General features: G+C 45.4%; 10 protein-coding genes and 3 long non-coding RNA genes across 28 annotated transcripts; 4 read left to right on the top strand and 9 right to left on the bottom strand.

The window, feature by feature from the left end:
- Positions 1 to 3,591: 3,591 nt before the first annotated feature.
- LOC146237899 (uncharacterized) lies at positions 3,592 to 4,764 on the bottom strand. Its single transcript, XR_014740667.1, has 3 exons — positions 4,697 to 4,764; positions 3,940 to 4,034; positions 3,592 to 3,838 (listed from the first exon to the last, which is right to left on the bottom strand). It is a non-coding gene; the product is annotated as an uncharacterized LOC146237899 (long non-coding RNA).
- Positions 4,765 to 7,329: 2,565 nt separating this feature from the next.
- Positions 7,330 to 10,398, bottom strand: LOC146237898 (polyadenylate-binding protein 1-like). 4 transcript variants are annotated; one of them, XM_084685797.1, is made up of 7 exons: positions 9,475 to 10,398; positions 8,971 to 9,324; positions 8,642 to 8,842; positions 8,209 to 8,499; positions 7,982 to 8,118; positions 7,625 to 7,835; positions 7,330 to 7,490 (listed from the first exon to the last, which is right to left on the bottom strand). In XM_084685797.1, exons 1-7 carry the CDS (start codon positions 10,357 to 10,359, stop codon positions 7,368 to 7,370), a joined length of 2,202 nt encoding a protein of 733 aa, XP_084541923.1. In that variant the 5' UTR covers positions 10,360 to 10,398; the 3' UTR covers positions 7,330 to 7,367. The 4 variants fall into 4 exon arrangements, with proteins under 4 accessions (XP_084541923.1, XP_084541922.1, XP_084541920.1 ...); XM_084685796.1 differs by having other exon boundaries at positions 7,982 to 8,253; positions 8,332 to 8,499; XM_084685794.1 differs by having other exon boundaries at positions 7,982 to 8,499.
- Positions 10,399 to 11,343: 945 nt separating this feature from the next.
- LOC146237897 (uncharacterized) lies at positions 11,344 to 12,829 on the bottom strand. The gene is made up of 4 exons (XR_014740628.1): positions 12,762 to 12,829; positions 11,995 to 12,089; positions 11,485 to 11,894; positions 11,344 to 11,360 (listed from the first exon to the last, which is right to left on the bottom strand). It is a non-coding gene; the product is annotated as an uncharacterized LOC146237897 (long non-coding RNA).
- A 2,573-nt stretch (positions 12,830 to 15,402) lies between these two features.
- On the bottom strand, positions 15,403 to 19,331 carry LOC146237896 (polyadenylate-binding protein 1-like). 4 transcript variants are annotated; one of them, XM_084685793.1, is made up of 7 exons: positions 17,512 to 19,331; positions 17,044 to 17,397; positions 16,715 to 16,915; positions 16,282 to 16,572; positions 16,055 to 16,191; positions 15,698 to 15,908; positions 15,403 to 15,563 (listed from the first exon to the last, which is right to left on the bottom strand). In XM_084685793.1, the coding sequence occupies exons 1-7, from the start codon at positions 18,394 to 18,396 to the stop codon at positions 15,441 to 15,443; spliced, it is 2,202 nt and encodes a 733-aa protein (XP_084541919.1). In that variant the 5' UTR covers positions 18,397 to 19,331; the 3' UTR covers positions 15,403 to 15,440. The 4 variants fall into 4 exon arrangements, with proteins under 4 accessions (XP_084541919.1, XP_084541916.1, XP_084541918.1 ...); XM_084685790.1 differs by having other exon boundaries at positions 16,055 to 16,572; XM_084685792.1 differs by having other exon boundaries at positions 16,055 to 16,572; positions 17,101 to 17,397; positions 17,512 to 18,964.
- A 4,055-nt stretch (positions 19,332 to 23,386) lies between these two features.
- LOC146237895 (uncharacterized) lies at positions 23,387 to 26,539 on the bottom strand. Its single transcript, XM_084685798.1, has 7 exons — positions 25,495 to 26,539; positions 25,027 to 25,380; positions 24,698 to 24,898; positions 24,266 to 24,484; positions 24,039 to 24,175; positions 23,682 to 23,892; positions 23,387 to 23,547 (listed from the first exon to the last, which is right to left on the bottom strand). The coding sequence occupies exons 1-7, from the start codon at positions 26,377 to 26,379 to the stop codon at positions 23,425 to 23,427; spliced, it is 2,130 nt and encodes a 709-aa protein (XP_084541924.1). The 5' UTR covers positions 26,380 to 26,539; the 3' UTR covers positions 23,387 to 23,424.
- A 967-nt stretch (positions 26,540 to 27,506) lies between these two features.
- On the top strand, positions 27,507 to 30,164 carry LOC146237894 (mpv17-like protein). Its single transcript, XM_084685799.1, has 4 exons — positions 27,507 to 28,093; positions 28,452 to 28,522; positions 28,692 to 28,721; positions 28,972 to 30,164. Exons 1-4 carry the CDS (start codon positions 27,790 to 27,792, stop codon positions 29,299 to 29,301), a joined length of 735 nt encoding a protein of 244 aa, XP_084541925.1. The 5' UTR covers positions 27,507 to 27,789; the 3' UTR covers positions 29,302 to 30,164.
- A 994-nt stretch (positions 30,165 to 31,158) lies between these two features.
- Positions 31,159 to 42,529, top strand: bmerb1 (bMERB domain containing 1). The gene is made up of 6 exons (XM_084685800.1): positions 31,159 to 31,304; positions 35,431 to 35,551; positions 37,574 to 37,647; positions 39,944 to 40,058; positions 40,702 to 40,784; positions 41,046 to 42,529. Exons 1-6 carry the CDS (start codon positions 31,217 to 31,219, stop codon positions 41,162 to 41,164), a joined length of 600 nt encoding a protein of 199 aa, XP_084541926.1. The 5' UTR covers positions 31,159 to 31,216; the 3' UTR covers positions 41,165 to 42,529.
- A 694-nt stretch (positions 42,530 to 43,223) lies between these two features.
- On the bottom strand, positions 43,224 to 66,463 carry marf1 (meiosis regulator and mRNA stability factor 1). The gene is given in 28 exon segments (XM_084685789.1): positions 43,224 to 46,717; positions 47,487 to 47,657; positions 48,021 to 48,128; positions 48,289 to 48,349; positions 48,864 to 49,106; positions 49,527 to 49,763; positions 50,150 to 50,377; positions 51,207 to 51,409; positions 51,969 to 52,102; positions 52,396 to 52,538; positions 53,549 to 53,769; positions 54,013 to 54,194; positions 54,859 to 54,978; positions 55,794 to 56,036; positions 56,273 to 56,353; positions 56,502 to 56,680; positions 56,938 to 57,124; positions 57,532 to 57,690; positions 58,314 to 58,360; positions 58,362 to 58,475; positions 59,535 to 60,026; positions 60,466 to 60,638; positions 61,000 to 61,117; positions 62,553 to 62,761; positions 63,764 to 63,917; positions 64,357 to 65,208; positions 65,680 to 65,887; positions 66,352 to 66,463. Coding segments are annotated over 27 exon segments (5,445 nt in total). The 5' UTR covers positions 65,830 to 65,887; positions 66,352 to 66,463; the 3' UTR covers positions 43,224 to 46,481.
- Positions 66,464 to 66,742: 279 nt separating this feature from the next.
- nde1 (nudE neurodevelopment protein 1) lies at positions 66,743 to 73,125 on the top strand. 2 transcript variants are annotated; one of them, XM_084685912.1, is made up of 9 exons: positions 66,743 to 67,076; positions 67,365 to 67,477; positions 67,708 to 67,861; positions 68,373 to 68,521; positions 68,826 to 68,962; positions 69,929 to 70,108; positions 70,330 to 70,415; positions 70,553 to 70,704; positions 71,044 to 73,125. In XM_084685912.1, the coding sequence occupies exons 2-9, from the start codon at positions 67,395 to 67,397 to the stop codon at positions 71,135 to 71,137; spliced, it is 1,035 nt and encodes a 344-aa protein (XP_084542038.1). In that variant the 5' UTR covers positions 66,743 to 67,076; positions 67,365 to 67,394; the 3' UTR covers positions 71,138 to 73,125. The 2 variants fall into 2 exon arrangements, with proteins under 2 accessions (XP_084542038.1, XP_084542037.1); XM_084685911.1 differs by having other exon boundaries at positions 66,744 to 67,076; positions 67,387 to 67,477.
- Positions 73,126 to 73,186: 61 nt separating this feature from the next.
- Positions 73,187 to 105,470, bottom strand: myh11a (myosin, heavy chain 11a, smooth muscle). 4 transcript variants are annotated; one of them, XM_084684810.1, is made up of 43 exons: positions 105,370 to 105,470; positions 99,747 to 100,110; positions 99,414 to 99,570; positions 95,112 to 95,139; positions 91,397 to 91,496; positions 91,192 to 91,218; positions 88,399 to 88,491; positions 88,119 to 88,182; positions 87,433 to 87,531; positions 87,182 to 87,325; positions 86,858 to 86,953; positions 86,555 to 86,673; positions 86,179 to 86,331; positions 85,844 to 86,017; positions 85,459 to 85,632; positions 85,096 to 85,210; positions 84,710 to 84,903; positions 84,231 to 84,352; positions 84,008 to 84,077; positions 83,647 to 83,807; positions 83,252 to 83,360; positions 82,959 to 83,090; positions 82,503 to 82,709; positions 82,263 to 82,400; positions 81,960 to 82,083; positions 81,628 to 81,799; positions 81,229 to 81,441; positions 80,833 to 80,977; positions 80,496 to 80,702; positions 80,214 to 80,318; positions 79,896 to 80,048; positions 79,375 to 79,623; positions 78,984 to 79,196; positions 78,469 to 78,681; positions 77,996 to 78,157; positions 77,701 to 77,829; positions 77,510 to 77,598; positions 77,242 to 77,365; positions 76,863 to 77,071; positions 76,295 to 76,403; positions 75,659 to 75,831; positions 75,048 to 75,080; positions 74,166 to 74,303 (listed from the first exon to the last, which is right to left on the bottom strand). In XM_084684810.1, the coding sequence occupies exons 2-42, from the start codon at positions 100,086 to 100,088 to the stop codon at positions 75,056 to 75,058; spliced, it is 5,832 nt and encodes a 1,943-aa protein (XP_084540936.1). In that variant the 5' UTR covers positions 100,089 to 100,110; positions 105,370 to 105,470; the 3' UTR covers positions 74,166 to 74,303; positions 75,048 to 75,055. The 4 variants fall into 4 exon arrangements, with proteins under 4 accessions (XP_084540933.1, XP_084540934.1, XP_084540936.1 ...); XM_084684807.1 differs by lacking the exon at positions 75,048 to 75,080 and having other exon boundaries at positions 73,187 to 74,303; XM_084684809.1 differs by lacking the exon at positions 74,166 to 74,303 and having other exon boundaries at positions 74,852 to 75,080.
- Positions 105,471 to 107,687: 2,217 nt separating this feature from the next.
- On the bottom strand, positions 107,688 to 110,990 carry cep20 (centrosomal protein 20). 4 transcript variants are annotated; one of them, XM_084686139.1, is made up of 5 exons: positions 110,848 to 110,989; positions 110,350 to 110,547; positions 110,101 to 110,185; positions 109,852 to 109,995; positions 107,688 to 108,672 (listed from the first exon to the last, which is right to left on the bottom strand). In XM_084686139.1, exons 1-4 carry the CDS (start codon positions 110,873 to 110,875, stop codon positions 109,860 to 109,862), a joined length of 447 nt encoding a protein of 148 aa, XP_084542265.1. In that variant the 5' UTR covers positions 110,876 to 110,989; the 3' UTR covers positions 107,688 to 108,672; positions 109,852 to 109,859. The 4 variants fall into 4 exon arrangements, with proteins under 4 accessions (XP_084542265.1, XP_084542267.1, XP_084542264.1 ...); XM_084686141.1 differs by lacking the exon at positions 107,688 to 108,672 and adding an exon at positions 108,735 to 109,375 and having other exon boundaries at positions 109,836 to 109,995; positions 110,848 to 110,990; XM_084686138.1 differs by lacking the exon at positions 107,688 to 108,672 and adding an exon at positions 109,429 to 109,741.
- LOC146237888 (uncharacterized) lies at positions 110,447 to 124,424 on the top strand. 3 transcript variants are annotated; one of them, XR_014740662.1, is made up of 5 exons: positions 110,447 to 110,574; positions 114,009 to 114,144; positions 114,386 to 114,460; positions 114,704 to 114,791; positions 123,599 to 124,424. It is a non-coding gene; the product is annotated as an uncharacterized LOC146237888 (long non-coding RNA). The 3 variants fall into 3 exon arrangements; XR_014740664.1 differs by lacking the exon at positions 114,386 to 114,460; XR_014740663.1 differs by lacking the exons at positions 114,386 to 114,460; positions 114,704 to 114,791.
- Positions 111,292 to 130,264, bottom strand: LOC146237887 (multidrug resistance-associated protein 1-like). Its single transcript, XM_084686142.1, has 30 exons — positions 129,478 to 130,264; positions 128,410 to 128,535; positions 126,254 to 126,391; positions 124,267 to 124,389; positions 122,819 to 122,880; positions 122,582 to 122,713; positions 121,848 to 122,054; positions 120,765 to 120,942; positions 120,367 to 120,528; positions 120,120 to 120,212; positions 119,342 to 119,545; positions 119,102 to 119,248; positions 118,927 to 119,014; positions 117,827 to 117,896; positions 117,603 to 117,729; positions 117,331 to 117,507; positions 117,019 to 117,186; positions 116,648 to 116,834; positions 116,450 to 116,531; positions 116,220 to 116,337; positions 115,861 to 116,068; positions 115,446 to 115,756; positions 114,982 to 115,181; positions 114,639 to 114,765; positions 114,301 to 114,402; positions 113,985 to 114,131; positions 113,621 to 113,779; positions 113,305 to 113,471; positions 112,917 to 113,111; positions 111,292 to 112,722 (listed from the first exon to the last, which is right to left on the bottom strand). The coding sequence occupies exons 1-30, from the start codon at positions 129,727 to 129,729 to the stop codon at positions 112,614 to 112,616; spliced, it is 4,566 nt and encodes a 1,521-aa protein (XP_084542268.1). The 5' UTR covers positions 129,730 to 130,264; the 3' UTR covers positions 111,292 to 112,613.
- Between the last annotated feature and the right edge of the window lie 8,484 nt (positions 130,265 to 138,748).

The following is a 138,748-nucleotide window of genomic DNA, read 5'->3' as shown; positions in this document are numbered from 1 at the left end:
TATGGCAAACTATTGCTCCAGATTTATTATTATTATTCTCCACCATCACTGCACCACTCAGGGAGCTCACCAAGAAAGGAGCACCTTGGAATTGGGGTGCTGAGCATTCAGCTGCACTACAGACACTCAAGGAGCGTCTCACCAGCGTCACTACCATGTCCTATTTTGACCCGAAAAAGGACACAGAACTCGTTGTGGATGCCAGCCCATGTGGTTTGGGTGCGATTCTTTGTCAAACAGACAAGGGAGAGAAGCATATCATAGCGTATGCCAGTCGGGCACTGACAGATGTTGAAAGGCGCTACTCACAGACAGAGCGCGAGGCCCTAGCGATCATCTGGAGCTGTGAGCACTTCCAACTATACCTCTACGGTAATGAGTTTACTCTTGTGACTGACCACAAGCCATTGGAGCTGATATGGAATAACCCAAAGTCAAAGGCACCTGCTCGAATAGAGCGACGGGGACTCCGACTCCAACCATACGACTTCAAGATTGTGTACAGAAAAGGGAGCAGACAACCCTGCTGATTACATGTCTCGACTGCCAATACCGATTCAGACATCCGGGAGCACAAGAGCCTCCAAGATTGCAGAAGAATATGTCAACTTCATATCACTGCTGGCTACACCGAAGGCAATGATTCTTGACCACATCAAAGCTGAGACACTGGAAGACGGCACTCTGCAACAGGTCAGTGCACACATTAAGAACAATTCGTGGCACACCATTACTGACAATGCACCACAAGTTGCTCCACTTCAGCAATACAAACATGTCAAAAATGAACTCACACTGTCAGCAAGTGAAGACTTCATACTCAGAGGCTGTAGGATTGTGATACCCTCATCTCTGCAACACCATGTCCTGGAACTTGCCCATGAAGGCCATCAAGGCATTGCCAAGACAAAGGTCCTGCTCAGAGAGAAAGTGTGGTTTCCAGGCATTGATCAGCGTGCAGAGGCACTTATCAGAAACTGTCTAGCCTGTCAGGCCAACACTCCAGTCACCAGGACTGAGCCACTAAAAATGTCCAATCTACCTGAATCACCATGGCATTCAGTAAGTCCAGATTTCTATGGACCTCTCCCATCTGGGGAATATCTGATGGTGATTGTAAATGACTACACACGTTATCCAGTAGTGGATATTCTGCACTCCATTTCATCCAGTGTTGTGATACCACGCATGGACAACATCTTCTCAATGTTCGGGATACCACACGTTGTGAAGACAGACAATGGACCACCATTCAATGGTTCCCAGTTTTCCCAGTTTGCTCAACACATGGGATTCCATCACAGAAAAATAACACCACTCTGGCCACAAGCCAATGCAACAGCAGAAAGATTCATGCGTACGATTGGGAAAGTGATTCGTATCGCCCCAATGCAAGGTATCCCATGGAAGCAACAAATTAACATCTTCTTACGTGAGTACAGAGCTACACCACACTGCACGACAGGAAGATCTCCTGCAGAGTTGATGTTCCAACGACGTCTGAACACTAAGATACCATCAGCCTACTCAACAGTCATAAGTGCTGACAAAGTGCCTAAAAGGGACACTGAGGCAAAAGCTAAAATGAAGATCCGTTCTGATGAGCGACGACACGCAGTAACATCTCACATCAAGCCAGGTGACAATGTGCTTTGTCGTCAAGTACGACAGAACAAGCTGACAACACCGTACAGCAAGGAACCACTCACCGTCACCAATGTGAAAGGCTCCATGGTGACAGCAGAACGGAATGGTTATACCATCACCAGGAACAGCTCGTTTTTCAAGAAGATCCATCCCATGACGCAGCAAGACCAACTGCCACCACCCGACTACGACCTGGATCCTGATCCTGATGATGGAAAGGATAAACCTGAACCAGCACCAACACAGCCTAGATATCCAGTCAGGCAACATAGGCACCCTCCAACCTATTTGCGTGACTATGAATAGACTGACTAGAGTTTATGGAGATATGCACAGAGAACATATCCTTTCAATATCTTGTTTATCCAGTTTATGTTTATGAATGCATACGATACGTTCTATACATCCAAGTGTATGCAATGTGAAATGTGAAGCTGATGTTTTGAGTGTCCCCACTTATGTTTTCAAGGCAATAATTCTCCGTTTGCCAGAATAGTTTGATCATATGTGGAATTGTGTTTATGTCCATTGATGGACAGGTTGTTTAAAAAAAAAAAAAAAAAAAAAAGATGAGCGATGTGATGTTGAGATACGCTGTCTGCGTAGTGACGTAAGCACCCACTAGTGGACAAGGTTAGTACAGTCCCGCCGGATGTATGAAGCAGATGCATGCAAGTAATGTCCGTCAGTAAAGCATCCAAATCAATCCAACTGTCTCGTTATTGAACAAACAACAATTGACACACGGAAACATTACAGCCGTGTCGACGTGGAGGGCCGCCTTGTCGACGTGGAGGGCCGCCTTGTCCACGTGGAGGGGAGCCGTGTCCATGTGGAGGGGAGCCGTGTCGACGTGGAGGGGAGACGTGTCGACGTGGAGGGCCTTGGCCCCGGTCGGACCCCCCCGGTCGGACCCCCCCCGGTCGGACCCCCCCCGGTCGGACCCCCCCCGGTCGGACCCCCCCCGGTCGGACCCCCCGGGTTAGGCTGTTCGTGTACAAGGTTGTGACATCACCATGTCAGGGACTGCATTCACACAGAGAGGCTGAATAGCATTTGTTAGAGTGGTTGTACACAACCACTTTACATCAGTGTAAAAGTTACCTTAAGTAATATTTGAACTATCATTACATTTACATGGCTGACATTTAAGCTTCTAAGTTTCATTTAAGTTTCTCAGTTATAGAGATATTCGTCCTTAGTTTTTCTGCTTTTTTTGCAGCAACCCTGAACCCTCACTCCTCAGTGGACTGTTATTTAGCTATTTTTTCTGCATTTTCACTGCAGCAACTGAAGACTCAGGGTGGACTCTGTTGAACAAGTCACAAGTTTTTTCTGTAATGGCAGGAGCAAGAGCGAGGATATGCGAGAGGGCATGAAGGCTTTCTTTTTGTCTGTATGTCCCAAAGTAAAATCTGTTTTATTTGATATTTATATTTTCATGTGTTAATGTTTAGGTTGGACTCTGCTGATTATCATTATCAGGTGAGTAGTCAGGTGCAATGTCTGCCCAAACCATATGACCCTACACATACACACCTGCTAAAAACGCCACATGTATGGCAGATCAAAGTCAGAACCTGTATGGACACTAGGTCAGGCCTGCATCGACGTGAGACCAGCATTGGATCTATTATGTTTCCTTGCCCAGTGCTAAAAGAGATAGGATCAGTCAACAGTAAACAGCCTCCTCTCTTTCTCGATCCTCATCAGTTTCCTTGAGGGTTTAGGTTGGTTGAGGGGCAGTTCTATGGGCGTATGTTAAGCCCTCTTTGACATGCTTGCGTGCAAAAGACACATTTAAAAAATATAAACATGTCTGTTAAATCATACCAGCACATTCCTATGAATTCATACAACTACACACTGAGGTTGTAGACATATTGCACTTTTTATCTGTCTAAAAATGACTAAATGCAAACCTTGTCTTGGTGGCCCACAATTCCATATATTATTGGTGTAGTTATTCTTACCAGGTACTTTCACCCAGTCAGTTTAAAGATGAGATTCTCTCTGTTGGCTCCCCAGACTCCTGCAGGCCCTAAGGTGACATGCTTCAGTTTGCCTGGCAACTGTGTCCATGATGAACCAAACCTTGTGAAGATGCTGTCGTCTTTGTTGACCCCAATCACTTGTCCAACACCTACATCAATCTGCACCAGGGCACCAGAGAGCTGTGTACAACTAAATGCTGCTGGACAAACCAAAAAAACACTTGGGTTGGTGGGGGTTGTCAGAGCAGGGAAAGATGGAAAACATGCACAGGATTGAGTAACAGTTAGACAAACTTACCCACACATGAACTCAGCAACAGACAGTGCAGGGCAAAGAGGAGTGTTGCGATACGGAGAGGCATGGCTTACTCAGTGACTAACTGACAAGTAAGTCTGTAGGAGGACAGAGGAGCAGATTTATACCAACCAACGTCCGTCACAACTATGTCAGAAGGGGAGTAAAACTATGTGGAAAGTAGAGGCCTCACCAAACGTCAAGTACTGGTTCCACCACACCAAATTGTCAAACACACCTGATTCAAATGAATGGGTCGGATCAGGCCCATTTATTTGAATCAGGTGTGCTGGAGCAAGGCAATATCTAAAGCATGCAGGGCAGGGGGTCCCGTGGACCAGGATTGAGAACCACTGTCTGTGATGACCCCGCCCCCTCCCCCCACAACAAAGTTTAGACATTTTCTACACATGCAGATGTCATGTGCTGTTGTTAACAATGAAACTAGTGGAAGCGGCAAGGTGCTCAGTGCTCACTGAGGGCGGTCAACCAATGACAGTCAGAGCTCGCGCAAGAAGTTGAAACGGGAGGGAGATACCCTTTCCAAAACTTGTAAGGGCGTAAAAACTAGTTTGTGAAGGACCCAGAGAAACACAAATATCCGTCAAGGCAAAATTAGAGCATTTTTTAGGTCGCAAAAAGAGGACATATCCAGGTAAAAGAGGACGTCTGGTCACCCTAGGTACAGGTCAATGGTTAAAAGAAAAGGGTCACACAAATAAACTGCAACCAAAAAAAGGTAAATCTCTCTCTCTAAGACCTTTGTTTCAAGCTTTGTGTCGTCCGTCCGTTTTTCGTCCGTCCGTCCGTAACTTGCTGCTATTTTCCACCTCCCTCCTCCGTCCCAAATCCGCCCTTAAAAACCATCCTGAGCTGGGGGTGTGGTCCAATTACTCAGGTGTTGTACATTTCGCTGATCCCTAGTCTAATTCAACAAAATAAACTCGACACGGCAAAATATGTGCCCAAACACAACTCAATACAAAACACACAAATCAAAGCAATTACATCAAGTGTAAAACATAACTAAATAACAGTACATTTTACTGTTAATGTACATTAGGAATCAGTCAATTTTCAACAGCTCCTGTAACTTTTCTCACTTTGACATACCTATTATTTGAGTATTAGGTTACCTACATAAACACGAACAATGTACTTCCACACTATTCCTATTGCTCACTAGCCTGCACTTATTTCATGCAGTGCATTTAATTATGCCGGAGAAGCACTCATCTTGCCTGTGCATTGTTTGTGGACATTTCGCTTTAATATGACTCAAAGCTGTAGGCTAATGCTTGGACGATATCACCTCCTAGTGGAAATAACTGGCACACTAACTGGCACTCATTTGAATGAATATTTTCAGACACGGTGTCCGGTCCTGCCAGCAGTCACTCCTCCCTCCATCTGTCAGCTAACAACGTCTCTTGTACGGTGGAGTGTTCTGTGAAGAACGGGAGAGATGTGACCCTAACCTGGTACTAAGGAGAGGAAAGACTTAACCAGACCAGCAGTCCTGATCTCTCTCTCCATCTGGAGATGAAGGACCAGGATGGAGACACCTACAGCTGTGTGGCTGAAAATCCTATCAGTAACCAGACAGCCAAACTCAACAAGACAGAGCTGTGCCCAGGTCAGTGTGCTGTTTCTCTCCATGTCAAGAGAAGCAGATGACAAACAAGTAAACATGGAGACTATGAATCCTCAGTTTTCATAGTAACATCTCTGATGCACTTCATTACACACAGTATACACACTATAGTATACTGTCATGTCTGTCGGTCTGTTTACTGTGGGGTAGAAAAACACCTGGTAAGAAGACTTAAAGACAACCTGCCTTCCACTCCCTTTTGACAACAGAACCAGGAAACACTAGTAAAACTCCCTGGTTGTGTGTATTTGTTTCTTCAGCAAACTGGAGCAAAAGGAAGATCCAAGACACTGGGTCAGGGTGCATCGTAACAAGGTCTGTCAGAGTGGGAGGGTATACACAGGTAGCAAGACGAGACAAGACTTTGCAAAGTGACTGTGCTGAGAGGGAATAGTTCTGAGAGTTCGACTCCAGTTCTGAGGTCTTTGCGTTGGCTTTCTGTCCAACAAAGAATTGACTTTAAAATCCTGCTGCTGGTTTATAAAGCACTGAATGGTTTAGGGCCTGAATACATTTGTGATGTGTTGCTACCTTAGGAACCATTCCGACCCCTCAGGTCATCTGGGACTGGTCTACTTTGTGTTTCAAGAGTCAGAACTAAACATGGAGAAGCAGCGTTCAGTTTTTTCTGCACCACATATCTGGAACAAGGTCTCTGAAAGCTGCAGAGATGCTCCTTTAAATCTAGATTGAAGACTTTACTATTCGCTGTTGCCTTTAATTGAACCAGATTAAAGAATATCAATTTCTGCATCTCACGCTTGAATTTTTTACTGAACTGCAATTTTCAATTTATTTCTTGCTTTTAGACTGTTTTTAATGTGTTATTGAACGTTCTGAATGTTATGGAATTGTTTTTAAATTGTTTTAAATTTGCATTATGTTTTGATGCTTTTAATGGTTTTATGGGAAGCACTTTGAGTTGCCTTGTTGTTGAAATGTGCTACACAAACAAACTTGTCTTCCCTATATAGGGTTGGGCGAATGATGCCTTGTGAAGATTTGGACCATGTTAATCAATTGATTAAATCCTTATTTTTAAACTGTTGTTTGGTCTGTTCCTCTCGGTCACACACACTGTTCCCTCCTTCCAAAAAAACAAATCTTTCTCAAGTCCTAGACTTTTTATACTGGATGGCGTAGTCAGACTACGCACACGCTACAATCATCCCTGTAATTATGACAAGCAGCATTCTTTGGGTCAACTGCAGGTGCAGAATAAGAATGACTGGGCTTATGTAGTTGGCTTAGTTGTCAACTTTGTTGTGAGCTGAACTGTTTAAGGCTTCAGATTGAATTAACTTTTTAAAAGGACTGTAGAGAGGTAACTGACAGATGACCATTGACAACCTCCTAACACCCAAATATAACATGAGTCAGACACATTTTAAAGGATGCCTTGAAAGCTGAGTCATGAATTCCCATACTCATATTAACCCTTGCCTATGGCCTCACATACAACACATGTTAAACCAAGAAAAGAAATAGCAGTTTCATCATGCAGTAGGAATCGCCAAAGGGATTGTGGGGCACTTACACATACTTTCATAAGAGCATTACAACTCACTTGCAAGCATCCTCCTGATAACTGGACTAACTGTACCATCTAGAGGCTTTACGAAGAACTGCAGTTCACTGCGCAAATGGGACAAGATTAAAGATTCTAAAATAGGGAGTTTGATAGAAGATCTCTTTGGTATGATGTCAATAGATGAAAATAACAACAGTCAAGATTCAAATAAAATGCAATGAATGTTTAATTAATGATTAATGTGTATTACAGAGTAGTGGGAGACTGATCAGCATCTCCATTCTTCACTGCAGAAGCAGCAGCTTTCATGGAGGTGATGTTCTCTGCATTTGAGTTTCTACCCTTGGTCTTCTCAGCCACAGTGCAATCCTTCAAAAAGAAAAAGTTATATGTGCTCAGAACACCAGGATACCATTGGTAACCAACACGGTAGGCGCACTGTATGTTTTTTTATGAACATAACCATGTAATAACAACTGTGACGATCAACTTAAAGGTTTTACTTTCTTTCCTCTGCCTTTCCTGAAAGCTCTCCTGACAGCTCTCCCAAAAGCCCTCATGAGGCCACAGAAACATCCTCCTCCCTTCTTCTTTGCTTTCTGCCTAGGAGCAGCTAAGGAGCCGCTCTTTGAAGAAACAGCCGTTTCTGGTTGAAGCTCTCTGCTCAGGTGAAGAAGGCTCAGGTCTCTGGCTGCAACCGGCTTCAGGTCCTCACTGGGTGAGAAGAGGAAGAGAAGAGAAGGCCTACCATTAATATTACAACATATCAAATATGAATATTCAATATCAGGTTAACTAAGCTCATAAGTACAAAATACTTGGCTACAATGATACTAAAAGAGTAAATGACTGTGACTTACATGATCTTCTTGTCTGTCTCTTTCATGTCCAGCAGCAACCGGCAGTCAGTGGTAGGCTGATGCCTATCGGAAGTGTTCATCCCAACCTTGATTTGCTCACCAGCCAGCTGCAAGAAGGTCTCGATGACCACGACTCCCTGGAGACCATCAACAGGCTTCGTCAGGCTGGTCTCAGCAGCAGAAGATTTGAAGTCATGGCTAGCCTGGTGCAGGGTGGTGATTCTCACAGGTGTCTGGAGGTTACGCTGGGACATAACCTTGGCCACAGTCATCTGGGAGGCACGGAGAGCAGCCATTGCCCAATTGATCTTAGAGTGCAGAGCCCGTGGAGACCCCAGCAGGCGGATCACCTTATCGTTGTCCATCTCCAGGAACACACTGGTGAGCCTTTCAGCTAGGCGTGGTTGAAAATTGAGGCTGATGAGACACTCTCCCAGCTTAGGCTTCTGGTAGTGCACAAGAGTGGAGGCCAGTGTGGAGGCTGTCACATGCTGCTTGGCCCACACATAAGCAGAAGGCTAATGGAGGACAGAGGGACACACAATTTAAAATACATCTTTACACACGATACCCACAATCCGAGTGCTGCCACTATGTGAAACTGTCATACAACTGTAATACATGTCAGAAGTCATTTTACAAAGCCTGTACTGTAATTACCTGCTGTATTCCAATGAGAGCCTGAACTTGGACTTGAGCCCTGGTCTGGGTCTGGGGCTGAATCTCCATCAGGCTCTGGGCCTTTGTCTGTTTGTGAGCCAGGGTCATGAGCTGGGCCAAAGCAGTCATGCTCAGTTGTCGGTTCGAAAACCCAGGCACGACACACACACCAGGAGAGCTTATCCATGTGTGGACAGCAGGCTGGAAAGAGACAGGGCACATATTATGTTAAATACACACAGTTAGATAGACACAGTGGACACCCAAGGTTTTTTGGTGCCACCTTGTGTATCACATATTTAAGATATAAATTCCTGTATGGTTTACACCTGCTGCATAGATACCAAGGCAAGGGTGAAGGCATGGGTCTGAAGCTGGGTCTGGACCTGGGCATTAGTCTGAGTCCGGAGATGGACCAGGGGCTGGGTCTGGATCTGGGCCTGAAGCTTTGTCTTGACCTGGGGATTTGCCTGAGTCAGGAGATGGACCTTAGGCTGGATCGGGACCTGCTCAACTTGGCCCTTTGGCAAGGTCTGGACCTGAGGCTGGGTCTGGACCTTTACTTGGACCTGAGAATGGACCTGATGCTGGGTCTCGACCTGGTCATTTTCCTGGGTCAGTGTCTGGACCTTGACCTGGACTTTGGTCTTGGAGTGGATCTGGGCTTGAGGCTTAGTATGGACCTCGGCATTGATCTTGGCACTCATGTGCTGCTGAGGGTTGGCAAAATGTGTAATTCATTATTGAATATAGTCAAAACATGGAAATAGCAGCACTGGAAACAGCACTAGAAATAACTATCTTTTTACTATGTGACTAATGCTTCTACTCACCTGCTGCTTAGAAAGGCATGTCATGCCAGCCTGGTTCTGCTGGAACCAGCGCTTGAGCTTGGACTGACGCTCCAACCTCTTCTGGGCGCGGCCAACATAGATCAGCTTGCCGCTGATTTGCATTCCTTTCATGTCATCCACAGCTTTTTGCGCATCCTCGTGCCTCTCAAAGTTCACAAAGCCGAACCCTCGGGACTTGCCATTCTCATCCTTCATGACACAGACACTCGTGATCCTTCCATACTTGCTGAACACCTCTGTCAGCTTCTCCTCATCCACATCCTGTCCAAAGTTCTTGATGTAGACATTGGTGAACTTTGCGCATGAACAAAAGCGCTCAGCTTGGCGCTCCTTATGAGATTTGAAGCGGCCCACAAATACTTTTATGTCATTAAACAGCATACCGTCCAATCTTTCTATAGATTTCTCGGCAGCCTCCGGGGTCTCAAATTGAACAAAACCATAGCCCTTTGAGCCATTGTTACCACATGCAATCTTGCTCGACAAGATTTTGCCGAAGCCAGAGAAGGTGTCGTATAGATGTTCGTTATCTATTGACTTGTCCAGGTTCTTAATAAAGACTTTACCCACACCGCTCTCTGTCAGGGTCGGGTCGCGCTGGTGGGCCCAAGTTACACGAATCGGAGAGCCATCAGTCAGTTTCAAATTCAAGAACTCTAAGGCGTGCTCGGCATCCACTGACCTCTTGAAGTTGACATAAGCATAACCCAGAGAGCGCTGGGTGACCCTGTCTCTGCAGACGCGGATAGAGAGGATGGTCCCGGCGGGACTGAAGTGGTTGTAGAGCATTGCCTCGGTAACATGTTGGTGTATGTCTCCTACATACAAGGAAGCTGTTGGACATCTAGAAGGACGCTGATTCATTTTTTCGCTGACTGTCTCATTGGAAATTATATCAGGCAACTAGATGACTTATGTCTAACAAGGTTATTTAACGCTAAACTGTGGATTCTAAATGCCAAAAGTTCTGTTACGTCATAGATGATTTAGACGATGTTCCACTACAAATAGTTTCCAGCATAGACATATGTCTATGGTTGCCAGTGTAGTAATTGTTTGTCTATCAAAGACATGACTTCCATGTTATTTGGAACACATTTTGCGTCTGTATTGTGAGCAACGTATTGCGTCGCGTTGCTTAAAGATTCTATTTCTAGGAGCACTCATCTGTAAAGTTGTGTAGTGTAGATACGCATTTGGATCTAGATTATTAAGTTTTATGTAGGACTTCAATGCTAAAAAGAATCATTGTTAATAAACTTGTAATAAACGATGATTGACACACATGAGTGTGCGTAAGATATTTTTAAGTTAAAAATATTGGTGCGTAGCTATATTGGGAGTATCTGCAGGGTGACGATGGTGACCGCATCCAAAAATAATTTGAAAGTCAGTCCTGCTTTGTTGATATTCTAAATAATGACTGTTGACATTAACACCTAACACAGAAAACCCAGTGAAGGCAACATTAGTACTTTATTTTTGTTGGGGAGCCAAGAGGTTATACAGCGCTGTGTATTCGGGAACAGGTTTCACAGACATGATAGGATGCTGGTAGTAGGTGTCGGTGTGGGTCAGGCTGATGCAAGGCTAAACTCAAGGTGGGTCTATCCACCCTTGTCAGGCTGTATAGAATCATAAGCAAGTAATGTCCGTCAGTAAAGCATCCAAATCAATCCAACTGTCTCGTTATTGAACAAACAACAATTGACACACGGAAACATTACAGCCGTGTCCACGTAGAGGGCCGCCTTGTCAACGTGGAGGGGAGACGTGTCGACGTGGAGGGCCTTGGCCCCGGTCGGACCCCCCGGTCGGACCCCCCGGTCGGACCCCCCGGTCGGACCCCCCGGTCGGAGTAAAATCTGTTTTATTTGATATTTATATTTTCATGTGTTAATGTTTAGGTTGGACTCTGCTGATTATCATTATCAGGTGAGTAATCAGGTGCAATGTCTGCCCAAACCATATGACCCTACACATACACACCTTCTAAGAACGCCACATGTATGGCAGATCAAAGTCAGAACCTGTATGGACACTAGGTCAGGCCTGCATCGACGTGAGACCAGCATTGGATCTATTATGTTTCCTTGCCCAGTGCTAAAAGAGATAGGATCAGTCAACAGTAAACAGCCTCCTCTCTTTCTCGATCCTCATCAGTTTCCTTGAGGGTTTAGGTTGGTTGAGGGGCAGTTCTATGGGCGTATGTTAAGCCCTCTTTGACATGCTTGCGTGCAAAAGACACATTTAAAAATGTTGCTTCAGTTTGCCTGGCAACTGTGTCCATGATGAACCAAACCTTGTGAAGATGCTGTCGTCTTTGTTGACCCCAATCACTTGTCCAACACCTACATCAATCTGCACCAGGGCACCAGAGAGCTGTGTACAACTAAATGCTGCATGACAAACAAAAAAAAACTTGGGTTGGTGGGGGTTGTCAGAGCAGGGAAAGATGGAAAACATGCACAGGATTGAGTAACAGTTAGACAAACTTACCCACACATGAACTCAGCAACAGACAGTGCAGGGCAAAGAGGAGTGTTGCGATACGGAGAGGCATGGCTTACTCAGTGACTAACTGACAAGTAAGTCTGTAGGAGGACAGAGGAGCAGATTTATACCAACCAACGTCCGTCACAACTATGTCAGAAGGGGAGTAAAACTATGTGGAAAGTAGAGGCCTCACCAAACGTCAAGTACTGGTTCCACCACACCAAATTGTCAAACACACCTGATTCAAATGAATGGGTCGGATCAGGCCCATTTATTTGAATCAGGTGTGCTGGAGTGTGCTGGAGCAAGGCAATATCTAAAGCATGCAGGGCAGGGGGTCCCGTGGACCAGGATTGAGAACCACTGTCTGTGATGACCCCGCCCCCTCCCCCCACAACAAAGTTTAGACATTTTCTACACATGCAGATGTCATGTGCTGTTGTTAACAATGAAACTAGTGGAAGCGGCAAGGTGCTCAGTGCTCACTGAGGGCGGTCAACCAATGACAGTCAGAGCTCGCGCAAGAAGTTGAAACGGGAGGGAGATACCCTTTCCAAAACTTGTAAGGGCGTAAAAACTAGTTTGTGAAGGACCCAGAGAAACACAAATATCCGTCAAGACAAAATTAAAGCATTTTTTAAGTCGCAAAAAGAGGACATATCCAGGTAAAAGAGGACGTCTGGTCACCCTAGGTACAGGTCAATGGTTAAAAGAAAAGGGTCACACAAATAAACTGCAACCAAAAAAAGGTAAATCTCTCTCTCTAAGACCTTTGTTTCAAGCTTTGTGTCGTCCGTCCGTTTTTCGTCCGTCCGTCCGTAACTTGCTGCTATTTTCCACCTCCCTCCTCCGTCCCAAATCCGCCCTTAAAAACCATCCTGAGCTGGGGGTGTGGTCCAATTACTCAGGTGTTGTACATTTCGCTGATCCCTAGTCTAATTCAACAAAATAAACTCGACACGGCAAAATATGTGCCCAAACACAACTCAATACAAAACACACAAATCAAAGCAATTTACATCAAGTGTAAAACATAACTAAATAACAGTACATTTTACTGTTAATGTACATTAGGAATCAGTCAATTTTCAACAGCTCCTGTAACTTTTCTCACTTTGACATACCTATTATTTGAGTATTAGGTTACCTACATAAACACGAACAATGTACTTCCACACTATTCCTATTGCTCACTAGCCTGCACTTATTTCATGCAGTGCATTTAATTATGCCGGAGAAGCACTCATCTTGCCTGTGCATTGTTTGTGGACATTTCGCTTTAATATGACTCAAAGCTGTAGGCTAATGCTTGGACGATATCACCTCCTAGTGGAAATAACTGGCACACTAACTGGCACTCATTTGAATGAATATTTTCAGACACGGTGTCCGGTCCTGCCAGCAGTCACTCCTCCCTCCATCTGTCAGCTAACAACGTCTCTTGTACGGTGGAGTGTTCTGTGAAGAACGGGAGAGATGTGACCCTAACCTGGTACTAAGGAGAGGAAAGACTTAACCAGACCAGCAGTCCTGATCTCTCTCTCCATCTGGAGATGAAGGACCAGGATGGAGACACCTACAGCTGTGTGGCTGAAAACCCCATCAGTAACCAGACAGCCAAACTCAACAAGACAGAGCTGTGCCCAGGTCAGTGTGCTGTTTCTCTCCATGTCAAGAGAAGCAGATGACAAACAAGTAAACATGGAGACTATGAATCCTCAGTTTTCATAGTAACATCTCTGATGCACTTCATTACACACAGTATACACACTATAGTATACTGTCATGTCTGTCGGTCTGTTTACTGTGGGGTAGAAAAACACCTGGTAAGAAGACTTAAAGACAACCTGCCTTCCACTCCCTTTTGACAACAGAACCAGGAAACACTAGTAAAACTCCCTGGTTGTGTGTATTTGTTTCTTCAGCAAACTGCAAACTGGAGCAAAAGGAAGATCCAAGACACTGGGTCAGGGTGCATCGTAACAAGGTCTGTCAGAGTGGGAGGGTATACACAGGTAGCAAGACGAGACAAGACTTTGCAAAGTGACTGTGCTGAGAGGGAATAGTTCTGAGAGTTCGACTCCAGTTCTGAGGTCTTTGCGTTGGCTTCCTGTCCAACAAAGAATTGACTTTAAAATCCTGCTTCTGGTTTATAAAGCACTGAATGGTTTAGGGCCTAAATACATTTGTGATGTGCTGCTACCTTAGGAACCATTCCGACCCCTCAGGTCATCTGGGACTGGTCTACTTTGTGTTTCAAGAGTCAGATCTAAACATGGAGAAGCAGCGTTCAGTTTTTTCTGCACCACATATCTGGAACAAGGTCTCTGAAAGCTGCAGAGATGCTCCTTTAAATCTAGATTGAAGACTTTACTATTCGCTGTTGCCTTTAATTGAACCAGATTAAAGAATATCAATTTCTGCATCTCACGCTTGAATTTTTTACTGAACTGCAATTTTCAATTTATTTCTTGCTTTTAGACTGTTTTTAATGTGTTATTGAACGTTCTGAATGTTACGGAATTGTTTTTAAATCGTTTTAAATTTGCATTATGTTTTGATGCTTTTAATGGTTTTATGGGAAGCACTTTGAGTTGCCTTGTTGTTGAAATGTGCTACACAAACAAACTTGTCTTCCCTATATAGGGTTGGGCGAATGATGCCTTGTGAAGATTTGGACCATGTTAATCAATTGATTAAATCCTTATTTTTAAACTGTTGTTTAGTCTGTTCCTCTCGGTCACACACACTGTTCCCTCCTTCCAAAAAAACAAACCTTTCTCAAGTCCTAGACTTTTTATACTGGATGGCGTAGTCAGACTACGCACACGCTACAATCATCCCTGTAATTATGACAAGCAGCATTCTTTGGGTCAACTGCAGGTGCAGAATAAGAATGACTGGGCTTATGTAGTTGGCTTAGTTGTCAACTTTGTTGTGAGCTGAACTGTTTAAGGTTTCAGATTGAATTAACTTTTTAAAAGGACTGTAGAGAGGTAACTGACAGATGACCATTGACAACCTCCTAACACCCAAATATAACATGAGTCAGACACATTTTAAAGGATGCCTTGAAAGCTGAGTCATGAATTCCCATACTCATATTAACCCTTGCCTATGGCCTCACATACAACACATGTTAAACCACGAAAAGAAATAGCAGTTTCATCATGCAGTAGGAATCGCCAAAGGGATTGTGGGGCACTTACACATACTTTCATAAGAGCATTACAACTCACTTGCAAGCATCCTCCTGATAACTGGACTAACTGTATTATCTAGAGGCTTTACGAAGAACTGCAGTTCACTGCGCAAATGGGACAAGATTAAAGATTCTAAAATAGGGAGTTTGATAGAAGATCTCTTTGGTATGATGTCAATAGATGAAAATAACAACAGTCAAGATTCAAATAAAATGCAATGAATGTTTAATTAATGATTAATGTGTATTACAGAGTAGTGGGAGACTGATCAGCATCTCCATTCTTCACTGCAGAAGCAGCAGCTTTCATGGAGGTGATGTTCTCTGCATTTGAGTTTCTACCCTCGGTCTTCTCAGCCACAGTGCAATCCTTCAAAAAGAAAAAGTGATATGTGCTCAGAACACCAGGATACCATTGGTAACCAACACGGTAGGCACACTGTATGTTTTTTTATGAACATAACCATGTAATAACAACTGTGACGATCAACTTAAAGGTTTTACTTTCTTTCCTCTGCCTTTCCTGAAAGCTCTCCTGACAGCTCTCCCAAAAGCCCTCATGAGGCCACAGAAACATCCTCCTCCCTTCTTCTTTGCTTTCTGCCTAGGAGCAGCTAAGGAGCCGCTCTTTGAAGAAACAGCCGTTTCTGGTTGAAGCTCTCTGCTCAGGTGAAGAAGGCTCAGGTCTCTGGCTGCAACCGGCTTCAGGTCCTCACTGGGTGAGAAGAGGAAGAGAAGAGAAGGCCTACCATTAATATTACAACATATCAAATATGAATATTAAATATCAGGTTAACTAAGCTCATAAGTACAAAATACTTGGCTACAATGATACTAAAAGAGTAAATGACTGTGACTTACATGATCTTCTTGTCTGTCTCTTTCATGTCCAGCAGCAACCGGCAGTCAGTGGTAGGCTGATGCCTATCGGAAGTGTTCATCCCAACCTTGATTTGCTCACCAGCCAGCTGCAAGAAGGTCTCGATGACCACGACTCCCTGGAGACCATCAACAGGCTTCGTCAGGCTGGTCTCAGCAGCAGAAGATTTGAAGTCATGGCTAGCCTGGTGCAGGGTGGTGATTCTCACAGGTGTCTGGAGGTTACGCTGGGACATAACCTTGGCCACAGTCATCTGGGAGGCACGGAGAGCAGCCATTGCCCAATTGATCTTAGAGTGCAGAGCCCGTGGAGACCCCAGCAGGCGGATCACCTTATCGTTGTCCATCTCCAGGAACACACTGGTGAGCCTTTCAGCTAGGCGTGGTTGAAAATTGAGGCTGATGAGACACTCTCCCAGCTTAGGCTTCTGGTAGTGCACAAGAGTGGAGGCCAGTGTGGAGGCTGTCACATGCTGCTTGGCCCACACATAAGCAGAAGGCTAATGGAGGACAGAGGGACACACAATTTAAAATACATCTTTACACACGATACCCACAATCCGAGTGCTGCCACTATGTGAAACTGTCATACAACTGTAATACATGTCAGAAGTCATTTTACAAAGCCTGTACTGTAATTACCTGCTGTATTCCAATGAGAGCCTGAACTTGGACTTGAGCCCTGGTCTGGGTCTGGGGCTGAATCTCCATCAGGCTCTGGGCCTTTGTCTGTTTGTGAGCCAGGGTCATGAGCTGGGCCAAAGCAGTCATGCTCAGTTGTCGGTTCGAAAACCCAGGCACGACACACACACCAGGAGAGCTTATCCATGTGTGGACAGCAGGCTGGAAAGAGACAGGGCACATATTATGTTAAATACACACAGTTAGATAGACACAGTGGACACCCAAGGTTTTTTGGTGCCACCTTGTGTATCACATATTTAAGATATAAATTCCTGTATGGTTTACACCTGCTGCATAGATACCAAGGCAAGGGTGAAGGCATGGGTCTGAAGCTGGGTCTGGACCTGGGCATTAGTCTGAGTCCGGAGATGGACCAGAGGCTGGGTCTGGATCTGGGCCTGAAGCTTTGTCTTGACCTGGGGATTTGCCTGAGTCAGGAGATGGACCTTAGGCTGGATCGGGACCTGCTCAACTTGGCCCTTTGGCAGGGTCTGGACCTGAGGCTGGGTCTGGACCTTTACTTGGACCTGAGAATGGACCTGATGCTGGGTCTCGACCTGGTCATTTTCCTGGGTCAGTGTCTGGACCTTGACCTGGACTTTGGTCTTGGAGTGGATCTGGGCTTGAGGCTTAGTATGGACCTTGGCAAAATGTGTAATTCATTATTGAATATAGTCAAAACATGGAAATAGCAGCACTGGAAACAGCACTAGAAATAACTATCTTTTTACTATGTGACTAATGCTTCTACTCACCTGCTGCTTAGAAAGGCATGTCATGCCAGCCTGGTTCTGCTGGAACCAACGCTTGAGCTTGGACTGACGCTCCAACCTCTTCTGGGCGCGGCCAACATAGATCAGCTTGCCGCTGATTTGCATTCCTTTCATGTCATCCACAGCTTTTTGCGCATCCTCGTGCCTCTCAAAGTTCACAAAGCCGAACCCTCGGGACTTGCCATTCTCATCCTTCATGACACAGACACTCGTGATCCCTCCATACTTGCTGAACACCTCTGTCAGCTTCTCCTCATCCACATCCTGTCCAAAGTTCTTGATGTAGACATTGGTGAACTTTGCGCATGAACAAAAGCGCTCAGCTTGGCGCTCCTTATGAGATTTGAAGCGGCCCACAAATACTTTTATGTCATTAAACAGCATACCGTCCAATCTTTCTATAGATTTCTCGGCAGCCTCCGGGGTCTCAAATTGAACAAAACCATAGCCCTTTGAGCCATTGTTACCACATGCAATCTTGCTCGACAAGATTTTGCCGAAGCCAGAGAAGGTGTCGTATAGATGTTCGTTATCTATTGACTTGTCCAGGTTCTTAATAAAGACTTTACCCACACCGCTCTCTGTCAGGGTCGGGTCGCGCTGGTGGGCCCAAGTTACACGAATCGGAGAGCCATCAGTCAGTTTCAAATTCAAGAACTCTAAGGCGTGCTCGGCATCCACTGACCTCTTGAAATTGACATAGGCATAACCCAGAGAGCGCTGGGTGACCCTGTCTCTGCAGACGCGGATAGAGAGGATGGTCCCGGCGGGACTGAAGTGGTTGTAGAGCATTGCCTCGGTAACATGTTGGTGTATGTCTCCTACATACAAGGAAGCTGTTGGACATCTAGAAGGACGCTGATTCATTTTTTCGCTGACTGTCTCATTGGAAATTATATCAGGCAACTAGATGACTTATGTCTAACAAGGTTATTTAACGCAAAACTGTGGATTCTAAATGCCAAAAGTTCTGTTACGTCATAGATGATTTAGACGATGTTCCACTACAAATAGTTTCCAGCATAGACATATGTCTATGGTTGCCAGTGTAGTAATTGTTTGTCTATCAAAGACATGACTTCCATGTTATTTGGAACACATTTTGCGTCTGTATTGTGAGCAACGTATTGCGTCGCGTTGCTTAAAGATTCTATTTCTAGGAGCACTCATCTGTAAAGTTGTGTAGTGTAGATACGCATTTGGATCTAGATTATTAAGTTTTATGTAGGACTTCAATGCTAAAAAGAATAATTGTTAATAAACTTGTAATAAACGATGATTGACACACATGAGTGTGCGTAAGATATTTTTAAGTTAAAAATATTGGTGCGTAGCTATATTGGGAGTATCTGCAGGGTGACGATGGTGACCGCATCCAAAAATAATTTGAAAGTCAGTCCTGCTTTGTTGATATTCTAAATAATGACTGTTGACATTAACACCTAACACAGAAAACCCAGTGAAGGCAACATTAGTACTTTATTTTTGTTGGGGAGCCAAGAGGTTATACAGCGCTGTGTATTCGGGAACAGGTTTCACAGACATGATAGGATGCTGGTAGTAGGTGTCGGTGTGGGTCAGGCTGATGCAAGGCTAAACTCAAGGTGGGTCTATCCACCCTTGTCAGGCTGTATAGAATCATAAGCAAGTAATGTCCGTCAGTAAAGCATCCAAATCAATCCAACTGTCTCGTTATTGAACAAACAACAATTGACACACGGAAACATTACAGCCGTGTCCACGTAGAGGGCCGCCTTGTCAACGTGGAGGGGAGACGTGTCGACGTGGAGGGCCTTGGCCCCGGTCGGACCCCCCGGTCGGACCCCCCGGTCGGACCCCCCGGTCGGACCCCCCGGTCGGACTAAAATCTGTTTTATTTGATATTTATATTTTCATGTGTTAATGTTTAGGTTGGACTCTGCTGATTATCATTATCAGGTGAGTAGTCAGGTGCAATGTCTGCCCAAACCATATGACCCTACACATACACACCTTCTAAAAACGCCACATGTATGGCAGATCAAAGTCAGAACCTGTATGGACACTAGGTCAGGCCTGCATCGACGTGAGACCAGCATTGGATCTATTATGTTTCCTTGCCCAGTGCTAAAAGAGATAGGATCAGTCAACAGTAAACAGCCTCCTCTCTTTCTCGATCCTCATCAGTTTCCTTGAGGGTTTAGGTTGGTTGAGGGGCAGTTCTATGGGCGTATGTTAAGCCCTCTTTGACATGCTTGCGTGCAAAAGACACATTTAAAAAATATAAACATGTCTGTTAAATCATACCAGCACATTCCTATGAATTCATACAACTACACACTGAGGTTGTAGACATATTGCACTTTTTATCTGTCTAAAAATGACTAAATGCAAACCTTGTCTTGGTGGCCCACAATTCCATATATTATTATTGGTGTAGTTATACTTACCAGGTACATTCACCCAGTCAGTTTAAAGATGAGATTCTCTCTGTTGGCTCCCCAGACTCCTGCAGGTCCTACAGTGACATGCTTCAGTTTGCCTGGCAACTGTGTCCATGATGAACCAAACCTTGTGAAGATGCTGTCGTCTTTGTTGACCCCAATCACTTGTCCAACACCTACATCAATCTGCACCAGGGCACCAGAGAGCTGTGTACAACTAAATGCTGCATGACAAACAAAAAACACTTGGGTTGGTGGGGGGTTGTCAGAGCAGGGAAAGATGGAAAACATGCACAGGATTGAGTAACAGTTAGACAAACTTACCCACACATGAACTCAGCAACAGACAATGCAGGGCAAAGAGGAGTGTTGTGATACGGAGAGGCATGGCTCACTCAGTGACTAAGTAGGTCTGTAGGAGGACAGAGGAGCAGATTTATACCAACCAACGTCCGTCACAACTATGTCAGAAGGGGAGTAAAATTATGTGGAAAGTAGAGGCCTCACCAAACGTCAAGTACTGGTTCCACCACACCAAATTGTCAAACACACCTGATTCAAATGAATGGGTCGTTATCAGGCCCATTTATTTTAATCAGGTTTGCTGGAGCAGGGCAATATCTAAAACATGCAGGGCAGGGGGTCCCGTGGACCAGGTTTGAAAACCACCGTCTATAGCATACAGATGACCCCGCCCCCTCCCCCTGCAACAAAGTTTAGACATCTTTTACGCATGCAGATGTCATGTGCTGTTGTTAACAATGAAACTAGTGGAAGCGGCAAGGTGCTCAGTGAGAGGGCGGTCGACCAATGACAGTCAAGACACTCCCGCAAGAAGGTGAAACGTGAGGGAGATACCCTTCCCAAAACTTGTAAGGGCGTAAAACTAGATCGTGAAGGACCCAGAGAAACACATATCCGTCAAGGCAAAAGAAACACATTTTTTAGGTCGCAAAAAGAGGACATATCCAGGTAAAAGAGGACGTCCGGTCACTCTAGGTACAGGTCAATGGTTAAAAGAAAAAGGTGATGCAACCAAAACTAAGTAAATCTCTAAGACCTTTGTTTCAAGCTTTGTGTCGTCCGTCCGTTTTTCGTCCGTCCGTAACTTGCTGCTGTTTCCCACCTCCCTCCTCCGTCCCAAATCCGCCCTTAAAAACCATCCTGAGCTGGGGGTGTGGTCCAATTACTCAGGTGTTGTCCATTTCGCTGATCCCTAGTCTAATTCAACTAAATAAACTCGACACGGCAAAATATGTGCACAAACACAACTCATGTGGACATTTCGCTTTAATATGACTCAAAGCTGTAGGCTAATGCTTGGACGATATCACCTCCTAGTGGAAATAACTGGCACACTAACTGGCACTCATTTGAATGAATATTTTCAGACACGGTGTCTGGTCCTGCCATCAGTCACTCCTTCCTCCGTCTGTCAGCTAACAACGTCTCTTGTACGGTGGAGTGTTCTGTGAAGAACGGGAGAGATGTGACCCTAACCTGGTACTAAGGAGAGGAGAGACTTCACCAGACCAGCAGTCCTGATCTCTCCTCCAACATCTCTCTCCATCTAGAGATGAAAGACCAGGATGGAGACACCTACAGCTGTGTGGCTGAAAACCCCATCAGTAAACAGACAGCCAAACTCAACAAGACAGAGCTGTGTCCAGGTCAGTGTGCTGTTTCTCTCTATGTCAAGAGAAGCAGATGACAAACAAGTAAACATGGAGACTATGAATCCTCAGTTTTCATAGTAACATCTCTGATGCACTTCATTACACACAGTATACACACTAAAGTATACTGTCATGTCTGTCGGTCTGTTTACTGTGGGGTAGAAAAACACCTGGTAAGAAGACTTAAAGACAACCTGCCATCCACTCCCTTTTGACAACAGAACCAGGAAACACTAGTAAAACTCCCTGGTTGTGTGTATTTGTTTCTTCAGCAAACTGCAAACTGGAGCAAAAGGAAGATCCAAGACACTGGGTCAGGGTGCATCGTAACAAGGTCTGTCAGAGTGGGAGGGTATACACAGGTAGCAAGACGAGACAAGACTTTGCAAAGTGACTGTGCTGAGAGGGAATAGTTCTGAGAGTTCGACTCCAGTTCTGAGGTCTTTGCGTTGGCTTTCTGTCCAACAAAGAATTGACTTTAAAATCCTGCTGCTGGTTTATAAAGCACTGAATGGTTTAGGGCCTGAATACATTTGTGATGTGCTGCTACCTTAGGAACCATTCCGACCCCTCAGGTCATCTGGGACTGGTCTACTTTGTGTTTCAAGAGTCAGAACTAAACATGGAGAAGCAGCGTTCAGTTTTTTCTGCACCACATATCTGGAACAAGGTCTCTGAAAGCTGCAGAGATGCTCCTTTAAATCTAGATTGAAGACTTTACTATTCGCTGTTGCCTTTAATTGAACCAGATTAAAGAATATCAATTTCTGCATCTCACGCTTGAATTTTTTACTGAACTGCAATTTTCAATTTATTTCTTGCTTTAAGACTGTTTTTAATGTGTTATTGAACGTTCTGAATGTTACGGAATTGTTTTTAAATCGTTTTAAATTTGCATTATGTTTTGATGCTTTTAATGGTTTTATGGGAAGCACTTTGAGTTGCCGTGTTGTTGAAATGTGCTACACAAACAAACTTGTCTTCCCTATATAGGGTTGGGCGAATGATGCCTTGTGAAGATTTGGACCATGTTAATCAATTGATTAAATCCTTATTTTTAAACTGTTGTTTAGTCTGTTCCTCTCGGTCACACACACTGTTCCCTCCTTCCAAAAAAACAAACCTTTCTCAAGTCCTAGACTTTTTATACTGGATGGCGTAGTCAGACTACGCACACGCTACAATCATCCCTGTAATTATGACAAGCAGCATTCTTTGGGTCAACTGCAGGTGCAGAATAAGAATGACTGGGCTTATGTAGTTGGCTTAGTTGTCAACTTTGTTGTGAGCTGAACTGTTTAAGGTTTCAGATTGAATTAACTTTTTAAAAGGACTGTAGAGAGGTAACTGACAGATGACCATTGACAACCTCCTAACACCCAAATATAACATGAGTCAGACACATTTTAAAGGATGCCTTGAAAGCTGAGTCATGAATTCCCATACTCATATTAACCCTTGCCTATGGCCTCACATACAACACATGTTAAACCACGAAAAGAAATAGCAGTTTCATCATGCAGTAGGAATCGCCAAAGGGATTGTGGGGCACTTACACATACTTTCATAAGAGCATTACAACTCACTTGCAAGCATCCTCCTGATAACTGGACTAACTGTACCATCTAGAGGCTTTACGAAGAACTGCAGTTCACTGCGCAAATGGGACAAGATTAAAGATTCTAAAATAGGGAGTTTGATAGAAGATCTCTTTGGTATGATGTCAATAGATGAAAATAACAACAGTCAAGATTCAAATAAAATGCAATGAATGTTTAATTAATGATTAATGTGTATTACAGAGTAGTGGGAGACTGATCAGCATCTCCATTCTTCACTGCAGAAGCAGCAGCTTTCATGGAGGTGATGTTCTCTGCATTTGAGTTTCTACCCTTGGTCTTCTCAGCCACAGTGCAATCCTTCAAAAAGAAAAAGTTATATGTGCTCAGAACACCAGGATACCATTGGTAACCAACACGGTAGGCGCACTGTATGTTTTTTTATGAACATAACCATGTAATAACAACTGTGACGATCAACTTAAAGGTTTTACTTTCTTTCCTCTGCCTTTCCTGAAAGCTCTCCTGACAGCTCTCCCAAAAGCCCTCATGAGGCCACAGAAACATCCTCCTCCCTTCTTCTTTGCTTTCTGCCTAGGAGCAGCTAAGGAGCCGCTCTTTGAAGAAACAGCCGTTTCTGGTTGAAGCTCTCTGCTCAGGTGAAGAAGGCTCAGGTCTCTGGCTGCAACCGGCTTCAGGTCCTCACTGGGTGAGAAGAGGAAGAGAAGAGAAGGCCTACCATTAATATTACAACATATCAAATATGAATATTCAATATCAGGTTAACTAAGCTCATAAGTACAAAATACTTGGCTACAATGATACTAAAAGAGTAAATGACTGTGACTTACATGATCTTCTTGTCTGTCTCTTTCATGTCCAGCAGCAACCGGCAGTCAGTGGTAGGCTGATGCCTATCGGAAGTGTTCATCCCAACCTTGATTTGCTCACCAGCCAGCTGCAAGAAGGTCTCGATGACCACGACTCCCTGGAGACCATCAACAGGCTTCGTCAGGCTGGTCTCAGCAGCAGAAGATTTGAAGTCATGGCTAGCCTGGTGCAGGGTGGTGATTCTCACAGGTGTCTGGAGGTTACGCTGGGACATAACCTTGGCCACAGTCATCTGGGAGGCACGGAGAGCAGCCATTGCCCAATTGATCTTAGAGTGCAGAGCCCGTGGAGACCCCAGCAGGCGGATCACCTTATCGTTGTCCATCTCCAGGAACACACTGGTGAGCCTTTCAGCTAGGCGTGGTTGAAAATTGAGGCTGATGAGACACTCTCCCAGCTTAGGCTTCTGGTAGTGCACAAGAGTGGAGGCCAGTGTGGAGGCTGTCACATGCTGCTTGGCCCACACATAAGCAGAGGCTAATGGAGGACAGAGGGACACACAATTTAAAATACATCTTTACACACGATACCCACAATCCGAGTGCTGCCACTATGTGAAACTGTCATACAACTGTAATACATGTCAGAAGTCATTTTACAAAGCCTGTACTGTAATTACCTGCTGTATTCCAATGAGAGCCTGAACTTGGACTTGAGCCCTGGTCTGGGTCTGGGGCTGAATCTCCATCAGGCTCTGGGCCTTTGTCTGTTTGTGAGCCAGGGTCATGAGCTGGGCCAAAGCAGTCATGCTCAGTTGTCGGTTCGAAAACCCAGGCACGACACACACACCAGGAGAGCTTATCCATGTGTGGACAGCAGGCTGGAAAGAGACAGGGCACATATTATGTTAAATACACACAGTTAGATAGACACAGTGGACACCCAAGGTTTTTTGGTGCCACCTTGTGTATCACATATTTAAGATATAAATTCCTGTATGGTTTACACCTGCTGCATAGATACCAAGGCAAGGGTGAAGGCATGGGTCTGAAGCTGGGTCTGGACCTGGGCATTAGTCTGAGTCCGGAGATGGACCAGGGGCTGGGTCTGGATCTGGGCCTGAAGCTTTGTCTTGACCTGGGGATTTGCCTGAGTCAGGAGATGGACCTTAGGCTGGATCGGGACCTGCTCAACTTGGCCCTTTGGCAAGGTCTGGACCTGAGGCTGGGTCTGGACCTTTACTTGGACCTGAGAATGGACCTGATGCTGGGTCTCGACCTGGTCATTTTCCTGGGTCAGTGTCTGGACCTTGACCTGGACTTTGGTCTTGGAGTGGATCTGGGCTTGAGGCTTAGTATGGACCTTGGCAAAATGTGTAATTCATTATTGAATATAGTCAAAACATGGAAATAGCAGCACTGGAAACAGCACTAGAAATAACTATCTTTTTACTATGTGACTAATGCCTCTACTCACTTGCTGCTTAGAAAGGCATGTCATGCGAGCCTGGTTCTGCTGGAACCAGCGCTTGAGCTTGGACTGACGCTCCAACCTCTTCTGGGCGCGGCCAACATAGATCAGCTTGCCGCTGATTTGCATTCCTTTCATGTCATCCACAGCTTTTTGCGCATCCTCGTGCCTCTCAAAGTTCACAAAGCCGAACCCTCGGGACTTGCCATTCTCATCCTTCATGACACAGACACTCGTGATCCTTCCATACTGGCTGAACACCTCTGTCAGCTTCTCCTCATCCACATCCTGTCCAAAGTTCTTGATGTAGACATTGGTGAACTTTGCGCATGAACAAAAGCGCTCAGCTTGGCGCTCCTTATGAGATTTGAAGCGGCCCACAAATACTTTTATGTCATTAAACAGCATACCGTCCAATCTTTCTATAGATTTCTCGGCAGCCTCCGGGGTCTCAAATTGAACAAAACCATAGCCCTTTGAGCCATTGTTACCACATGCAATCTTGCTCGACAAGATTTTGCCGAAGCCAGAGAAGGTGTCGTATAGATGTTCGTTATCTATTGACTTGTCCAGGTTCTTAATAAAGACTTTACCCACACCGCTCTCTGTCAGGGTCGGGTCGCGCTGGTGGGCCCAAGTTACACGAATCGGAGAGCCATCAGTCAGTTTCAAATTCAAGAACTCTAAGGCGTGCTCGGCATCCACTGACCTCTTGAAATTGACATAGGCATAACCCAGAGAGCGCTGGGTGACCCTGTCTCTGCAGACGCGGATAGAGAGGATGGTCCCGGCGGGACTGAAGTGGTTGTAGAGCATTGCCTCGGTAACATGTTGGTGTATGTCTCCTACATACAAGGAAGCTGTTGGACATCTAGAAGGACGCTGATTCATTTTTTCGCTGACTGTCTCATTGGAAATTATATCAGGCAACTAGATGACTTATGTCTAACAAGGTTATTTAACGCAAAACTGTGGATTCTAAATGCCAAAAGTTCTGTTACGTCATAGATGATTTAGACGATGTTCCACTACAAATAGTTTCCAGCATAGACATATGTCTATGGTTGCCAGTGTAGTAATTGTTTGTCTATCAAAGACATGACTTCCATGTTATTTGGAACACATTTTGCGTCTGTATTGTGAGCAACGTATTGCGTCACGTTGCTTAAAGATTCTATTTCTAGGAGCACTCATCTGTAAAGTTGTGTAGTGTAGATACGCATTTGGATCTAGATTATTAAGTTTTATGTAGGACTTCAATGCTAAAAAGAATAATTGTTAATAAACTTGTAATAAACGATGATTGACACACATGAGTGTGCGTAAGATATTTTTAAGTTAAAAATATTGGTGCGTAGCTATATTGGGAGTATCTGCAGGGTGACGATGGTGACCGCATCCAAAAATAATTTGAAAGTCAGTCCTGCTTTGTTGATATTCTAAATAATGACTGTTGACATTAACACCTAACACAGAAAACCCAGTGAAGGCAACATTAGTACTTTATTTTTGTTGGGGAGCCAAGAGGTTATACAGCGCTGTGTATTCGGGAACAGGTTTCACAGACATGATAGGATGCTGGTAGTAGGTGTCGGTGTGGGTCAGGCTGATGCAAGGCTAAACTCAAGGTGGGTCTATCCACCCTTGTCAGACTGTATAGAATCATATTAGCCTAATTAATTTAGGCTATGGGCATATTTATTTATTTGTGTCTTTAAAAACATAATACTGTAAAAGTACAGTGCAATACACCTAACCCATGTTTGCTTTCATTGTTGTAGTAGAATGCTCATAGACTATAGCTTAATGTTTTACTGCGGTGATAAAGACAGAGGAATGAATAGAACATCTTGCAACATTGTATGGAGATACTGAACCCAGTTGCTGATCAGCTGACCACAGTACAGCTTTTTTATATTTATATTTGCGTCATTGGAGGCGTGGGCTACATGAAGGGGCGTAGCTTTTACGCAATTCAGCTCAGTGAGCGCTTGATGCGCTCAGTTGACGTAGCCAATCGGAATATGCACGCAGTAGCCTACCACTGACAGTTTCAGTGTTGGATGGTGTTTCTTTCGTTTATTTAACCTTGGTGTGATACCAATCTTAAATTTTGCTGTAGTGTTAGTAATCATAAACGAACAACACATAGGCCTATATCAATATGCCAACGCATATTAAAGCCTATTTAACGCAACATTTAGGTCGAGATGGAATTGTCAACGATACTGCTCCGATTTCCTGCTGTTGATATCTTTCAGTTAAACTCAATCCAGGGTTGTGTGTTTTCATGCCGAAAATATGAGTAACGCTTTTTTAAAGCATGTTAGAAGGTTTCCCTGGGTTACCAATGTAACCCTCTACGGTTGCTTGTTCGCTGGTGGGGACTTCGTTCACCAATGGTTTTCGCGGAAAGAAGACATGGACTGGAGGCACACACGGAATGTTGCCGTAGTCGCTTTTAGTTTCCATGGTAACTTTAACTTCTTCTGGATGCGTTTTTTGGAGCGGAGATTTCCCGGGAATTCTGTCGGTATGGTTCTACGCAAACTTTTCTTGGACCAAACCACCGCTGCGCCTTTGGCCACAACCGTATTCTACACAGGTCAGAATGCAGACACACTACACAGATACGCCGACTTTTAGCTTGACAACTAATTGTTAACGACCCAATCGTGGATTTTCCTGTCAAATTGTAGGCTTAACAGTTTTGGACCTTAAACTGTTCCATTGTTTATTCACTTATCCATTGACTCTAAGGTCCAACACTGATATGTGAGAACGGAAGTCACGTTAAAGACAACAGGCTCAAACTGCAATGTATAAATCTGAGCTGTGCAGTTTTAGCAGATTACATCCTACATAGTAGCCTACGTTAACCCTAAAACTGTCTGTCATTCAATGTGTTTAGTTCTAGAATTGTGTTGTTATAAAATCATATACTGAAAAAATGATGTTCCCAGGGGTGAGTTTTCTGGAAGGCAAAGATGACATTTTGCAGGACTGGAGGGAGAAATTCTTCAATACATACAAGGTAAAGCACCTACTGCATAGGTCCACAAGGCACCCATAGGCCTAGTCACCCCGACAGGGTAGCTTTTTGTTCAGTTTCTAATTGACAGAAAGGTCCTCACTGATACTCACTCATAGTTGTGTGTAATGTTCACCTCAACAAAAAGTAATTTATTAGTCATTTCTTTCAGACTGGCTTGATGTTTTGGCCCATCATGCAGGTATGAACAACCTCAATGTTGATTTATGTCTGTCATTTAATTACAGCAATCATTCCATATCTGTTTGTTATCTAGCCATACTTACTGATTCACCTGTCTCCTCCTCTCTCCCCCCCTCTCTCCCTCTCTTTCTCCCCCACCCCCCTCTCTCCCCCTTCCCCCACCTCTCCCTCTCTCTCCCCCTCTCTCTCTCCCCCACCCCCCTCTCTCCCCCTTCCCCCACCTCTCCCTCTCTCTCTCCGTCTCCTAGTTTCTGAACTTTGCTCTGGTGCCCCTGTACGTGCGCACCACCTTCACCGGCTGCTGTGCCTTCGTCTGGGCCACGTTCCTGTGTTTCTCCCGCCAGAGCGGAGACGGCACGGCCGCCGCCGCCTTCGTCTGGATGGTCACCCCCAGACACGACGCAGTCGAGCTGAAGGAGGAGCAACAACCGGGCCCCACAGGGGAGCGTTCAGCACCGGTGGAGGAGAAACATGAACCAGCACTCGCACACAATGAGCAAAGCTCCCCTGATGTGAAAGCAGGTTTAGAAGAGCAGGCTGCTGGGCAGAAAGAAGGAGAGGCCCAGGTGCGGAAATGAAATGTAATTCTAACACAAGAAAAGTCGACTTCCTACCAAGGATACACAGGCAGCTATTGTCAAGTGACAAGATACCAAGCTGGAGAGTTACTCACAAGCACAGATTCCAAATAATTTATTAAGACAATGTATTATAAATAGGCAACTAATATAACACATGCATTTGGTCAAGCAATGTTTTGGTAGAGTCAATTTTGATTGCAACTGTGCTTCCCAGTTTCACTTTGTAATTGGTGCATTGGTGCTGGATAGACTGTGTTTGTGACATTGCTTAAAATATGTATTTATGCTCATTTAAAAACAAACATAACATGTAATCCAGCATCCACTATACTTGAACCATCAATTTGCTCATGCTTCCTAAGATAGTTTTGTTAAGGTTTCCCTGGATCTGATGTTCGAAGACCATTTTTCCTGTATCCGATAGTTTGAACTAATCACAGAAGACACTATCCACTCAATGTTGTGTTCCTCCGCATGTTATTCCACAAAGCTGACTGAACCTTGTAATGTTATTTGCTTGAAGTGTATCTTTATCTTTCCCTCGTTGTCATGTTTATGTCACATATTCTCAACCTTGTTTTATCACTTGAGTTCATTACACGTCAACATAACGCCTGTTATGTTCACCTGCTGTGTTTTATCCTTCGCTGGCATCAGATCCAATTGTTGATTATATATTTGTTAGTCCTTTCATAATTCTTGTGTGCCATACATCAAACAGATGACTACAATGTATAATGTGGCAAAACTGAGGGGTGTTTAGACTCGGGAAGCATGTGTTTGTTATAGTAATATAATTGTATTGGCATTTGATTAAAGATGTGTTGCGCTAATTTAATAAATTCCCCTATTTCCAACAATTTTCATCACTAAACATTTTACTGTCCGAGCTTGTCTCATTGTCAGTGTAACTGGAAAAAGGTAGACTACTTCATAGAAGAATAACATTCTGAAGATTTGGTTTCTTGATATTGCTGGTCAAACCATGTCTGAATGAACCGAAGAATTGTTGCTGTCTCAACAAATGCACACTATCTTTCCTTTATAAAAACTTGGGAACTATCGCAAAATGCTTTGTAATGCATTGTAATACAATGTTTGCTTTGATGGTCAATGGCGTGTCAGGCTTAGACTAGCCTTGTTTTTCTCACTAATATGATTTGTAAAGTTGGTGCACAGAAATGTCTCTGGTTAGATAAACGACTAACTCGGATCTTGGAAAATGTTTCTATTTATTGTTGAATATTGAAATACGTAATAAAATTGTTTATGCAATCTGCACGTGTTACCCAAGTCTGCATAGGCCTACTGGCCATTTAGTATGTTAACATTGCCTCTGAGCAATGGGATCACTTCTTAATGTGAGTTACCATGTTATCCTCAGAACTGTCATTTGTGCCCTGACTTTTTTGCAAGCACCAAAGAACTTATACTATTTGCTATCACTTGCAAGACACAGACACTCATGCATCTTCGATATCTTATAATTTAAAAAATCTGACACCCAATAAAAAAATAAGGAGGGTACTTTTTCTTCAATGTCGAAATGAACGGCATGCTTATGCATGGCCGAGGGTTCAATCTTTATTATTTTAATCTCCGACAAGGTATGGTGAAATTAGGTGCTGTGTGCAAAATAAAATTGTTTTTCTTGACACTGTCTCCATGCAACCTGAATGTCTTTGCCGTCATCCGAAATGCAGTGCGCATGCTCTCTGCATCCCTCGCCGTAGCCCACCACACGTCAAAGAGGGTTGGTAAGCTTGAATAAAGATGCTCAGCGTTTCGGGTCCGCGAAGCCTTAGAAACAGGTGAAACTGACTTATTTCGGAGAAAATAACACGTTTTCATCACAGCACTTGACACCCTTTGGCATATTTTCCCCATCACAGTTAAGAAATTGATTCCAGCGATGGAATTGAAGAAATCTATTTCTGATAGCGAGCGTTCATTGAAGGGTTACGGTGCTGTTTCAGCAACGGAATGGACAACGGACAAGGGTGAGCATCAAGATTACAATTTGTTTTTATTAGCCAGTAACGGGCAGGTTTCTTATAGAGGCTTCGAAAGATTCACGATATACATAGTGTATTCTCCAACAAAATTGCTTAGTTATACATCTAAATTAGGTCTCCATTTAACATTCTTAATGCTACCAAATATTAGCCGATGGAATTCTATTGTCATGATGTGCTTTGCTTTCATTGCTTAGGCATGGTTCATTCTGTCAAATATTCTGGATACGGAGCTAACTAGGCTTAGCCTACGTGTAGAAGGGTCTGAATTAGAATATGAATATTTTATTATCAACAGGAATTGTATTCAGTTGTAGACATATGTTTAACGATTGTGCGTTTCATACCCGTGCAACAATGAAAAATAGCTTAGTTTGCAATGAATATCCTAGCTGGTCTCTACACCACTTTGAGCTGACAATACATGTCCAAGTTGCTTTGCTGTTCGTTACAATGACTTGAACCGCATCCCAGTCAATGCAGAGTGGTGGAGCATGCTAGAAGTCTACCTGCTGTGCTCAATGCGAACATAATAGCTGTAGCCTACCAACATATTCTAATCTGAAGATATATTTTGAATGGAGTTGCAAACTAATCTGTGCAAGTAACCTTCCCCCCAAACACACCATGCATTGGTTATTCTCAGTCATTAGGTAATGTATTCATTATAAATCGTATTATTCTATTATTCTAAAAATAGGCCACTGTCAAGAGGAGCAGGACCAAATAATTCCAATGTACCTGTCCTTGTTAGGAATGGCAATCAACTTGAAACATTGTGGTGGAACTTTGTGTGTCGTCATCAATATTTACCTTACAAGGGGAAATGGAAAGAGAAAATATCTCAGATGAATTCAACTTTTAAATAGGAAACAAAAAAAGAGGCAGTAGCCTCTAGTATTTTTTGACATTGTCTGCCTGTCCCCATTCGTCTCCAGTGCAGTGGTGAGGCCCTAACACACACTTACACACCATTCTCTCATGTGGACTACAAAGGGAGAGGCAGACTTTGTCCTCTCTGTGTGCTCCATCTGTTTTGGGGAGGGTGTTTTTAAAAGCCTTGCAGCAAAAACACACACACACACACACACACACACACACACACACACACACACACACACACACACACACACACACACACACACACACACAAACATAGCACTGTAGGGAACATTCTCATTAGCTGGTACTTCTGAAGTGTAGCCCGCACAGGTGATACCAGCATCGTTCTCCCATCATTCCGTCTCCATATCCACCCCGGCCTTGCCCAAAAGGGAACCACAATTCCACCTGAGATGTCCAGCATTTTGATGTGGGAGTTTCCTTTGTTTTTAATTGCAATTGGGGTCGTTCAATCGGGTTCTTTAAGCGGGTGCCTGGCTAGGGTCAGGCAGAGAGGCCGGGAAACGGTGCGTCCTTGAGAAGTGCGCTAGTTTTCTACTTTGGTCCCAGCTGAGCCACAGTGTTGTACTGTCCTGTGCTTTTGGTTTTGACACAGACTGCGTCTATTTGGCAAACGTTTCATATGACACTTTCAATTTGACTTATGGTGGTTATCTGAGAAATGTTCTTTCCATTTTCTACAGTCTCTCTCTGCACCTTGTAATCTTGCTGATGGCTTACTCTGTGTATGCATGTGTTAGAATTGCTTCCTCGGTTGGTAAGAAGCATCGGGTCTGCAGTTTAGAGACATTGTTGGGAATTCATTAAAGAGCTGGCTTTCTGCCACTTTAATAGGTCTGCCTGCAATGACTGTGGCTTCAGTCAGGGCATTGTGTGCGTGTGTGTGTGTGCATTTGACACAGAGAGTGAGAAAGAAACAGAAGATAAATGTGGTTGTCTAGGCCTATATATGTGAATTTGAATGCGAGAGAAAAAAGGAGAGAAGAAACAAAAGGGGTTTTCTAAAAGTCTGTGTCGAGACCTCGAATAAGTAATCTAATCCTGTCGTTGGCCGGGTTTCCCTGATTCGTTAAGCTCTAGAACGCTCGCTCCTAAGAAGCTCTTAGCGTTTGGGAAACCCAGCGATTGTAATTCCTAACCAATACAGGCTATTGTACTTATTGACAACACAAACAATATAAGTAAGGAATGGACTAGTACTGAATACATCACCCACCAACTGAGAATGACTTGAGCTAAGAAAAACATGAAAGAGGAGCAAAGTGACTTGTGCTGGCCATTGGGTCCATGTGCGTATCTGAACAAGCAAAAGAGGGCGAGGAAAGGAGGGGCGAAAAAGTGTGCATGATGGAGGGAGAGACAACGAAAAAGGGAGAAAAGGGAGAACAGTCAGTGAGTGTAGGGGGAAAGAGGAAGAGGCTGGCCTGGGTATAAATCTCCCACGGTTTATCACACAGCGTTATAGACTCGGATTTCTCCCGCCTGCCCATCAGCTTTGTTGTCACGCAGCGCTCACAAACAAAGAGGGAAGGCCACAAAACTTTTATTTGGCTCCGACATCTGCTCTGAAGAGACATGCCGCGATGGTTCCATTTGCAGGAGACAAACAACACACAGCCAGACACGAGCACATTACGAAGGTCTCCGGGTGCCAGTGTGAGTCAGTCTCACGCAGCAGCTCCAAACGAATCAGTGTCGAGCTTACACGCTTGCGGGTGGCCCCCTGGGAAATGGACCCCCCCCACATGGCATGTCGTGTCACCCACCTAGTTGATACCTATCACCAACTCCCAAACCACTTCAGGACCAGCCCCCCCACTTCTGTCTCAGGGCCCCACACACCTACTGTAACAATGGCCCCGGATGGCAAAGAAACCAGGCAATGTCTGCATGGCCTTTTGCACACATGACACTGTCACACACAGAGTGGATAGCATTAGCACCTGCCTGGCAGTAAAGTATAGGCTGTCGGTTCACCTTTCACCCCTCTCTCTCTCTCTCTCTCTCTCTCTCTCTCTCTGTCTCTCTCTCTCTCTCTCTCTCTCTCTCTCTCTCTAGGTTGTGTTTACAGTGCCTGTTAAAGATGTCACTCTGGGATGACCCCTAGACTGATACAGGAACACACATGGCGGATTGGTCTGTAGGATATTTGCTGGTGCGGCAAGTCAGCCTTAGTCAGTGTTTGTACATCTCCAGTTCTGGTTCTCAGTGCCAATGGCTAGCTAAAGTGTGCTTATTATTCGACTTATGTGTGTTCTTATTGGCTGGAAGGCTCTGTCTGCTATTGATTCTGGGTGCTTTGTGAAGTCACTGGCCACGGCACAAGGAGAATTGGCTCAAGCTAGTTCAGGTTATAGATCAATTTTCAATATCAGATTATCATTGTGATGATCACGTTACTGTCCATGAGACCCTTTAAACCTCGCACTCTGGGAAGCCTCGCACACATAGAATGTCATTTATACTCCGGCATCTGCAAGCTTCACAACAGAGTGTTTGAGTCACTGATACCGAATCTGAGGAGCTTAGGTTACTTGATAGTCTGAGCTTTTCCTTTGACCAGAATCACTTCATTTCAGAAAGACTGCTATCTGTACCATGACACAGCCAGAGGGGCGAGGTAAAATGTTTAGTACAAAATAAATATCATTTTCAGTTTGAAAATAGAGAAAAAGACTGTTCAAAGCTGCACTGTGAAGCTGATTCACGTTGAAGGAAATTCCGTGGGGACTTGCCTCGATTCATTTGGCAACTTTCATTTGAATTTTAAATTCAGCATGCCTGTCTCGCTTTGAGACCAAGTGGAGCGTAGCTCTCATAATTAAGGCGAGAAGATGGAGTAGAGAACGGGATGTATTACTCTAAATGAACTCTGCTGAGAACTACCCGACAAGCCTCACGCATTGTTCAAGACAAAGGCACTGAAATAATGCTCCAAATAAGCTATGAATGACAAGTGCAAAGTGCAGTTGTGATAGAGAGCCACATCAAACTGAATTGTTTTCCCTCTGTGTACTTTCTGAGGACTGAGACTCGACATGGCGCCGACAAGGGTGGGCCTTTCAAGGATAAAGCCAGTTATTTTAACAATCGGGGATTCTTTTGTCAACCCTCTCTATGTCTCTCTGTACCCTTCCTCCTGGCTCTCCCTCCTCTTTGGTCCTCCTCTCTTCTCCTCCTTCCCGCCTGGCCCTCTCTCTCTCTCCAGGCCATTCGGATGTGTGCATGGCAGAGAGCAGCATGGACCCAGATGACATCGAGGTGGAGATGGCTCGTATCCAGCGTCTCCGGGAGGTGCTGGTGCGCCGGGAGTCTGAACTACGCTTCATGTGAGTGCTACTGACAGAACTCCATATCCCAGGGTGCACCCGTTTGTTCTGTGCTGCGACGACAACAAAAATGTCGCTCGCATATTTTCGTGTTTCACATAGCTATTGATTTTCCGAGGTATGGATTGAAAACAGAAGCAAGATGCTAAACAACTTGCTTGGACAGAGCGACGTATGCACGAGGGCACCCTGGTATCTCGTGTTGTTCACGTGGATACTTTGTTGGCCTCGTGACCAACAACAAGCTACATCTCTGCTAATTTGATTGGCAAAAAGTGGTCATGAACATAGGGTTGACTTCACAGCCCGATTGACCAATTTCCCACTCTTTTATTTGCTGACATTTGGAGGAGGAACTAGTCAGTCGTACAGTAGACATGACATACCAATGGTTGCAGTGTGACAGTGATGTCAAACATCATGTAGCTCCAAGGTATTGACTGTGAGGGAACTCCCCCCCCCCCCACACACACACACACACACACTCTGTATGACTCATAAGGTCAATTGAGGGGCAGAGGTTAAAGTTTGGCTGGCGAAGATTGATCCTACGCTATATTTGGAAGACATCAATCTATCTGAGCCAGTGTTTTGGAATGCCACCGGTCGACCCGAAGGATAGAGATTGAGGGAAATACTTCTTCTGACATCTATGAGCTTGTTTGATTCCAGCCGTTTGCGAGGTGACGGATGAGGCGACAGATAAACTTGACGGGAGTCTGAGAGAGAGACCAGTGAGAAGCTGTCACTCTCAGAGGCGTCTAGCCGGGGAGCTGTAGCAGCTAACACCTTCTCTTGGAGAGCTTCATTAGCTCGTCGTGATGCGGCTTGCTCACTCTACTGTTTGGCTCTTGACTCACACATCAGTCATGCGTGTGTGCGAAAAGGCAGGCAGGCAGGCAGGCAGGTTGACAGGCAAGCATAGAAGCACGCACATACACACTCACACACACAAACCATGCACTTATTAACACATAGAAAAGCAAATACGCACATATACTCACTCTCTCTCTCTCTCTCTCTCTCGCTCTCTCTCTTTCACACACACACACACACACACACAAAACAGCAGATGGAACAGCAGATAGCAGGAGCTTCTGGGCGACTGTTGGGGTTTAGTTAGTGGGTGAACAGGAGGCAAAGATAGAGGGAGGAACAGAGAAACAGAGAGGCAGAGAGAAGGAGAGACGGAGGAGGAGGGGTGAGTGACACGTTGAGGGTGAAAGAGTGAGTGGGTGAGAGCGATGGGGGTCGTATGAGCAGGGGGAGGGGGAGGAGGCTAAGAAAGAATGACAGGACCCCAGAGGAGGAGAGAGATGAAGGGAGGGAGGGAGAGCGAAGGGAGGCGGAGGGAGGAAGGGAGGGGGGCAGTGGATGAGTCATCCGTCTGCAATTTGTCACGTTGAGAATTAAATCCCTGGTAGCTGTCACCGTGCTGCGGAGAGGGAGAGAGGCCGAGAGGTGGATCGATGGAGGGAGGAAGAGGAGGATGGAGAGAGAGAGAGATGGAGGGTTGACACAGAGGTACCAGAAGGGGCCATTGGGGTGAGGCCTCCAGGTCCAGAGGTCTGTGGGGGGGCAGGGGGGGCAGGGGGGGTGATTTATATGCTGGCTTTCATCTGCCCACTCTGCCTCCCAAGAGAAGGGTAACTTCAGGCTCTGCCATAAAGAGAAGGTGGGACGCGTCTTTGAACTCGGAGAAGCGTTCTTTTGTGCCGTGGTTCCACGAACGAGAACGGTTCCTTGTCACCGTTTACCCTGAGAAGATTTCTCGACCAAAGCTGAATCATAGATTGATGTTCAGCAGTTCTCCTAGCACCACTATATACTGTGTTCACTGATTTGAAAGAAGAGGATGGGTGTAAGCAATATGGCCGATGCTTCTGTTAGTCTGTTGGAAGAGAGTAGCATTAGATGGCATAGCAGCTTAAACCTATCATCCATGGTTGACATTAGTGCAGAAGGACAGTGCCATGGATGTGATTGACACATCTTGTAATCTAAATGCTGCTGTCTTCTCAGGATGGATGACATCCAGCTCTGCAAAGACATCATGAGCCTGAAACAGGAACTGAGGAAGATAGTCACCATACCAGGTAACACGCACACACTCACAAACACACACTTACCACCACACACTCCAAAACAAACTAACACACATCACCATGTTCATGATCATACACACTGAGACACACACACGTCGAGCATCAAAAACACACACACACACACATACACACACACACACTAGTGCATCCACTAACAAGCACACACACCCCAGACACACATGCCCTCACCTTCACTCTTCACAGACAGCGAAAACAAACACAACATCTGTATATCCCCGCCAAGGAAATAGACCTGGCCTATCAGAATGCACCCTCAGTTTACACCAAGTCCAAGTCACTTCTGTATGCAGCAGATAGTCAGCCCAGAAATAGAATTGGAGGACAGATGCTCTGAGCAGCATAATGCAGTTGGGCTGGGCCATTTCCCCACCGCGGCCAGCGCCCCCAGTGATTTGTGGGAAGGCTGGTTGTGTTAAAGTAGTGGAGATTGATTGTCATTCCATGGGTCTCACTGGAGGTATGATGTGAGGGCATCATTCGTCCCCTCAGGTGGCGGAGTCGCCCGCTGGCATGGACAGACATGCTGAGGAATTGGCACTTCACACACACACACACACACACAAACACACACGCACGTCTTTCTCCCTCTGTTGCACGCACATACCGAATACAGATGCACACAAACATTGGTGTTTTGTCTCTCTGTCTCAAACAAAAAAACACACACACATATATACAATATAAATATATACACACACCACCCACAGACTGCCCCTTGCTATCTGTGCAGCTCTCTCTCTCTTTCTCTCTCTGTCTCTCTCTCTCTTTCTCTCTCTGTCTCTCTCTCTCTCGCTCTCTCTCTCTTTCTCTCGCTGTCTCTCGCTCTCTCTCTCTCTCTCTCTCTCTCTCTCTTTCTCTCTCTCTATGTCTCTCTCTCTCTTTCTCTCACACACACACACATATATACAGCCATAATGACAATGTAAACTCAAGGGACTGGGACTGGGGCCAAACTAAAATACATTCCACTGACTATTCTTTATTTGGCCGTCCACAAACGACATTGGGTTCTATTTGCGGCTAGCGCTGACACAAATGACGGAGTCAAATAGCAGCTCCCCGCTTCCCCACTCTAGCTGTCGTATATCACCACTCTATCCCGAGTGAGGCACCAACAGGAAAGGTTTCTCCTCTGAATACTTTAGAACACCTCTGCAGGGAGAAACTCTAGACCATTTTTTAAAAGAATGCCGTGTCTAACGACATCAATGCTGGGGGATCAAACCACCATGCATGGGAGCCCAATCGCTGGACCGATAAGAAATCGTCCGACGCCAGCGAGCAATGTTGACATTCTGTCTTCAGTGTCACGGAGGGCTACTCTTGACGGGAGTGGCATCTCTCGCGCAACTCCTGCCTCGTAGACATCCCAACAGTCTCCTCAAAAGCACATCTGTGAAAGTGTACCACGCCTTCTTCGTCGCGCATGCAGCCCAATGTCCTCTGGAGCGCACGCACCTTTTCTTGAGTTTGTATCACTTCAGGCTAGCGTGAGTCACTCATTAACATTAGGTCAGCGAATGAAAAAGACACAGAACGGAACTGGCCGGCTTTGCTGCAGTGTACACACAGGATGTCGTCATTTGAGACCACAAACTGCCGTTTCTCACTTTATCCCCTCGAGACATTCCGATTCCGATTCATGCGTGTGCCGGAATACCTTGGCTGTTGTTCAGTTTCGGAGGCACTTCATTCCTGATAGTGGGAAAGAGCTGATGTTTGCACTACTGCAGGTCACTTGCTATTCGAATGTTGATAGCACTCGTGTGTGCTAGAATGTCTTTGCGTGCATGGCGTGTGTGAATGTGTTTGTGCATGAGTTAGAGAGAGATTTAGAGAGAGTGTGTTTATGCGTCTGTAATGTGTGAAGGTCAGGGGAATAAAACACACCAAAACCTTTTCCAGTGACTGGGAGATGGAGTTCAGAAATAGACCACTTTGTGTGTGCAAATTATTCTGCCAACTCGAACCCTACATGATTGACATCATTAGCATATTTAATCAGAGGATTCAATCTCATGAATTAAACATCAAGTAGGTAACGACATCATTGTTTTGGGAACAACCATTCTCCTTGTAGAGGCCCAGACGGAGAATAAATCCAATATTTCTCGAAATCCAGTCATAAAACTTGAACACTTACAGAAAGAACGGCCGTCAGCACTTTTTTAATTGTCTTTCATAAGGGAGATAACTTTATTATTAACCGGCGCTTCCTGCCTCCCTCCCTCTCTCTACTCTCTCTCTCATCCCCCCTCTTCCGTAGAGAAAGAGAAGACAAAGAAGCACAGACAGCGGGAGGAAGAGCTGATCTTGAAGATCCACAAGCTGGTGCAGAAGAGGGACTTCCTGGTTGATGATGCCGAGGTGGAGAGATTAAGGTACACAGACACACACACTTCTGAGACACACACACTTCTGAGACACACACACTTCTCAGACACACACACTTCTCAGACACACACACTTCTCAGACACACACTTCTCAGACACACACACTTCTCAGACACACACACTTCTGAGACACACACCCTTCTCAGACACACACACTTCTCAGACACACACTTCTCAGACACACACACTTCTCAGACACACACACTTCTGAGACACACACTTCTCAGACACACACACTTCTCAGACACACACACTTCTGAGACACACACTTCTCAGACACACAGATTTCTCAGACTTAGAGAGACGAGCACACACACACAGCATTGCTGGTGTCTGAAGCCAATGAAAGGCAACCACAGACCTTTTTTTGCGGAATGGGGAATAACTAAAGTCCTGGGGGGAGGGGGGAAGCCCCTGCCATTACATAACAAGAATCCCCTCCCACCCACTCAACAGAGCTGAAACATCAATACCGCTCTCCTACCTCACAGATGCACTCAGACACACTCATGCCCACACGGAAGGGTTGAAAAATCTATGGGAGCCGTCCACCTGAAACCTAACACGACACACCCACACCCACCCCCCCCCCACACAGACACACACACAAACCTTTGTTTCACCCTAAAGGGAGCAGGAGGAGGACAAAGAGATGGCTGAGTTCCTCAGACAGAAGCTGATGTCACTGGAGAAACTGGCCCGAGTCACCCAGAGTAAGTCCCGCCCACACTACGTCCTGACTGTCCGTCCGTCCAGTGTTTATTGTAAAAAAAAAAAAATATCTAAGAATACACCTACAGTACTGAGACAGACAGCGTCTAAACTATTTCCAAGTCCTTCATAAAAGATCCTTTCTAATATCATGACGGAGGTTGTCTCGAGTCATTCTGAACGAACTTCCTCTCTCAAAGACACCATGACCAGTCAAAGCCGCTATGTCTATGCGTTAACATTGTCTCTCTCCCCCTTCCCAGATCCCCCGAAGTCTAAGAAGCATGTCCCCACGCCACCCCCTAACAAGCCCTCCATCGCCAAATCGAGTGTGGCCATCATCAAGGACTGCTGTGGAGCCACCCAGTGTTGCATCATGTAGCAGTTTGATGATGACCCCCTGACCCCCCCCCCCCAAACAGAACAGTCTGACATCACCTGACCTATTCCATTTATGACATCACTTCCTGTGTACCTAGAGAAGCCTGGTTGGTTGGTGGTGAGTTGTACAGGCATGTGTGCCCTACGTATCTGAAATGTGTATATGGAAGCCAATCCAGGTTAAATATTTGGTGTCATATAATCCCTTGAACAATGACAAAGACATTTTGACGGTAATAAATGTACCAGTGCATTCAATAGGTTTATTTGGTAATCATTGGTATTGGTATATCATGTAGGGTTAGATAACTTCAAGACCAAGATGGTGTAAGGTGCACTATTTGTAGTCTTTAATTAGTGTCTTCTTGCATTGCAATTATAAGCACAAGGTCCCTAAAGAACTACGAACCCCAGGATTCTCTTGTCCACCAGGAAGTGAGGTAATCTGTTTTTGTTATTTGCTGTTGTTTCAGTAACGGGTATTCATGCTTTCATATCAACCCTTTAACAGGAAACGTAGAACACCTCTTTAAAAGCCATTTATCAACTCTGGTCATGGAATACCCTCCGAGTCACACACACGTGTATTCAAGTCTACACACAAGTGTTTCGTACTGTTTTTTGGTTAGTCCAATTAGGGTTTTGTCATTGCTTTGTGGTTAAATGTTTAATTGATTGAGGAAGCCAATTGGTCAGTAGTTTTTGGTTATTCACTTGAGGCATTCTAATTAGTCAGTCCACTCAGTATGTTAGTGCTGGTCTTGAACACAGGTGTGTAGTCGTGTGTGCTCCTAAAAACAAAGCTGAGAAATGTTAATGACTATGCTTTGTTATCTGCTGCAGTGCGTTTTGATCTCCAAGATTCAGTGGTTTACTTCCAGTGTTTTCAACAGTACAAACATGCTTTCACAAGCTGCAACACACAAGATGTCATTGTTCAGTTTTCTATGATGTAAATATTATATCAGCAAGCGGTATATACTAAACTGTAAAACAGTCAACAAGTGATCAATTTTACCTTCCCTCAGATATCAGTAGTTATAGTTGCCATGCTATTGCAATGGTATATTCATGGTTACCCTGGAAAACTTAAGGAACTAACTAACCCTGCATCCTTTGACTCAGTCTTGCGATTTTACACTAAACATGAGGATGCGAATGCAATTCTTGTATATGCGTAAAACTCTGGAAAATAACATTGTACGTCTTATTCAAAAAGTATTTAAGGTATTACTGTCATGTTGAACAATGCGACCCCTCTTCTTCAGAGTCTAACTGCTCTTTTCAGACTCCCTTCCGGTGGTTTTGTTCTGTAGTAATAGTTGAGGTCCGACAATGAACAATATTATGCAGAAAATAAGCTGAAACTACCTGTATATATATGTTTAAATAAAAGCATCTTTCAGGAACAGTCTCATTCATTGTCATCATTGAGACACACAAACTGAAAATGGGTTCTCTTATAAATATTGCAATTATCAGTATTTGTGTTTTTCCATGATATGAAGCGAGTAAATACATTGATGTACATGCTGTCTTTCTACAATAAAACGAACCATAAAGGCCATAGGCGTCTGTGCACCTCCCAATCCAAAACGGATGCCTTCCCACCCAATGTCACCTAGAAAGCTGAAACTGTACAGTGCATCTCATTACTCAAACGAACACAATCTTTATATACAATGTGTTTAGTGCACACCAACTGGGTAAAACCTACAAACCCCATGTTGCCATCTTAAAATACGACCAAACTAGAGGCGTCTGAAACCATCTGACCTGAAACTAGTCCCTCAAGTCCAGCATTACAATGTCTTCACCATGGGTTTACCGTTCTTGCGGTTAAATGGCCCATTTAATACAAGCCTTGATTCAGTCAGTCTTCCCTGAGATACCAAGGCTTGATTCCTTGGTAGACATGTTTTACCAGGCTTTTATGTAACAGTAAATTTTGTATTCAGTATAATCCATGTATAAGCTTCAAACTTACAAATGAAGAGCATCCTGGCTCATAAATATTCATATGAGAAATAACAGTACATAAGTAATGAGACAGGCAGGTGTAATGCTTATGAGATTTATTAACCGATATAATTTGGTCCCTTCAACATGAAACTGTTACAATAACTTGTGTATCATGGCAGTAAAACAGGGGTGACAAGGTCAGAAAAGAGGGACAAACACAGATCTGATAGATACACTTTGAAAATAACATTATCACAGAGGATAAGATTAACAAAAGGACCGCAAAAGAGGTTCTGTCCAATAAGAACAGTGCAGTGCTTCGAACAGTGCGTTGAAAACTGACATGACAACAGTGAAATGCATTTCACTTCATTTCTCCAAAGCACAACCCAACATTGATAACTGGTCAAAATCATCCTTGCGTCACGTAACAAAACAGACCACACAGCTCTTCACGTGAACTGAAACTATGCAAAGGTGCATAACATTCTCCTCTAAACACACAGCCTTGTTAGATTCTTACCGATTGAAGCAAACTAAACAAGAGAAGTTGAGCTTTGAGCCTTTCAAGTTAGTTGTCACTGTTGCACTTAGGAGTCAGTTTCAGTGTAAACGACGTCATGATCATGAGGTCAAAAGTCGGTTTAGGTGCCATTTCTGAATTTTTCTTCCTTAAAGGCCAGTAGGATATTTTTCTACATTCCAAGATCCTCATCCCTTGATTAAAGAGAAAACAATGTTTCTGGGCAGTCGTTAAAACAATTGTGGGAGCCGATTAAAACGGCAAAGGATTCAGGGCAACTTGCCCCAACGCATACATGCTGAAACACCAAACACAGAAAGCAAGGGTTTGGAACTTTGAAGCATGGGAGTCAGTAAGAACTAAACAAGATTCTAATTCTAATTTACAGTCCACTACAGGGAATACATTGGCACACATTTTGGCGAGGAGATGCATGTCAATGTGGGTGCTCTCGCGCAATTTCGTCATCCGTTTTGACAGATTCTGCAATGCATACCAAGAGTATCCATTTGACAGAGACAATCTCTCCCTTCATTACTTCCAAGTAATGTTTCATGCTCTTGCTTGTAGGGAACTCATTTTCATGTTTTTACTTTTATGGATTTTCAATGGGGGAATGCTATAACCAGCACATCCTAGGGAGACTCACAATACGTTTTTTAAATTTTTTAAATTTTTTTTTTTAAGAGAAAATCTAGACAATCATAAGCAACACTTTGAAGAGTTTAAGGGCGAGGGAGACTGGTAGAAGAAGAGGATTCGGCAGAAACAGCAATTTTTAGAACGCCATGGCAGATACAAGCCATTGTAAAAGCCAGGCGGAGTCGCGACACGAGGGGGGGGGGGGTCTCTGTCCATCAGATTCCGATCACAGGCTTCCTGAAGCTCCCTCCATCCCCCCCAAGCTATTCCGACACCAAGCCGACCCTCGGCCACCCACAGTTCCTGCTCCCTACTCCCCATCACTCCACCCAAAAAAAGAAAAAAATCCCTGCAATCCTTCCTCGAAAAAAAAAAAAAAAAGACACAAAAAAAATCGAACGAGGGAGCGTGCCACATACCGGTCCTCTACACAGTCGAGGAAGTGCAGACACGATGGTACCGGCGACTAACCCAGAGGAACCAAAGCAACAAGGTTTAATGTAAACAACCTTAAGCGTTTCAGTGGAAACGTGGAGGGCGTTGTACAGAATCCCCTCAAGATTCCTTACTAAACAGAGGACAAGCCACCACCGACAGTAGCGGCAGCTTTGAAGTACAAGACAAAGACTTGACACGGGTCGCCAAACATGGGCCAACCCTTCCGTCCGATTTGCCTCGAAGGGTTTACACCATGCATAAACTGACTTATGCACATCCTGCGTATTTCACACCATCCACTCGAGTGTAAACCGCAGTCGGACAAAAACAACATTGAAAAGAAACAAAGGAGTTACGCTCTGGCTGGTGACAAGCGAACGTCCCCCGATCTCCATCGGCGACGCTTCAGCCAACACCTGGGCTGGGTGTTCGCAAAGGGCCCCTGTGTGTCCGCTTGGCCAGGCACTTTGGAGAAAACGGACCCTTCAGAAGATCTGAAGACGCCAAAAGCTGTCGTAGCTCAGTCCAACTCAAATTAGGAAATCAAATTCCTCTCTGTCGCCATCCTACGCATTTGGCTGTGCTGGTTGTAACATTCCCGACGAGTGCGTCCCACAACACTGAAGTGTGTTCAGGTGAAATATGAGAGATTAAATGCTGCCTCAGGAGAATGATAAAATGCAGTCTGCTCACTGGTGCCCCTTTGACTTGCTTTTGACGAATGACTCAAACATTCAGGAAAACCCCCCCCCCCAAGAATGGGCGTCTTCGCGAGTGAACGGTTACCAAGGAGACTACGAAAGAATCGCTAGAACTCCTGTAATAAACAAAGCTTTTTTCGAAACACTTTCTGGACACACTAAATGCCGAAGGAATAACTGAAAGGGTGAAATGGGCATGGGTTTTCAAAACAGTAATACCGAAAAATAGCTCCACGGTTGCCCTCAAACGGCAAAAAAGCTCCACATTCCGAGCAAAGTTTCCTTCTGGCTGTGTGGTTCATCGTCCCCATGAAGAACACTCCAGGGGACCAAAAAAAAATATCAAGCGGTGAAAAGAGCGATTTTCATACAAGTCATTTTCGTAATTTCTGTCTGACATGGCAACGGTCCAGAGCAAGTGTCTAGGAAAACAAACTTTGATAAGCAGTCGTCCTCGTGTTGAGGGATATTACAGGCCAACATTAAAGCAACGAGAATTATTTGATAGGAAGTGAAAGGCTTTGTTGTTAAAAATAGCACCCCTTATACACTTTGTAAAATGTGTGTCCCGACAGTGCCAACTAACTTTTTTTAGCATAGGACAGACTTTCATTTCAGACTTTCAGATTTCATTGCTGCACGGTTTCAATGTCAATACATTATACATTATCTACCTCATATCTTTTTCTTGTCCTACCTCTGAAACTCATTTCCCCCACCTTCCCTCTTTCCCCTTTAGAACATTTACTGACCTAACAGAAGCTTTGAAAAGTAAGATCTGCAGCCCAAAAAACTGCATCAGGGACATTCATGGCTTTTGTGGACACCGACTTTCAAATGATACACTGGCAACAGAAGAGGCAGCAGGTGGATACCTACGGTATTGTGTCGCCTCGTCAGAATAAGGGCATATAGGAAAAAAGACCAAACAAAACAAAACCCCAAATATTACTCTCTGGGCCGTTTTCAACTCTTCTTTATAGAGTTGTGCATGTCAGCTGTGTGTGTGTGTGTGTGTGTGTGTGTGTGTGTGTAAGCTGGTGTTTGTGAGGTCAAGGGGCAACCCTGAAGGAGAAGTTGGCGGCCAGCCTCACTTTGTTGCGCGGAGCCCTCTTGCTAGGGCTGTCCACGGATGTCTGGATGTGGGCCGGGGCCTGGGGGGGCTTGGGTGCTGCTGCATCCTCGGGCTGGCCTCTCACAGCAGGGGGGGGTTCAGGTTGGAGGGGCTGGTCGCAGACTCTGGAGGGGGGATCCACCTCATCAGCACTTCCCTCAGGCCCATCGTCCTCTGGGCGTCCACAAATCAAAATACAGAACGAGATTTAGACGAGGCGGTCGAGGCGAAAAATACGAATAACTGTACGAGCGTTGACATCTTTTTGATTTCCATGAGTCAGCCTCAATCAACACGAAAAATCCAACACACAGTTGACAGCAGAAGACAAAACAGACAGATTAGAGTGGTTCTGCTGATGTCCCAAGGTCAGGGACAAGTGCGCTACAGAGGGAGCTAACCTCAGACCACCGTGTGCCAGTAGGCTTTACTGCATGGGGCCCAGGTTCTGTTACAGCCCGGGCCACTTCCTGCATTCCCTCCTCTACATTTTTACCCTCTATCTAGACCAGGGGTCCCCAAACTACGGCCCGCCAACGCATTTGGACCTTCCCTCTGAACAATGCCAAAGACTTAAAAAAAATAAAAAATAAAGTAAATGTTTTGATTTCAATAGCAATGAATATGAAAAAAAGGTCATTACGATATTAATAATGTTCTTTTAATAGTATATATATCCCTTGATATGCAAGGCGCATAGCAAAATAATAAACTAATCTAGCATAATAAATGCATTTATAATCATAACATCTCCGCAATAATAATGGTAGTCACTCAGGCCCATGTCATTTTCTGTTACAGACCGACCCGGCCCCACATTAAAGAAAGGAAAAATGATCTGGCCCTCGCAGAATTTTTAGGGGCCCCTGCTCTAGACAGTCTACCATAATAAAACAAATGTACCCACCCTAAACATTTCGGAAAATAAAAAAGGGGGTCTAACCTGAGGGTGGAGGGGTAGGAGGAGGGGGCGTCTGCTCCCCGAAGTGGATGAGGTCGGCCTGCCGGAGGAGGACGGGGTCGGGGCGGAGCTGGGGCGAGGGCAGGCAGGACGGCACGGGGCCACACAGCAGGTCGACCGGCGAGGCCAGACACAGGAGCTCCGCCTCGCCCGCTGAGACGAGGATGGAGGGTCAACGTAATTTTTTTATTTTATTTTTTTGACAAATGAGTGACGAATGTCACGAACGAGTGAATGAAAGAATTGATGACGAGAGAAAGGGAGCAGAAATTAAGCTGGCCAACAGTAGGGAAGACAAATGCTTATGTCGCATGTATTACACCAAATTTGGCATCAAACCACTTTCATATTTTAGAATAGTCCTTGTATATGAACAGTTTTATTTATATATTTTCAACTATTTAAAATAACGAATAAAAAAAACAAACCTAGGTATACTAAATATACAGCTAATGAGCTGCCTTGAGACCATCCGCAGGAAGCCTATCAAAACAAAGTAGGAGTAGGCTTGTTTACCTGGGCTGGGAGTGCCAGACTGGTGGTTGCTACAGGGGCTGTATCTCTGGTCCTCCCCCTCCTCCTCCTCTTGCTGGGGGCTGGCGGAGGCTGTAGAGCTCACCCTCGCTGGGGAAGACAGATTGGGTCAGTTACAGTCATGTTACCCGTGTTCGTGGTGAGATGACACGCCTAGCGTCGTTGATTCCGTTTGTGGTGTCAATAAGTCACTCGATTTTTATTTAAGTCACTTGATTTCATTTTATTTTTGGTCGTCTCCTTCCTTTACCTTTCATATCGTTCTTCAGAACGATAATCCTCTTGTGTCCATGTCCTTTGATCCAAACCACCTGTCATTTGAAAATCAAACTTATTAGCATAGTTATTTGAACTCATTTCGACACGCAATGTCACAGAGTGCCACAAAGTCGCCCGCAGATCACCACCAAAAGTATTTGTCAACACTACATTAACTTATTTCACTATAAAATTGATATGCAAATATATGTAGGGTGAATAATATATTTTAAAATAATTTCATTTTCTTCTGCTTCATATTTTTGGAGAAGGGAGAAGTTGCTTCTTATTGAACAGTGCTCTGTAGGGATGGTGCCCAGCAAAGTAGCAGAATTTCATCATATTTCGTCATGCTGTGGTCTCCCAACAGCATCTTTGGGATGGACCCATGTTGCACATGGGGAAGTCTAGTCCCTGGACAATCTGGAGCATTTCCTCATGCTCCTTACACCTTGCCTCATTACAACACCAAAATCAACCGCTAGTCCACACCCATGGCCTCCTTTCTTTGGGGGTGATCCATGCTGTTCCTACCTGAGGTACGGGGGTGATCCATGCTGTTCCTACCTGAGGTATGGCTCCAAGCAGCTCGTCAATGGTGGAGTAACCGTAGGCGCGGGGTTGCAGGTTGCGGCCCGTGAACTTGCCGTAGGCGCCGGGGAACTCTGTCAGGAAGATCTGGTGGTAGTGGTAGGTGTGGAGCATGGCTCGCACGCCGCTCGCAAACTGGTACAGCCTGGTCAGGCGCACCCTCTCGCCGCCTTGACGCCCTCCGGTGTCCCCCTCCTCGCCTTCCTCCTCGTGGAACAGCTGCCGGGGGTGAGATTAAACCAATGATGAACAGACGCCATGAAGTTTTAAACCGGACCGAACCTGCCAAAAATCCCATCTGGACCTAATCCGTCAAATCGGACATCCCATCCGTAAAGGGTATACGAGTACTGCGACACTAACACACTAGATATCATCACCCCTCATACATTCCGTCTTCCGTACGTGCGGCAGTGTAAAGGTGAGACGTTGAAAACTCTGTTCAGTCCTTTCATTCCATGGTTCCATTCAAAGCATCCGCTGATGCACTTTTGCTTTACTTGCTCGACTTTATCGACTATATTGACTTTTGCACAGCACCGTGCCCACCCAAGTACCTGTGAGGCGCCATGCCCCTCCCCCCCCATGCCCCTCCCCCTCCCCGTGCCCCTCCCCCCCCTCCCCGTGCCCCTCCCTCACCTCCACCAGGTAGGGCAGACTCTTCAGCAGCTCGCTGAGGGACAGGAAGCCGTACTCGCAGGGGTTGAGGGCGGTGGCGTGGGCGCGCAGGTACAGGTCGCTCAGCTCGTCCACCGACACGGACGTGCACTCGCCCTCGCCCAGCGCCATGAGCAGGGCCAGCAGCTGGCAGGTGAGCGAGCGCAGCGACTTCCTGTTGATGAGCTGCACCTCGCGGCCGCCCGCGCCGTCCACCACCTGGCGGGAAGGAGGATGGAGGGCAGTGCGTTTCGAACGTTATGGGGGAGTCTGGCCAAGACAAAGTTGACTACCGCTTGGAAACTAATGTACTCATTCAACAACATTTTCTAAAAACGTATAGTATGCATGTACATATACACACGTATATAATAACTACAGTTATTGTGAAGATATCACAATAAAAACGAGTAAAAAAAATGGTCTCAGATTTGGTTCCAGCAGGGGGTGCTAAAGCTCGATTTATCAGGAGAACGTCAAAGACTAACAACTTTGGACCGCCTTACAGTTGCACCCGACCATCCGGTAGCTTCCCTGCAACGCTACCAACACAGGGACAAAATATCCCCCACCTCTGGGGGGGGGGACAAAGAAAAGCCTCGTACCTTGACCACGTGGCCCAGCTTGGCGAGCAGCGCGGGCAGCGAGCCGACGTCGTAGTCCTGCAGGCGCAGGCCGTAGCCGTAGGTCTTGCTGTACTCGGCGAGCAGCTGGCTGGCCGCCAGGCCAGACTCCGGCTGGGCACGCAGGAGCTTGACCAGCTGGGCCGCCAGGGCCTTGACCCGCTCCAGCTCCGTCAGGGTCAGCAGCTTCTCCTCGCCGCACTCCAACACCTGGGTGTGGGCAAGGCCGCACTCGTAAGTTGTTGCCCCATTCATACAATGACGTGACTTTGATGCCATGATGTAAAAAAAAAAAAATGAAAAAAAGTTGAGACGACTGACTACTACACAGGCGATTGCCGACATTCAGTGTCAGGATTGTTGAGCCAAGCCCATATCGGAATCATTTCCTGTGGCGTCCTACTGTGAACTAGCATCGTTGGGGGGTTTACAGGGGAGGGGAAGCAGGAAAGGAGCCGAGGGAGAGAAGGGGTGGCGGGGCCAGGAGAGGAGAGAGGCAGGGGTGGCGGGTGTCGACAGAGGGAGCAAGCGAGAGCGAAAGACGAGAATAGGCCGACGCGGGGAGACGGGCGGAGGGAGCATAATAGATTTGGCAGTGAGGAGCAAGAGAGCGGAAGAACAGAGCAGATACGAGCTTAGAGAGAAAGAGATGCAGACAGTGAGGAGGAAGAAGAGTTGAACAATCGTTACCACACCGTACACCAGCTCACGCGGGAGCGCGAACAGGACGACGGAGATCTTGTAACACATCCCTCCCTATGCACGTTAGCAACAAGGTGATTTTTTTATAGTAGATACATATTTATAGTAGTGTGTGTGTGTGTAGGTGTGTCACACAGTGGCCGAGTAAGCAAGTCATTTCTGAATCCTCAAAAGTTTTTAACTGTCAAAACGTCCTACGAACTCAAGACGGGGAAAACGAAACATCTTTGCTCTGTCAACACTTGACGGAGCGCATCACGACAGATGACAAAATAGACCACAACCTGACAGAAGGCAACACACACACACGCACACACACACCTCTCCCCAAACTCACCGTGAGCACGTCGGGGATGGCCTCGAAGAGCTCCAGCAGCTTGCTGAAGCCGTAGTAGGTGAGCTTGCACTGGCGCCCAAAGTGGTGGTGGTAGGTGGGGATGAACTTGCTGAAGGGCATCCGACAGTGGGGCTGGTGCCTGAGAAGGTCCACCACCTCCTTCCCAAACTGCCTGGTCCGCTCCACCTCCTCGGCCGTGCGCTCTGGGGGAGGAGCGGAGGTCAGGACTGTCTTGGACGATGTGTACACACACACACAGGTGTTATGTAAATGATACCCATCCATGTCTATTCATCTAGAATGACGATGGAGCTCTGCAGTACATACATCGTAAACATTGGTCAATTCAAAATGAGGCATTTCGAATGCATGTTTGCGTGTGTATGAAATGGTAACAGAAAATACAGTGTTTATAACGTTTGGCTGATATCGAGTTTTGGCATGCAGGAGGCGAAGGAGATTCTTTAATCAAACCCTTTTCTGTTTACTGCCGGCTAGCTACCCTAGGGAGCGTCAAAACAGGGTCGGCTTGAAGGTAAGCGGAACCCTAAACTAGATTAATCGTGTCTGTAAGGGAGTCAGAGCATAAAAAATCTTCATAGATAGGAGAGGAAAGAAAACGACATTTCTTCTTCACGACGTTACATTTGTGAGTGGGCAAATGGAACGAATCGGGGATATGAACCCCCCCCCCCCCCCCCCCGGTGAAAGCATATGGCAGCCCCTGGCTTGGGGGGGGGGGGGTTTAGGGTTTGCGTTCACCTCTCTTGGGTACGGAGATGACCGTGTCTGAGTCCTGGGGGATGACGGTGACCGTGGTGTCGGGGATCTCAGCCAGCAGGTCCATCAGGTCACACATGCCGTAGTCGGTCACGTGCCAGTCCCTGGAGAAACACCTGGGGAGAGGGGCACGCGATTGGTCGGGTCGCAATTTATTTGGACTCTCTTTACCCGGCGACGACGACATCCAGCGTTAAATGTGGACTGGATGTCTGTTCATGCACCACGTTAACACCCAAATTAGGATTCACAAAAACAGAATGGGGTCAATTTACATTTATAACCCTCTAACAACCATTCCATCCAAACTATGACGTTTTTACTACAGGTTAACAAAGATTTTTAGTTTGGTCGGTAGATGAGTGCGCATGACTGGCTGAGAAGGAGGGCTGGTTCCTGTGGTACTGACCAATGGTAGGCCTGCATGAAGTCCCTGATGACCACTTGCTTGCTGGCCTGGAACTTGAGGAGCTTGAGCAGGTCGTGGGTGAAGCGTTTGACCTGGGCGCGGTGGGTGAGGGTCAGCAGGCGCTTGGTGCCCATGCCCAGGATCTGGAACACAAACCAGGGTGAGGTGGAGGTGGCACACGGTGGAGGAATGAGAGGAAAAACAACATGCCAAAAAAAAAAAAATACAAAAAAGAAATGTATTCATGAATTAAAAAACAAACAAAAAAAAAACACCCCCCGCACCGGCCCAATTACTGACGCATTAACGGATGTCCATTCGTTATGCTTCATAGCGCGAACACTTAAATCTCCCCGAATTGATGGCGTACACACTGTATGAGTTGTCCTGGGAGACAAACGATTTACTTTTGGGAGCGAACGTTATTAACTCAAGATGTGTTAGTCTCATTACATGCATGGGCAGGTTTGAAGCGACATGCAAGACACTGATCCATTGACTATAATTAGGAGTCCAACAACACGAGCGGTACAGCTCTTGAGCGGTTTCTTGAGCCGTGTTCATTTGGATACAGGGTGACTAAAGGTTCTACACATGTTTTGAGTGACTTTGTTTTGGTTTAATCTACGAGCTGTCAAATCGACATGCCTTGATATCTGTTTGCATTAGTGCACACCGTCAACTCAATTGATCTATGCATTTTTCTCAAAACAAGTTTTGTTGAATATTTCTATTATCCAGTACACAAAAACCCCCTTCCTAACTGTTTATAATAGGTCAGATTCAAACACAAAGAAAAAAAACGAAACAACACATCTTTAAGTAGGCTACTTTAACTTAACATGATGAGGGTTCTATGCAGCTATTGTCCCAGACCTTCACTCTACAGTGGGTCTGATTTGTTTTTAAAAACAAGTTAAACACACAGTTTATATTTCTGAGAGTGTGATGGGGTTAGCAAACATTACACCCAAGTTGGCCTTGACTGGGATTATTTGGATGTGTGAGAATGGTGGAGTGAGTGAGTGAGTCAACATTACAGAGTTAGCCTTGACTGACTGACTACGACTGACTACGACTGACTACGACTGACTACGACTGACTACGACTGACTACGACTGACTACGACTGACTACGACTGACTACGACTCACCTGCAGCACGTGGGGCACGGCCTCCAGCAGCTCCAGCAGCTTGGAGTAGCCGTAGTCGGAGACGCGGCACTGCTTGGCGAAGTGGTGGTGGTAGGCTGGGATGAACTTGCTGACGGGCATGACGCAGAAGGGACGACCCTTCATCAGGTCGATGACCTCGCGGCTGAACTGGATCAGCTGGGGGTTCCCCACGGGGCTCTTGCAGCGCTGCACCCACGGGTCTGTGTGGGTGTGCGCGTGTGTGGAGGGTTATATATTGAAAGCGCTTGAAGGTTGCGTCTATGGGACTTTTATTGTGACATTCCATTCCATTATCAACTTGAGAAAAACATAACAAAACGAATATGGCTTTAATGCAGAACTAGTAGTTTAACATGTTGTCCAGTAATAGGTTGACCAGCAGAGCGACTGTGTGTGTGTGTGTGTGTGTGTGCGTGTGTGTGTGTGTATGTGAGCTCACACACCTGCGTTGGGCGCTGGCGGTTTGTTGTGGATCCACTTGATGATCTTGAAGCCGTTCTGGGCCGTTACTATGGTAATGCCAGGGACGCAGGTGATGAGGTGCTCCAGCGGGACCCCGTTCTCCAGCTGGCCCTCCTCAGCAAGATGCAGTGGGCTGAACTCTGATGCATAGCAGTCTGGGAAACTGAGTTTGGGAGGAGAGTAAGTAGTCACAGCCCGCCACTGAGTTATATTCACAGAGTTCATAATGAATTAATCAATCAAATGATCATGTATCTATTGAAGTGTGTGTATCTTATAGCCTACTGCTAACACAGAGCTCAAGGCTAACACGGGCGCTATGGCTAACAGGGAGCTAACACACACAGGGTCTATGTGCTAACAGGGAGCTAACACACACAGGGTCTATGTGCTAACAGGGAGCTAACACACACAGGGTCTATGTGCTAACAGGGAGCTAACACACACAGGGTCTATGTGCTAACAGGGAGCTAACACACACAGGGTCTATGTGCTAACAGGGAGCTAACACACACAGGGTCTATGTGCTAACAGGGAGCTAACACACACAGGGTATATGTGCTAACAGGGAGCTAACACATACAGGGTCTATGTGCTAACAGGGAGCTAACACACAGGGCCTATGTGCTAACAAGGAGCTAACACACACAGGGCCTATGTGCTAACAGAGAGCTAACACACAGGGCCTATGTGCTAACAAGGAGCTAACACACACAGGGCCTATGTGCTAACAGAGAGCTAACACACAGGGTCTATGTGCTAACAGGGAGCTAACACACAGGGCCTATGTGCTAACAGGGAGCTAACACACAGGGTCCATGTCCTACCTGAGCAGGGGCAGGGTTCCCTCGTGGGACTGCAGCAGGCTGTGGACCTGGGAGGACAGGGCCTTGATGGACACCACCACAAACGGGATCTGATGGGAGTCTGGATCAAAGTCGGCCTCACTGCAGGAGGGGGGCAGGGAGAGTTGCAGGGGAGGAATGGACAGTTTAGGAAGAAGGCGAATGTATCTAAATCAATCAAAACCAGGAGTCATTTGTTTTTTGGGGGAGGGGAAAGTGCAAGATTTGGCACAGGTGCCTCTCTGAACCCCATCACTGAGGAAAAACTGACTGTGTGTAAGTCAAAGTGCACGTCCCCTGAGTGTGCTAATCCATATTTATGTGCATTTTAACTGAAGTCCCTTTGGGTGATTATGTGTGTCTTATCCTTGTGTGCATGTGTTTTTCGCTTACCCCTGTGTGCGTGTGTGTGTGTGTGTGTGTGTCTGAAAAGTTGAAGATGTAACCCTTTATTCTGTATAAAATTATACTGTGTTCAACATTCCTTTTGTGCAGAGAGGAACTACTTCAAAGTTAACTCTAGGCTTACGTAAACATACTGGACCCTTATCTGGTTGACCTGAGGGAGGGGGAGCATTTGTTACTGACTGTGTTGGGGGTTTGTTTGTTTGAAGGAGATAAGAGCTTTTACGACACCAGGACCTGAGATTCAGCAGCTATTGTGTTTCAACCAGGGTTGATGTCGCACGCACATGCAGAGGAGACAGCCAATGAAAGAAGAGCCATGCGACAGTTGCATGTCTGTGTATGAACCAATGACTGTTGAGAGTACCACCACAGCCTCGGTCTCCTTGCGTCACACGCGCAAGTGACAAACATCCTCGGCTGCTTCGCCGACCGACTGCGCAAACGCGCGGTAAAAGACGAACATTTCCGACGGGCGTCTCACCCCGGGTATGCACGCGGGCGTCTCCTACCTGAAGCCCTCCTGGGTGTGGTGGTGGCGGCACACGGGCTCGTGGTACTCCAGCTCCTCGAACACCACGGGGCTGGCGCTGGAGGAGGAGCAGCAGCCCTCCTGAGACTGGGACGAGCCCAGCGGGCTCTGCCTGGCCTGGCTGGACGGGAGGAGGCACACCAGCCGGGAGCCGCCCTGCTCCCGCACCGCCACCGTCTCCGACAGCCGGTATAGGTCGCTCGCCGCCAGCTTGCGGCTGTATCTGGGGAGGGAGGGAGGGAGGGCGGGCGGGCAACGGGGGGGATGAAAAAACGATTTGCGGTGTCGAGTTTCACGCTGTGGAAGAGTGAATCACTTTACGATAATGTGAAGGCGTTATTGGGTTATACTTCATGGACACCGGTGTGTTGCAAACCAAGGGCATGTTTGGCAGTGGGACCACTTGCTATTTATGCTGATATACACCGTTTCGTGTCGTTTTTAAAAAGTTGCACTCACTTCTTCTCATATATTTCTGTAAACTTGAAGAGGGGGAGGCAGCAGGCCGGAGCGTCCTGGAGAATGGAGATGATCTCTGAGCTGGGGATTGGACAGATGGATACCCCGATCCTGATCAACATTTCCACTAATACCAGAGAGAAGATTCTTGCACACAACACCCCCCTCTCCCCCCCGTACACACACACACGTCGGCGGACCACGTTCCAAATCAAACCGCGGGGCGTACCCAAGCATGGCGAGGGACTTGTTGTTGCCCCCGGTGACGAGCGACACGTGGATGCGCTTGCCCCCTATCTTGTAGCGGTGCAGGCCGCTGACGGCGCAGATGGCCTGCTGCAGGGAGCCCATCTGGACCGTGGCCTTCAGCTGGTAGTCTGTGTGGGGGCTCAGCTCCACGGCTTTCACCTGAGGGGGGGGGGCGGGGGGGCAGAAAGGACACAGAGAAGGACAAAGCGAGAGAGAAAGACGGTCAAAAGCGAGAAAGACAAAGGGAGGAAGAGGGAAAGAGAAAGTGTCAAAGAAAGAAAGGGAAAAAAGCGAGGTCGAGAGAACACGTGAGCGAGCGAGCGAGGTGAATAACTGAGGAATAAACTGCGCCAACGTTCCGCTGAAAACGCAAAGCTTGCGAAGCTTCGTCCGGGCCGACGGGGCTCGTCTCTCACCATGCCGTGGCGTGAGAAGGTGTCTCGGAGGAGCTGCTGGAGCTCCTTGCGGGACATGCGGTAGTCCAGGTTGGCCACCTGCACGTCGGCGCCGTCCACGAAGGGCTGAGGGAGGCCGTCGGGGAGGGGGCTGCGGGGGGGTCCCGGCAGGGGGGAGGAGCGGCTGGACAGGCAGGGGGACGCGCTCCTGGAGCAGGGCGGAGGGGGTGGAAGTCATTCATAAATTCACTGAACTATTATTATCAGTGACCTATGCACTTTGTAAAGCTCTCTCTTGGAAGTCACTTTGGATAAAAGCGTCTGCTAAATGAATCACCAACCATCCTTTGACTTATGGAAGCATTCAAAACGTGGGGCGCTTATGCACGCAACAATTCACTCAAGTCCTCATCCATCGATTCTCCCCACTCGTGCCCTCCCTCATCCCTCGTGCCCTCCCTCATCCCTCGTGCCCTCCCTCATCCCTCGTGCCCTCCCTCATCCCTCGTGCCCTCCCTCATCCCTCGTGCCCTCCCTCATCCCTCGTGCCCTCCCTCATCCCTCGTGCCCTCCCTCATCCCTCGTGCCCTCCCTCATCCCTCGGGTTGCCCTCACCTGGAGGACCAGGAGCCCTGAGACAGCACCAGGGGGCTGAAGGTCCTGTGGAGGCTCAGCTTGCTGAAGGCCGACGGCGTGCTGACCTGGAACTCTCCGGAGCCCCGGTCTGCGGCTCGCTCGGCGGGGGAGTTGGCCCTGCTGCGCGGCGTGGAGCCCCTGGAGGGAGGGAGGGAGGGACAGGATAGGAGGTTTGTTTTTGAGGCGGTGAGGAGACTATCGACATGGTCTGACCATTGACAAAGCAGTTTCTATTTGAAAAACAGTTTCATCACAGTCATCAACATTCTGCAGGTAATCTCTCTTTTACTAAGACATCCATTTAGTCATTTAGCAGACGCTCTTATCCAGAGCAACTTACAGTAAGTACAGGGACATTCCCCCCGAGGCAAGTAGGGTGAAGTGCCTGGCCCAAGAACACAACATTATTTGGCACAGCCGGGAATCGAACTGGCAACCTTTTGATTGCTAGCCCGATTCCCTCACCGCTCAGCCACCTGACTCCCTAGTCCTGACTCCCTACATCCAGTACGGAACAGTATTGGGCCACATTATATCCAACCTAACACCTGAATTAAGGACAAGATGGGCAGGATTTCCTGTAGAGGTTAACCAACCTTCCAGAAACAACATCATTACAATCACTTTCATTACAATAACAACAGACGCAAATTGGCTCTGGTGCCACTACTCTTAATTGAACGCCATTCCTGCCAAAGACAATAACAAGAAAAAAAAAGGTTTAAGGTACGATTCGCCCCTTGGCGCGTCGCCCTCCATACCGTCGGCGGTACATGGACTCTCCCACGAGGCTGGCCTTGGGGGGCAGGGGAGGGGGGCTGGAGGGCGTCTCCGTTGCCGTGGGGGGAGGAGGAGGAGCAACGGCCCTTCTCCGGGTGGAAGCCCGTCTTCAGCTTGGCCTGGTCCAGCCCAACGCTCGCCTCCTGCACCAATGGGGGGGACAGAGGACCAACCACAACGGGTGCGTCATTAGAGGATGCAAACGCGGGATTGGTCGCTATGCATTTCTGAGGAACAGGACGCGGGGTTTGATTGGTGGTGACGGAACACCACGTTCGAGCGGGAATATGAGGTTGATGACAGGAAGATGTTTTGGAGAGCCAGATCAACTTGGATTCACAATCATTCAAGGTAGTGGTTTGAATAGTAAAAATGTTATCGAAAAGGTAAATATGTTTGAATTATTTTTCACCTCAACCCTGCATGATAAAGCAGTTTAGACTTTTGAATCTTCATAAATGTCTTGCTGTTTAGTCAAGACCTTTGAACCTTTATGAATGTCTTGCGGTTTAGTCTAGATCTTTGAACCTTCATTAATGTCTTGCTGTTTAGTCAAGACCTTTGAACCTTTATGAATGTCTTGCGGTTTAGTCTAGATCTTTGAACCTTCATTAATGTCTTGCTGTTTAGTCTAGACCTTTGAACCTTAAATGTCTTGCTGTTCAGTCTAGACGGCTCTTCTCCAAAGCTCTTCCTCCCACCAACTTAGCATGGACACAGAAAGGGGCAGGGCAGGCAGCAACACACAGCAGAGCAACAGAAACTTCCAGACTTGGAATGAACCTGCACAGGGGTTAGAAGCAACACGCGCGCACACACACACAAACAAGTAGACAGCATTCGGGTGAGCTGAGGGAATGAGGATGCAGCGAAAGACACGGCGAGGGAATCTGGCCTTACACAAGACATGCGCCAGAGCGCTGGTGAACACCACGGACTCATGCACAGAGTAGAAATGGACACGGACCACAGAGATGACGGGCTAGACAACGGACACGCCGAAACATCTGAAGCAGGCGGGCCTGCCAGTCGTTAGTGTACACAGAGCATGGGAGGAGGAGGAGGCAAGCAGGGGAGGTTAGCGGTTACACGCTAGATAGCTAGCGCCGGTTAGCAGGCAGAGGTAGGGGGGGGTTAGGACAAAGCACTGGATGGAAAGGGGGGGGGGGGGGGGGTAGGGGGCAGACAGTCCGGCTGCTGACCTGCAGGGGCCTGGCAGGAGCTGGGGAGCCACTGGCAGGGGGGCCGCTACACCCCCTCCTGGGGCTGTAGGGTCTCTCGGGGACGGTGGCAGGGGCAAGGGGGAGCCGGGCCGTGCGGCGCGACCTCCTGGGCGACCTGGGCTTCTCCAGGGGCAGGAAGGAGAACGGGGAGGCAGTGGAGGGGGGCTGGGGGACGGCCGAGGCCGGGGGCAGGGTGGCAGCGGGGGGGACGTCGCCGCCGCCGGCGCCGATGCCCGGGGGCCGCGGCGACAGGGCGAGGCTGATGCGGCGGCCGTACACGTCCTCGTTCTCCATGCGCTTGCGGGCGCGCTCCGCCGCGTCCTGGCTGCCAAAGCGGATGACGGCGGTGCCCGAGGACACGCCCAGCACCTTGCCGCCGCAGTTGTCGGACAGGCGGCGCAGCCGGGCGCTCACGCTCTTCCCGTCACGGTTGGTGGGGAGATTGTACACATAGAGGAGGTTCAAACTGGGCTGGGGGAGGAAAGGGAGAAAGAGTGTGGGGGGGAGAGAGACAACGGGGCCAGGGATTTGGGTTTCGGGATCATTTCTTTTATGGTGCGTTTGGAAATGAAGCCAAACGCAGTCAGAAAGGCTGGGAACTGGTCTCCGGCTCAATGCAGAGACGAGGCCCAGGCCGAATATTTTGGAGGGCTTCAGGAGGTTGCGTTTAAATGCAAAGGGTTGAATTTGCAAGCCGAGGGGAGGACCTTGGGACTGGCGAGGTCCAGTTTGCTCCCTAAAATCCCCTTTGAGAAACGCCCTCAAAACGCGCCTCTCCTCTAAACCGGCCTCAATCGCGGTTACTAAATGTCCATTTCAGTAAACGGACTAGCCACAACGCGTTTGTCTGATGCGGCGTGCTACTTTCAGTCGGTGACTGGCCGTTCTTGTGTTTCTCCCCGGGGCCTACCTGGGATTTGACGACCATGCGCGGCGGCAGGTCGGCGGTGATGTCCTGGAAGGTGACGTGGCGGTGGGCGTGCTGCAGCAGGGCGGGCGACGCCTCGGCGTTGTGCACCAGGATCACCTGGAAGCCGTGGCGGTGGCGGAGGTCGCTCAGCTCGCTGGCAAAGTTCACGTCGGCTGAGGGGCAATTAGGGGGGGGGGGGGGGGGTTAGAAAAAAAACTACTATGGAAAATGTGATGCGGTAAGCTCAAATAAGAGGGAAAAATCTAATGTGATATGGAAACATTTAATAAGATATGTAAACATTAAATCTGATATGGTAAGCTCAAATAAGAGGGAAAAATCTAATGTGATATGGAAACACCTAATAAGATATGTAAACCTTAAATATGACACGGAGAAATCGAATATAATATGAAAATATCTCACATGATATGGAAAAATCTAATGTGATACAAAAAGCTCAGACGGTGGGGGAATCTGTTCAACGACATTAATATAATAGATCAATGGCCATAGTCAAATCGAGCCACTCACAGGAGACGAGGACAACAGTGGCAGGGGCCGCGTGAGTTTCGGCGAAGCGCCGGAGACTCTGGCGCAGCTTGTCGTCCGCGGCGTTCTTGGCAGTGGCGTTGATGTGGGCAACCGTAACCTGCCAAAGCAGAGATTGATTGTCAGCAAGATGGAGGTTCACAGGTATTCACACGGATGGGCATAACCTCCCATCACACCGGACGATTGTCCCGTGGAAAAACACGCATGTATAAGAGTGCATGTCAACCGACACGTTTTTGTTCTGCCGTGGGCACTTGGAGATGTTAAGGGGCGTCACTGTTGCAGACGGCCAACATCCTTGTTAGCCATGTCACTTTCGTCTGCTAGTGCTCGTAAAAATAACTCAAAATCTCCTCTCCAAATTAATAACGTTCAGTATTGAAGTCTTAACCTCCGGTGTTCCCTCAAACCCCAGATGATGAGCCTAATCTGATCCTCTAATATCAACCAGTTAAAATCATTTGAAACAGGTGCGCAAGTGTAGGGTTGGAGGGGAAAAATGTATTACAAAATCTACGGAAATAGTTGTACAGGAAAACTGTATAAGAGAACTTTACAGAGCACACACACACACTAACTTTGTAATAGCAATTTTTGACATAGTTACAATATCCATGTTTCTTTTAGCGGTAAAAAGTAAGTTCCTTTGTTATAGACAGAAACTGAGGTTCTGTGATGTGGTTTACTCTGTAGAAGGGACACTCAGATTGTCTCAAGGTATTTATGGTGTCGTTTTAAGATGCCTAACTAAGATCCAGAGGGTCGAAGTTGGGTCCGGGGGACGGGTGCTGAACTTTGGCTAGAAGGTCTGGGTTCCGTTTCATTGAGCTAATTCAATTCTTGTTTGAGGATTGGTCACACAAAGGACAGTTGACCATTTGACTGGTCAACTCCCATGGCTTTACTACCTATTGATTTGGGGAGAGATCCCACATCAGAGAACTGTGGGACACCTGGTGTGGAGATGTATTGTTTCAAGCTGTCACTAAGTTGAGTGAGCCAATCACAGAGTTTGCTACATTGATTGATTGACCTTATAGAATGCCATTTGATCGAAAGTGTATGTATGGGTTGTGTTTTTTGAATGTTCTTCATCACTCTTACGAGCGATCTGTGTGGATGGCACCTCCTCCGTAACGACTGATCAGCAAAGCTTTGTTTAACCCTCGTGTTCTCTTCGGGTCATTCTGACCCATCAGTCATTGTGACCCACCGTCGTTTGCAACAACTTTACCGCGTACAAAAACAAAACGAAGCATTTTCTTTTAACCGTTGGGCTGTCTCAGACCCCCCCACATTTCGAAGGTTAAAAGAAAGTTTTTTTTATTCTGCTTTTGTATTGGGTGAAATTGGGTAAACACAACGATGGTTCGTTATGAACCTTTTGGTCGTGTGACCCGAAGGCAGCACAAGGGTTAAATCACATGTAATTGTATCGTCTAGATAAATTGTGTTGAAACCACATCCCTCGACTATACAGATCCACACGGTGCCACTGGAATTCCTCCGCCGCGGGGTCCACACGCACACACCTGGCAGTTGTTGAGCTCCTGGATGACCGCCTTGTTCTCCTTGCTGATGTCGCAGACGCACATGAACTCGGCCTCGCGGTGGCCCTGGAAGAAGCGGGCGCGCACGCGCTGCACCACCGCCGCCGCCGAGCGCCCCGTCGGCACGCAGCAGTTCTCGATGTCCCAGAACACCCCCACCGGGGGCACGTTCTCCGGACCATCGGGAGAACCTAGGGAAGGGGGGGCAAGGGGGGGAGGGAGACACGCGAAGACTTTCGTCATGGCAACGGTGATCAAGTGCAAACGTGCAGTTTGACGACTTGAAGAGAACTCCAAATGCATCCGCCCGTCAACTTAAACTGGTAACGTGCGCAATGGATAATTGAGTTTGTAAAAAAATGTTTCGGCGGATAATCTGTTTGCTCATGATGTCTTTTTGAATGTTCTGTTCTCATTTCATGAACTGGAAGGCCTACTGTTCATTGCCTGGCAAGTCAGGGAGACAGTGGTCACAGGTAGACTGGAGGTTTATCTTTTTATGATAAGGAACACAGAGAAATGATGCGGCTTTATGATCTACAGCTGTTTCAAGGAATGCACAGATGGTTGAACAGAAGCATAGCTATTAACCTAATAGTCGTATAGAAGAAGCACGTTGAAATAACTGATCAGAAGCCATCAGGCGCAATTCTCCCTCCTGTTTGCTCTCAGGTGTGTCCTTGATTGGCTGATTGGCTGGCGGGAAATGACGCGGGTACATGGATATATCAGCCAATCAGAGACTATGATACTTTAACTTCCTGAATTTAATTTTGAAGCTATCACAAGCCATCAGGCACAATGCCTTTAAGCCTGCGCTGTTTTTGGTCTCATCTGGTGTTGTTAAAGAGATGGTTTAGATTAGAACAGTTGTGGTTAACCAATACTTATTCAAAAGACATTTCATCGCTCTGAGTCGATTGACATTCGGATTTCCACAACACGTTACGATTCTGACAACTGTGCAATTTCGGGGATCAATAATGCTGTTCTCTACACCACATTATCAAGTGGCCATATTGTGGCAATGTGAAGTGGCACCATCTACGAAAATGGATTGATTGATTGGAAAAGACATAAAAACATGCTTAAAAGAGGCTTAATTTCCACATGGAAGCAATCGACACACACATTTTCACAGGCGGGTGGACAACAACCACTGACAAAACGCCACACACGGAAGTCCTACTGACCATACTTGGTGGCAGCCTTGCCCAGGCTGGTGCCCAAGAGCAGCAGGCCGTCGGAGGAGGTGCCGCAGCCGTTGCATATGGGGATGGGGGCAGACTGGGGCGGGGCCACGCCAGGCCACGGCTGGTCTGGCTCCGAAGCCACGCCCCTTACAGGCTGAAGGAAGGGTGGGGGGAGGGGGGGGGAGCAGACAGGAGAGGGGTTAGAGGCCAAGGGTAACCTTATATCTAAGTGAGGATGTGCCTCACTTTTGAAAGGACACCAGTACTTCAGGTGTCACTTACCGGTTGACTGGGTTAAACATGTTGAATAAATAATGAATTCAACAACATCAAATCCTTAGATAATGAGTTCTGTCATCGACCCAAGTACCATAACACTGAAAAAGCAGGCAGGGATGAGCAAAACGTTTTTCTACATGGCAACACAATCAAACAGCATCATCCATCTGGCTTTTAGTCCGGCACATGCCACAGATTCTGTTCATCCTTCTGTGTGGATTAGAATCCCCTCCACCCCCCCACCCCCCCACGTACACTACAAACAAGCTGCTTGAATCAACAGTGCCACAGTGAATGAAGAGAATACCACCAACCTTGGTCAAACATCCCTGGCAGTAGTGCGCCCCCTTCAGACAAACCGTGCGTTCTACACTGAGGTGCATAGGGTTAGAGCAAAGGTGCGACGAGGCGGGTGAGTGGTGGTCGCATTGGCCTGCGCCGGCTCTCTGGCTCCCCCTAGCTGCCGGGCTATAGCCACCACTACAGGGGTAGTAGCTGGAAGAGGCCAGGCAGGAACTGTGTAGGGGGGCCACGAGAGGGGCAGAGGGGGGAGGCAGGAGGCTGGCCTGGCTGTAAGGTACAGGGGCGGAAGGGCAGGGGTGGAGGGGGCGGAGGAGCCCGGCTGTGCAGCAGGGGAGGTGAGTGTAGGGGTGCGAGGGGAGGGGCTGGGAGGTGGCCACGGAGGGCAGGTTGAGCTTGTAGCTCCCAGAGCCGTGCAGCGTAGTTAGGGCGTCACCTCCGCCGCCGCCTCCTCCTCCTCCCCCATGACTGGGGAAGTGGAGGGCTGACGTCATGGCACTAGCCCAAGTCATGCTGCTACTAATGCTGGGGGGTTCCTGAGTGCAGGGGGGCATATACAGCGAGACGCCGCTAGCGCCGACACAACTGCTACCACCAGTGACAAGCCCGTATCCACCAGTAGTGCTATAGTGCAGGAGGCTCCCCTCACAGTGAGTGCACGCGCTTACTTTGGGACTAGCCCCCTGTTGTTGCTGAGGTTGGAGGGAGTCTTGCTGTTGGGGAAGTACAGGAGGAGGAATCAGACAGGGAGGGGGCAGAGGAAGTTGGGCCAGGGGGAAGGGCTGGGAGGAGGAGGAGGTGTGGTGAGGAGGAGGGGGGACATCTTTCAGCTCCAGCACAGGCTTTCTGGTGTCCATGTATTCCTTATGAAGACAGAGAAGCAATAAATCAATTGATGTCACATCTGAAGGAAGCTTGCAAGAGGCTTGGTAAAAAAAAAGGTCATTTCTTTTTTCACAGATAGTGGGGTTTCTACAACAGGGCAGTTAAGATAACTCTGGGTACATTCTGATAAGGGCCAAAAAAAGGTTTTTGTAGGTTTGGGTACATCCTGATAGACCGTTGAGAGGATTTACAGTAATTAGGGGAAAGGTTATTCCTAAAATAAAGACATAACAGCTAGTCTTAAGGTGTGACCACGTACCACCCCCTCAAAGGTCGTCAGTGTTACGCGAGCATGATATATCCTACATTTCAGATTGCATATGACACAATGTAATGAACTTCCCCCTTTTGCTGGTGGTCAGTCAAAAAGGCTTTTTGTAATTTACAATGGGACTGGTGTTTTTCTGATGGGTATTTCTACTGAAAATGGTTATCCTTATGCAAAGGCCTACCTGTTTGTCTGAGTAAGGGGTGTTTTTGTCGTAGGTCGAAAAGCAGTCTGTGAGGTTCCACAGCCGAGAGGTGGTCTCCGTCTCGGGCTGGCTGAGCCATGGGAATGGTCTAGAACTGCATATAGGTATCTCCTTTCCCAGTCCGTCCATCGTTGAACCTTACGGGGACTTTCACCATTCTTTCATCATTCTTCTCTGTCATTCTTCCCTGCAACACACAACGGCGGACCTCCTTTGTTTATTATGTATTCAGGCGGCACGTTCTACTGTACTGTGCCTTTAACTGAATGTGTGTGGCAATGGTAACACTATGGCCGAGGGCTTCTTTGCTGTGTGAGCAGAAAGCTTACTTTGAGCGCGTTCTTGTTGTGACATAACTAAGCAATACAGAACCAAGCAAAACATTGCGATTAGTTACTGGAAACGAGTAGCTAAAAAGAAACCATAGCTAGTTTGAAAAAAATGTTGATTGCTAGCCTAGATTCCTATTTCGCTGCTAACTTGCTAGTGCCAGTAGTACTGGAGAGCTGTTCGCTTGCGGCGTAAGCCAGATGTTACGTGACTATATTTATATACTACTAGGCTATATCATAATAAGTATTAGCTGAGGCCACATCAAACTAGCTAGTTAGTGTACACTAGCAAGGCCTTGTTTGCTTAACAGGGTCTTACCTGCGGCGCTACCTGTCTTCCTCTCTTCACAATTCCCCCCTCAGACTGTTTGCCCCTTTCTGACGCCTCTCAATCCGGAGCCCCTTTGTAACCTACATTTGCCATAAACTACATTGCAACTGTCGTAAACGTAAGCAGCCTACCCACACGACATGTACAACCTGTTCTCCAGTTAGGTTGCATGTGTTTACGGGGAGTTATTTATATGTATTTCATTTATATTATGTAATAATGTATGTTCGCATAAGAGAGTGGGGTCAAGCAGAAAGCATCATAACGATACAATGGTGATATGCAGTCGTAAAAGTCCTAGTGTTCGCATGCGATACAGAATGCCTGCCATTTGATATGATTTTGTTTCTGGAACATTTTAATAAGAAACTTGACACTCATTCGAGATATTTTAAAATTTACAAAACTTTTAAATTCATCAAGGCGAAACCTTTCCAACCCTGTAGTTGTTTTTGCGCAAGGGGACGCACCCATTGATTGGTTCATGTCTGTCTCTTTTTGTGTCAGTCCACACAATCCACCAATAATATTGCGCGCCGCAACAGGATTTGTATTTGGTTGTGATGTTGGACGTCAGTGCAGTCAGTTGACAGCAAGTTAGCTAATTAGCTAGCAAAATGCTTGCTTTGTATTAGATGGCTACTAACTGATGAAGTTATTGTAGTAGTGTTACAATTTCAAAATCTAAAAGTGGTACTGCTCTACTTATGCCGGTAAGCATTTGGTTACTTTTCTATCTTGTGCTGCTGTACGCTCAATTAGAATTATAACTATTGTTGAATTTACGGCTATACTAGGAAGCTAGCTAGCTAGCTAGCATGCTACCTAGTTAAATTCTGCTGAATATCCATCGCATTTGTCTATTCTTGTTACATTAAGTTCAACCGACCAGTGTCGTCAGCAGTATAATTTATTGCACGATATATGATAGGAGCAACTTGTTGGCTTTGACTATAATCCTCCTGTGGTATGCATCTTCTTAACGTGATTAATTATTGTAGTTGTGACACCAAACTTATGTAGATAGCACGATGGGAGAACCAAATACAAAGTTCGGGTCTGCGGAGGAAGAAATGTGCTTCTGGAAGGAGCAGGCAGAGAAACACCAGCAAAGGTAAGACTGAGACATTCCAGAACAACGGAAGAGTTGCCCGACCATCCGCGCTATTCACATCCCATATCTTAGCCACAACAGATGGTTAGCTTGATAGCTGTAGCTTAGACGTTTCCAAATTAACTAAGTGATTCGATTATGGGTCCCATATGATTATTCTAGCCAATGACCATAGTAGCTCATTCTTTCAGCTGTTTTGGGGTCTGACGTGTGCGTGTGACCATATATAGGGCCGAGGAGGCTCTTGAGGAGTTGCAGGAGTTTCAGCAGATGAGTCGGGACTATGAGGCTGAACTGGAGGTAGAACTGAAAACTTGTGAGGCACGAAACAAGGAATTGCTTTCAGATAACAACAGACTCTGCATGGAACTGGAAAACATCAGGGTACGGCATCTAAGTTTTCTGGGTCATTCTCGCTCATGTTGTTGTGCATGTTGTTGACTAAGGCTGTGCTTAGTTTGTGAAGTTTTAGTGAGTACATTTCAATAATACACACACACACACAGTCAAATTTGTCTCCAGGCACTAATTCACTAAACCCACAGCCAGCACCAGAGGCTCTTCTGTAAAGCCATGATGGAGCAGCTGACTGCTATTTTTGCTCAAAAGTCCAGAGGGAAGACAAATATTATAGAGAGAATACAGATATCTTCAAAAAAAAATCCAAATTGCTTAGGAACAGTCAGGGTGACGAAAGTGAAAAGGAGCTATATAGTACTAAGCTGAACTATCAGTTTTTCTCCGAAGTCAACTTGGGAAATGAAAACCAAAATGTGATCAGTTTACTGTGTAAAAAAAAAAAAAAAGAAGAGAGGACTGGGGGGAGTGTTATTTTAGAATGTCTTTTTATTTCAACGTTTGTTTTGCTTCCTTCTCGTGTGCCTCGTCTTCGCAGGAGAAGTTTGAGGCCCAGCATTCGGAGGCCTTCAGACAGATCTCCATGCTGGAGGGAGACCTGGCCGAGACCACGGCCGTTCGAGACCACCTGCAGAAGTACATCAGAGAGCTGGAGCAGTCCAACGATGACCTGGAGAGGGCCAAGAGGTCAGACAGTCTGTCTGGATGATCTTTGACCTTTACTGGGTCTAAGTATAAGGGTTTGGGACGTCATTTTAGTTGTTGTCTGGAAAGCAATCTGGACGTGAGTTTGATATTGGATGAATAGGCTTCTCACACAAACTCGCAAGAGAACATGAGAACAAGCTCCAGCCAACAGATAACATTAACTTTTAAGACTCATTGTCATTTTCTACTTGTAGAACACATGCACCATCGCTTAGTAACGTCTAGCTCCGAATAATAACCTCAAAAACTCAATAACCATGACTGTGTCTCTCCGGTATCCCAGGGCGACCATTATGTCACTCGAGGATTTTGAACAGAGGATGAACCATGTGATCGAGAGGAACGCCTTTCTGGAGAGTGAGCTGGATGAAAAAGAGAACCTGCTGGAATCTGTCCAGAGGCTCAAGGACGAGGCCAGAGGTACGCAGAAGCACGCGCGTGCACACACACACACACCAGAGCTAATGTTCTCAATAATCGCTGATCATGCAAGTTCTTAACTCCATTCTGAAGCTCGGCGACATTTGATAGCTCATCGACCCAACTCTAAAGTTGTCTTGGATACAAATGTCCGTTGAATTAAGCACATTTATTTAGAACAAGCTGAAGGACCAGCTTCCTAAATAGACATTATCAATAATATTTGAGAACTACTCTGTGTTCTTCAGAATCCGAAACAAGGTTATTGACAAGTATTTTTTACCACGTACAAAGAAATTTGCTTTGGTCTGCAGATGCGTAGCATTAAACATGTAGTGCAAGGACAACAACTGGCAAAATACAGTGACATAAGTGACAATTTTACAAAGAGAGTGTTATGAGATAATCATGTGAGAGACAGAATTGAGTCCGGCTGCTTTGACGGGGGTTCTGCCTCTTGAATAACAGGACGGAGAAGGTCCTTCTTGTTGTCGTTGGGGAGGATGGGGCCTCTGAGGTGGGCGTTTGTAGAGAGGCTCCGGGGGTAGGAGGAGCTGGTGGTCTGGAGCTGGTGGATGGAGACATGGGGGATGGTGTCAGGACTGGCCCATTGTCTGTCACATCAACAATAGACCTCATTCAGGTTGTTGGCGAGTCATTAGTGGAGTGGGGAGGGGAGGGGCTTTCAGTTTGTAGAAGGCCCCTCCAGACGGAGGCCGGCTTGGTTTCGGAGAACTTTTGAAGTTTCTTTTATATTGCAGTCGTTTCGCATCTCTCGCCACCCTGCCAAACTCGGATTTAGACTCCCAAACCCTTCCACCTTCATCAACCTCAGCTGTCCGAGTTCAGCTGTAATCCAGGGGTTGTTGTTGTTGTTGTGTTGCTGTTGTGTTAACCTACCCTGGTGCATGATGGTACGCGACTGTCCTCACTGAAGCTGACTGTCGGCCCCTGTGTCATGGACAGACCTGCGGCAGGAGCTGGCCGTGCAGCAGGTCCAGGAGCGACGTCCCTCCAGCAGCCTCGGCAAGGACACGGACAGGACCGACTCACTGTCGCGGTCCTCCCCCGGGTACCCCTCGCTCCCGGCCACCCCCTCCAAACCCCTCGGTACCTTCACCACGCCCGCGTCCAACATCCGGCGAGGTAAATTCAATGGCTGCTCTTGCTGAAATGGCATTAAAGAAATATCCCTTCATGCTAGCACGTATCCATCCATATCTTAGCGTCAATAGTGGATACTGTTAAACCAGTGGTGTGTGTGTGTGTATATAGGATTTTTCACTTATAAACCCATATACAGGTGTATTGGTTGATGGACTATGTCCTTGTTGTACGGTGCGTTTAGTGTTTGTGTTTGTGTTCAGGTGATAACCTGACAGGAAGCCCCCTGACCACGTCAGCCCGCATATCAGCACTCAACATCGTAGGGGAGCTGCTTCGAAAAGTTGGGGTAAGAGAGACCCTCAGGCTTTTGCCGTTGTAAACAAAGGGCTTACGCCCATTCCGGTTACACATAAACACAACCTGCGGAACCCCGATGGCGATGTTCATGAACAAGAATGCCCCGTCCTGTTTCGGCTTTCCCAGAACCTTGAGTCCAAGTTGGCGTCCTGTCGAGAGTTTGTGTACGACACGTCGACAAACAGGCCGGCTCTTCCGGCAGGGCCCAGCACTCCCTCTGCTCCAGAGGGCTTGGAGGTGCAGGCCAGCAGCATGAGCCCCCCTCCACAGTACGACAGGTAAGCGGGAAGTCTCTCCGGTCACCTGACCGTTTCAGGAGAGGATATCAGTCGTCATCCTTCCTTTCACGCGTCTGTGAGGTAGCCTCTGATCTTGTCCGATCAATGATTCTTCGTGAGAGGGAAGCCAAAAACAATTTTAACGAATGAAAGGTACTTTTATTGAACGCCTTTTCTTTTTTTCACGTGTTTTCAAACCGGACCTTGCTTTTTAATTTGGAGTGTGTATTTCCACTGAATATACTTTACCTCAAGGACGTGTTAGCAATGTCATACAGACCGTCCTAGCGCTGTTTTGTGCTAACCGTGATCTTGGTGTGTATGCATCGTTTCTTCCAGCTTGGTGAAGAGGTTAGAGTTTGGACCCGCTCCTCCTCGTGGTCTCTCTCAAGGCTCCCAGTCACCACAGGGTGGGGTTAAGATCCTGCTATGAGACACATGCATACATGCACCTCACTGTACCCCACCATAAGACTGCTCCAAAGTTCCAATATGGCTTTCAGCTGTGTGCCCCACACACACACTTATTCACACTGAACCCAACAATGTCCCACTAAGAACTAAGAAGCCGCCCCCCTCCCCTTTCCCCCTTGTAATGCTGCATGGGCTGAGAAAAATGACATCCTAATGCTACCACATTACAGCTTTTTCGCTTGACAGAATATTGGGGACATTGGATGACAAATGCTGCACACCCTCCTGTGTCTCCTTGTTCTCCCAGTCCACAATTTTTATGTTGTGCCACTAACCCTTTCTGGTCCCTTTTGACCTTGCTGTCTTGAAGCCAGTTTGTTTTGTTAACAGTTCCTACATGTCGAGTCAGACAAGAGTTAGTGTTAGCATTTTAGCCATTGCTGCCTTGACCAATATTATCTCCTCATTTAGTTTTTTTTTTTTTGTGTGTGTGTGTTTTTAGCCTTGTCATGAAGTGGACATGTCTTCCTTGTAGCATATGATTAGGTCGAAAGGTTAAAGAGAAGAGAGTTATGACTTTAGGTATGTAGCTTTGTGAAAAGTAGAGTGCAAAGTTCTCAAGTGTCTCAAAAGTTAGCAATATGAGGCTTCCACGATATCTGTCTAACTGGTCTGCTGTAAATGTTATTGGGTACTACTCAATGAGCTGATGAACTGAACTGGAGGCAGTGGTTGATAATGTACACCTTTGAGGAGTAAGAATTTTGAAATGGTATTATTTCGGAACATAACACTTTTTTTTTTTTTTTGAGCACAATTACCAGAGAAATTTCGGCATGTCTGTTGTGACATTTTTTATAGTATTTTTTTAAGACATTGACGCAGCAGGCTTTTCTTATCTTCTGAGTTCATAATTAAAGAAGTTTAGTCAGTGCCTCAGTCGGCACTGTTTGAATGTATACCAATGTTTCTGACAGGGATTAAACCTCACATTCCACAGATGTTCTCTTTGCTGTCCTTTGCAGCGAACACAATGTCATTGGAGGAGAAGAGGGGAGAGCCTCACCTTCTCCAATGAGTTTCAAGGAAGCACTGAGGGGGAAAACAAACAAATCAAGGAAAAACTCATGCAACCTTCCTTCTCCTGCTTGAGATATCATCAGTGATAAGATGGGAGTGGATGCGAGTGTGCTGCTCTGTGTGCCTGTCACTGATCCAGGCAGATCAGATAGGCCATTTCTTTGTAAGGAAGAAGGCTGAAAAGGGCATGTAGTTCAGTATTGGCCTTTGTTCAAAGTTGAAGGTCATATCAAGACGGAAATAGCAATAACAGGCAATAATAGATTTGACCAGAGTTCAGAAATAAGCACACGTCTATTCTATTTTTCAGAATTATGTTCTCAAGAGTAGTGTGGCCGGCCTTTAGAGACTGTGACATGTTGTAAATGGGTCTGGTAATGTTACGCAGTGTTATAAGCTGTGTAATGTTGTGGGTTCCTCATATTTTCTTGAAGGTCTGTAAATGGTGGAAGTTCAAACCTATAGGGCTGTGGTCTGCTATGGTCTGCCTAGCCCAAGAAGTGTGTATTGTCTAGTCTGTACACCCCTGTAAACTAAACCTGGAAAAAAAAAAAGAAAGTTGTTCCACTGACAGTGCTTCTCTGGTCTTGGCTTCTCTGTCACTAAATATGACTGTCATCGCTTCATCATTGCACCGAAGAAATCTATCAATATATATGTCTGAACAAGGAGCGTCACAACATATGCCAATGTGTAGAGTGTAGCTCAGCTGTTGATGTTGGTGAGCTGTTTTGTGTGAACTTTGACCCAGGAAGTGCAGTGTCTGTGAAGTCCACTGTGGAGCTTCTCACATTGGATATGTAGCCACTGGTCATGGCTGTGACACTTACACTTTTCACCTCCCTGTTTGGACTATGTTCACACCCAATGTGTTCTATGTATACTTGTTGGTTTGCAAATTATTTTTTATTAAAACAGAGAAAAGTATTGTGTGTGTGTCTTTTATATTTTCAATGTTGGAGCTCGATAGACATTAACAGTCAGGAAATGGGTGTTATTTTTTCACTCTTTATTTCTTGTGCAGGTGATTCCACAATTTATAGACAGATTCAGATTGAAGGTTTAAACATTATTTGGGTAAAAAAAGCATGGTGACAAACAGTATCTTGGTGGTGACCAGTTTTTAGGATGAAAGATGCATTTGGATATTTAAACTGGACTCAGTTATATAACACCATTTCTGAATAGGTCATCTAGATAATAAAATATATTATCACTTAAAACAATTTAGTCGGACAGGATCTTATCAAAATATAGAATGGTGATGTTCAGTGTAAAGGTAAACATAATAAACAGTCTATATTTGACAGCTTGTTACATACCCTTATTTGATCTATGATGTGTATTCCTTATCCAAGCCATGGACAGAATAAAGCTGTTGCTACAGTTGCAACTGTGTCAATATTGGTAATCCATAATAGCAATACATTTGGACTATGTTCTTATTTTCTTGGATGGGTATACTTCATCATGGTAGAAATATTTTGCACTGATGTGATTTAGGTTGGTCTTAGGTACCTAACCTAATGTACTGTACCACAACAATGTCTCCTAGAAGAATCTAAAAAGGCAACAGCAGTCTCAAAAGACAGGACCAGTCAAAATGTAATATGAATGGGATTAAGATAATAGATTTACATAAACTCTAAATATATCAACATAGATGTATAGAAAACTCTGATAAAGTTTGAAAGTGGCTGAAAGGGATACTTGACTTTCCTTTTAGGTGAAAGGGGAATAAAGAAAGCTACCTGGTACCTTGAGAGGGCGCAAAATAATTCAAAAAAGAAAATATAGTCATTCAGTGCAGTAGAAAAACAGTGCTAGCAAAGAACAGCAAAACAATCATCAACAAAACGACACTCTCAAAACCTCATAGAATGTTAGAAAGGTGCTCTAGGAAATAGAAAAACGAATCAATTTAAAGTGATCTGGACTAAGAAACATTGAGGCTTTCTGAATTCCTTTTCTTCTACTCGGCAGACTTGGTTCCGTTGAAGTCACCCTGTGTATCTCCATCTTCTTCATCCTCGATCACCCTCCGGCTGCTGCCACCTCCCCCGACACGCCGCGGTGCACTGCTGAAGGAGGGCTCGTTGCCACGCCTTAAACAAAGATTCAGACATACACGCATATACAGACGCAGAAATAGACAAACATATACACATGTAAAGCAAACTTGAATTAGTGTGGAATAATAACAGACCGTTTTTCTGATAATGTTGGTGTGGCATTTGAAACGTCATGACATTTTCATGAAGGTCCAGGAGTTTAAATACCCAAAATATAAACAAAAGTGACACTTTATGATCAACCAACAAAACATAAAAATGGTTACAGGTTTAACATAAAAATGGTTAATGCTACTACCATTGAATAAAAAAAACTTTGTATTTTACTGTGAGAACCAAACCAACAACTGCCAACAACACCTCTGTCAAGTTATGCTTAACTTTGGATGAAAAACACAGTCAAGTGATCAACAATGGGATGAAAGAGCAAATAGTAATTGAAAATGCAGTGTGGAGATGGTGTTGTTATCATAAGAGTTAGCATGGCAGTTAGGATTCAAACTCATTCCATTCCTGACTTCAGGGAAATGAGTCAGGTTTAGACCAACTAAACCAAGCATGGAGAAAAATATGGTTACCAATGAAAGTTTTTGTTTTTAATGCACTGCATTTCTCTTGCAGGGTTACAGAATCGTTTTTCGGATAAACACACAATTGAACCATATTTTCCCTCTTATAGGCATACTGAAGGAGAAGAGTCAAAGTGTATGGGCAGGGGGGTGAAGTTATAGACAGCTGGTGAAATGTTGATGTGGTAACATCTACGAGCAGAGGTACCTGCAACATTACTCCTTTGGCTCTGGGTTGCCTCTGCAATAAAGACAGAAATGCTTTGGGTTCCAGTGGGAAAAAAACAAAGTCTGACAGATGATGTGAAGTAGGGAAGCGCTCGCTGGATACTGTGTATCCATTTGCATGAGTTTAATTGGAATTTGTGAAGTGTGGTTGGGTAGGGGACGGGCAGCTACATAAACAGGAATGCGGTTACATGCAAGAAGTCAAACCGACCAAGCTCCCCCAACTTTTTAAGTCTATTTTACTGCACCGCTGAATAGGTCATGCTGTTCTAGAAGTGTGGTCAGATCGGCCCTTTTTCAAACATATTTGAACATGTGTGAGTTTGTGAGGTGCTTTTGATTTGTCTCACGGTTGTTGTTTTTTGAAGTGACTTGCATTGAGCCAAATCAGTGAGGACCGAATGGGAGCGCTTGTTATTCCACTGCGCACGTAGCTCTGCATACAGGACATATTTGTTGTCCAGTGCATATCCGATGGACTAAAAATGTCATGTCAGGACAGAGGACATTACCAAAAACTCGAGAGGACACTAAAAAAGAAGACGGGAGAACACAAGATAACACCGAAACACGAGAGTCATCGAATTTTACCTGAGTTTGCTCTTGAGGGAGTTGACCTCACGGGTCAGTGCGTCGTTTGCCTCGGTGGACTCGTCCAGCTCGCGCTGCACCTTCCTGCGGCCGGCGGTGATGCGCTGGGACTCCTCCTCCGACTCCTCCAGCTGCCTCTTCAGCTGCTTCATCCGAGCCGTAGACTTGTCCGCCTGGGTAGGACCAAGGAAACAACAGGGTGGTCAGACTTCCACCAGACTGTCATCACCCCCTAAAAGCATGACTCAGCACAAAATAACATGACATTGTGTGACTTATCGATGACCTGGAACCAGGAAGAAGAATGGGAGATTAGATGGGTGTTTTTTGGGGGAATAATACTTGACATGACAGGTGGGAAGAATGAAGTCATCCTCAAGTGTCGTCCAACCATAAGTAACATTACATCTTAACTTCGTAACGGTTTGTAATTTATCAGCATGAGACGGCTTTCAGAGTTGGGTAATTTACATAAAAAAAGACAAAGAGGCTTTCTACGGCTTCATAAGACTCATTTGGGTTCTTAACTAATTCAATGTTGGTTTATCTGTAAAAAAGAAGAGTTAATACAGTCTGACAGTTTTAGCATTGCATTAGCTTCATCTTGGTTTGTCTGGGTGTAGATTGGTAGAGTACCTGGTCTTTGTACTGCTCTGCCTGTTTCCTCTCATCCTCCACCTGAAGCATCAGATCCTTCAGCTTCTTGTCCTTCTGACGCATTCCCTTGACAGAGGCCTGCTTCTCCCTGCACACAGCGAGCCGCCATTATACCACCAATGTGGCCGAAAACATACAACTGGAGACGTTTATTCACTTAGGTCATGGCATTTGTCTTTCACTTATGGATATATGAAACTTGTGAGGGTAAAGATAATGTTTGCTGAATCATTTTGGAGCGTGTATTACTTTATGGGTCCAGCACAAACACAGACACACACAGATACATGCGCGTACGCAACAGGGACGAGCATCTCGTTGCACGTCAGTATCGCCTCCTCTCTCACCTGCCCACTTTGGGGTCACTTCACCTTACATTCCTTGCAGACGCAATGTCCACCATTTACAACAGTTTACTTTAGCCAGCTACGCGACAGGAAATCTATCAGGTCGAGGGCGCGGGCGGGCGGTAATTCTACTGGGGGGGTGAGTTTGAACCGCTTCAACTCGATCACACGTACACACACACGCACGCACGGCTCCTGACCTGCTCTCCTGTTCCAGCTGCTCCTCCAGCTGAGCCACCTTGGCCTCCAGGGCGGTGATAGATGACTTGAACTTGGACTTGACCTGGTTCTCCATCTCCTGAAGCTTGGCTTTCAGCTCCTTGTTCTGCCTCTCCATCTGCTGACGGGCACTCTCGTTCTTCTGGGAGGTGGTGCGCTCCGTCTGCAACTCGTTGTTCAGCTGGTCCACCTGAGGAGCGGTCAGAGCGGTCAGAGCGGTCAGTGTGTGGTCAAGGAGCAATTCTGCTCCAAATAATCACAGCCACACACTGCGCCAGAGAATGGTTCCGACGTCAGCTAGCTGTCATGGTGTGGTCCTTGGGTTGAATATGGTCAATAGCTTCCTTGTGTGAGTTGTACCTGTTGCGTGCTCTTCCTCAGTCTGTCGTTGATGATCTCCATGTTGCTCTGCTCCTCTTCCAACTCCTCCTCCAGCTGAGAAATCTTGGCTTCCAGGCGACGCTTCTCATCAGACAAGGCCGACCTGACGCACACAGCCGCAAATTAAACAGTAGCCACCCAAAATAAACAGTGCCTCAGTACAGTGTTCCATTCAGTGTTCACTTACACATGCTTGGATAATTGAACAAAAAGGGTCATGATTGTTCAGAAAGCAATTTCCACTCACTTTCCGGAAGAGTTGCTTGCCAGCTCATCAGAAAGCTCATCTCTCTCAGCCTCTGCTTGCTTCCGTGCCCTGTCTGCAGCTGCTAGGTCCTACAGAGACACACACGTACACATACGCCCATTTAGGACTAGCTTGTGCTATGGCACCGGATTAGCTGTGTGTCAGATAGGGTTGACGGTTGGCAAGGTTACCTCTTGGACCTGCATGAGCTCAGCCTCCAGACTCTTGGCCTTCCTCTCGCTCTCCTTGGCCGTGGTCAGAACCTCCTCCCTGGCTGCGCGTGCATCGTCCAGCTCCCTCTGGTAGTCCTTCATCTGAGCCTGGTGGTGCAGACCGAAGAGGAGAGCGACGATAAGACTATAAGACTATCACGTGGTATAAGTTACTTAACTGTTAACGACACATATTAACGCTATTCTTTTTTTTTTTCGCCACAAAAGCTACTACGGATATCCATTGTTTTCAAGGTTGCTCAGTCCTTCTGACCTGGAGCTTGCGCAGTTGTTTGATGGCCTCATCCCGTCCCTTGTTGGAGGTCTCAATCTGTCCCTCCAGGTCCTTTATGTCTCCCTCCATCTTTTTCTTGGACGCCGCCACTGTGGCTTTCTGCTTGCGCTCGTCCTCCAGCTCTGTCTCCAACTCACGCACCTGGACGGGCCAATGAAACAAGAGCATGATATGGTTGCTTTATTTCTGTTGATTCTGATACTTGTGAAGGAAAGGGAATGGAATATTTAGCCCCTCTTCTTATTAGCAAACTAGCCCGCAGGTTAATATGTTTTGGATTTAAAAGGAAGGAATGCCAGACTACATTTCAGAGAGGTGTCCGCAGAAAAATCATTTTGATTGAAGATTTATTTCGAAACGTCAACGCAACAGCTCAATTCTTTGGGCCACAGATGTTGCACGGAGTTATTCATGCCGCAGACGTTTTCCCCCAAAAAAACGCATTCCTGCACCTGTTTGATGAGCTGCCTCTTCTTCTCCTCTCCCTGCTCGTCGCGTCCCAACAGGTCCCTTTCAAACTGGGCCTTGAGGGCCTGCATGTTGACCTCCAGACGCAGCTTGGCGTCCTCGGCTGCCTGCAGCTCGTCCTCCAGCTCCTCCAGCTGGGTCTTCATCTCCTCCACCTGGGCGTCCAGGCCACGCTTGGACTTCTCCAGCTCGTGGACCTTCAAGGTGAGGAAAAGCGGGCATCATCATCAAGTTCAAAGATTAGTTGTACTTCGTATGTGTGTGGAATGGAAATAGCCTAATGGAGCAGAAAGTTCATAGAGACAGCACAAAACATTGTGAATGGCAGGAGTGAAGGTGGTTGGCTGACGGTTTGCCAAACGAGTTCATGGTTCACGAGTTCACTCAACAATCCACAACATTTTCCACCTCCACCGTATTCTGCACTTTATGCCCCGATTTTTGAAAGATGAAAGAAACAGTTTGGTGCTCCTTGGATCGAAATGATCGACAGACTTACGCTCTTTCCCACGTCGTCCTTGGAGCTGACCAGGTCCTCCATCTCGATCCTCAGGGCCTTGTTGGCTCTCTCCAGCTCCTCTCTGGAGTCCTGGGCCTCCTCCAGAGCCCGGGCCAGGGACAGAGTCTTGGTCTCTTTCTCCCTGGCCTCCGCCTCCGCACGGTCCCTCTCATCCGCATACTTGCTGGAGATGCTCTTCTCCTCCGCCAACATCTGAAGGGGAAAGGCTTAGGTGTTCTTTTTGTTTGTGGTATATTTATTAGAATACACAAAACCAGCATGTTTGTCAGCAGACCCACGTTCCCCTTTGAATCCCCTATTTTACTACTATTGTACAATTAGCATCCTCATATCTTAAATCTCCTCAGGGGTCGACCGATTGGCCTCTGACCTGGTCAAACTTCTTCTGCTTCTTCTCCAGATTGGAGACAATCTGCCTTTGGTTGTCCAAGTCCATCAAGATGTCCTCCAGTTCCTGCTGCAGACGGTTCTTGGTCTTCTCCAACTTGTCGTAGGCTGAAGCCTTCTCCTCAAACTGGGTGCTGGAGGCTTCCAGGTCCCTCTGTAGGCGTTTCTTGCTCTCCTCCAGGAGCTCAACGTTCCCAGCCATTTCCTCCAGCTTCTTTTTGGAGTCTGAGAGCTGGAGAAGCAGGTTCAAACAGGTTTCAAAAAGTAGATGGATTCGTTGAATATCCAGGACAATGATACACAAAGTGTCTTATTGAATTACAACATTTACAAAGCGAAAGCTGAACGATGACTTCTGTCTATGGTGCGCGGTCAAGGTAAGAATCATTAAAGACGTCTGGATGTATCTCGCTAGACATAACTCTTTAAGATTGCATGAATGTTACACTGCTCTGACAACAACCACCGCCCCCATCACAATGTTGTACTCATGGGCTTCCGTACCTGGATGTTGAGAGTGGAGACGTGTCTCTCCACGTTCCTCTTGGCCTCCACCTCCTCATCCAGCTGCTCCTGCAGGCTGTTCTTCTCGTCCTCCATCTGACGCAGGCGGGTGGAGAACTGCAGCTTCTGACGAGTTTCCTCCGCTAGCAACTCCTATGGATGTCAACGCAGATGAGGGTTAAAGGTTCCAGTTCCAACTTCAACAATGCACAAGTGCATTTGAGATATGGGGCTATGGAATATCGTTAGACTTCATGAAAACCAAATTGAGAGCTCTTTCAGTTGCAAAAGTTGTCCATTTGTGGTGTTTGTGTGTACCTGTGTATCTTGAACTTGGGAGCTCAGTGTGGTGACGTCTTTGCTCAGCTTAATGTTCTTGCCCTCAGCTTCATTCAAGAGGTTGGTGACACTCTCCAACTCAATCTGTGGGGTCACAAAAATGAAATACGGGTCAGTCACTTACCTGAAATCCATATCTGGTCTTCATCCAGTTGATCTGGCAACCTTTTGATGCAACTATACTTTTCTCCAAAGTGACGTACAAACGAGTCGCACTTCATTAAGGCTGCACTTCACTCTTTATCTCCAACCCTATCTCACCGTGATCTTGGTGCAACGTTCTCCCAGCTCGCCCTTCTGCCTCTCGCCATCGTTGAAGCGCGACTGTAGGTCGGTCAGCTGGCCCTCCAGCTTCTTCCTCTTGTGTTCGCCATCTTGCTTGGCCTGGACCAGCGAGCGCACCTCAATGGTCAGGTCCGATGTCTCCTTCTCCAGTGCTTGCTTGGCCTTCTCCAGGTTTGACTTCACCTGGTGGGCAGTTAGCAAACGTGGGAACACGTTTATCCTTCCATTCATATCGAATTATAATCATTATAATGAATCTCCAAAGCATAGCATAGTACGGTCCAGATAGCATAGCATATTTGAGGTCTCCTACCCGTTTGGACTGCTCAAGCTGCTCGGTGAGCTCCTCCGCAGCCTGTGTGTGTTTCTGTCTCATCTCCTGAACCTGGGCCTCGTGGGTCCGGTTCTCGTCCTCCATGGCCCGCTTGAGCAGGGTGACCTCCTGCTCTCTCTTAGCCCTGCACGGAGAAGGCAGGGATGTGTGGAAGGATAGACGTATGAACGGATGAACGGAAGACGCAAGCAATGCACCGTAGGGTGGTGAATGCACGGATGGTTTTGGTGAATGTATGGATGTAGAAGCCAGGGAACGCGTAGGGGGAGTCGCATAGGGGGAGTCACGCAGTGAGCGACGGAAGATTGGATCTATTCACAGTCAACCCAAACTTGGAAGACGGCGACAGATGAAGAGCGAACTAATGGTGCCCACCTGAGCTCTTGCTGGGTGGCCGTGCTGTCCAGCGTGTCCTCCAGCTCCGACTTGAGGGCCTCCAGCTCCTCGCTCAGGTCTCGCTTGGTCTTCTCAGCCTTGTTTCTGGCCTGCCTCTCGGAATCCACGTCCTCCTGCAGGTCTGAGATGTGGCCTTCCAGCTCCCGGATCTTCTTCAGCGCGTTGTTCTTCTGGGCCATCTCGTCCTCCAGCCTGGTGAGACAGAAACAGTTGGTTGTGTTTGTCTGCGTGTGGATTCAACACGTCGCGGAGGGTTTCCCACGTCGAATACATGATTTAGACCACTTCAAACCAGAAAAAGCACTTCATTCTACAAATATATACAAAAACGTGTTATGTCGATGCGGTGGTCGTGTACTGGGCGGTGCTTTGGCCCACCTCGCCAGTGCGGCCTGGAGCTCCTCCTCTTTCTTGGCGAGCTGGGCTTTGAGGTCGGCAATCTGGGCTTGAAGGTCAGCGATCTGTTCCTGGAGGTCGTTCGACTCGGCCTCAAGCTTACGCTTGGCCTTGTCCAGCTCCTGGCGACCCTTCTCTTCTTTCTTCAGACGGACTGTAGGACAAGAGACTGACATTATAGTCCAGCATGGTAGGATAATGGTCAACCATATTAGGACTCTAAATGCAACCCTTCACCAGGGTTAATAGTAATAGGGTCTCATGGTCAATGTAAAATATGCATTTGTTTTTTGGATGAACAAGGGTATACCGACCCTCCAGTTCAGATATCATGGACTCATGTTTGTTCTTGAGCTTGGTCAAGTTTTTGGACTTCTCCTCTTCCTCTGCTAGGTTGGAGCTAAAGTCTGCTATCCTCTCCTCCATCAGTTTTCTCTCCTAAAATGGAAAAGTCAAATGGAAAAATTATAAAAAAATTTATACATTACACTACGCTGTAACCCTAGTTAATGAACAAAGCTCCTATTTGATATGCAAGGATCACCATTAAGTTACCTTTATTTGCCAATACTACTTTGACCCAACAACCTACAATTACTCCATGGTTGGAGACTGACCTTCAGTAGCTTGTTGTTTTGGTCCTCCATCACCAAGACGTCGTCCTCCAACTTCTTGACCTTGCCCTCACAAGTCACCTTTTCCAACTGCAATTTCTGACGTGCATCCTCCTCTTCTTCAAGATGCTCCTCTAGGTCCTTTGGCCAAAGAACATAAAGAAAGAAGCTGTATTTAGCGTCAACGACAATTGACAACACGTGAACCAACAGGCTCAGGAAAGGACAAAAGAAAAGACGTGCCTGCATCTGCTGCTGCATCTTCTTCTTCTCCACTTGCAGCGCCTGTGCCCGGTCCTCCTCCTCCTCCAGCCTGGCCTCCATCTCATGGAGGATCTCCTCCAGCTCCTGCTTCTTAGAAGCCAGGCGTACCCTCATCTCCTCCGCCTCGGCATACAGCTCTGTCTCCGCCTGCAGCTGCTCCTGCAACGTGTTCCTCTCCTCGAGAACCTAACGTTTCGATTGGAGGGAGTAGCCGAACATCCAGAATCATTCCCATTCAGATTTGAAAAGGTACCTCGAAAAATAGGATGATATCAAGGATGTAGGGAAACGATGCATTGCCCAAGGTTACAACCTTGGGGTACATCAACTCAATTGTGTTCCTGTGTTTATGAGAGAGTGCCATTATTGTAAAGACTACACATGAAGTGACTTGTAAGACTGGGATTGAGAGTAGTGTGCGACATTGTACCCTACCGTTGTATGTTTCAAGGTGATCTCCTTTAACTCGGACTCAAACTTCATTGCGCTGTCTTTGGCTGTTTTAAGTTCCTCCTCCTTCATACCCATCTCTTCCTCTTGGCGTGTCACTTGCAGCAAAGGCTTGACCTAAAGGACAGGAGGGAAGATCAAAGGGCCCCTTCTTTAATAACAATGTCAACTACTACCTCATTGACAACGCTCAACTAGCAGTGGTTACAATTATGCCTGAAATGCAGTTTCCGTGAGTTCCGAGATAATCCCTTTACTGAAGTGTATGTGTATCTTACCTTGGTGAAGAGTCTCCACCACTGCCAGTTCCTGAGTTTGAGGTAGGCAGCACAGTTCCTCTGGATCACCTTCATTGCTGTCAGTTGCTGCTGCCTCTTAGCAAAGGCCCTGTGGAAACCAAGGAAGTTAAGCAACCTTAAAGGTAGAAGATAGGTAGCATATAACATTATCGTATGCTAAGCTAACAGTCAGCTATGAAATCAAAAGGGTTAGAGCTGTTTCTTGGGCTACAAATTCACATCCTTGTCTTTACATTATGAAAATCAAAATTCCTTACACTCCTCTCTTGCAATGGTAAAATGTAGTACATAGTTTGACGCAAGTATTAGACAAAAGGCATATATCAGCAACTTTGTCAAATCAATTAAAGATTGCATCACACTGTGATGCTCACTTTCTGGCCAGGAACCCTCTCGCCTGGGACTGGAAGGCTATGATCACCACGGTGATCTTCAAATCTCTCTCTTCCTCCAGTTGAGCCAACACGCCGGTACGAAAGAAGATCTTACTCTGACCAATCCGGTACAAGTTTGGGTCCAGGTCCAGGTGTTTGATCTACACAAACCAGAAGTGATTGTAAAAACAGGAAGTGAAATCATGAAAGGCTCGTTTTGAGTGGTTATAAGATACAGAATAGGAAACCTTTTTGCCATTAGTGCAACTATTCTCAACCAATGTTTTCCCAAATGAGAGGGTATGTGTGAAGTGGGCTTGTTAGACATAATTTGGGGGAAAGACAAAAAGTTGTATCTTACCATAAGGCAGCAAGCTTGTTTGCCATCCATGAATCCTTTAGGGATAGCATTAGCTGCCAATATCTCATAACTGTACATAAAACATATAAGTAGAAAAATTGCAGTTCAATAAATGAGTTAAGGTGTGAAAATAAGAGAAAAAAAATACCATACTGTTGTTGCAGTTTACTACATAGCAAAAATAACATTCAGCGAGGCGTTGAAGAAACCAAAATCTACTCACCGCTGTCGGAACTCCTGGAAGACAATGCGGTTGGGGAATCCTTGGCGACAGATACGGATACCCTCCAACACACCGTTACACCTCAGTTGCTCCAAGACCAGATTAGCATCCAGCTTTCCCGCCTTGGAAAAAATAATTACATGTGTTTTCATTACATGTGTTTATGAACTCGACACTTAATCATACACTGCTGTTATTTTGGGGTACACTTTTGGGGAATGCTTTTCTACCGTCTCTTGATAAAGGAATCAGGCTAAGAAGGAAGTAAAGGAATACTATTTTTATCATACTGTAATCTGTCAAAAGGCTGAATCAGTCATAAACATATGCAAAGACTGTCTACACACTCCAAAAATTGCTTTCAGTGGCCAGCCTCAACCTTTGTCACTTAATCAAATATGTTTTTTGCAATGATGCATTGAATGATATCAACAGCAATGAGACTCCGTTGAATCCAAAGCAACACTGGTGTCTCGTACCCTCTTCTCGTGGTTAGGGATGATACAGCGGACAAAGTTGGGCTGGGTGTTGTGCAGGGTGGTCATGAGCTTGGTCAGGGACTCCTTGTAGAGCTGGCCCACTGTCCGGAACATTCCCTTCTTGGTCTTGGAGGCACTGGGCATGGAGCTGTCGGTCATCTTGGCGAGGGCATCCAGGCCAACAACGCGGTCACCTGTGTCAAACATCAGGTCCAGTTTGAGTTACATGAACATGTAACAAATATTCAAACTATAGTTCATCACCATTTAACTCAAACATATATGCTAAATTGACTGCATTTATATGTGCATATACTGTATGTATACAAATAAACAACAATAATAAAGACATTGAGAAAAAAACTTTATTGTACAATAGCTCTCACCATCTTTCCAGAGGTCTTGGATAAAGGGGCTGACAGAGCTGATAAGCAGTGCTGTGACATTGTCATTGAGTGGGTCCATGTTCTTGGTCAACCATGCAGAAGCGTTGTAGTCCACCTAGAGTCAAAACCAGATAACACAAGTAATTAATTCTGAAAGAAAAAAACAAAACAAAAAACATGGATGCTAAGAAACAGACACAAAATAGTCTGTAACAGATGCAATGGAAAACCAATGCCAGGCACCACACACTGTGTGATATTGGAATGTTTGAATGTAGTATGAATATCGAACATGAATGGATATAGTGTGGACATTTGGAGCAAATGTATACATCTCAGCACGCAAGCACGAGCAATACACACCTTCCCAGCATAGTGGAGCACAGAGAACTCAGTCTTGTCTTTGAGCTGTTTGGGTTTGGCAAACTTGACATGGTTGACATGGGTGTTCATCAGCTTCTCTACGAAGGAGATATCTGTGGCTTTGGGGAACCAACACTCCTCATCCAGCAGAGCCAAGATACCTGGAGGGTTGTTCTACAGAGTGGAGGTGAGATATGTGATTGAGTAGATCTTTAATCAAAAAAATTACTATTTGTACAATTGATAACACTGAGTACGTTCATTGGTTTTCAATATTTTTATGGCAACCTTTTTGAGTTCAGAATATGGTGTTTGGGATATGTTAACTGGACATCCAATGACAAAACGTGAAAATAAGAAAATAACGTAATTGTTTTCCACTCACCGGCCTCTCAATGAGCTCGATGCAGGGTTGCAGGTCTAGACCGAAGTCTATGAAGTTCCACTCGATGCCCTCCCTCTGGTACTCCTCCTGCTCCAGGATGAACATGGTGTGGTTGAACAGCTGCTGCAGGCGCTCGTTGGTGTAGTTGATGCACAGCTGCTCAAACGAGTTATTCTGCAAGGGAAAAGAGGAAAACAAGTCAGAGTCAGTTGTCTGTTTGTCAAAGTTTACAATGTCTCTAAATGTATGTTAATATGCCTCTAAATGTAATAATACATCTTGTGTGTAATACGTTTTTTCACATGGCAACATATTTGAAGTTTTAAGAGGTAGACCTCAAAAATCTCAAAGCCAGCGATGTCAAGAATGCCCAGGAATGAGGCGCCCTGGCGCTTGGTCTTATCCAGAGCCTTGTTGACGCGAGCCAGGAGCCAGCGGAACAGGCGTTCAAACATCGCCTTAGCCAGGGCCTCAATGGCAAAGTCAGCCTGGTACACAAACAAAGACAAGCTACATTAAAGAAAAAGATATCCCCATATTTGAACTATAAAACTGCATTATTATATTATTCTATTGTTCAATAGTGTTATCATGAAGAGGTTGTTAAATGTTAAACATTTACAGAAAAGTCACAGTCTTGCAAATCTAACAATAATGTAAAAAAAAATGTAATTCATGAGTATACGCTTTTGGCCATTCCAAACATTTTACCTGTTCTTTGGTCTGTGCCTTCTGCACAACCTCTCGGCCCACTTTAATGCGTGGAGTGAGGATGGCTCGGGTGAAGTCTACCACATTGATGCCCTGAAGGTGGCACACCTTCTGGGCAGCTGGTGAATCGAGAGCAACAAAACAGCATGGTTTAATCCCACAAGGCCCTTACCATCTCAAAGATGTTTACCAAAGGGAGTAGTGGATCTATAGCTGAAGCTCCAAGCTTCTGGGATTTGTAGTTCATCTATGAAAGAGGAAGATCGTGTTCACTGTGAGTTAGATGTATCTGTCACCCCTCACCTGTGTTGTCAGGCATGGTTGCCTGCTCCTGGTTCCTCTCCTTCTTAAACTCAATGTTCCCCAGCTGCAGCACTGAGGAGCATACCTTCAGGATGCCTGAGGAACAGCCAAGGCATGGACGAGTTAGCGACATTACTAAATCCAAAATGGCCTCCCTTATGAAACTTGCTTTGGTGCTGATCCGTCATTCATTATGAGTGAAGAGTTTTTACTATCAATATGACCAGAACCCTGGTCATACTCAGTAGAGCGTACTTGCCACGGGTTATGGGTTAAACTTCGCAAACGTACTATAGTTCTTCTTAGTTGAAAATACTACGTTACCCATCCTCTCTTCTTCAGAGAAGCCCATAATGTTCATGGCCTCCATCGTCTCCTCGTACATCTCATCGTCCTGCTGGCCAGCGATCGAAACATTGCCGGCACTCAGGAAACGGTACTTGTTGAAATTCTCGAGCAACAGGTCCTCTGGAACAATAAACCACAAATGACGAATGTATAAGAATAACGCATCAGTAAACAGCTACCAAACTGGGAAAATATGTCGGGTCAAGGAGGAATCTCCTTTAGCGTACCACGTAGCTTGTCCTTGACACCGGCCACCATGTAGTAGAAGATGTGGAAGGCTCTCTCTGTGTTGGCTTGGCGGATACAACGAGACTTTTCCAGCAGGTCTGATGTCACGTGTTAAAGAAGTACTTTGAAGCTCTTTTTAATACGTTTAATTGGGTTTTGGGGGCCACAAGTCACAAAGACTCTTAAAGATAAATGTCTTACATGGACAAATCATGCCTAGACATCTGTTTGTGACCTAGTTCACATGTGGGCCTGTTCTTGAGGACATTTGTGCCAAAATACGACCAAGATGACAATGAGTCATGTCATGTATGACCTAAATTGACCTAAATACAGTACATACTGAAATTCCACCCTAAACATTGTCTACTGTATTCCCTGGGAAAGTCGAACTGTTGAATCAATGTCAGGCTATTAATGACCCCTGTATCAGTCCTCTAACAGACTATCACTGTCCAGCTGCCAATTACCCCACTCCATGTTTACCTATGGTCACAAGGGAGACCATGACACTCCTTACAGGTATGTGTGAACAGCCCCCACACTGTAGCTTCTCAACCTGAGGTAATGTTTGCTGATTAAACATTGGGGCTAACTTGCAACTGGACGTTTGTTCCAGGGACAGAATCTATTAGGGGTCGCCCCCTCCATGCGGCGAAATACACATCTCACAATGTCAGGATACAAGTTTCTATGTTGGCACCAACGATGTAGCCAGTCACGTCAAAGTTGATGCGGATGAATTTACCCTGTGGGAGAAAGTACAGTATAGGTATGTCACACGTTGAACCACATTGACATTTGAAAGACATAACTTTCACATTTAATACAAAACTACAACATTTATTATTTCACAATGGACCCAAACTTCAACATTCCACACATCAATGGGTCCTGGTAACACCTGGATAACCTTACCCCATTACAACAGCAGGAATGTCTATCCCTGAGGTAAGAGAACTCACAAATCGTGACGAGTTGTCGTTTTTGATGGTCTTGGCGTTACCAAAGGCCTCCAGAATGGGGTTAGCCTGCAGCAGCTGTTTCTCCAGCTCTCCCTGGTGATGATAGTATCACATGAAAATATCATAAAATCATCCTTATTACTTCCTTTCATGTGACAAGGTGAACACATTATTTTTTTAAAGTCAAAAGTACACTATTACCGTTCAACTAATGACCTATAAGGCTTTTGTACTCCTACTGCACACATATAAACCGGGCTCACCTATTTGTTGCAAAATGGGACTAGATGGCCACATTGTGGAAATGAGGACAACTTCACAATGTGCCAGTGGAGAGTTGAAGGTAACAAGTGACAATTTGTTTGGAGAGGTTTTTTGAGACATACCTCAGGCTTTTAAAGCTACTTCAAGCCCTACATAAAAGGTCCACAAGGGTTGACACACCTTAGAATGAGGGCTATGTCAGATCAGATCAAAGAACCTCTCAGCAAGGGACACTGTGATGTATGTCTAATACAAAAGACATGCACCATCTAAGGGAGTCAGGTGGCTGAGCGGTTAGGGAATCGGGCTAGTAATCAGAAGGTTGCTGGTTTGATTCCCGGCCGTGCCAAAATGACGTTGTGTCCTTGGGCAAGGCACTTCACCCTACTTGACTCGGGGGGAATGTTTCTGTACGTCGCTCTGGATAAAAGCGTCTGCTAAATGACTAAATGTAATGTTTACAGAAGCTATGGCATGTTTAAAACCTCTTTATAAGACACACTTGATTTCAATTTTCACCTGGGTCTGGTCTGCAGAATAGAAGTAGAAAAGGAGGTAAGTGAGCAAGACACCCCATCACTCCGTGTGGACCTAATCCCTTTGATCAAAGCTAGGGCATCAGCATCAGACCACAAACCTCTGCCAACCTCTCTCTCTCTTAACAAGGATCTCCTGGATGGCTGCTAGTATAGCCAACAAGCTAACCTAAGCCCATGTAGAGTGATTGAGCATGATAGGCTGTTTTGTTGCTGGTGTCTGACTTCAGATAAAATGTTTCTGATGAGCAAGGATCATGCACCCAGTCCCTGGGAAAACTGTGTTAGAATAATCTAGGTTTAGAGTTCAAAGTCATGCTAACGAATCACATATTTTTGTAGTCTGGTGCTGTGAGTAAATTATTTAACCCTTGTGCTGCCTTCGGGTCACATGACCCAAAGGTTCATAATGAACCATTGCTGTGTTTACTCAATTTTACCCAATACAATTTTCTTTTAACCCTCGCAATGTGGGGGGTCTGAGACAGCCCAACGGTTAGAATGAAATGCTTCACTTTGTTTTTATATGCGGTAAAGTTGCTGCAATACGACGGTGGGTCACAATGACTGACGGGTCAGAATGACCCGAAGATAACACAAGGGTTAATAATGGTGCTTGTTAAGGATAATCTATGGACGAATTCCTGTTAAATCCTGTTAAATCCAGCTCGAGATTAACTTGAACTCATATCAAAATATTTGACTTGAAACAAAGCAGGACAGGAAAGATGATAGCTACCAAACAGCTTTCAGCATTGGGAAGGCAGGGAAGGTCCCACTCGCTTCAGACACTGAGAATAAGAGATAGAAAAGAGACAGAAAAAAGCGAGGAAATTACAGATGACAGAAAGGCCTTTAACAGGCTGCTGTTGCACTACTCAAGGAGATGGAAAGATAAGCAAGGAGGAGAGGGCAATGTAGTGTACACAGAGAGAGAGAGAGAGAGAGAGAGAGAGAGAGAGAGAGAGAGATGAAGAAAAATATAAGAGAGAGCGGGCTTTGGTCTGGGGCTTTCACAGGACCCACAAGACTCAGTACTCAGCAACTCTCTGGAGGCAACACTAGAGGTGGGAGGCCAACAGCGAAGACAAACACAGTGTTGACCTGGAAGTTAATCCTTTCACCAAATTGCACCCCTACCCCTAACAACTAACCCCAGGCCATCATCCATGGAGAACTCAACCCTACTCAAGCGCAATTCCATCATACAGAGCTTAAAATGACATGTTGTAATTTAGGGCTGAAGACCAGACCCTCCGGTGTATGCCGCTGAAAAGTTCAAAGGGTCACGGTACATTTGGTGTTGCCAAAACTCCACACAGTGCAAATCAAAAGTGTACGACTAAAGTCTACCGAGCAAGACGGCCACGCCCCTAGGGGCGGATGGCAGGTGATGGATGAGGAGGGGGGGGGGAGGGGGGGGGATAAGGGGGAGGAGGGGTCTGTGACAGGACATGATGTCATTTGAGAGACAGGAAGAGAGGAGATGGGCATGCTCACACTTGTGCTCGTTTGGACCTTTTCAGTGCCAGGGGAGCCCACGACCCCCGCCCAAGCCTCCCTGACCAGCCCTCCCCCCTCATCCCCTGGCAGTGAAAGGGTGTTCACAAAAACCTGGATGATATTTGAAAACGATTCTAGCCCTAACCCATACACAATCCAATAGCACTTATACCAAATAACGGTCCTGCATTTTGGAGAGTTCTGAAAAATCATTGTCATGCAGTTCCTATTGGTTCTCAGGGGCACTGTTTTAGCTGTTTGCAAGAGAGGGTTTTAGATTATATTACAAGTGTTATGGTTTAACTTCAGGGTTGCTTTGAGATCAAAGGACAAAAAGATTGGGGGATCTTGATCGAAGAGAAATATCTACGGTATTAGTTTTTGACTCGGTGAGCAACTATCGCATGCAATCCTGAACCTAGGATGAGAACACGCACACACACCACACGCAGAAAAGAAAAACACACTCTAGGCATTCCCTTTTACTCACGTAGGCAAAGTTTGTTCCTGATTGTTGCTATTTGGAGGAAATTGCGATAAAGGATTAAAGAGGGACAGTTTCCTGCAGGCTGGACAACTCTTGCATAAGAGCAAGGAAACTGCTTAGGAAGGTCCCCAACTTCTGACACACAATGGTCACTTTGAAATGGCATTGAATGTTCAGTGTCTTCTGTAGTTTACTGGCATATACTTACAGCACTGGTGTCCTTTTTGCCTTTGTGGGAGGAGGCAACTACGGCCAGATATTGGATGACCTTTTTGGTGTTCTCTGTCTTTCCTGCACCGGACTCTCCACTGGAGAGAGGGAGGGATGGAAGGAGGGAGGGAGGGAGGGGGAGAGGGAGGTCAATGACGGGAGCGGAGAGAAAAAAAGAGAGAAAGAGATGGAGTGAGACGCATGAACAGCAAAACGGCACCGAACAGGTTGTTCACAGTTCATAAACTCGGTTTAATTGAATTTGAATCACGTGAGGGTGGGGGGGGGGGCGACGGTCAACAAACACCAGCGCCAAGCATAATGATAACGCTCGGCACAAGCCAACCCCTGTGCAAAACGAACCAACCAACAAACGCACAGATCTCTCGAGCTTGGTATCAAGATAGGAAGAGCCGGAACGACACAATGGCTGCTGGTTGGATTTTTATTGGTCTTTGATCTGTGATGCCTGGATGCTGAATGATCCCAGCCCATCGCTCGGCTCCAACAAGCCCATAAAAGGCAAGGTGTGAGTGGGATCCACTGGGCTTCTGTCATGCGGCTGGCTGGCTAGCCAGACAGAGGAATCTCCCCTCTGTGCCCCGTGAGGAGACCGTTCTCATTGGGGGCGTCAAGTCCTACAAAACTAAAACACATGAAATGTCCAGAACTCAAAACCACAGTGTGTTCAACTTGTAGTGACACCCCCCAAAACCAATTTGTTGCATCTACAGAGGCATCCTCCTACCTAGTCCCTTTAAAGCCAGTGCTCACACAACACAAATACACAAATGCCACACCCTTGATACTAGATCTTCATGAAAGACGTCAAACTATGCTAACTAATGCTATAGGGTAACATTTGGAAACCTGGCCTCACAACCTATTTGTTAGTCTCAACATAAGCCTAGGCCAAGACTACTGGGTTATACAACCATCTATGGCCTCAGCCCATGTCATCATACACAGTGATTATCCCCAGACCAGGACTTAGACTAACAAAAAGCAGGCCTACCCTCAAAACTACACAAACACACACTTCGTCCCCCTCAGACCTCCCCCCCCTCCTCCACACACACACACACACGCACGCACACCCATAATTCTTCCCTGGAATGAATCTGGGAGAGAGAGACCCCACTTTGTAAGTTAAAGGGATTCCTCAGTGAAACTATTGTAAACCCGAAGGTTCCAGTAAGGTCAGAGTGGGGCGCGGATCAACAATCATACAACGCTGCCAAGCTTGACGGTTAGCGTGTTCATTCCTATCCTGTTAGAGTTATTGTGGCAGCACTGTGCCTTGAGGGGAAAAGAAAAACAAGACCCTGTAAAAATGAGATGTCAAGTGCATCAGTGTGGATTTAAAAAGGGTCCATGCCATTTCCCATGGTGCATTCTGTTTGTAACATGCTTGGAAAAACTCATAGCCATGAAACAAGACATCCGTGTTTGTACCACACACAAGGTTATCGTCATCGTAAAAAGGAATTTTTTGACAGTGGGCCCCAAAGAATTCTTATTAAGTGCTGACTGACCAACATGTTTGTGTCCATCTGTGAAGTGTATCTTGTAAAACTACACAACACTAGGTGTGAACACAATACTTTCTTCTAGTTGTTTAAACAGATTTACTGTTATAAACAGTGTTAACTTAAAACACCATAAAACACCATAAAACACCATAAAACACCATAAAACGCCATCATACTAATACAGCATGTAAGATACTTTAAACACTGGTGGTCAATAGAGAAAAAAAGCGATTGAGCACAGTGCTAAAAATGGCGTTCAAAGCCATGATGAACTGAACACTGAGGCAATGCAAAGTCCTTTGTCGTGTGTGAGGCATGAATGGTATTGGCAGTGTCATGTTTAGGAAAAGTTGACAAGTAAGGAGGACATAGAATATCATTTCGTGACCCACCTTATAATGGTTCCATGACATAAGAAGTGGTTTCTGGTGAGGGGCTGCTACAATATATCAGTGTACTTTCATACAAACTCAAGGAGAATGTCATACATGGCATTCCATGTTCTGCACACTACCTTTCTTCCATATATGGATTCGAGGACAGTCAGCACTACTTATGTCAAACTAAAGACATTTTGAAGAACATCATTTTGTGACCATTAACTGTTTACAGGGACCCGCCTTAAAATTGGTACAATAAGTCATTGTCAACATCTGTTTCTTTGACAGCCAAGATTGTGTGTCTTAGACCCTGTTTCTCCAACTCCAAACCCAACCTAGACTGACGCTCGACCAAACCTACTTTGAAATGGGATCCACCATGGAGTCCCATTAAGCCGCCCGAAAACAAACAGGGAAAAAAGAACACGCCTTCCAAAATCGTGCCTGGAATGGGGATGGAAATTGTTGGTGGCCAGTGTTACAGGAAGTGGTTGGACGTGATCCGACAATGTGCTGCTTCCTGGCATCCATCGGGCTTGAATAGAGAGAGCTCAGGGCTTCTCAACTGGGTGGAACCCTCGTTTCGCATTTCCTTTCCTGGAACCACTGGAGGCCAGACAGGAAAGGTGCTGTGTGGGCTTAAATAGGGGTGAAAACCCCAATACATATATATATATATATATATATATATATATATATATATATATATATATATATATATATATATATATATATATATATATATATATATATATAATATACGTACCGTATAACCATATAACAATTTATCATTTATGTGCTGGTTCTTTTCCAGTGTGTTCATAATAGATACAATGCAGAAACTATTACAGATCAGATACACTGGTAGTAAACCTCTGTCAGTAACGACAGAAATGGTGAAGGGTAGATATGCAAAGTTTTGCACACATATTTGCATACCGGGCCATGTGTTTTGTTGCACCCAGCATATTGTAAACATTCTCCACATTGGCATGGCTATTGGTTGCGATATGGTATGTATGTGGACCTAATGTCAAAGGCCACCAATGGACATCATGAAAAAAGACTGGTAACAAATTAACAGTCCAGTCTGGGCTCGAGGAGTAATTCAAGAGAGAGATACCATTTCTCCCCACGAGTCCTCTTTGAGTGCAAGGATTCTCAACAATCACTCCTATAAACATGTAAACAAACAAAATGGAGCCCAAATGTTTCCGAGCTAATCTGCTTTCCTAATCAGGACACAGGGCACACTTCCTGTCAGTGGGTTTGAGGAGAGAGAGAGAGAGAGAGAGAGATACAGGAACCAATGAGAGAGGAGGGAGAGGGGATACATACAGAAGAAAAGGAGAAACGAGAAAAACCAAAGAGAGAAGAGAACGAGTGGAGTAGAAAGGGTGCTGACCCCCATAACTCTTTGGGATGGTTCCCACTGCAGATGATCATCATAGTCATAGCCCCACAAAAATAAACACCGTTCACTTCCTGTCGCTTGTTTCTGAACTGGATTCTTTAAACCACTATCCCTAAACACGCACACAGCACATTTCCACCATGGGCATGTCTGGTGAGAGATGCTGTCAATAGCAGGTGACCGGAGTGGAAGAGAGACAAAGGCATCCCATTTGTTTCCCCATGTTTATGTAAGTTTTATGTAACTGTTCCACACACACCCATCCCCTCCTTATCGCCCTCCAAACCATTGCTGTGATGTCTAGGAAAAATTGCAAGACAGAAATAATACTTCAAAAAGGTATACTGTCACTGAGAATAAGAGAGAATAAGCAAGACTGAAACTCACGTGCAAAGAATGGACTGGTCCTCACGATCTGTAGAGAGAAACACAACCAACTGTCATCACCATGTACACTATCTTATGCACAATCCGCAAAAATGAATGTGGTTCACAAAACCGTCGGCCACGGTGTGGAACAGAATTTCAGGACTTTCATAGTCTGAAGTCCTGTTCTACAGTCAGTACAGTAAAAAAACAAAATGCAGACGTTATGCATCATCACAGAGTATGACTTATTGCCCACAAATACAGGATGCGGACATAAGCTTTACCCTGGAGAAAGAGTGTTGATTTGCGACACCAACACAGCATCGGCCCGAGTGCTGTGACCGAGTGTGAAAACTCAAATGGCTTCATCTAACGAGGAGGACAAATGCAATTCTCCACTTCTCCGCTTGTCAACGATGTTAACAATGACATCAATTCAATAATGCAATTTTCTTGAAATACAATAAAAGGTATTTAACCACATGGGTCTGTGTTGAAAATGCACCCCACAGGCGATTAGTCTAGAGGGTTCCGGGGTCAGTCCGGTGTTTAGCCGTTGAAGGAAGGCCCAGTTGGTTATCATTAGATCCATTGTCATGGAGTATCACATAACTTGATCTCAGGGTAAACATGACTTTAAAATGAGAGGAAGGGAATGGGAGATGGGGGGGGAGAGAAAGAGAAAGTGTTTTACAGACAGGAATATACTTTTTCCACTGAGGGAATAGAAAAACGGAGACCTTCATTGCCTCATCCTCATGAAGCCTAAGCTTGACATAAAGCACGACTCAGTCCACTACAATCAAATTCCCTTTCCACGTCCCCATTGAGCAAGGGATGCTGCTGTACGAGTGTGAAAGGTAACAAGGTTTCGATTCTTGCACAAAGCATTTTTTCTTGCATTTCCTTCGGGATCAGTAAAGTAATCTGACGCTGGACACACACTACTAGAGCATTTTGCCTGGGCCGAACTGGACATTCAAGGTTGCCAATATTCATTTTGGAAACGTTGCCGCCAGTTTTGGCACAGTTGGTTCTGATCCACACACGTGCACGCTCTCAAAACGTGCACTCACATGTTCAAAAAACGAGCACTCATACACACACACACACATTATTCTTTCTTGTATTTCCTAATTAAGGCAGGGAGAATGAGTGCGTATGTGTGTGTGAGAGAGAAAGAGAAATTGAAAGGTATCCATAACAGATCCAAACACAACACCGACACCAAACACTCTCCTGAGCCAAAGGCGAATAGAGACAGGAGTGTGCGAGAGAAACGGGGAGGGGAGGGAAGAGGAGAGTAGACAAGTGGAGACGGGAGGGCAAGACAGAGGAAGAGAGGCCAAGTGTGGAGAGGGGACAGTAAAGGAGAGGAGGGGAGGGGAGACCAGACGATGGGGAAGGAAAAGCAGTAGATAAGAAAGCTGTGGAGTGTGCTCGTTCACGCGGACAAGCGCTCTTTGCCGCAGTGGCGTGGAAAGACAACATCTCAATCGTCAAGATCTGAGGGGCCCATCCACATATGGGAGAACCGCATTTCTACTGGTGAAAACTTCAAAGCCCAAAGCTAACGTTTAAGCTCTGTCAGAAGAATGTGATTCTTTCCACAGGGGAGAACAGCATTTTACTCAATTGTCTGAGACCGCGATCACAGATAACCCTTCAGAGAACCTTCACGGGCCCTAGAACCTATTACCCAGGAGACAAGAGCTGTTGATATTCTTGGCCAACTTACATTATAGAGCCACAGAGGCATGAGGCCATACCATTAACTAAACTTTACTATTTGTTTGGACTGTACCATTACTCGGACCGTCTACTCTGTCGTGGGAAATCCCTGTCACGCCGTCAACAGCAACAACCATCCACTTGAATCCAAACAAAATCCCTGACAGATATCAAGCATCCCTTCTCATGTTTACACACGACACTGGATGTACACACCAGAACTGTATATGTAAACACAAGTATTTCCTGTCTGCCGGCAAACAGAGTTGCAACGCTGTCCTAGTAAGTAAGTAAGTAAGACTTTATTTATATAGCACTTTTCATACAAGAATTGCAGCTCAAAGTGCTTTACCTAAAATCAACAACAAAAACAATAATACAAGTGTTGATCTAACTTGCCGCACTCTATCTGCGGTCTCTCGAATCCATCTTAGAACCAAGCTGCAACTTGCAGTTTCTAATAGCCTATGCGGTACAGTTAACACAAAATCTCGTATGGCTACAATTTATTATTCAGGACTCTGCTTTAAAGGATGAAGTGATAGTTCCGCCTCTGACGGCTTAACATTCTTGCTCTGGTTTTGTTTAACCTGCTTGATTTCCTTTTCATGTGACAGGACCCTCCCCTGGAGCTGCCAGATTATGTTCTTGTCAGACACTGACAGAATTTTCTGTCATTTTCCCTTTATTTCCGTCATTGCTTTCACGAAAACACACAAATGTCAATATAATTATGGATATTATGACAGTCTAACCCCTCAAATATGAATGTCCACAAATTCCAGACTGTCAACTCAGAAATATACATTTTCCTTTGATTTCTCAATTCAGAAAGTAATCAAGTGGGATTTACAAAATCGGCTGCAACAATATTTAAGAGGACTTTACGGACAGCTAACCTAACTTTAATAAATACAACATACTATTTCTAATGTTGTTATTTACTTTAATAGCAGTCACTAGTTTTGGTAACCCCCTTGAACGTTCCAGACAAACAACATAATCAGTGGACTTTTATTGTTCATTTAAGTAAGCCTGTAATGTAACACTGGATTGAGAGTCTATAAAGTGTGAGCGATGGACAGAGAACATAACAATCTCAGCAGGTTTGCTCTTTGTAAACCACAAGTCCAATGCTACACACCGAACAGGCACCATAGCAGAAACATGAGGAAGAGTGATGTCATTGTGTTCTTCTTGGCAAACAAACAGGGCTTAAATCAGGTACATCACTCATGGGTTGGCTCTTAAAACAATGATGAGGGAGTGATTTCATACACCACTTTCCATGCTAATGCAAGGCCATGTTGCTAAAAGACCCTCATTGAACTTAAAATAATTGTTTACACTACGGGCAAAATATTATAAGAGGGTGGCAATTTTTTCCAAGGCAGTGACAAAAAAACACTGTTGGGATGTCTAAATACTGTTTTTGTGCAGTGCCATGTCCATCAACCACAGTGGAAGAGTGACAACTTTTTAGCCATCGCTTTCACATTAACTTCTTCTTTTCACTTTGCTATCGTTTTGCAGAACTGAGCAACACACCCAATAAAGAATGCTTCACTATCTACAGTATGCATCTGCAAGGCCGTGATAGACAGTTCACCTCAACTCACACAACCACTGAAAAGAAACAGGCAAAAAGGCAACTTTGTTTGAACAAAGATCCAAATAGTTATTCAAAGGAGATGTGGGCTCCTGGAAGAATCCCCAGCGCCTCAGACAGGTCAAGTGGGCACGACCCCCTCTGAAACCACATGAAACAGCCCCTGTGGGAATACTAGAACAATCCACATCAGGAAATGAGCCTCTTGGAGGTATTAGTGCCTTAGGGTTAGCCAAGAAGCATTTACTGTAAGCGCAACTAGGCCGCTGCCACAGTTGCCACCTCCCGTCCAACTTTGACTATGAGGATGTGTAGTGTTTGTTGGTGTGAAATGTTGTTTTACATGCCTTAAACTCTGTGGTTATTATCCGTAGATGGTGAATATACAGCATACTGTGTCTAATATTAGAAGCCTATGAATGTTTGTAATGAAAATGATATTGCGTACAACTTGCTGCATGCAACTTGGTGTTTTGTGGGCTTGACACAAAACGCCGGCCCCGTTTTCAGAAGAGACGTGTGATAATGGCCGTGAAAGAGCCTGGGCCAGTCTTCCATATTTCGATGCGAAAACGCGACTTTCGACAGCTGTTGTCATGGTTCACCCGCACGGTGCTCTTAAAGCTGTCAGGATCCTCTTCAACAGAGCACAAATCACTTTATAATAGACCGTGTTAATGCCTCTGCTTACAAGACCTAGCGCTCGGCTTAGCTCTCCAGCTTATCAGCTGCTTGTGGGGGATAAAGGATTCTCCCTTTAGAGTGTCTGGAGAGATACTGCAGCCTTCACTGAGCTATTCACACTTACTTGTTTGTGTTGACGTGTTGAAGTCAAAAGATTTGACTCTCTCACTCCAATTGCGGGTACAAATTGCGCTCTTGCAACATTGTAATGTGCCCTTTAAAGTGATGTTCTTTGGGTCTATTTGATTTGAATAGTGCTGTATTATTGTCAGTCAGGAACTGTAGTAGAAACTAACCTTGCATCATGTTTCTGTAGGCATTGTCAGAGATGGAGTAGATGTGAGGGGGCACCTCGTGGCGCTTCTTGCCCTTGTACATGTCAATGATCTTCTCAGAGTAGATGGGCAGCATCTTGTAAGGGTTCACCACCACGCAGAACAGACCGGAATATGTCTGAGGGGAGAAACGGGTGGATTGGTTCCAACAACATCAAGCATGCCATCCAAAAGCGTCGACGTACCATTTGATTTGTGTTTGTCTGTGAATGTTAGGTGACGTGGATCGTTGCGGAATCCCAGCTAAAACACATGTGGCATGCCACGAGCCGCTTTGAAAGCGTTGCTACTCACGTAGATGAGGCCAGAGAAGTACCTCTCCCTGATGTTGTGCAGCACGGACGCCTCGTTCAGGCAGGTGAGCTCGGCCATGTCCTCCACCTTGCTGAACTTGGGCGGGTTCATCTTCTGGATGTCGTCCTTGTTCACCGTCACCTTCTTCCCGTTGTCGGCCAGCTCCACCAGGACCTCGTCCCCATGCTCCTCCTTGACGCTGGCCGCCTCGAAGCCTTGCTTCTCAGAGGGGATCCACACCAGCTTCTTGGCCGACCAGTCAGCCTGGGCCATTGGACTGTTGATGAAGTCCTTGTCCAGGAAGAGGAACTTCTCGTCCTCGCTCAGGGCCTTCTTAGTCATCCTGGCAGGTTGGTTGGGCCAGCTGTGATGGTAAAAAAGAGTAGAAGGAAGGATGAGTAAATGTGCCCGATGAAAGGGTGAACAGATAAATGGTGGAATGATCGATGGATGGATGGATGGATTTGATGACGTATGGGAAGGAGTGGCGGTAGAAGAGAAAGTAAGTTAGGAAAGAAGGTGTCCGAGATTGACGAGGAGAAAGGAGGGGAGGAAGGAGGATGAGAAGGAATGAAGGAGGGAGGGAATCAAGAGAAGAAAGAATGTAGAATGGCTGAATGAATAGGCTTCACATCATGGTAAAGCAGTGTTTCTACTGGGTTTTTGAGGGATAAGCAATGCAAGCAATAGATTTTATGGGTCAAGCTGTCATGAGTCATAAGTGATAATTAATCTCTTCGTAAGAGAAAAGTTGAAGGCAGATTTCATGCTGTCATATATCTCCCTCTACATACTTGGGAAAGCAGTTTGGAGTTCTGAATGTTCCATCCCCTGCAGGGCTAGCCATATCTTACATGATCTTACATCATACTCTCACAAAAAGAGTCTGCTGCCAAGACTGTACATTTTAAGGGAGAGTTTCGTCAAGGGTTAAACTTCCTCATCCATTCGAAACTTCAAGTCCCGTCCTTCTCACAGACCCCCCTCTCTCTCGCCCTCCTCTACACTTTCACACACGCCACAAGGGAGACACAAACATTACAGCCCCCTAATTTAGATATGAAGATTGAGTCTGGGAAATGGACTCTCAGCTTCCACGATTAAGACCTATCGATTTCTGGCCCATCAAATGCCCGGCAGAGCCTTCACCGTTAATGAAAGTTGACCCATACTCAATCAGAAAATAATTGCTTCAAGTAACAACAATGTCCATTTTTTACCCTTCCTCCCACTCTCTTTAATGCTCCCCCCCCTCTCTCTCTAAGCTACATGGCCCTGTGTTGCGATGACCAAATATGGGCACCTTCTTTGGAGCAGGCTTCTTTTCGACGGACCTAAACAGCCAGGCAAGTGAACTCCCAAACAAAGCCCTTATAGGGAATAGTATGTCTCGTACCGGACTCGCAGTTTACTCCAAAATGATAACACGGAAGGCGAAGAGCTGTAAGGGGGGGAAGGGGGGGGGGGGGGTTGTGTGCTTAGTGTTGTGGACTTCAATGTTCATGCTTCATATGGTCCCCACTGCTAAGACACTTGTAGGGTGGTGGGCTGCAGCACAGTCCAACACCTAGTGTGTGGTGTTGCTGTGCTCCAGTGGATCACCAGGAAGCTGCTTTAGTGCCGAGCAATACCTTCCGAAACAGGTGCGCGTGCTGTGGGGGTAACCAGCTTCTTTTATTTCCAGTCAAACACACATAGATCCATCACGCTGTTTTACACAATACAGTGTGTGACGTGAAATGTAATGAGTAGATTAGACACGGCAACATTATAGAGTTTGTTATCCTATAGAAATATGACTTGTGTGTGTCTACACACTAAGCATTCCTTGGGTGCACATGAGCAAAACTCTCAGAATCAATTGAATGACCTCAGAACAGCTAAAGATAAACGCTAACCTTTGATGGTAAAGACTAATCGTTGCAATCCTGAACCCAGGCCAGAACCCCCACTCGAGTCCATACACACAGAATCCACAGAATTCCATCCACGCACACACACACTTACGGTATACACACACAACCAATCTCAGTACAGTCGGACAGTCTTAAGAGAGGTATGCACTTTGCGGAGTGGGAACTGTGCAAACCAGCCTCTATTCCCCATGGGAAATATTATCACTGTGCTCCCCTGAGACCAGCAGCGAAAGCCAAATAGCCATACCCTTAAACCCATTGGACGGAAGGAGGCATAAACATCCACTGGTCCAAAGTCAGACACTCTGCTTAGAAGACGGATGCTGTCTGTTTGTAACTTAAAAAGGATGCCGAATTCAGCAATGGATGAAGATTGTGTATATGTCAAGAGACTAGGACTGCAGTTCTGTGTTGTGTATACAGAGGAGCCAGATGGAACAGCTGATTCTTTGATGATCACCGATTTCCTGGACATAATTGAAGTTTTCCTGAAGACCCCCCTCCTCCCTTGCAAAAGCATGTGCAGCTCCCTTTAAGTCCACACTCCCTTTACTTGGCTGCCCCCTCCACCCTCTCTCTCTCTTAGATTTACATTTAATCATTTAGCAGACACTCTTATCCAGAGCGACTTACAGTAAGTACAGGGACATTCTCCCCGAGGCAAGTAGGGTGAAGTGCCTTGCCCAAGGACACAATGTCGTGCACCGGCCGGGAATCAAACTGGCAACCTTCAGATTACTAGCCCGATTCTCTACCCGCACAGCCACCTGACTCCACACTGACTCTGTCTCTGTCCCTCCCTCCCTTTCCACCCCCCCTCTCAATCACTGTATCTGTCTGTCCGATGTCCTTTTCCCCCACTCTTCTCTTTCTCCTGGCTGTGTCAACGCGTGCTCAGCTTTTGTTTTTGCCCAGGGAACACTGATGACAGCTGTCTGACACATTGGGTGGGGGGAGGTGTCTGGGTGGACAGTTTGACAGTTGGCTGACAGACCTCTGTCTGAGCGGATGGCACTTGTCGAGCTGGATGGTAAGGGTCCCCAGAAGATTGTTCGTAAATACTGGGAGGACCAAACAGCAGGGAGAGACGGGGAGGTGGGATGTCGAGGAGGTGAAAATCACAGTCAAATGTTGTGTTTCTAAGCACACAATGCTGGAAAGGACGGGGGGGGGGGGGGGGGCTCTCACCTCATGCCAAAGAAAAAACACAACCAGCGGAGCAATGTCTTTGATGGATATTGATGCAGGTTAGCCTATCAACATCTACTCCTGAAGGATGCTCTTATCGACCTGGCTGACACTATCTTTTCTGTTATTGACAAAAACAGTTGCCAAACACTCCTGATCTGAATCTGTGACCAATTGACAAACCCGGAATAGAATGGGGAAATGTGAGATTTTAGTTAAAGAGGATAACTTCCTGTAGCCCCTGAACACTCTATCCCTAGACCTTCTAAGATGTATTCAAACCATAGATATATCATATAACTTAAATTACCCTGATCAATTAGATCCTGGCATTAGACGCCCCCACTCCACAAATGCATTGTATTCTGACTGTGAAAAGTTATTTATATAGTTATATAGTTCAACAGCTTATTTGTCAGTATTGTTGTTGCATTGTCAATAAGGCCACTTATTGATAAGGCAACTTATTAAATACAAAACGAACAAACTTTTTGATATCACCGGATAAGCAGAGGTTTAGAAGCTGAGTATAAATGGGCCTGTTACCCAGGAGACTGTGTGACCTTTCTATTTTCAGAGGACATGAGTTGATCCTTGGGCCTGTGAAAGGTTCTACTTTCTGTCCCATGGCCACATCACAACTCCATTCCCTGTAGTCTTCTAACCCCTGAACTCTGTATCCTTACGCTTTGATGATTCAAATGAATAATAGTCAGCAGAGGAAGATAAGTGTTAAGCCTTATGGCAATAGTCGACTTATTGACGATAAACACTAACAAACCTTTGGCTCAGTCAGAGCCCTTATGTTATCATTTGAAACTGATAACAGTATTGCCAGTATTTGTGTAGAACCTAATAAGGCATTTATTTGTCCTCATGACCACCAAGCAAAACATTCAAACACTCGGATATGAGGTACAAACAAGCTGAATATCATTGCTCATACTGACTTTTCATAGGGAAAGCATCCCTGTACAACTGAAAAGACACAGAGTCAGAGTGAGAGAGGGAGAAAGAGGAAGAGAGAGGGACTGAGAGAGAAAGCAAGGAGAGAGACAGAGAGAGAGAGAGAGAGAGAGACAGAGAGAGAGACAGAGACAGACACAGAGACAAGAGAGAGACAGATAGAGAGAGACATTGTGTTAAAATCATTTAAACCCAATTAAGCGCCTGGCTGGACAGGTCCAAAGATAGACAAAACTGTGATGAAAACACTTTCTTAGCCTATTGCTATGTTTTGAGTGCAGAGTGCATTGTGGTGGTTCGCAATAAGTTAAAATGTAATTATTTCCCTCCTACAGATTTGACTTGGAACCATGTTTTAACCATGTTGGGGCTGGGCCCTGCTGAAGGGTGGACCTGCTACAATTCTTCTCAACATTGTTTCCAACTAGGGAGTGTTCCCCCTGCTACAGTGCTTCAAATTGTTCTAATAAGGTTAGGTAATAAGACACACTTTGTCATTACACAACATGAAAGATTTGACTATTAATTCGACTGACTTCAAGCAAATTCGAATCCAAATGTCATTTTCTGCTGGTTGACATTTGACCACGCTTTAAATCCAATCCTGCCTCAAAGCAGTGCTTAAATTCACTGAAAAATAAATATAAAGTGGATGAAGAGTGATTTGACCAATGCTGCAGGCAGTAAAGGAATGTAATATAGAGCTCACCTCAGAGCACTAAAGACAAGATCGAGAGAAATGAATCTCTTCTGTACTACAGTCAACCATCAATGATAAACAAAACAGAGACTAGTAGCCTTCCAACCTAACTCCTTTCCTATATGTTCTCTACAGATTGTGAAAATAAAAGTATCAGTCTTTTCAATTATCCCTGCTTGTAAGAAAATGTGTTTTTACTCCCCCTCCTCTGGTATTAACCTTAGTACAGGTATGACTTGATTTCTAACTGCTTTTTTTGTGGTGCCCTACGTCAATGCAAGCTGACAGAATTTGGTTCTCACAGTCTATAACTCAGCCACACCAGCTACACAGGCTTTTTATACATCCATATTAGGAGAACAGGAAACATCGTGGTAAGTCATTTTTTTGATACTGAAGCAGCAACTTCCTCCTAGTTTCAAAAGTTTTTATGATCACTGATCAAATGTGGAACTGAATTATTATATATTTTGCCTTTAAATATTCAAACCTATGCTCGATGTCCAATTTAGTATTCGAAAGCAAACGCTTTTATAACCAGAACCTTTAATGCAAGGAAACGTCATGTCATCAATGTCATGAATGCTACACCACAGATGTGTCAGTGCTTTCTGCAGTAAAAGAAGTTCTTTATCTATGAACTATTGCAATGCTGCCCATTAAGTTTACAACGTACACACGCACAAATGTCAGAACAAGTGGTGTCTGCCGTAAATAGATAATGGATTTTCATTGTAGAAATATCGATGAGTGACAGTTTCATGTGCATCAATGTCAGTCACTGCGCGTTACAAGTGATGCGCACGAACAAGTGCACATCCATTTGTGTGAGTGAAGACATAAAAATACTTACTTAAAGTTTGATGATGAGGAGGGGATTTGGAATTTGGAAAGTTGGGGTTTGGAGCGTCCTGCGATTGACGGAGTACTCCAAAGAAGAACAGTCCAAATGACCCCGGTATAGTACCCCGTATTAACATTTAAACTACGCCGGCGTGCGCGAGGGTGGAGCCGAGCGGTAGGTCCCTCCTCTCACTTGCACGCACTGTTGTCAGCATCCTCTTCGAGAGAAGTAGCCAAGAACATGCGCGCTTGATTCTCTTAAGAACCGAGGCTGCTGGAGTGAAACATCACATTCATTTTTGAACACCCAAAATGTTTAGATAATTTACTAGGTTTGATGACAAATGTGAAATTGTGGAGATAGTAGGTTATAAAAACACATTTTGAATAAACTTTTGTGAAAAAATGCAGGCTATAATCTATTCTAGACAGCTGTTTCAGTTGTATTGCTTTAACTGGAGAGTGACTTGTTAAAGCTTGTTCTCTTGAGTCACATTGCATTAAGGAAGGAAGTGAATCATTATGTATACAGTAGGCTCTTTAGGGGGTGACCTGATGGTCAACCAAAGTAAGGCTACTGCAGTTCTGACAGTTGTACTGATCTGTGCTAGAGGCCATATTGAAATCATTCCGATTTAGCATTTTGAGGCCCCAGTAGAATGTGTCCTCATATTAAAGTCCCAGGGGGCCTGTGTCCTTCAACATCTCACTCCCCCATAAGGCTGACCAGCTGTTCGCAGAAGAGGATTCCCCTAGCTGCCCTAAGATAGAGACAGAGGAGGAATGGGGTGTGTGTCGAGGGTGTGTGTATGTGTGTGTGTGGGTCTTCCCTCGATATGCAAGGCGTGTGTGTGTGTTTGGTGGGGGGAAGTGAGGGGTAAATGTCCCACACGTATGCTAGTGTTTCCCTTATCCTTAGCCCCATCTCATTCCACCCCCTTCCCTCCCTTTCTTGCCTGCATCCCTAGTACTGTTTCCAGACTTCTGTCCGATGGAACCTCCTATATAAGGACAGTCTTCTTGTTTGGCCCAATAAATCAAGCACAGTGATAGGCCCGTAGTTTGGGCCAAAGAGGCACATTGCTGGTATGTGTGAAACACTGCAGGTTTACTGTAAGATGGAAGGCCTTTGCTCGAGAAGATTGCATGGATGGAGCTCTCTGGTCAATGTCAACATGCGGTGCTGAGAAGGTGTGAAGTGAAGAAGAGGAGACCAGAGTAAAGACCATCATGTGAGATGGGGTTGAGACAAAAGGAGAGCAGGGAAAGATGTAGCTGGATGGGACAGAGAGAGACAGAGTGGGAAACAGACCGACAGAAAAAGAGAGGGAGAGAGAGAGAGAGAGAGGAAGAGAGAGAGAGAGAGAGAGAGAGAGAGGCAGTGTAGTGTGTGCCATAAAAGGACAGTGAGGTCTGCATGGAATCTCGGCAGCTTTCTGTGTTTGAAATTGTAGCACAGCCAGCCAGCCTGCGCCCCAGTGACTAAATATGGTCCAGTAGCAATGGCACTGCTCAAACAAATAGTGTCGCTTCTATGGGAACAACTCCACATTGTTTACATGCAACAACCTTGACAACGCCAATGCTGTATGTTGTCAATAGACTACAGATGTACAGATGTACAGAACCATACAGTAATAGTCCATCCCAGAAACCAGACTCCTTGATGTAAGTTATACGTTTGCCTTGCCATTCAATGATTTTACATTATCTTGTATTTTTGTTGAAGTATGTCAGAGAGGATGATGAAGAAAATTAATCTAAAAATGAGCTGTGTGTGCATGGTTGGTGTGTGCTTAATGATACCTACATACTGAATTAAAACGGTAACAACACTCTGCACGGTCAGATTCCCAGCGATCGAGTCTGTAGTGTCCTTATGTCTGCTTTTTCCTTCCTCTGTCAGTGTGTTGGTGTGCATGTTTATTCATTGCATTTTAATGACAGCAGAACTATTTGTGCTCAGTCGGCAGAGCCTGATGGATGACCCCCCAAAAGGAGGAGGAGAAACTGGGAAAGACAGAGTGTATGACTGGTGTGTCCTAGAAAGGAATCTCCTTCTCTGGGAAGGTCGACCAAAACGCAGTACCCTGACTCTCAGCTGGAACTCCTTCTCTGATTACTGTCTGATGGTGACACTGGTATTCATAACTTGAGTACCTAGTTATCTTGTGCCAATTCCAATAAACGAACAGGTCTCTTTCTTTGTACTGGCCATCGACAACTCCAAAATGTATACGAGTTTCAGTGAAAAGAAACTAGTGACATTTACAGCATCTAAAAGTATATGATACTATATGAGACATTCATACATTTTCTGACTCCAATTTAATGAGATTCATGTTACCCTCTACTGTTTTGACCATACAAGGACAAACAATAGAACAATACGTTTATGGATATAGTTGACCCTTTTGGAATGCACTTGCATTCTAATTCAGGCTCAAAACTAACAATGCTTCTCTCGTGCACGAAGAAACAGCGCTGTGGTCAGCAGTATTTATACAGCTGTTTCACACACATCCAATTTATATCATGGAACAAATGCTACCTATTTTCGGGCAATCTTCCAATTTAAATCTTCAATTTCCTCTGCATATTTAGCTGTACCAGAGAACGTGTAACCATTAGTGGTGATTGCAGGGGCCAAACAGCCAATAGAAGTGTAATATCCAAAGGGAAAGATTATATTTGATGTATGTGTGTGGAATTAACTTCTCGGTGAGCCAAAGCAGGTTTGGGCATCCATTTTGTTTGCGCTTGCATGGAGGAAGACCACTGAATAGCCTGTTTAGCCTCCCAGCAAGCGATGAATTAACACTCTATAAAGATCTTGGTACAGTAACACGAGGCATCGGCACTCTGTAGGCTGGCAGCACATCATCTCAGGACAGTCGTCTTTAGATCACTTTGGCAGTTTACTGGAACAATAACCCATAAAACACCACAACACAGGTCAAACGAGGTCTGTAAAGAAAGCAACATAAGACATAAGCCTCTCAAGTTACTCCATAGGGTCGCAGTGCTTCCAGCAACCATGTCACTCTCTACAAGATAAGAATGTCAAGTTCCCTTTTATGGCAAGGGAGGAAGTGAGATGGGGGAAGGCGGAGAGGCGGGGGGCCTGGGTTGGACCCGAGGAAGATGTTTGTGTGACCTGCGCAGGGTCTGGGCCACATGGGGACGTCACTAGGGTTCTCCAGAAACGTTCCTGAGCTGCCGCACGGAAAACACTGAGGGTGGGGTGTGTGTGGGGATCCGTCAATGCAGCCGGTTCTCCAGTTCCATCATTTTGATAAACCACTAGGATTAGCTATGACAGCATTGTGAAAAGGAAAGCATATTTAGGATATTATGCTAAAAATACTTCATTAACATCTGTGAATATGATTTTTAATTGTTAATATAAAGTAAACTTCTTTTGACAAACACCCAATAATGCATTACATTTGTAAATTTGTGACAGGTAAAACAATTTCACTCATCTACTCATTACTAATAATCACTGTCAAACACACACCTGACATTAATTGAAAAACTTTGTGGAATAATTCCTTAAAACACAGTACAGAGAAACATTGCTCTGATAAATACATTGTACAACCTATTAGTCTTGGCAGTAGGCTAGTGGATGCATACTGTTGTAGAACTTAGCCTTATACAGCAGCAGTGCATTGCAGTGAGGCTGCAGTTTGTGAGTTTGTAAGTTTTGGACACTGCTAATTAGACTACAAATAATATTGAGTTACATGCTTTTTAGCTCTGGCATAACATGTATGTTGTTTGTACATAAAAGGGATAAACTTTACAAGAAAAGATGTGAACTGTAGTTGAAGAAAATGGTTCAGTTTACTGAGATTTTCCCAATGTTTTTTTTACCAGCACTTGGACAAGGCAAATGATGTATGTTTTTTCATCGTTACGTGTTTGGTGCTGCTGCCCCCATGTGATGGACTATCTAAATCGTCCCAGTCCATTCATGGCCCTTACACATATCATGCAAAAATAATGGAAATGGCCGACTCCTAGCAATAAACTACAAAATAGATGTAAATAACTTACAAAAGTGTGTCAATAACAACTTTATTTATATAACGACTTATATACATTCATACACATACAATTATAGTACCAAAAAAAAAAAAAGTCAAAATTTACTATAAAACAAAAGCAGATCAATAGAGTCAACCAACTTTAAACACAATCAAAAACCTCTCTGCTCACTGATGACGATCAACTTGCAAACAGACACTTAAGGAATGTATAAGGAGCTTAGTCTGTTCCCTGATTTGGCAACATACCACTAAGGCTTTCATCACAAGTCCAGGCCATTTCCTTTCCAGAAGAAAATGTGTCTTCTTCCACACTGCAGTGACAACTGGCTGAGAAGGAGAAATGGTATCTCTTTCAACCAATTTCTGACTGCATGATCACAGCCATCAACATTTTGGGTTTGGCAAAAATCAAGGCCCAAATTTCCCTTTTCTCTCACCCGCTGTGTTAGAAGTCAGAGGCTCCAGGGAGCGAGTTGGCTTCTCTGGTTCCACTCGGAGCAGACGAACTCCTGAGGAACAGTTTCGGTCCACTGTCACCACTGCTGTTCAGGAAGTGGGACAGCAAGCCATAGAGAAGTGGCCTGGAAATATAATTGCATCTCAGAACCAGGACAACAACAAAGATGAATATATGCATATATGTGGCATATTAAGTGGTCTCCACATTAAGCCTTAGAAAAGCTTACACAGATTTAGAACTAGGATCCTCCACAACCTTTAGCTCGTTCGCCATGAACTGTCTGTCCAGTGGAACTTCAGGTTGGCCTGATTCTGTGAATAGAATACATATACCCAACTTGTAATCGTTTCAATGAAAGAGCTCACAAGATTAACAATACAACCAGCATAATATATTTGAACTATGTCCTCCTCTGACTTGCCACAGCTAGACATTTTCAAACGGAACTCGGTGAAGGTAAGTATCGGTCTCTTACCCGCGGTCAAAACCGAGGCTGTGTATCTGTACTTGTTGAATTCCAGGTATTCGCGGATTAGCTCGTTTATAAGCAAGTTCTCGTGCGACAGCGCGGGACGGGGTTCGCTCTGGTCATCTAGCGCGTTGAACACTTCAGCCCTGATGCGAGCCTTCAACTGCCCCAAGACTCCTCGAGACTCTAGGGTCTCTCTTAACGCTTGAAGTAAAGAAGTTTATCAAAAGGGTAAGAAATGTGGCAACACTAGAATATTTTCGACATAAAATAACCATTGCTGGCTACTCAACGGGTTCATAGTGTCTCATTGATAGATAAGCTAACCAAACAGCGCAGCTAACATAGCAAACAGTGATTCGTGACAAACTTTATGAGGTAGGATAGCTAGTCATTTTAAGCTTAGCCATGTCGCTGCTAGCGTTGAATAAGTTAAACATCTATTTAAACGATATAGTTTTGTGCTTGTACTGTTTTAAAAGTAAAACATGTCAGGGGTCTTACCGCATTTCAGTTCTGTTATGGTCGCCATTGCAACAGGTGTAAACAAATGAAATGACGTTCACTTTTCCTTGAGTTCAAAGGGGAAAACTGACGACACGTGTTAACATCTGCTGTCATCTAGTGGTGTAACTGTAAAGCTACATTTGCACGGTGAAGCAATCCTTTTAGTTGATGGTGTCTAAATATCTCCCCTGAAGTCACATGAAATTACTTGGTGTTCAGATTCAATCTAGAATCATCCAGTATTTAATAATTCACCCAAAAGCGTTTATATTATCAAGACTTGTTATGGAAAGGCTGTAATATGGAGTGTCGAGAATAATTTCCAGATTCCTTGGTTATAAAGTGCAATCAAGCATAATTATATGGCCACTTATAAGAGCATTGCTGTACAAGGTACCATTTTAAATCAGTATTTCTAACAAATGTTTTATTGTATCCAGCATAACGTATTATACAGACATTGCATCAATCAATCAATCAATCAATCAATAATGAACAGATTGAATATAAAAGTATAAATATAATACAATCTTTAGATTTTGAAGGCCACTTACATTACATTATACATACATATAGTATAGCTTCTTAGCATACTGTCTAAACCAGTAAGACAAAAATACAATAAGGTCACTTCTCTTGGAAAATCCATGTGGATCTCTAGAAAATGCACATGGTCAACAAGGAGACATTTTCTACACAGCCTGTAATAGCCTAACAAAAATAATCAAAAAATAACACATCTATAAGGATATAAACTCTTACTTCAGAACCTAAAATAATGTAGTTTTCAGTTTGTTTGTTGGTGAGCGGCTGGCAAGCAGATGAAAGCAGATGGAAGTCCTGGATTCATCACTGCTGCTTTGTATTGGTATTCCCTTCATTCGTGTTGGGTTTCCCACAAGCAGCTTTGGAAAGGTCAGGTTGCATATTGGTCGATAATTTTCTAGCGTCCGTTATAAATGTGTTTACTTTGACTGAAATAAACAAACGCCGCAACATAGTTGGCAATTGCTAGCACCTTGGCCTCATCATCTGTTTTCTTCTTTTCCCCAACTCATAAAACATTAAATGACTAGTGAGGGCTAGACGGCGAAAGCTTTCCCTCTCCCAGTTTTTTTCTGGGACGGGGGGGGGGTTATTGTCTAATAAACTAGTCATCTTTCTGACGTTGAGGTCGCTTGAAGTGAATACAAGTTCAATTATTCTATTTTGTTCTGTTGGTTTATTTTTTCTGTTCGGTATAACCATAAATATCGTTTTTGCATTCGGCCTGAGACTTCTACATTGACAAATGTACAGTACCATGTTCTTCATAAAAATTACTTCATTTAAAGTAGTAGATCCTAACAGAACAACTGGTTCACATTCAGAGAGTGAAATGTCCTTTCTTTAGATTCCTTGGCACTTTTTCCATCCTTAAGTACCCTTTCAAAAATATGACACTCTTCTACTGTACGTCAACTATTTACAACATGCATCACAAAACAAAAAAAAACAAAAAAATCTAACCATCTAAAAACTCTAATAGTCCAATAACAGCACTTGCCATTACAGTCATTTAACAAGACCTTACTTTCTGTGACCAGAAACGTCACTTCCGGGTCACTTTTCCGAAAAGCAATGCCCTTAAGTAAGAGTTTGAGCTGCCTTGATTAGAGCATTAAATGGCCAATTCTCTACCTGATTAGATTTCAAAGTGGACCAGGGTACTTTGTGTACATTTTCCCTAGCCTCAGAGAGACCCTTGGTGGAGCTTGGGGAGCCTAGACCAGCCCAGCCTCCCTGCACATCCAGTAGAACTGTCCTCTCTGAGCAATGAGGTTGGCTGGGGAGTCCATCTCTGTGATGTGACCCTTGTCCATGACAATGACTCTGTGGAAGGTGAAGAGAGGGTCAAATGTGATATAGAACTTTCCTTAAGTCTCTACCATCCATTAGCCTTTATCTTGAGATGGAGAATACTTTGTATACACAAGCATTGCTTGTGATTTTGTTGTAAGGAATGAATGACACTGGCCACGCGTACACTGTAACACTGTAATCTGGCTAAAGAATTGTGCTGTTACCTGGTGTAGTCCATGATGGTGTTGAGGCGGTGGGCAATGGTCAGCACAGTGCAGTCCTCAAACTGGCTACGGATGGTGGACTGGATGAGGGTGTCAGTCTCCAGGTCCACTGCTGCGGTGGCCTCGTCCAGAACCAGGATCTTGGTCTTCCTTAGGAGAGCTCGGGCAAGGCAGACCAGCTGGCGCTGACCAAGACTATCCAAGACAAGATGATTAGGTTTAAAGATTTCATGCTATGTCTTAAATGGTACCTTGTCAAAGTGGTGCATCATTTGAGATGATAGAACTAGGCCCTGGTTGGTAACTACAGCCTAAGGGTATATGAAAGCCACGGCTGAGAGGGTGTGTGAAAGATTGTATCATCTACAGTGCAAGGCTTGTGTTTCACCTGAGGTTCTCGCCTCCCTCCGAGCATTCATAGTTGAGTTTGTCAGGAAGTCCAGACACAAAGTTCTTGAGGTGTGCGAGCTCCAGAGCACTCCACACTTCTTCATCTGTGTAGGCGTCAAAGGGGTCAAGGTTCATTCTCATGGAGCCAGAGAACAGCACAGGGTCCTGATGGAGAAAAGGAAATAGTCCAACCTCACATCACAGGTTCCTTCCAGAACATTCTTTGCAGGTATTTTATTTACCCATACGAATGGGCCAAAACGTGATCATCCATCTGTTTTTACATCAATTTGACTGTGTTGACTGTGTATTACCTGAGGGATGATAGTGATGCGGGATCGGAGGTTGTGTAGTCCAATCTCTGCAATGTTCACACCATCGATGTAGATCTTTCCCTTGGCAGCCTCCAAGATCCTAAAAATCCCCAGAGCCAGTGAAGACTTCCCTGCTCCTGTCCTTCCCACTATGCCAACCTGGAAGTGACAGATATTCGAATAATAGTTTGAAAATGCATTTAAAACCTCATGCTCCCAGCACAAACTAATTCCAACAATGTACAGTATTTATTCATGAATAGGTTGAGTTTTCTTCTGACAGTGGGGAAAAACTGAGTCCTATACCGAGAGTTATTTACATAGGGTTAGAGGGCAGAAATAATCTTTAATCAAAAGTCCTGACCTTTTCTCTCTCCTGGATATGCAGGGTGATGCCTTTGAGTGCCCAATCCAGGCCTTTGCGGTACTGCAACCCATAATCATGGAACTCTATGGTGCCAGTCTGGGGCCAGGCCAGGGGCAGGGTACTGCCCTCCACACTCCAAGCAGCCTAGGGGGGAAGGGTGAGTTATGGACAGTTTATAAAGCAGCCTTGAACCGTACTGTTTGTTTATATTATCGATCAACAGTCCAATTTCTTACGATTTGACATACGGTATGTTGTGTAATATTTGTATCACTCTGAACAAAATTTCCCTCCAAAACTGAAAAATGCCCACCTCTTTAACAGTGTCAGAGTACTCCTTAACTCTCTCCACTGACACTATGTTGTTCTCCACATCTGTCCACGCCCTCACGATCCAGCTCAGAATTCCAGTCACCTGCAAAACAAAAACAAGACTGAAATTTGAAACATGCCCTGGCCTGAACGAAGATATGGTTGGTGTTTGCACAAACAGTATATCAAACGTTCAGTGCATAGCGGCAAACCACAACTTACGTCCTCATGTGTTTTTGTGTAACTGTTTACGCTTGTTTGGAGCCTGAGGGGTTGTACCAAATGGTTTTTGATGGAGATATAGTGTGAATTGCATTTGTATTCAACTGAATATCTCACCTGGAGGGAGTGTGACACAGCCAAACCAACAATGCCAGGACTCAGAGTGTCTTTTCCCATTACAGAGAGGATGGCAGCAGCTAAAACAACACCATTGCCAACAAACTCCAGATTGACTGCCAACCACCTGTAAATAGGACAACGTCAGATTAGGTGTGCAGACATTTATTTCTCATTCTGAGTATACAACATTACACTCAATATACGACAGTGGGTAGAATTACTTTTAATGTCTGAATCTGTGTGAAAAAAATGTATGAGTATAATCTACCTGCAAAGTTTTGCGCTACCATATGAAAGAAGACCAAAGTGAAATAAAATGACTGATTTAAAAAAAGTTCACCTGGTTGCCACAAAGCGAGGGAAGTAGGACATCTGGTTGAAGTCGACCCTCTTGTTAGCCTGCTGGATGAATCTGGACTGTTCCCCGAAGGCCCGGATGACACTGGCGCCCTGCACCGTCTCGTTGAAATGTGTGTAGATGGGCGAGCGGCTCACCGATTCCAGCCTCCGCAGCTGGCAGGATGTGGCCACATAGAAACTCTGTAACCCAGTGGAAAAGTAGGAGGTTTTAATAAAACGAATGGAGGAGAGGAATGGCAAGGGTAGTTCCAAGCCCTGGCCTCGCTTGCGGATTTGTGTAACATTAATGTCAGCAGGAAAAGAAAAATCAAACCAACAGCTGAATCAGCATGTTGAATTTTAGAGTCTTAAAAGGCTTTTATGTCCTATGGTACAATGGTACAATGGTGCAATGTTGAGTCGAATCCTGCCAAGCCATGAGAGATATCATGGATCAGAACCTGCCTGAACAAAGGCGTAGAGGAGGGCGAGGGGCAGAATGACCACGGCAGCAAAGGGAGTGGCCAACAGCACGATGATGCAGACTTCCATCAGCTTGAAAAGGTAGCCCAACATCATCTTCAGGCCTTCAGGGATCATGCAGTCAATCGCGTCGATCTCCTTGGCAAAGCGGTTGAGCAGGTTGCCGCTGGGTGTGCTCTCAAAGAAGGACATTGGGGAGTGGAGCACGTTTTCCAGTAGGTCCATGTGGAGGTGGCGGGAGGCGATGATGCCGCCAACGGAGATGGCCACCGTTGTTCCAAAAATAGCTATACCTGTAAACGACAAAACAGTGTGATCAATGACCAGTTCCAGGCGTATATCTGGATCCTGGAAAAACATGGAAAAACTGTCAAAGTGATATGTCACGTCCATCGACCTTGCGCAAAGCCCAAAGCTCCATAGACGCCCAGCTTCATGTCGGTGTCAATCTGGGTGCCGTTGACGATGGGTCCGTCAGCCCAGAGGCTGAGCCAGTAGTTGTAGGCCAGAGAGGCACCCTGCTGGAAGGCATACAGGAACACAATGGGGATGATGAAGGCCAGGCCGATGGTCTTGAAGTACTCCACGTACATCTCCAGTCGCACCTGGCGTAGAAAGAAGAGACATTTGCAGGACAATGTACCACTATGTTACAACCGAGTTGATGAAGCTGAAATGAAATGGACACTATCAACAAGGTAAAAGAAGATAAAATAAAGATTTCTTAAGAACAGCCATTATAAGTTTTGAACTCACTCGTCCAGTGCGAGCCTTGTCCACCTGAGTCAGCTTCCCTAGGTCTTCTGGGATTGGCTCTTGGTCTGTTTCAGACATGGGCTCCATACCTTGAAGGTTGGTGCTGTTGGTATCACCCCTAAAGGACATTTACAAGTAATCCATTCAGCAGATGCTTTTATGCGAGTCACAAACCTTTTGTCCGGAGCTTACATGTTCAGGAGCGTGTCACAGGGTCAATTTTCACTTACCCAATAAGCTGCTCCTGGGACAGGTCTCTGGAGAATGGCATAAAATCTGTCACGCTCAACCGAGCTGTGGACTTCCTGGAACCTGCACCACAGGACGCACAGTGTGTGCTTTTAGTAAGAAGAGCCCTTTAAAAGAAGTCCTCACTTTCTTGGAGTGAGGGGTTAACCCAATCCATGTCTGTTCAAGCTCCTACATACCTCCTCTCTGTATGGCACTCTCTTTACGGTCAGTGCTGGCAAAGGTGTGAATAAAATCTGCGAAGGCACCATGGCGACTCAGCAGCTCTTGGTAAGAGCCGCTCTCTGTGATCTCTCCGTCCACCATCACGAGAATGAGGTCGGCCTGCGGCAGAAAGCTGGTCCCATGGGTGACCAGGACACGGGTCTGCGGAGAACCCACACAGCATTACCAAAATGAACAATGGGAACAAAAAACCTTGTCAGCTCAATGGTGTTCCTCAAATGTCTCGGTGTTATGTCTACGCCTTCAATGGACAAATGTAATGGTTGTGACAAGTCACACAGAGGTCAGGCGTTGAATTTCGCGAGCTTGCCTGAACAGTTGTTACCTTATCTCTGAGAACTCCCTTTGGTCCAATGACTTTGTCGAAGATGTGCTGGCCTACATGGGCATCCACGGCGGACAGCGGGTCATCCAGCAGGTACACGTCAGCCTTCCTGTACACGGCCCTCGCAAGGCTCACCCTCTGCTTCTGCCCACCCGAGAGGTTCAAACCCTACCAGGAAGACCAGGACAAAGAGGAAGGAATTAGATCTAAGCCACTTAGAACTCTGTTTTTTGAAGACAAGTTGAAGAACTATTGGGACTACTTCAAAACAATCTTTAAACTGTTTTAGCTGTAGAGACGGATGAATCCCACCTTTTCCCCAATCTCTGTGGCATCTCCGGCAGGTAGGATCTCAAGATCAGGCAACAGGGCACAAGCCTCTAACACACGCTGGTACCACGTCTTCTGCTTCTCACGCCCAAATACTATGTTGTCCTGGACTGTGGCATTCTGGATCCAGGCTTGCTGGGGAACATAGGCCACAGAGCCCTGTAGAGGAAAAACACAAACGCAGAAGATATCAGTCATGAATGCAGACAACACTTTCAGATAGATTCAAATGCTAACTTTTCAAGATGGCTGACCTTGACTGAGACTCTGCCACTCCTCTTCTCTGTCTCCCCAAGCATAGCCGACAGAAGGGAGGACTTCCCACTACCCACGTGCCCCACAACAGCTACAAGAGACCCACGTTGTGCATACACATTGATCCTGTTTGATGAAAGGTGTAATGATGAAGGGTGAAGCCTGCTATAAATGCAATCTCAAAATATTTCAATAGGTTAGGATTTGAAATTGTGCAACTTACCTTTTGAGACAGAGAGGACCCTCCTTCGACCAACTGAAAGTTCCATTGTCAATCACAACACATTCTCCATCTGACAGAGAGAGAGAAGGAAAAGAGAGTGAGAGAAGGAAGGAAATAGAAATAGGCATCGGTCAACAATGTCCAGTTTTTCCAAGGGCACATGCCAGTCAGGTCAATGCACTTGTGCCATGGCCAGACTTTGTTTCATGTCAAATTGCAGACTGAACATGATTACAAGGGATCTGATTAGCAGAATCTTTAAATGACAGCGTGTTGCTTTAATGAACTGCCTTAGGAAGTTTTGACAGAATACAAACAAAGAAAATTTTGCTTGGGTGTTTTCTAAATCACATGTCTGACTCAGGGGGATTTACATTCGACCAGCGGACAGGAACATCCTATAATTATTCTGTCAACCTCAGTCCCAGGAAGTGACAACACACACTAGCCAAACTTGGCTGTGGGTTTCCACCGATGTAAACAACATATTTCCTTTCACTAGGGCTGTCCCCACTCAGTCGACTAGTCGATATTCTGGTCCATATGCTCTTGGTCGAGCATAGTTTTTTTTTTAGTCGAGCTGCCGTATGGCAGTGTGAGATCGGATTCCCGCTTGTGTCATCATTGCTGAATTAACAAAATGTTATACAGAAATTGTAGATTATATTATTTAACACAAATAAAGCAACTCTAAAAATATAGAATTTAAAAGAAAAGGTGTTACTGTTTTCCCTTTCGTTAATCTGCACTTTGTTTTGTTTTGGTATTTTGCACATGGCACAAGCACAATTGTTACTACAAACTCTGCCATAGCCTACTTTGTCGGTGCTATTAGTCAAAATGGCAAAGAAATCTGTGGTATGGCAGCATTTCATTAAATGCTCTGATGATTTGCTCTGATCTTTTTTTTTTTTTTAAGTGTTTCAAAGTTCGATTAGTCGATTTTCAGATGTTTTAGTTGAGTCTTGGTCGACCAAAGAAATCTTAGTCGGGTACAGCCCTACCTTTTCACTTCACTTTTTTAAGGGCTTATCATTTCAAAATGCAATGTAACAAATACAGTGACATAAAATCGTTTTGTGTTGTGTTTATGTTCTTACCAGTACTCAAAGGAGCTTTGGTCACATTTTCTACTTTAAGCTCTTCTGAACATAGATATTTTCCCAGGCGCTTCAGGGAAACGACAGCCTATAACACAGAGAAGTTTTGGAAATCAAATGTTGGAATGATCAAGGTTTTCTTTGGGACACGTGAACTTGTGAAAATCCACCTTACCTGCATTGTGGTGCTCATGGCGAAAGGTAGTTGGCTCAGTGGGGTCTTTAAAATGTTTATCAGTGCCATAGACACAAAGACCTTCTGGGCATCCAGCACGTTCTTCTCATCAATCATCACATAGACCCCAAACATGGCAAAGGCAATCTGGTGTGGAAAGGAAGGAATGCTTAATTTGGATGGACTTAAACAGATTGATTCTGTTTGATGATGTAAAAAGGAAACTTCCAGCGTACATACCACGAACGAGGAGGAGTTGAAGGAGGCGATGGAGATGGAGTAGAGGATCTGGGACTTCTTCAGAGCTTTTAGCTCCTTCTCCCTGTAGCCCAGCACCTGCTCCAGGAAGGCCTTCTCCCAGGCATAGAACTTGAGGATTTTTATCCCGTTCAGGATCTCGTTCATCAACTTAATCCGACTGTCCATGAATTTCATCTGGACCTCCTGGAAACCGAGATAATAGATGGTGCAGTAGTAACTGAACAGTATCCAGAGCAGGGAAAACCACCCTTGTGGGAGGAAGGTTTAGAGAAACATCTGCAGACATGGATTTGTTGATAATTGTCCATAACCAACATATGTTGAGCACAACATCCAAAACAAGAATTACTTTTAATGACGTTTAATTCAATTCAATTGTTACAGTTTTACTGTACTGGTCACAGCTCCTAACGGTTAGCAGTTTTATACACGGAAACAACAAAGAAGCCAAGAAAGTGGTCAGCACATTCTCGACTGGAAGTTCGATTAAACTGACGTTGTTGTTGAACGTCTGTTGTTCTTCCAAAAGAGAAATTAAAAATGCACTATTTTACTGTAGCTGTCTTTTCCTTTGCTTCACATTGTTGAGACATCAAAAGGTTAAGAGACTTGAGCATCCAGGCCAATACGCCTACACACTGTCTAAACCAGCTGTGGAATTTCTGACCTAACACATCCAGATGTTCTCTGATTTCTGCCACTGAGTTTGAAATGACATAGAATAGTAAAAAAATAAAATAAATCACCAGTAAAGTACCTGCAGTTTGCTCCTTTTTTTGGCTAGGAATCCGTTGAGTGGGAAGATAAGGATGACAGTGGCAATGCCAGCCAGTGCAGATGGACCAAGAAGCTGAAAAAAGAAAAAGTATATTATTCATGTCTGTTATTACATGCCAGCTATGCTGTTGTCATGGAGGGTTTGAGAAGTGGAAATTAGATCAGAGGAATAATCAAGGACCTTTTTTTGGCATTTCGCTTAGAGTAAATAAAAAACAGTTTCTCACCTGCCACAAAAAGAAGAGACACAATGCTACTTCAATGGGGGCCAGCCACACGGCATTGAAGTACACCACAAAGTCCATTAGTTTCTGAGTGTCAGCTGATACCAGGTTCACTATCTCCCCCACTGTGCAGGTCCTCCTTGAAGCACTGTTGATGACCAATGACTGGAGTGAAAGAGGAATCACTTAGTTATGGAAAAAATAAATCCTGTTAGTACAGTTTCAATTACATTTCAGGACGTCCTTCTTTGCAAATGGTTTCTTCATGTTACTTAGACAAGCAATATCTTCACTATGAATACTTTTTTAGAAAAATATAAACATTCTAGTCAGTATTTCATGCCTTTTTCTTCAGCCCATCCTCTCACTGGCCAGACCAGATGTAGTGTAGCATAACCCACCTTTCTGTAGACGAGGCCCATCACAGCTGTCTTCACCCTCATGCCTACAGTGAAGCAGGTGTACATGTACTGGTGGTTGAACAGGGACTGGAGGCAGGACAGCAAGAACATGAGGATGGCGTAGAAATAGCCCTTCCACAAGGGGGCGTTTTCGTCCTTCATGAAACCAAGCAGCAGACTGTGTGCAAATGAAGAAAAAAGGTGAGGCAGAGTTTATGAGTATCAAACAAACTGTCTGCCTATAGTATCACTTTACTTTATCAGTTTATCTGTATACTGAGTGTCTCTGATAAATCTATTGTGTGACAGTGAGTAAGATGACACAACTTGGATGCGAGGAGTCTAATATAGCGAGTGCACTCCAATTAACGGAGAAGCAATGGTATGTTAGTGGTGTGCATGTGTCAACATGGTCACACTCTGCCAAGTCTGCCTTTGTTGTCAAGTTTCTTAGGCATGCCTATGCACGCTAACTTTCACTATTATGACCAAAGCCAGTGGCCTTGAGTAGTACTGTTGCCACAGACCTCCATGTCCACACAAAGCAGCTCCAGTTGCACAACAGTGCTGCTCTTGTGGCCCGTCTTCCCTTACACTTGGCTAACGGCTCTCTTATTGTGGTCCACCAGCACAACCTCAGCAGTTCTGCCATTTACAGCCACCTTCTTCCCTCCCTGCAGCCTGGAGAAACAGTGTCCTCCGAGCAGAGGCGAGGAGCTGTGGTTTCCTTCTCCTTCCCTCGCTCACACAAGCCGTGACCGTAATTAACACTTCCACAAGTCTTGGCTGTGCAACAACAAGATTCCTGTCTGACTGGCTGGCATTAGATGGTGGGGTCAACAGTGAACCAGTTTTTGTTGGCAGGTCTTTTTTGTTTGGGAATCTGAGTCGTTAAAAAAAAAAACTAGCATTGGATGTTGGGGTGGCCTGATTCTGTTTATGAATGGATGTCAGTGTCTGGGTCAATAATTATGTGTGGGAGATATCTGTTTGGTGAAGAATGTAGCGTAAACTACAGTACAGTGTTTGGAAACTAAGGATACTGTTCCCGGCTTTGCCTTCTATGTGAACATAACCTCTTACCTGAGCACCTGGGGGATGGAGAACATGAAGGCATCATGGACCATGATGCACAGCGTCCCAGTCAAAAAGTATGGTCCGAAATTTCGTGCCAGCGTTCTTAGCAGAAAGAATCCAGAGCTCTGCTCTTTCTGCAGCTTCCTGAGGAGCTGGGCCTGGTCAGGCAATCTGGTGCCCAGCGCCACGCCTGACGCCAGAGCCCTCTCCTGCCTGCCAGAGGAGAAGGGAAAACAACAGAACAGACTTAAGGGTTTCTGTGTTAGTTAATTGCCCTAGCATGGTGCCTAACCGTCTGCTTTCTAGTCTCTTTAATGCAGAACAGACTATGGAAGACCAAAAGAAGAGGAAATTAGCCATTGTTGTTGTCAACACGTCAACCGATGCATACAGGAATGCTGCAGCCGTAAAAAGTATTATCCGTTAACATGTGAGTAGTGGAGCACTTAAGTCCGAGGTTATGAGATTTAACAACTGGATCTTCAAAGGGTGGATCTGTTAACAAGCCTTGAAAATGACACAGTGCTTTTGTCTCGACATTACAGGGCTTTATTCCCTCAACTTGCTTATTTTGATCCATTTTCGTCCCGAATGTGACAGACCCAATTTCGATTAACAAAACCAGCACAACTGACTCAAGCATCCTTTATCAGGCCTGATAGTCGACGGACGTTTGACCACGATGCCACAAAATGGGCTTGATAAGCAACAGTTATAGATCACAAACTTGTGTTTCTTACTGTTGTAGTTTGGCGCATTCTGTGGTCCATTCTTTTTCCAAGTCAGAGATTATCTTGTCAGATGTGTCCTTTTCCCTCAAAGTCCACAGGTCATCAGCTTCGAGAGGGGTACGATAACCCTTGACAACAAGCCTGAGGGATCCAAAATGCAGTCATGCTTTTTTTTTATATACAAACCAAAAAAACACCCAGTGAGTCATAACTTTACATAATTGAGGGTTGCAAAAGACATTTTACCCAGTGAACCACCAGAAGAGAATCTTGGACAGGAAGGAGGCATCTTTCACTGGACATGGGTTCTGAAAGAGATTAAAGGCAATGTCACCAAAACTTTACCACCAAGTAATTATCTTCCTGGTGGAAGGATTTTGGAAAACACAGGGCACCTCAGAGGTTGCCTTTAACAGTTGGATGATGTACGTGTGGAGAATTCTGTTTACTGGATACTAATGAGTTTGAGTGGAATGGGGAGATCATTGTGGAGACGGTGTATTTACTGCAGACTGTGTCAACAGAGGTCAGAGCAGGGCCAGAAGAAAGTCTCTGCTGGGTGGAAAAGTGCCGTCACAGTGGTGGGAGGAACACACACACTGAACACAGGCCCACACTTACACACACAGACATAGGCGATTTTAGCGTGGGTTAGCATTTGCACCCCCTACTGTTGGGATGAAACAATGTACATTTTCAAATGAATGTAAAAAAACGGATTGAATGTTTTTAGAACATGTTTAAGTGAATTGTGTGTTCTATCATGGTTTGTTGTACTCTAATGATTCATTTAAAAAGTTAAGATCTAGCATAGATTTGAAGCTTTGTTTGTTTTTTTCACTACCCTTTGCACCCCCAGTTTAAAAACCTAGAATCACCTCTGCACACAGAGCGGTAGTTTTGTGTACGCACTCAAACATGCACCCCCTCTCTTCAATCCGCCCCCTCACCGGAAGTCTCTCTAACTTCATCCCTCCTTCTTTCCTCCTCCTGACTTCCTACTTTCTCACTCCCTTTCGCTCTCAGTGAGTGAGTAAAGTTCACCCAGATGTGGGAAGAGGAGGAGCAGGACACACTGAGGATGGACCCATGGGTGTGTCATACACCACACTGGGCTGTGGCTTCCAGCCTCTCGACTTCACCACCACCACCAGGCAGATGTTAGAAGACATTAGGGTATCTTGAGTTTGTTTTCTTGTTTTTCTACATGAAAATGCATATAGAGAAGAGATCGAGGACCGACCAGGCTTTGGTACACTACAGTGTATGTTTGACCACATGCCTGATTCAAACTGGTGTGTCATTTGCCACAACATTTTGAGTCTCTTCGGTTGGAAAAATAGTCTACGATGATGTCGACTTGTGTTAGAGTGGAGCGTGAGAGAGAAAGGGTGGAATCTGATACTGAATTAAGAGCTGCGTTGGTGTAGCGGTCATGTGGTCAGAGCTAGGCACGGGTCATGTTATCCACTGGGGTGTGTGTTGGATGAATGGAACGAGGAGGACAGACGGACAGACACTCATTCACACTTTCCTCATAGGAAGCCAGAGTGTGAATGGGCATAGGGAGGAAGTGAATCACCAAGCTTCCTCCAAAAGGGGTTTCAGAACCACAAGATTTCTTCCCAGGCATTCACTCAGACTTTTGGATGGAGTGTACATTGTGACGGAAGTGGTCCAAATTTGTTGCCTACCTTTTCAAAGACAGTTTTTCCCTCAGGGGGTTGGTCAGCAAAACAGCAAAGAAAGAGCTGGGCCATTTGTAGTGTGAAATAGGAGAAAAAGGCCAGGTAACGTACTATATCACTTGATATACCCTGTAAAACAGAAAACAGAAAGTAAACTGAAATTGTAAAGCATATCATCAACTACTTTCCTTTCTACTTAGTATTATGTAATCAAGGAAAAAGCACAGATGCAACAAAGAAAATCACCCTTGCATTGAGAAAAGAAGCTCAGGAGTTTGTGTAAAGATTATTTGATGTGGTGTGGCAACAATGCAATGAATTATCAATGTTGGTTTGTGTGAGACTTTTGGATTTGAGGTTTCCCATACTAGGGCACATGTGGCACAGTATATAAGAAAGGATATGGCGACAAAGAAAGGGGCATAGACACGAGGAAACTTATTTTGAACTGCTAAGCCCAACTATGGCAGAAACAGTATTCTTAATGGTTTGCTTTATATAAATAAAACCGTGGTAAAATGTCCCAGTCACGCTAAGGAGGGCCCATATCTGTAAATAGAGCAACAGATTGTGTCTGAAAATCAGCAGCACCCACATTCTTGATGGAGGGGAAAAGTCCGGGGCAAAGATATTAACCACTCGACAACACATGTGAAATGTGGTGTTCGTGTGTTATTCTTAACATACAAAAGACGGGAGGGCATGTGGCCTTTTTGGCAAGACTTTGTGTTTACCACTTCTCACAGTCTGCAGTGTAGCAACGGGCTATATGTGAAAGATAGTGCCATTGTAAACAGTAAAATTCGTCCCCCTGGAGTAATGTGGTCCCCAGTGTGGAGATACGGAGGGGGGGCTAGATCCGACCACAAAGCAAAAACAGCGACAAGATGGTGGGCTGGGAGTGGGTGGTGGTGAGTGTAGGTCAACGTGGTTGGCTGAGGGGTCTGAAAATAAGAACTCGCTCAACTCAAGTTTTTATGTTGTCAGAATGCCACTTCTTTATAAGCGGACATGTAAAAAAAAAAAAAAAAAAAAAGAATAACAAATGTCATTGAAATGACTAAATTGATGTGTTTTCAGTATCTCACTCTGTTAGGCCCATTGAACCAATCTGCCCACTGCTCATTCTTTTGAGAAGGTAAAAAGTGTTGGACAGGCAGTGATGTGACAATTTTCTGTAATGTGTAAGAATTGTCTGTGTGCTCTGTGTGTGTGTCTATGGGGGCCTGTGTCTGTAAAAATGCCTCTGGCCTGTGTGTGACTGCTATGATGAGGATACACACAGTTCCTAGTTGCTGTGTCCTGGCAGGCACTGTTCATAAACAGGGTGCTGACATGGTTCTGGTTTGACCCTGGCTGGCCATATCTTACTATCCCTTCTCCTATAGCCATCACTACATTAAACAAAAATTGAGACGTTTGTATGTTTGGTTGTACGTGTTTTTGGAAATGCTAATTTGACTGGCCATAGCCGTGTGTTTTTATAGACACCCGCCCAAGATGACAATGATTGCAGTGTCTGAAGGATATGCGGGAAGAGTGGGGCAATGTAAACATACACATGCACTCCCACACCAACAGACACACACATTTGGGGCAAGGGGAGCAGACCAGAAATGGTAGTATCATCCACTCAGGGATGGATAGCTTGGGGTGACTTTGGTTAGCTTTGCGGATGTGTAAAAAACGATGCAGACACTGCTTTGCTCCCAGACCATAGCAGCTCAGTTTGAAGTCTAGACTATGGCAAACCAGCCACTCTGACATCTCTAATTCAGTAGGGACACAAAGTACAAGCTTGGCACCACAGTTTAAGTACATGCACAGTCAAGCTAAGTATCACAGTCAAGCTAAGTATCACAGTCAAGCTAAGTATCACAGTCAAGCTAACGTCTACAATACCGCAGTGCTTCGTGACTCGTTTCATCCAAGCATCAGCTTATCTACAGTATCGGACGGTTTTGCATGGTGTCACGTTAAAAGAGTATTTCACCTCTTCCATGGCCAGTTGGATCTTGGCTCTAAGGGGCACCAGTGAACACATCACGGAGAGGAGCCAGAATAGGAAGAGGAACACAGAGGAGCGGCAGCCTCGTATCCTCTCCAGCTGGATGATGCATATAGCCAGAACCTGTCAAAAGGGGAGACAGAAAGGGGGGGGGGGTGGAGGGAGAGAGAGAGAGTGAGAGACAGAGATTGGACAAATAAATAAGTAAATCTGTGTTCTTTTACACTTTAATGCTCTTCGGAGCCCCTGCTTGCAGAACAACTTCAAGGAAGTTGTCTGTATCACTAGTTGCTGTGATTCCTTATGCTCCCCAGTGCTGAAACCTAAAATAGAGCCATTTGGGGGATTTAACTTTTGTTGGTTTTAGGCTTAGGAGGTTAGATTTGGGATTTCCCAACCCACGGGCACAGCTGTTCTTCTGCTGACTACTCCTATAAATCACAACAGATGTACAATATGCCCTGGTTCTACACAACACTTTCACTTAATTGTTTGACTTTTGTTTCATGTACTTTTCATCCTTAAAATAAAAGCTTGAACTACACTGTATATTTCCTAAAAAACTGATCTGATTCAGTGTTTGGGCACCACTGTCTGCATGGGTTTGGAACAATTGTTCCCTGTCAGAGTTTTCGGTAGAGTGGGACGTCATTCTATCGTGCCAGCTCCTTTCCAAATGGAGAAAGTGGTGGGTTTAGGTTACATAATGGTGACCATACTGGTTAGCATTGGGAAGACCCATCAGAACCACAGCTTTATCCTGGTCCAGCGGCCTCATAATTATTCAAACTCTTGACACATCAACAACATTCCTCTACAAATGACTTTGTTGATTGGACACAGACTGACCCCAGTTTACACCAAAACTTCACCTTAATTGAGAATCTCCATTGCCGCAATGTCATTTTTGATGCTAATCTTTGAGGAAACCCAAACTGGCCCATATGGTGTATACGTTACAAATTACTTTTTTCATGTACCATTTCTGAGCCCAAGTAGCCACATTTACCGGCCACACGGGACATTCCCTATGAATGGAAGTGAGTGGGTGGAACTAAGTCCATTACTAAGCCCTCACTTGATGCCTACTATACCTACTAATTATATGGAACGTCTGGTGCAGTGGGAGGAGGAAATAAACCTGTGCGTCACAGGGTCACTGATTACAGTCAATGGAGTGCTTGGATCCCTTAGACCACAAACTGGGGGTTTACCAATGAAGGCGGAACAGAATCCCTTGCATTGACAAAGAAAATGGAGGACCATAACAAAGTGGGTTTGAAAAAAATGGGCACACAGTGTTCTAGTGTTGTTTTACATGATTGAAAACTAGATGGGGAACTTTCAACATGCACCACCCAGTCAATGAAACCCTTCTAAATATCAGCTTGGTTTCTGTACTATGATTTTATTCCTTTTTCTCTTGTGAAGTAAATTTCAAGAGTGGTAACGGTGGCACGTTCTAATGCACTGCACAAACTTCTACCCACTCTAGGGACTACTAAGTGATGCTCTGAAAATGGATGACCTTTTTCAATTCACGTTTGGTACAAGAGCTGTCTCAGTGGGCTTTTTACCCCAACTTTCACAATATTGACTTAGGAGTCTGAGGCAACCACAGGTGGGCTATGCTGTCTGATTCTAAGCGAGCGAGTCTGTGCAGGACTTCTGTTTGGTCTATAGGAGAAGAGGGGGTTGTGGCTAAGGATTGTGGGTAGCGGGTCTGTGGGTCGTCTCTACGGGAGGCATGCTGCCATACATCCGCTCCTCCTGCACGGCCTCTGCTTCACGAGGTAGTTGTAAATCTTACATCACCTCCTACATAGAGTCAACAGTGCTATGCATGAATTTCTCCTGACCATCAAAACCTTTTCTGAATTCAATGGAGAATTGATGGCAGTGCAGGAGAGTTTGGAAGCATCAACACATTGAAGGCATGTCTAGTACGACTAGGATGGCAACTATATGCACTCAGAATTAGCTCACAACCCAAATACAACTGCTGTCTCGCTCCTAAAGAGAGACACAGAGAAAGGGAGCATATGCAGTATAAACAATGGCATACACAATGACAAAGAGAGGCGATAGTAAAACTGAATGTGTGTGAGAGGGACAGAGTGAGAGAGAGAGAGATTATGTACCACGGTCAGGCTGCGTATGATGGGGCTGAGCAGGAACACCATGTGGTGGTGGATCTCATCTCTCCTCTCCAGCAGGATGTAGAAGAACTCCACAAAGCCAAAGGAAGCCAGCAGGAAGCCCAGCACCTGGACATGGGTACACAGGAGAGGTGGGAGAACACCATGTCAATAATCAGCCTGATTCAGTTGTACATGATCATTGGGAGAAATGGATGGTTTATATTTACACACAGTACGTCCGTTTTTGGTGTAACCGCCTTTAAGTTTACTTTTGAATAGCTATCAGGCATTTACCTACAATTGAGTCCATGCAGTAAGTTTGTAAATGTCACATCTTGTGTCAAACTTGTGAGGTCTAAAGAATTTAATCATGGTCCAGCCCTATATTTTTTATCCTCATGTCTAAATCAACATTTTTTAACTTGATAGCATGATGACTGTACGACTTGCAAAATGCGCCAATACTCAGGTTGACCAAAACCGTAAAACGTACAACATCTCCTTTAATAAAGTAACTTCCTGTAAACACCTCCATGCATGGCTGATTATCCTCTTTAAACCATCACACATTTTCCCATGTGATTTTCCTCTAGCATTTTTTGAGGCATGACATTGTACCCCTTCTAAACCTCCTTTCTGCCATGTGTGCTTTGTTTTTCACACCCTTGTATTCTTTTATAGCAGATATGGTTGCTGCACTCCAACACTTGTTTGGTCTTGTATAATGTTAATGACCTTGGGGCAGTCTACTCTTGTGGTTTAGGGTGGCTAGCAGTATGCGTTTGCAGTTTAGCTTGCTCTGACGGGAATAGTGAAGAAGACTGCTCTGTGCCTCTTGGATAATAAATGTTTTGATACACAGTATCATAGTCAGCTCACGGAAATATAAACTAGGCCGCTGGTGAGCATGGAAAGTCTTTTTTTCTGGTTACTTGTGAACCGTACTCGTAGACCTAACTGTTCTCTCTTCACTTCGATTATCAGGTTTTTTTTGCATTTTGGTTTTGTCTGTGGTTTTAGTCTTTTCAAGTGCTTGGATAGTGGTTGTTTTTACTGTGTGCCACTCACCATCTTGGTGGTGCAGAGGCAGGAGATGCGGATGCGTCCACGATCATGGCAGTAGAGGTGGAGGCAATATAAGGGAGCACACAGCCAGAGGTAGACGCATGGGACCCACACCAGAACCGTGTTCTGGAAACACTGGGTCAGGTCCGGGTTGGCCGTATACCACGTTCGGTTCCAATCCTTTAGTAAGAGATTAAGAACAAGGGAAGAGCAAATGTTAGACGAGCAGAGTGACCACTCACAAAAAGCATTCATTTAGTCAAAGGTAAAGACAGACATTGCCTTAACCCAAAACATTAATCTTGTTTCCCAAATCTTCTTTTTAGTCAAGGTCGAATGACTATATGCCATGCACTGGCAGTTTAGTCTTTCACTACTCCCTGTATTCGTCCACTGAGAAATTATTCACAGTTCATAGACATGAGGACGGGCAGGGTTCCAGAGAAGTTGGACCAAGGGGCGAGCCTACGTCGCGTTCTATGTATCTAGGCAATGGAGAGTGAAACCCCAGCAGGTCAACAGAACCCATGTGTGCCTTGGACTTGGGGAGGTTTTCTCTTGTTTTTTTTTTAAAGAGCTGAGTCAAGTCTTGGAATTTTCTTACCAGGACTTGAGCGCATTCAAAACTTTCCCTTACTCTTAGGAGGGATGGAAATCAACACATTATTATGAGGTCAAAGCTTTTCATAGAAGTACTAGGCCAATGGGATTAAGCAGGTGTTGAGGCCAAAACATTTTCACATTACATCACATTGACTATGGCATCATGGCTGGATACTCAATAGCAAAAGTCTAAAATACTTCATCCCTAAGTACTCTGTTGTTTTCACACTTCCCTTGAGGTGACAAAAAACGAGGGGGGGGAGAGGGGTTGGGTGTCTGGCCTGCGCAAGCTAGACGGGCCTGTGGATTCGCGAGGGGAAGTGGTTTACGGTCGGACACGCGTGGTGCGCGAATACGCTGGTCGCCAGAATCGCAAGCAGCTAAAAATCCTGAGACACTGGCTGAACTCCAGATGGAGCATAAAGAGAGTCACCGCAATCCATCGCAGCTGCAGCGAGGGCCGTTACGCAACAACACCCTCGGGTACAGGGCCGAGCCTGGTCGGGGCCTCTGCTCCGCCACTGAACCACGGCAGGTGAGAGGTGTTTCTGGTTCCCAGGTCCTGGCAAGCAAGGGTGTTGGTTTGGGCTACACTATATTTGGACAAAGACCTAGGGTGGCTCCATAGGCACTCAAACTGTCAACAAACTATTCACTCGCTCTCTTGATAATCTGGTTAAGGCTGATTTCATTTACACTGTAATACTTTTAGTGTCTTGGGACTAGTAAAGAACGGTTAAAGGGAAGCGTTGGAGGATCAAGGGCCAGTATAATGAGCTTCTGCACCTTTACAAATGTGTTCTCACAATGCAAAGAGTGTGTTACTACGTTGTAATAAATTACTACAATGAAAAAAGATACTCCCCTTCATGAGTAAACGTTAATTTACTCTCTATGCTGCTGTTCTGTGATGTAGTGTGGAAGACATCTGGGACTTATTTTGCGCTTATGTCATTCGTAGATCAGCTATTGCCTTAATGTCATATTTGTTCATATATTTGGTCTTGTTATTCATTCACATGCGTTCCTTTAGCATGTTCTGATGACAGTCACGGGTCTATGATGTAGTATCCGCTTGATTAAATAACGAACACCAGTTGGATGTATGTTATCTTTGTTTTTATTTCCTTCTATAAATTATGTACTCTGAGCTTCAAGCCTCAGAGAAACTTTGGTACCAACACTGTGTATTGGTGGGTTATTAGTCATGTCAAGAGTGTTTAGATTCTCTCTCCACTCAGCGGATTGATTCATTGATACTTCTAAACCCGGGACCAAACTGAATAGGTGCACCGTTCCTGAAAAGACGGACAGAACTCTTCTTCGTCAGTAGTTACCACACTATTCAAGTGACAAACTGTGAAAGTGACAGCGAGTGGGAGGCTTTTTCTCACAGATACTCCTTACTTCTGTGGTCCACACGGGCAGGTGAACAGACGCTTTAACTTTCATGTCATAAATGTAGCTTTGTCGAACACACTCAAAGCTCTCTCTTGGAAGGCTGACTCAGGGTTTTTGAGCTACGGCTGAAGTAGCCACAGAAAGATATCCCACACTCAGGTTTGGATGGCAACATGGTGTCTATTTTTACCAAACAGACATTCTGATGTGAACTGAGAAAAACCTGCCTGAGGCTGGGATGCTAAAACAGTAGCTTATAGTTATTGTAGAATGGATGGTCTCCATTCTGTAAACGTTCTGATATCAAGTAACACTGTACTTTCTTGCAATTTTGCCTGGCGCCCACAAATAAGTTTTTTAATTGGTCATCAAATGGTGTTATGTTTGAACTAACTCACAGATAAAAGGAACACAATGACACTTATTGAGGGACTTTTTGCTCTTGTTGGTTAGTTGTAACTGATTTAACTACTTGTACTCTCTGTAAATTATATTATTGTTGCTTGCTTTCCTACAGGTACATTCTTTCTTCCCATCGGCACTTATTTGCTTCTCACAATGTATGCTCATGTTTTGGCTATCCGCTATCTCGTTGTTTATGATCATTGACCTATGCACTTTTTTGGAAAGCTTTCTCTTGGAAGTCGCTTTGGATAAAAGTTAAATGAATAAATATAAATGTAGAGTAGTCCTCTGGTACTGTGCTTTTCCACTGTCTTGGCAAACCCACCCTTCCCACTATCCTGTCACTCAAATCACTGTGCACTTTGATTTAGAAGAGCACTTCCATGGAAACGGAACTGTTTAGATACCATACATTCTCTGCTGTGTACTCCCAGAGGCAGAGAGATAGGTGTTCCCTGAACCACACCTCTCGTGCCAAATGAAGGATTATAGTCATTCACCATGTTCAGGTGGCGAAGCTTTCACATTTAAAATAGGCTAAAGTAAAAGAAAAAAAAAGAAAACAAATCCAATTCTCACATGCCAAAAAATTATAATTACCTCATCAAAAATACCTAACTTTTCCTCAACCAGCATTGTATTGTATTCTTGCACAGTGGTGCTCCATATCCCATGGGAGTAGCTTACCTCTCTGAGACATGCACCGGTCTGCAAGCTTTCCTCAAAGCCAATGTTTAGGAGTTACATAGGATAAGGATGACATTTGAAAATGCCAACAGGGACACAGACCCTCTCTGTAGCCTGGCGGACCGAAGGGAAGTATCAGGTAACATTGCCCTCACTTTTTTTTTCTTTCAAAAGCTGAGTCCCATTAACTCTCACTTTACCTTTGTGACTTTAGATCAGTGTGTGTGTGTGTGTGTGTTTGTAAGGTCAGATGGAACTGATGTTCGTCATCGTCGGGCATCCTTTGTTTGTGGAAAAGTCAGCCAAGGAAACAGTTAATTTGAGGGGACGTCACCGTGCCAAGCTACGTTGTCAGGACAGTCCTGTGGTGTGTCATGCCCATGTCACTCTCTAAATGTGAATAGTCATTTGAGGAAGGATTTGTTGACAATCAGTTCTCGATTTAGATTTGGGACCTCATTAGACCTATTTAACAATTCAGGCTTTAAGATTGAGGTGCTGCAAGCTAATGATGGACATACATAGAGTTTTGAAATCAGGCTGACCATATTGACAACTTTACACATTGACCATATATACATTTACAAACCAACTCACTTTAGCTGTTCATGTGGATATAGACATTTGACTAAGAACACCATTAATTCAATGAACAAGTACTACCACTCATTCAATAAAAATATGACCACTGAGTTAACTCTAGTTATACATATTGCATCACAATTGTAATATATATACAGTACCAGTCAAACGTGTGGACACATTTTACCATGGGAATATATATGTATATATAAATATATATAAATATGTATATATTTGTAATATACAGTATGTATTTTACTTTTACTTAAAACGTTGATTAATGTGCACTGTCCCTGTAAAAATAAACTAAATAAATACAAATACAAATGTAAGTTTTTAAGTTAATTGACACTCAGGTTGATTAACATCTAAATGAAAACCAGTTGTCCACTTACCCAAAGGGGGTCCAAGCCACTTAGTTTGCAAAAGGCATCCATCCACCCTCCTTCCTCCTCCTCACTGATGCTCCTCTTGCTTGGGTAGAATATCCCTGCTCCTTGCGCCAGGGAGCACAGACACTCAGCGTGCGAGTGGGGGTTATACTGTATGTGTGTGGTTGTCTCTGTGTGAGACTTTTCCTCGACCGGTCAAGGCACTCTGTTTCAGCCTTGATCTCTGCTGCTCAAGCTGGGTGGCACAGTCACTCAGTGTGTGTTCAGGAGAGTGAGAGAGTCTCTCAATGTATGACTAAGAGTTTGTGTTTGTGTGGGTGAAAACGTTCCCTTTCTCTGTGAAAGCACTGTTGTACTTTGTACCTTCCTAGAGTGTCTGCGTCTCTTCCTACACCTGGTGCTTCTGTGCGATGCCTGGTCTCTCTGACTCTCCCTCTGTCTGTCTCTGCTGTTTATGAGTGTGCTTCCTTGTTAGGTGGGGGGGGAATATCTCTCTCTCTTCCCCTCCCTCCATCCCTCCCCTTTCTCCCACGTCTGCTGGATCTTGATCAAGAAAGCACAGCTACTCCCCTTCAGTGGATGACAGTTCCACACCCAGTCACACTCCTCCCTCCCCCTTCTCTGCCCCCTCATCTCTCTTCTCCTCCCTCAACCCCATCCTCCCTGTGTAGCAAACCACGAGCCTTCTCTCTCTGCCTCTCTCTCTGCCTCTCTCTCTGCCTCTCTCTCTGCCCCTCTCTCTCTCTCTCTCTCTCTCTCTCTCTCTCTCTCTCTCTCTCTCTCTCTGTCTCTCTCTCTCTCTGTCTCTCTCTCTCTCTCTGTCTCTCTCTGTCTCTCTCTCTCTCTCTCTCTCACTCTCTCTCTCTCTGGGACCACAGGATCTGTTTCTCAGGTCAGGTTAGACAGCTCACAATAAGAGGTTATCTCCGTCTACAGAAAGGCCTTATATCTGACCTTGTGACCGAGATACTGATGACCAGTAGCACCTGTGTGGCACTTATGTATACGAAGCACCACAGGAATGCGACACTCCGCCTAAACCAGCAGGTATGTGAGAAACCGCATTTTGAAATGGCCCACCTACGCACATTCGCAACACATATGATTTGGACTGATTTATCGTACCTAAGTTGCTAGTTGTGCCACCGTACACGTACGTCAGCCAACGACTGTGCCGACCAACTGAATGCAGACAGAGGTGTCATTTCTGAGTAGCATGGCTTAGATGTTCGATGGAATGCCCTTTTTGTTTGTGTGATTTGTTAGGTAGAAAGGGATTGCGTCGCGGACGTGTGAGGAGTTTGTCAAAGTAGGCATTCGGACTGTCATTTATCGAGGTTATGGATCTGTGTGTGTGTTTTTGTGTGTGTGTGTGTGTCTGTATGTAGCGCTGATTTGGGGAGGAGTGCTTTGGGTTGAACAATTCAACTAAACAGCCCTTATACACATGCTTTGCACTATAGAAAAGAATGAACTCCCTCAGTCATTATCTTGGTAGGGCTTTCCACGCCAAGGTTGTCAAACTGACACGTCACTACAACCCCTGGGGGTCAGTTCTATATCCTTTATTGTGGTCGAAACCCCATAATCGCAGATTCAGCTGATAATACGACTGAATAGTTGAACAGTATTTCATGGAGATCAGTGCTCTAATTAAGCACTCAACAACTCTCATTAATGCCTGAGCTATGTGGTTGTCTGTTAAATACAAGTTCAACACAATAATACAACAGTATTTCAAAGTTGGAGTCAAGATATAATTAACTCTTTTGTTCCCTGCCTCACATCAAAACTGTTGTTAAACACAGGGACTTGCATATCAAATAGTCTCTGGCCTTAGATGTATGTGTGCGTGTGTGTGTATGTGTGCGTGTGTGTGTGTGTGTGTGTGTTTATGTCAGTAGAGCACTGTCCATAGGGCCAGATGTGAAGATGAGTAACCACTCAAAACCCAGGTTTCTTTTTTTCTTTAAAGAAGCCACCATAAAACCTGCCTCATCAGACATCTCCAGCCATCCACAACCATTCTACATGGAATATTCTAGTAAAGTCATAAAAACACTGGCTGTCTCCATTAAGGCTCTTTGTAGTCTGGGTCTAAGAGGAGTGCGGTAACACCAGACCAGACCATGCGAATGACCGTCACCCTGGTCAAGTAGACTGAGGAAGACGAGAGAAAAAACAACAACCCTCTGGTCGCATCCGCAGCTGCAGCGGAGGAAAGTATGACACCGTCTGGTTCTTCTACCAAACACAACCACCAGAGAAGAAACATGGAAAGTATGGTGGTACCTCGGAGCGCCAACAACCAGGCAGTCCATCGTCCTTCCCGCCCTCTGTTACCATGTGTCTGGCCACGTGCAAAGAGCTTAAAGGCAAATATGACATTATTAGTCTGAGGTATGAATCACACTTGAGGGAAAACTGCAAAGGCATCTGGTCCAGGGGGCCAGGAATGGCTTTAGGTTAAGTTGTCTTCTCTGGTGGAGAATGCATTCTACTGAAATACAGTAGCATTCATACTTTTTTTCCACAGGAATTAAGAATTCAAAAGTAATTTGATTTGTGGTGTTTCGTGATCAAAAAATAGTCGATTTTCACCTAGTTGAACCAAAACCATGTTGAGTCATTCAGTCATTTTAAGAGCCAGAATGTCGGCCTTGTTATGTTGACCTACAACAGAAGAGAGCCCCCATCACATTTGTGTGTGTGTGACACCCTGAGCCCTCTGTGACCTCAAAGATAAGGAAGGAGTGTGTGGCAGTGACAGAGATATCTCTTGAGGCCTACCTGTCCCCGATCGACTCAGGACACGTGCACAAACACAGAGAGACACACCCAGCCCATATCACTTCAGAGCATCTTCCTCCTTTCTGTTTCATACCAGATATGTTGTGAGAAGATGTGCATGCGTGCTAAAAAAAAACATGTCTGTTTTCACACGCGTTGAGTGTGCACTGCAGGCAATAGTGTTACCGTTTAGATTCTGCAGCAATTTCGCCAGTTTCAGCCTCACTCACACATGCAATGCACATGTCCCGTCCAGTATGATTGAACTGGATTCACAGGTCAAACGGTACACATCTTTATATAGAAAGAACTGCAAGAATATTGTAATCAAGATGACTGGAAGAAACGTAGCATTATCCCTGACAGGGCCAAGGAGCTCAAAGACAAATAGGTGCTAGTCTCGTGGCCGGGCCGAAACACCCAGAACAGCCGTTTAACAGACCAGACCAGTTCTAAACAATAGAACCATCCACCTACTGACCGACCCACCCACAAGGCATGTTATGTCTCTGTCCCAGAGGCCCGAGAGCTGGGCTGTTCTCACTGGACGAAATGGTCCGAGACACTCTACTGAGGTAATAACAAACGGAGAAACTGCTCAGTCTGCGGGGGGACCCCTTTAAGACCATAACACAGTCCGATGTTTACTGGCCGTGGAGCAAAGGGATGGTTGTGGAGCCCAAACTGTGTTGGGCCCCATCCATCTGCTCAGTCTGGACACACACTCCTACCACTGTAATCATTGTGGCGGCGAAAGCGCGTTTGTCTTCGCTAATCAAGACCACACGGACGGGAACATTGGGAACCGAACAGTAGCGCTGGGACATTTCGGCGGGATGGCTAGGTTGGGGTTGTGCGTTGTTTTGGCTGGGGGGGGAGTGGGGAAGGGGGTTGGGGTTGTACCACTTTGAAGGGGCCCCCGTGTGTGGTGCGGTGGTCTGTGTCCAAGTTTACATACTGCTGCTTGTGTCTTGTGGGTGATAAATGTGAAAATGGTGTGTTGTCTGTCTGCAAACGCCTTCTAAAAATGGCCTTGGTCAGTGTCAGGCATTCCTTCGTTCACCAATACGCACCTTTGATTGGGAGAGAGCGAGAGTTAATGTCTCTCTGGTGTCTGAAATAAACCCCGGGGGTTTGGAGGCTAGACTACGGCCTCGCAACCGAGGTCGCAGACAGAGGAACTGGAGGTTGCAGGAATTGGAGGTTGTTGACGTCCAGAGGGGGAGTGCACACATACGTCTTCACGTGCACCGACTCGAGTACCAAGTATGCACCTTCCATTCACGCAAACAGACACATAGGGCTAACATACGCTCATACATTCATAAAAACAAACACACACACAGATCCACACACTCATACACATGCACATGCACCGCTCACACACACACACACAACCAACACACACACAACCCTTTTTCTTGAACACGCTTATGCGATCACAATGATATAACAGTCCAGACTGTGTAAACAGCCGCAGAGGCCGAAAGGTGATGTACACAAACATACACACATAATGACCGGTCTTGACAGACCCCCTTAAAGACATAGACCCAGAAACATTGCTGAACCAGACACGCAGCCTGTTTACACCAATGGCAAGAGAGCGACCAGAGTTCGGTAAGAGCCAATGGGAGCCCGGGCACTGGAGGGTTGCCACTTGCGGTCATGGCGTAGTAGTCGCTATGTAGGCCTGGCAGGCAGAGAGGAGGGAGGAGTGGGAGAGGGTGGCGGTGGTGTGTGCCAACCGTGGTCCAACCGTGGTTAACCACCCCGGGTCACCTACACTTCCTCTGGCCTCTCCCGGGAGGAAAAACAGTCTAGTCAAAATAATGGTGTCATTTTGGGCTGTTACGTTGGAGCGAGGGAGGGACGCAAATAGAAGCAAGCAGCCAGGGGAGGGGCCGCGGAAACGGATTAAGAACCGAACAAACAACATAGTCTTTTTTTTCTCTCTCTCGTCGTTCTTCTTGTTTTTTAAAATGAGCGGTGTTAGATGCGTGGCGTGGTTCCAGTGCGGGGCTATAAAATAAAATTCAGATGTGTCAGCCTACGCGAGCTATTATAACTGGGTTCTGTCTTCCGCTGGCCTCCTTCCTTCCCGCCCTCCTCCTCCTTTACCCTCCCCTCTCTCTCTCTCTCTCCCTCCTTCTTCTTCTTGCCTCTTTGGTCGATTTTGGCCTCCTGCCCTCCTCCTCGCCTCTCTCTCTGCTGGACATGGAGATGGGGAAACGTGGTCGTGTGTGCTTGTGTGTGGATCCACATACGGGTGACTGTGCAATGCCTCAATGAGTGTGTTTTCTAGTGTGCGTGTGTGTGTGTGTGTGTGTGTATGCTGGCGTGTCACTGTGGAGTGTTTGTGTGTGTGTGACTGTGTGTGTTTCTAGGCCCTGGTTGGAGGGCTCCAGACCTGG

This window comes from Hypomesus nipponensis, chromosome 21 (genome assembly GCF_054491055.1).
Source record: "Hypomesus nipponensis isolate SF chromosome 21, ASM5449105v1, whole genome shotgun sequence".
Lineage (NCBI taxonomy): Eukaryota > Metazoa > Chordata > Actinopteri > Osmeriformes > Osmeridae > Hypomesus > Hypomesus nipponensis.
This window is presented reverse-complemented; position numbering and strand designations above follow the sequence as displayed.

Excerpts from the sequence above, each read along its gene's own strand:
- LOC146237896 (XM_084685790.1), bottom strand. The coding sequence starts at position 18,396 with ATGAATCAGCGTCCTTCTAGATGTCCAACAGCTTCCTTGTATGTAGGA. Across the intron at positions 16,916-17,043 it reads CCTTGGTATCTATGCAGCAG|CCTGCTGTCCACACATGGAT; the intron begins GTGTAAACCATA and ends GTCTCTTTCCAG. Across the intron at positions 15,564-15,697 it reads GGAAAGGCAGAGGAAAGAAA|GATTGCACTGTGGCTGAGAA; the intron begins GTAAAACCTTTA and ends TTCTTTTTGAAG.
- cep20 (XM_084686141.1), bottom strand. The coding sequence starts at position 110,875 with ATGGCGACCATAACAGAACTGAAATGCG. Across the intron at positions 110,186-110,349 it reads AGCCTCGGTTTTGACCGCGG|AATCAGGCCAACCTGAAGTT; the intron begins GTAAGAGACCGA and ends TTCTATTCACAG. Across the intron at positions 109,996-110,100 it reads GATCCTAGTTCTAAATCTGT|GCCACTTCTCTATGGCTTGC; the intron begins GTAAGCTTTTCT and ends TTATATTTCCAG.
- nde1 (XM_084685912.1), top strand. The coding sequence starts at position 67,395 with ATGGGAGAACCAAATACAAAGTTCGGGTCTGCGGAGGAAGAAATGTGC. Across the intron at positions 67,478-67,707 it reads GCAGAGAAACACCAGCAAAG|GGCCGAGGAGGCTCTTGAGG; the intron begins GTAAGACTGAGA and ends GACCATATATAG. Across the intron at positions 70,705-71,043 it reads CCCCCTCCACAGTACGACAG|CTTGGTGAAGAGGTTAGAGT; the intron begins GTAAGCGGGAAG and ends CGTTTCTTCCAG.
- bmerb1 (XM_084685800.1), top strand. The coding sequence starts at position 31,217 with ATGGAATTGAAGAAATCTATTTCTGATAGCGAGCGTTCATTGAAGGGT. Across the intron at positions 35,552-37,573 it reads GAGTCTGAACTACGCTTCAT|GATGGATGACATCCAGCTCT; the intron begins GTGAGTGCTACT and ends CTGTCTTCTCAG. Across the intron at positions 37,648-39,943 it reads GAAGATAGTCACCATACCAG|AGAAAGAGAAGACAAAGAAG; the intron begins GTAACACGCACA and ends CCTCTTCCGTAG.
- myh11a (XM_084684807.1), bottom strand. The coding sequence starts at position 100,088 with ATGACTAAGAAGGCCCTGAGCGAGGACGAGAAGTTCCTCTTCCTGGAC. Across the intron at positions 87,326-87,432 it reads TGTCAAGGACAAGCTACGTG|AGGACCTGTTGCTCGAGAAT; the intron begins GTACGCTAAAGG and ends TTATTGTTCCAG. Across the intron at positions 82,710-82,958 it reads TCACCTTGAAACATACAACG|GTTCTCGAGGAGAGGAACAC; the intron begins GTAGGGTACAAT and ends TCGAAACGTTAG.
- LOC146237887 (XM_084686142.1), bottom strand. The coding sequence starts at position 129,729 with ATGAATGCTTTTTGTGAGTGGTCACTCTGCTCGTCTAACATTTGCTCT. Across the intron at positions 119,546-120,119 it reads AAAAAAGGAGCAAACTGCAG|GAGGTCCAGATGAAATTCAT; the intron begins GTACTTTACTGG and ends CTCGGTTTCCAG. Across the intron at positions 112,723-112,916 it reads ACCATCATGGACTACACCAG|AGTCATTGTCATGGACAAGG; the intron begins GTAACAGCACAA and ends CACCTTCCACAG.
- LOC146237894 (XM_084685799.1), top strand. The coding sequence starts at position 27,790 with ATGAGTAACGCTTTTTTAAAGCATGTTAGAAGGTTTCCCTGGGTTACC. Across the intron at positions 28,094-28,451 it reads CACAACCGTATTCTACACAG|GGGTGAGTTTTCTGGAAGGC; the intron begins GTCAGAATGCAG and ends TGATGTTCCCAG. Across the intron at positions 28,722-28,971 it reads TGTTTTGGCCCATCATGCAG|TTTCTGAACTTTGCTCTGGT; the intron begins GTATGAACAACC and ends TCCGTCTCCTAG.
- LOC146237898 (XM_084685794.1), bottom strand. The coding sequence starts at position 10,359 with ATGAATCAGCGTCCTTCTAGATGTCCAACAGCTTCCTTGTATGTAGGA. Across the intron at positions 9,325-9,474 it reads CATGCCTTTCTAAGCAGCAG|GTCCATACTAAGCCTCAAGC; the intron begins GTGAGTAGAAGC and ends ATCAATGCCGAG. Across the intron at positions 7,836-7,981 it reads GAGACAGACAAGAAGATCAT|TGAGGACCTGAAGCCGGTTG; the intron begins GTAAGTCACAGT and ends CTTCTCACCCAG.
- LOC146237895 (XM_084685798.1), bottom strand. The coding sequence starts at position 26,379 with ATGAATCAGCGTCCTTCTAGATGTCCAACAGCTTCCTTGTATGTAGGA. Across the intron at positions 24,485-24,697 it reads CTCTCATTGGAATACAGCAG|AAGCCTAAGCTGGGAGAGTG; the intron begins GTAATTACAGTA and ends GTGCACTACCAG. Across the intron at positions 24,176-24,265 it reads AGCGTAACCTCCAGACACCT|GGAGTCGTGGTCATCGAGAC; the intron begins GTGAGAATCACC and ends GATGGTCTCCAG.